At 38.8% G+C, this 137,526-nt stretch overlaps 1 protein-coding gene across 2 annotated transcripts; it reads right to left on the bottom strand.

Annotated features, from left to right (window-relative positions):
* Nucleotides 1-16,389: 16,389 nt before the first annotated feature.
* Nucleotides 16,390-122,467, bottom strand: HIBADH (3-hydroxyisobutyrate dehydrogenase). Of its 2 annotated transcripts, none has more exons than XM_032401886.1 (8): nt 122,164-122,467; nt 109,943-110,103; nt 101,301-101,410; nt 98,715-98,836; nt 31,721-31,854; nt 29,588-29,664; nt 21,911-22,067; nt 16,390-17,333 (listed from the first exon to the last, which is right to left on the bottom strand). In XM_032401886.1, exons 1-8 carry the CDS (start codon nt 122,252-122,254, stop codon nt 17,175-17,177), a joined length of 1,011 nt encoding a protein of 336 aa, XP_032257777.1. In that variant the 5' UTR covers nt 122,255-122,467; the 3' UTR covers nt 16,390-17,174. The 2 variants fall into 2 exon arrangements, with proteins under 2 accessions (XP_032257777.1, XP_032257778.1); XM_032401887.1 differs by lacking the exon at nt 122,164-122,467 and adding an exon at nt 121,310-121,844.
* Between the last annotated feature and the right edge of the window lie 15,059 nt (nt 122,468-137,526).

The following is a 137,526-nucleotide window of genomic DNA, read 5'->3' as shown; positions in this document are numbered from 1 at the left end:
GAGCACCTGCCGTAACCACCGGAACAGCACTGGGCCTCGGCATTTACCGAGCACCTGCCTTAACCACCAGAGCTGCAGCTGAAGGCTCAAGAGGCGCTCGGGAGTTGGCGAAGCACGGCAGAAGACGTAAGCCAGGACGTCAAGCCTGTCTTGCCATTTGTGTTCTTTTACAAACGTAGAAGTGCATCGGGGACAGACGAGTGACTCATTCAATACCACACAGACCACAGCCAGTAAGTCCACCAGGTATGCGAATTCTGACAGAAGTCAGAGTGTGAAGTCTACGTGCCCTCTGATTTTCTGTGCTGCCAGTCTCAGAGGGAGGTTTACAAGTCCCTATCGTCAAGGGACTTCGGACCCAGTGTGAAAGGAATGGCATCTTTGGCTTAAAAAGAAAAGAAAACCACAGAAACAACAGGGGGAGTGGCATGTGAGCAGCACAGTTGCTCAGAGGAGGATGAACCCCCACCGTGCAGAAGAGTGAGGAGGGGTCCCGCAGGCGCAGACCAGGGGCGCACTTGGACAGGGGCAGGTGACCATCAGAGGAGATGGGAAGCAGAGGCGGGAAAGGTGGGGCCTGGGGCACGAGGCCCTTGGGATGTTCGGGGGTTTGGTCAGGTTGGGGCGGTGGGACCTGGCGCCCTCGCAGCTTGAGCAGGTCGGGGGGGGGGGCCCCCTGTGTGGAGCTGTGCTCCAGGAAAGCCAAAGTAGCAGCCTGTGGGGGGTAGGCCGCAGGGCAGAGCGCGGAGGAGGCCGGGATCAGTCCCCCTGCCGCCATAACCCAGGCTGAGCCAGGAGGGAGAAGGCAGGGAAAGAGGGGCCTGACCAGCAGAGAGAAGTCCGGCAAACCAGATCATCCCCATTTCCGCGCTATAACAGACTCTGGGCCATGCTGTAAACGAGGCCATGCGGCTTCCATCATGTCAGGTTCCCTTGTTGCAGCATCAAAGGGTTAGTTTTTGGTCCCCTGATGGCTGAGATATCTGCTCTGGGATTTATAGTTTTTCTAGAAATACTCAAATTCTTAGAATTCTTAAAGATTTAAAATCCTTCCATAATAATTTTTAAACACTAAGCTTTTCTCTAACAATTTCTCCCAGGCTTCATAAACTCAGCTACGCTATTAGTCTCTTTGAAGAGAAGTAAGGGGCTGCCCTGTCTTCTGAATGGTCACCCAGCAAATGTCAGCCAGTGGGACTGTCTCTCCCCAGGCTCCCGTGTACATAGTTCTGTATCTTGACATGGTAAGTCTCTAAAGTAACTGGCCCACAGAACGTCTTAAAATGAATGTTCAATTCTCCACATTCATCTTTCCCTTTCCTACCCTGGAATAGGTCTGGTAATAAATGGATTTAGAAACATTTTCTATTTCCTTGCCTCAAACTGATACTGGCTTTGGGAAGTGCCTTTCCCCAAGTGCATTCAGAATTTCATGCTGGGGTTCTTATAAACTGTGATGAGATTTATAGGTGGCCAGCAGCCCGTCTCAGGGCTCGCTCCCTGACTGTCCATTGAGGGGCAGCCTTAATGCAGACCACTTCCCTGTCCCTGCCCCCAGCTGATCCAAGAGTCCACTCCAGTGATTTATGGGTGCCTGGAAGAAAAACACCATACTGGGCCAGATTCTAGCTCTTAGATATGATGGTGGAGGAAAGGACTGGGGGAGCCATGGTGGGCCAAGTAGAAGTCAAGGTGAGGAGACAGCAGAAGCAGGGGGTAGCTTGCCCCTAGTGCTGCCTCGGATCTTCCTTTTGGATTCCAGCTCAGGTCCATGTATGTCCCTTCAGTAAACCCTCTGCTCCTGGAAGTGCTCTGAGTCTCTCTTTTTTGCTCCCAAGGAACACCCCTTCAAACTAAAAACCTGCCAAGGAGACCGAAACACAGCATGAGCCATTGTCAGATCCGAGTGTGAAAAGGAATCCTCTGGGGAATCTGTAATACAGCGGATTCTGATTCAGCAGGTCTGCGCTGGGGCTGAAATTCTGTGTTTCTATCCTGCTCCCAGGTGATACCAATCCTGTGTGTCCCCAGCCCATGAGGGCAAGAGGATAGGTGACTGCTGTTACTTACGTGGAAAGAAAGAAAACCCTACACCAAAAAAGCCAAAAAAAACTAGGTTTCCAACCTGTCCAAAAGATAGACAGTAAAGAGGCAAAATTGGTGATACTTTCTAGCTCTTTTCCTTTCTATGGCATTTAGAGAGTAGATGTAGGTGGTCAGAATGGAAAAACTATAAATAAATAAACAAACTATAAGGCAAAAAAAACCAAAAGCCCACAAAAAACCCTGACATGACCAAGGGCCTCGGAAGTTTTAGAATACCATAATGTCTTGAGGCAATCTTCCTTTAATTTTTTTTTTAGAGCAGAACTCTTGAGTTTTTAAATAAATCTGTTCTCTGGCATGGATAAATCCACTCATTTTGCTAAGAGGATTGATTTTTGAGTAATTTCTATGACTCTAACACAAAACTTAGATTTCACTAGAAGGCAGTATGCTGGAATTTGGTAATCATTCTAAACTCAGCGGGTATGTCTTCCCCTGCACTATTTCCAACAAGGCTGCTTTCTGTGGCTGCTGACCTGTGTCGAAAGTAGAAGCCTAACTCTTGATCAAATGCAAATGCTAACATCATTTTCCTTTCTGTTCCAACTGCAAGATCAGTCAAACCGCACACCCTGAGCCCCTCTGGGGTAGAGGCGGGAGTGAGATGGGAAGGAAAGGGAAGGCAAGGGGCACCTTTCTGTAAATAGGAAAGCCAACCTTGGATCTGGTTGAATCAAATTCAAAAGCATAAAGTAAAAAGATGAGCTCTAGAAATATCCAGTAGGCTACACATTCACTCATCTTTAAAAAAAAAAAAAAAAAAAGGCTTTGCCTCAGTGGTGTTATCATCTGGGTTAAAATCTTGGGCAATGGCTCGTTTAGTCCATTACAACTTGTGAGCATTTATGGCCTGTGATAAACTGGAAGCATGACCATGAGGTTTTAGTGCTTCAGGTAGGGTGATCACAGCTCTCCAAACTGTAAATTACTTTAGCAGCTCCTCTGAGCAGAAGGAAGTGAATGAAAGAAAAGATCCAAGGCTTGGAGGACCATCCTTTACTAGTTCTGTACCCTGGTGCTTATCTACATGGGACACTTGGGTAAAAGCAGGCTTTCTACCACCACCTCCCCCATCCCTTCCCTGACCAGCCTTTTTAGTTGTATTCTGAGCAAACTTTAAAGGCCTTTGTCAGTCACGCAACAGATGTGAACACAGCTCAGCGTGATGATAAACGCAAGTGCTATCAGAGGACTAGCCACCTCATTTCATGTAATCACATTTTTAAAATGTTTCTCATGGCCTTACTGATCTACTTCTTCACTATTCAACCAACTTGCTGGATCAGTCAACGAGAGCGTCTTTAATCAAAAAGGTATACAAGGGTAAATGCTTTAAAACCCCACTAAGGTCATGAAAATTATGCCAACTATACACATCAGACCATTCATATCTGGGACATAAAATAATTTTAAAGATGTCACATTGATCGTTTCCTCTGAATCCAAAATCAACACACGTTGTAGAGCACACGGATTTCTTAAACAACAGGACAAAACACTTGAAAGCGGAATTCACTATTTTTAAAAAAAATATATTTTATTTTTAAGTAATCTCTACACCCAACGTGGAGCTTGAACTTAGAACCCCGAGATCAGGAGTCACATGCTCCACTAACTGAGCCAGCCAGGCGCCCCGGAACCCACTTTTATTATCTGCCATGGGTTCGATGCTTCACGTACACTCTCTCATCTCATTTAATTCTTGCAATAGCTCTCTGGAATGCTTTTCCATTTTAAAGGTAAGAAAACGAAACTTCATGAAATAGTTTGCTACCCCTTGGCAAGGCTGGTATGCAAACACAGGTCTATTGTATTCCAAAGCCCTCCGGCTTCCCCTGTCTCCGCAGAGGCTAGCCAGGCAATGGTAGTCCTCCATCACCTCTCCTCCCACACTCCCGACCCCAGTCTTCTCCTGGGGCGCACGGCTGCTCTCTCTACCTCCTAGGGCTCTATCATGCTAGCATCAGGTTTGGCTGCCTGTAAACAACCATTTGTATTCCCTTCCTAACAACTAGGAGGGCTACTGGTGGCTAGAAGCAAGGATGGATAGATCATTTTCACTGGCCCTGCGGTGCCTCCATTGACAACTTAAGAGACATAGGGGACATTCTGGGGCTCCGAGAGTTTGCGTAGCTCTTCCTACCTTTCTTCCATCTCCAAAGCCAAACCCTCTTACCAGCTGACTCTGGGCCTGGCCAAGACCTGGAAAGAGCCTGATAAGGAGACCAAGGCACCGAAAAGGAACCGAACCACTTTTTACTACTCTAAAGCAAAGACGAATGAGTACACTTGTAAATATATCTCTCTGTGTTTAGTTATAAATAGATGCTTTATTATTTTTCTACGATACCTTCCCAGGAGTGAAATGCTGGGTCAAGGAGTTTACTCTGTGGCCAACAATGCACCATGCACTGCACACAGACTGTCCTTTCGAAGCCTCTCCACTCCGCGGTGAGGTACGTACTGTTATCATCCCCGTCCTGAGGTGAGAAGGCAGGCAGAGAGGGGCTGGCGGTTGCCCAAGGCCACACACCAGGAAATGGCAAATCCGGGATTCCCACTCAGGTCTGACCCCTTCACAGCCCAACACTACCGCCTCGGTGCTGCCGTGTTAAAAGATGCAGCAGGTGAGTGGGGGGAAGAAGGGTGGCTTTCATCATTATTTTCAAAGGTTTGATTGCGAGTCTGTAAAATAAAGGAGGGTTTATTTTTTTTTAAGATTTTATTTATTTATTTGTCGGAGAGAGAGAGCACAAGCAGGGGGAAGGGGCAGAGGCAGAGGGAGAGGGAGAAGCGGGCTCCCTGCTCTGGGATCCCTCCTGGGGATGGGGGACTCGATCCCAGGACCCTGGGATCGTGGCCTGAGGCGAAGGCAGACGCTTAACGACTGAGCCACCCAGGTGCCCCTAAAGGAGGGTTTTAAAACCTATCTCACTCATATATAAAAACTCAGGAAACCAAGAGCAAGCAAAGCTTTGGGCTTCCTATTACGAGGGGTTCCTGGGTTCTCTAAGCTTGGTTGGTAGAAGCGGCATTTCAGGGCGACACGTCATGACTCTGGGCGCGGATCTTCCCGGCCAGTATTGGGCCACAGCCACCCTGAGAGGAGGGCGTTCACCGAGTATCTGCTACAGGTCAGAGCTCTGCTAGTAGCTTCACAGGTGAGACTGGCCGTCTAGAGGGACTTTTCCTGATGCCCTGGAATTGGCCTTGGGGCCCATAACAACAGGGGTTAAGTGTTCTTTGCTCCTAACTCAAGAAAACTTCCAAATCCTGGGGCTGGACACCATGCCTACAGCCCCGCCCCAGGTGCCTCAGAACGGGCAAGCCTGCCTCACCACAACCAGACCCACTCCCTCCAACCCCTCCTGCCCTGGAGCCCCGGGAAGCAGAGCCCCTGGGCACTTTGGCTTTGGCTCTGTTCCCGGTGAGCCACAGCAGCGGGAGTGTCAAGCATTACTAGTAAAAATCAGGGATGCGTCTAAGAGAAAACTGGTATCTCATTCATTCATTCATTCATTCATTTTCCCAACAAACGCAGTGTTTAGTGAGTCCGTACGATGTGCCAGGCACGTACTAGGTTTGGACGGTATCAGTGGTAAAACAATGGTCTGGCCTGCACGGAGCTCGCATCTGGGCGTCTGCTCAGGCAGTGGTCCTGCTGATCGGCCTCATGCCAACCTGAGCTGGCCGGAGTGAACTGGAGAGAGATGTCTGCAGACAGAGGAGGAAGCAGAACAGCCCGGATTCCCACTGTTGTGCATCAAAGACGCAGGTGCCGCCGCGTGTCAAGAGGACCCCTGAAAGGCAGACTGGGGCCTTCTTGTCAGTGCCCACCTAGACGGCTTCTCCAGGCGAGCGCACCTGCCTGGAAGAGGTCATCAGGTATATTCCCATATGGAAGCTACGAGACATGTAGAAAATGACAAGCCAGAGGGAGAGCTCCCCATTAGGAAACAGTGGAATGGGCGTGCTAGGAAGGGGACCAGCAAGGCCCTCCAAGCCTTCACCCGCGTTCCCTTGAGAGATACAGGATTCACGTGACTCAGCTTTCCTAAGGAGCGTGCTGATTGGATCTCGCTTCTAGGAAGCAGTGCAGGGCTGAGGGCCTTGGCCTTGAGGAGGCAAGACACAAAGGCTGAAGGTTGTTATTTAAACCCAAGCTCCCAACTGAGCAACTTAGTGTCACCGATGTTTATAATGCTTAAAAACATCTCTTACAAGCAGAACAATGCAGCTGCAAGCCAGACAAAGAAACAGGCCATCGTCCACCATCAAATCACTGCACTTCTGAGAGATCCGAGTTGAAAACTTCCTGTATCAGCTCATTTTATTTCAAAAGTCCTTCTTTTCAAAGCTACCCTTCATCTCTACTGAGCTGCTCCTCTTGTTACCTATCAAGTTAGCAGAGTAAGCAAAGGTTTTGATATTTTCTTCACTCCAAAATTTAAAAAGAGGAGATATTCCTGATCACTGACATCAAAGCGATGACTGACTCTTCTGAAAATCAAAAATAAAACTGGAATTCTATTGATCAGAGGGGATTTTTTTCTCTCTGGGGATACTGATCTTGCCACCTCTCAAGCAAATGGCTGCTAATTAGTAAAAATTTCAGAACATGGGCTTATACTGGCCCATTTCCTTTCCTCTACTGCTCCCATTTCTCCACAACGGCTCTGGAAGGTAGGCTCTGTGAGGGCAGGGCCTTCCTCTGCCTTGAGCACCTAGGGAGGCCCAGCCCAGAGAACACAGCCTGGCTCTTAAGGAGGTCCTCCATAAACATCTGTAGATAGATAAATATTTGTGGTCCCAGCCTGCAGCTGCATGTTACCTCTTCTATTATAATTTGGATTAATCCTCCTTTATCTCTCAAATAATAGAGAAAGGGAAGAAAACCTTTCTGTAACCTAATTTTAAACTCATAACCTATTTCCTTCATTATATCCTTCACCATTTAGAGCAAGCAAAACAAGTCTCAGGTCATCATTTTCCCATTAGCTGAGGACAGCAAGGATTCACTTTGTGTGAATATTCTTTCCCTTTCCCACAAAGTAATTACCTAAGATTTCTAGCTAGGAAAAAAAAAAAAAAATGGTGTCATTTCCAACCTGGAAATGGCATTGCTCATTAAGGTTGAAAAAGTGACTGGGGCTTGCTGAATCCTATGCAAATCAGTCCTGATGAGCCCTTAACTAATCTGTTTACAAACCAGACCTGCTAGACAGGCCTCAGTGATTTTCTATCAAAGCGAAGCACTGCTCTTTATGGGCATCTGGCTGTCCCTGAATGGGTAGTTTAAACATAGACTCTTTCCTTCAAAGTAAGATCAAAGGCTTTATTACTCCTAAATGAGTGCATTATTTCCACTTACTACCTTCTTGTTTGCAATTTGTGTTTATTAACAGCACTGTCTCAGGTTTACTTTGTGAATTACTAGTTTCTGAAAACAGTATGGCAGTTTTATGGAGCACAGTATCCATTCATGGAGATTATGTAGCATATAATACATAGAATGGCCCATCAGATAGGACATCAGGCAAAGAAAATTCTCTACAAAGATGACAATACCTGACCAAGCAGAATTCATTTAGGATTTTTTATGTTTTTTAGAAGAGGAAACCATCTGGCATAACAGGCTAACATAAGAAAAGATTCCCCAGCTCTAAAGAGCTGGAGATTAGATCACTCTTTGACTGCTAGGAGAATTTTCTTTGAAGTTTTGTTTCTTCTGAAGAGAGCAAGTATGCAAAGCTGGACCGCGGACAAGGGATGCCATCGGTACCATTCCGGGAGAAGCACAGCGAGGTATTTTCAGAAAAGAATAAGCAGATTGTTTCAAAAAACTGATGTTGCAGCATGTGCTAGACCCTCGTCTTGGAGCCCTCAGCCAGCGGCCTCCCGGGGGCCTGGGTGAGGGAGGACAGAGGCGCCAGCCCTTCCTGGTCCTAACATGGAGAGGAGAGCCCCGGCCTTCACTCCTGCCCTCCTATTCATCTGAGGAGGAAGGAGCTGCCCAGAAAATTGCATCTTTTAAGATTTGTGGTGACACAGGTATATAAACTTGAGGGTGTTGCTGGCCTGCGGAAGGAGCCAGGCTGAACTGCTTGGAGTACAGTGCAATGCGGTGAACACCCAACCTCGGAAGGGGCAGCTTTTAATGTTGGACCAGCCAGAAATTAAATGGGATGGCCAGGAAGGGCCATCATCAGGGATCGAGCCACCGCTCAAAGTCATACCACGTTTTAATAGTTTTTTTTTTTCTTTTTGACATTGAAGCAAGCATAAATTCACAATGATAAAAACACATTTATCAGCACCCCATGGTCAGATACCTACCGATCCAAAATGAATTGGGCTGAAAGTGGTAAGCTCGACAACAGGGAAACTAAACCCATCGTAAATCTCTTTTAAAAAGTCTCCTCCTGCTTGTCACCTTGTACGTGTCCTTGATGGCCCAGTTCTGCCACTGCCACATTGGGGAAGAAAGAAATCAGAGAACATGTATGAAACACTAAGTGAAAAACCCATTCCTGCACACACAAACAGTATCAGAAATTGAAGAAATAGGACATTCAGACTGCAAAGACACCAGCAGAGAAATGTGTGACTGGCAGACGCTAGGAGGCCTCGAGCTCCAAAGGGGAGTTCTGAGCAGGAGGGCGTGAGGCAGTAACTGCATAATAAAATACTGTTCTCAGTGAACATGTATACTGGATCTGTAACGTGGCAGCTGAGGCACAGAATCTGATATTCTGTCTCTCTCTCATTCTCCAACAGTTTGCTTTATCTTTCTTTCCAGTGCAGTGTCTGTCTCCTGACTCGCGTGTTAACGTTCACTGTTCGAATCTCCTTTGTCTAAAACATGGACCTTGCATCTCTGAGACAAAGGGTCAATTCTAGGCAAAAGGAAAAGCCAAATAAATGAGTTAGGAGTTAACTAGTAGAGCATACTTACATTAGCACAAATAAGCTATCAGGTCTCCCTGGTCATCTTGGCTCATTAAAGGGACAAAACTAAATCAAGCAAGGAGAATGAATCATGTTTGGCACTTACAGAGAGCAGACCTGGGGTCAGGGTTAAGGTCATTAAGAGGAGGAGAGAGAGACAGGGATTAAAGCGACGTTTGCTCTTCAAGTCTCTGAGACTGGAGGTCTAAGGTGACATTTCTGGGAAAGGCCTCCAATCGTCTAAAATTATCATAAGATGTTTCAAATTCTACCCATAAATGGAATGAAAATTAAGTTCAACAGGCCCAAAACAAATGTAAAAGAATAGTGAACTTGATATCATCTGACCGCTCTGCTCAGAGGGGCTGAAAAGCTCCATCTGGAGGTGGATTAACTCTTTCAGGGGCACAAGGCTATCTCTTAATGGTGTCGGGAGGAGTAATTCACTTCCAAAAGTAAGTCACTTCCAGACCATTCATTTTTATAAGGAGTACTGGCAACAATTATGCCCAATTTCATATGATTTAAAGGGACAATAATGAAGGGTTTTTTTTACTTTCTGGTTTGACAACATCAGTGAGAAGTTTTCAACTCTAAGATACTGTTGGGTACTGAAGCAATATTTGTTCTAACCTACAATAATCCCAACTCTAAAGCATTTTAGGCATTTATCATTTTTAATGACTACAGCAAATGCCAAATTTTGTCCTTTTGAAGATAAAATGCTGCACTCAAAAAGTCATGGGATTTGCATATACAGCCAGGGCTGGGAAGCACACCCCAAACCCGCCCTTTGATTTTATGAGTCTGGCTGTGAGGAAGGTTTCCATCGTCTTTCCCTCTGCCAATGTCATTATTTTACAGAGAGGCCTGCCAAAATGCAGCTCGTAGCTAAGCTTGTGTGTCAGGTTTATTCAAGTGGCTCATTCTAGATGAGCTCTCTTGCCATCTCTTTACCAGGCATGACGGACCATCATTAATAAAAATGTATTGATCTCTGAATCTATTCCTGGCTATAAAAAAACCCTAATAAATGAGATGGCTATATAAGCAATAAATAATACCTGACCAGAGAGAGTCCAAAAACTGTCAGAAGCACATGCCTCACGTTTTCTCAAGCCCTTAACTAAAAGGAAGCAGAATTTTAGAGCTAAAACAAACTTTGGAGATCAGTGCACTGCTCTCGTTTTCAAAAGAAGGAAAACTATCCGTACGATATTGCACAGGTTAGTGTTGACCTGGGGCATGGGTCTCCTGTCTCCTCACTGGGGACAGTTCTGGTAACCAAGACACTCGAAAGCACTCCTGCAGTGTGCTTCTGGTTCACTGTAATTTCCTATTCACGTTCTCAAAGAGGCGAATTCTAGTTTGAATGAAGAAGTCTTCATCCCTTTTAGGTATTCTTGAATTATGAAATGATGAATACAATAAATAGTAAAAGGTCATCTTCAATCTCTCTGCCACCAACGAGAGGCGATTCCACGTGCACACTGGTGCGATGGACATGCTAGTTTATGGGTCTGACACCTTGCACGGAACATTACAAATCCCTCTGATGTTCTAAAGCTTCCTCTTCAATTGAACTGAAAGATGGCTAACCAACACCCCCCCAAACCCTCCCCCCGGGCAGGTGCCTCCCCACTGGCTGGCCATTTGAGAATGCTCGAGGGTGCAGTTAATGCAGCTGAGGCCAGCAGTAACTTGTGCTGTTTTCCCCGAACAGCAGGCTCCTCACAGTAGCCTGAGTGGAATTCATGCACGTGGATAACGCTGTCCCATTCTCCGCTCAGATCTGCGGTTCTCCCCCTCGCTTCCCACTCCCCACAAGAAGTGGACAGATCACACGCATTTCTGATTGCCTGGAAGATAAGTCAAGATCAAAATTCATGCCCTGAGAAAAATGACCAAGGAGTAGGCCCAGTCCCTTTGGAGTTCACTTAGCGCTGGACTTAGCTGGGGCTGAGCATATGCTTCCTTATCCTGATGTCAGATCGACAGGAGAGCAAAAGATTCTCCCAAACAGCTAACTAGTCACAGAATCCCTTGAATAAGTCAAACCTGTGTTCTTATGAAATTCACCTTATGCCTCAAGGTCTGTGTAGCATGTTACAGAGATTACGTTTGGAACCACCGTGCTTCAAAAAGGGGAATGTGGGCATGCAAGTTGAAGTTTAAAGTACATAAACAGGGGTGCCTGGGTGGCTCAGTTGGTTGGGCATCTGGGTGGCTCAGTCAGTTGGGCACCTGGCTCTTGATTTCAGCTCAGGTCATGATCTCAGGGTTGTGGGATCAGCCCCACATTGGGCTCTGTGCTCAGTGGGGAGTCTGCTTGGGATTCTCTCTCTCCCCCTCCTTCTGCCCTGCCCCCCACCCACACTCACTTGCTCTATCAAATAAATAAATCTTTTTTTAAAAAACATAAAGTACATAAACAAAGAGACAAAATCTTGCTACCAAAAATGCGTATTTTTCCCCAGAAGTTTCTTTCAACTAAGAAAAATTTATCAAAGTTTCACATTCTGCAAGACTTCTTGGGCAACCGTGTGTAACAAACTGCATCATTGATAACAGAGTAAAATAAACCTGATCTGCTAAGGAAGACTCTTTAAGAAAGAAGTTTGTGCGGTCCGTTCACCGGACACAAATGCAATGTCACAGCTTCCACTGACTCGGTCATTCACACGTTCACACATTCACTGAGCTCTTACTCAGATGCAAGGTGCTGAACTCGACGCAGGACTCAGAGCTGAACATGACACTTTCTGTGCCGTCAAAGAGCTCAGCGACTGGTGTGGAAGACAGCCGGGCAAGCCAGCACATGTGATGTAATAGGATAAGACCTCTGATACAAGAGGTATCATCAAAGAGCTGTCTATGGAAACAGAGGGGAAGCGACGTGGCCTGCCGTGGCTGAGGAAGGCCTTTTAGGAGCTATGGCGCCTGAGCTGGCCGACTAGGAGTGGAGAAGGGCATTTCAGGTGCAAAGGGACTGAGGTGTGACAAATGTGGCATCCTTGAAAAATGGCAAGTGCCGTGGTTCACGACCTTTGGCACCCAGGGTTATACCACAGACAAAGCGGAGGGCAGTAATGCTGGTGAAGTACAACAGGAGCCGGGACATGAAGGGCCATGAACACCATGCTGCAGAGCTCAGACCGCAGCCCAGCCTAAAGGATTTCATGCAGGGGAATGACGGGCCTGGATGTCAGTCTTAGAAAGATTATCTCTTGCAGGGGTATGAAGGACGAACTGAAGAACCAAAGTGGTGGCCAAGAAGCAGCTGTGAATCTACTGAGACAGAAAGATTAGTGGGTGCCTCTGGAGAGAGGGTGGGGGGTGAGCACAGTCAATGAAAGTGAACGGGCACAAGGGATTTGGGGGGGGCGCGGTGATGGAAATGTTCTAAAATTGGATTGTGGTAATGACTGTACAACTCTGAAAACTTACTAAAAGTCATTGAATTTTACATTTAAAATGAGCAAGTTTTATTGTATACGTATTATACCTCAGGAAAGCTGTTAGGAAAAAAGAAGAGCAATTCCAAAGACGCTGAAGCACCCCAGGCCAGGAGCGATGAGGCCCTGAAGCAGGCTCTAGGGCTTTCGACCTCACAATGCAGAGTGCGTAGAGCGGGGGGGGGAGTCACGGATTGCTCCTGGGAACCTGGAGGGGACCGGGACCAGTCAGAGAAGCAGGTCTGCTGGGTGGGACGATGGGGTATATCAGGTTTTGATATACCAAGTTTGAGGTACCTGTGGAACCCACACCTGATCAGGGTTTCTCAAAACTCTGCATTATGGACATTTGGGGCAGGAAAATTCTTGTTGTGGGGCCTGTCCAGTGCACTGTAGGATGTTTAGCAGCATCCCTGACATATACCCACTGAATGCCAGGAGCACTCCCATCCCCCCTGTATGACAGCCACAAATATGCCCAGACGTTGCCATATGTCCCCTCAGGGCAAAACTGCCCCAGCTGAGAACCACTTATGAAGAGAGAAAGATTGTAACTCATGATATTTTTCCTTAGTTTTTCTTTTTCATAGGGATATAATTCACACATCATAAAGTTCACCATTTAAAAGTATACGATTCAGTGGTTTTTAATACATTCACAAAGTCATGCAACCATCACTATCTAATTCCAGAACATTTTCATCACCCTAAAAAGTAACTCCATACCGAAGAGCAGTCACTCCCTATTTCCCCCTCCCCATTAGTCCCTGGAAACTACTCATCTACTTTGTGTCTGTGGATTTGCTGATTTCCGACATTCCATACAGAATCATGTAACATGTGGCCTTTTGTGTCTGGCTTCTTCCACATGGCATCATGTTTTCAAGGCTCACCCATGTTGTATCACGTGGTAGTACTTCATTCCTCTTTATGGCCATTCCTCCATTGCATGGATTTGCCAGTTTGTTTATGCAGTTATCAGTGGGGGACATTTGGATTGCCTCCACTTTTTGGCTCTTATGACTAATGCTGTTATGAACATTTCGTGTACAAGTTTCCATGCAGACATATATTTTCATTTTTCTTGAGTATATATCTAGGAGTGGCATTGCTGGGTCCTGTGGTAACTCTGTGTTTAATTTTTCAAGGAACTGCCAAACTATTTTCCAAAGTGGCTGCACCGCTTTATATTCCTGGCAGGAACGTATGAGGGTTTTGCTTCTCTCCACATGCTTGCCAACACTTGGGATTGTCCTTCGCTCATATTTTTTTGTTTCAAGTTTCCAAGCAAGCACTGAATATTCAGCTCCATTGTTTATGACAACTTTACAGATGAGAAAAGTAACGGTCAGAGGAGGGCTGAGAGGCTGGTAAAGTCCTTTCTAGCTCTAATACCCTTCACGTAAGATGCTTACAGGTCCGACACATGATCTGTTTGTGCTGGTTTTTTGTTTTCAGAGATCCGGGCCTGCCTGTCCCCTTCCCTCTCCACTGCAAGATATTGCTTGGCAGGTGTCCTCTCTTTCACACACTACTTCTTTCCCTTTACTGGATCATCCCACTTCCATCAGCATAACCCCATAGTATCTCCAATCTTAAAAATATCAATAAAATTTCCCTTGACCCCATATCCCTGCCAGTATCTACCCCATTTGTCTGTTTCCTCTAACAGTAAAACTTCTTGAGTGTTGTCCCTACTCTTTGCTTCCAATTTCTCTTCCCTTTCCGTCATGCTCAATGTCATTTCCAACACACCCCAGCACACCTGTCAGAGCCACCAATGACTATGCCAAATCTAAATCATTAATTCTCAGCTCTTAACATTCATTACTCGTCAGTAGCTTTTGACACAAATAACCATTCCTCCTTAAGACACTGTCCTCATTTGGCTGCCAGGTCATGACTCCTGTTGTTTTCCCACCCACTGTCACTCCTCCTTAGTCTCACTTGCTGGCTCAACCACTGAAAGTGAGAGTAGCACAGGGCATGGTCTTGGACCTTTGCTTTTCCCCACTTATGTGGCTCCTAGGCACCTTGAACACAGTTTTTTTTCTCCTAAAACCCCCACATCTTCCCCACAGTAAATGGTAACTCTTTTCCTTCACTTTGCCCACGAACCTTGGATTCTTCCTTGGACTTCTCCCCTTTTCTCTCATCCTATCCATCAGTTCGTGCATCTATCTTTTATATTCAAATCTGACCATTTCTTGCCTCTTCCATCATTAACATTGTGGCCCCAGCCCCTACTGCTTCTCATCCGGATTATTACAATTCCCTCCTACCCGGTCTCCTTGCTTCCACCCTTGGCCTCCACCCCCCCCCCCCACACACACACAGCACCCAGAGCAATCCTTTAAAGAGTAGGTCAGACCACATCAATCCTCCAAATGAAATGCTCAGTGGGTTGGCGTGAAAGGATCTTTGCAAACTGGCCACCCTAATGCCTTTCTTTGTGTCCATACTCTTATGTCGTCCACTCCTATGTGGACTCTGGGCTTGGCTATGTGACTTGCCTCGGCCAATGGGACAGTCTAGCCATGAAACAAGCAGAACCCTGCAAAATGTCTGTTCACTGGGGCTTGTCCTATGTTGCTGTTGACAGCCTTTCAGCCACCATGTGAAGAAATTCAGATTAACCTCCTGGACCATGTGGAGAGAAGCCCCAACCATTCTAGCTGTCCCAGCTGAGTGAGGCCAAACTAGACCCTCCAGCTCCAGAGGAGTTGGCCCATTGTAGAATATAGCCAACCTACAGAATCTTGAAAAATAATAGACATTTGTTATTTGAAGCCACTAAGTTTTGGGGTGGCAATGTAGCAGTTAGGTTTTGCTTTGGCTAACTGATACAATGTAATTTTGCTCAGAATAAAAGCCAAGGGGCGCCTGGGTGGCTTGGTTGGTTGAGTGTCCGACTCTTGGTTTCGGCTCAGGTCGCGATCTCAGGGTCTTGAGATAGAGCCCTGCATCGGGCTCTGTGCTGAGTGCGAAGTCTGCTAAAATTTCTCCCTCTCCCTCTGCCCCTCCCCATATCACTCTCTGTGTGTCTCTCTCTCTCAAAAAAATAAAAATAAAAATAAAAAAGAATAAAAGCCAATATCCTAACATAGCCTACAAGGCCCTACAAGTTCTGGCTCTCATCTTGTGACTTCACTTAGAGCCTCCTTGTTATTCCTCATATCTAACATCATCCTACCTCTGTGCCTTTGTACTTTCTGTTCCCTGTTCCTAGAATATTCTTTCCTCAGATACCTGCATGGCTTGTTCCCTCACTTCCATGTTATCTCTGTTCAAATGCCATCTTACCACCCTAACAAAACACACTGGGCACTTCCCATCCGTCCCCCTTATCCTGCCTTCTTTCCTTATTATTACCTGACATATTCATTAAACATTTATTTCTTGTCTGTCACATCCCCTCACACACACACGAGACACCAGGACTTAGGGTCTACAAGGCAAGATTTCGTTCTGTTCATCAACATAGCCCCAGCACTTATAATAGTGCCTGGAATTTTTTATGACCATGAAAATCGTAGTACTTCTGCCAAATTTGGTATCTAGGTCTATCAACAAGAATATTCCTAGGGGCTGTGGTAGGGAAAGAGGCAACTGCACTCAACACTGGGGGACATTCCATTTAATGCAGGCTGAATTCTCATGCACCCACAATCTAGAAAACATTCAAATGAATGCCCATTAAGGATTCAAACAGACCCCAGCAGGATGCTGGCTTGCCACTGCCCAGTTGAGGCTCTGTTCCTTTTGACCTCCCCTCCCTTCCTTTTCTTCCTACCCTTTCCCCATCAGTCTGTAACACTAGTTTGTCAGATCATTTAGTTGTTCACCAAATGGCTGGGAAGACACAAAAACTCCAAGAAAGTATTATCAGCATAGAAATTTATTTGAATTCAAAATAATACAGTTATATTTAGAATAATGTAATAATTATCTAAAGCAAATATCATCATTGGCTCTGAAACAGTTCTAAAGATGTCATTCTTTTGAAGTCAAAAAATATGTAGTAAGAATGTACAAGGAAGCAAAAATATAAAAAACAAGTTTGCTGAGTATTGGGAATTGTAACAAGGACACACTAAGGTAATGTAACAGAGTCCAAATTATAAAACATGCAGCAAGGAGTTCTCTAGCTTTATCAACTCCCTGGAAAATCAGTGACCTCAATACTGCAAGAATACCACGACTTGGTTAACAGGACAAACTTCCCGAGGGACACAGGTAGTCATTCACTATACTTCCCCCTTTTCTACCTCCTTTCCCCACATCAATTTCTTTTCTTTTCTTTCAGCTTGGTTCCATCCTGTTTAAAAAATATTTGGTTTTATCTGTGAAGTGGAGTAAATAATATCCTGATTGAAGTATGCAATGATGTAGTTGAAGATGCTCAGGGATCAAACTTTTGAAAAAGGTTAATCAGCTAGTTATCAGTGGCTTTCAGGAAAATAAATTCAGATAACACATATTTGCTAAATAGATAAAAAGAATAAGCAGTTAAAAATGGGTGAAAAATCCTAGGGTTCACTGGGACCTAGATAATCAAAAGCAGACAGGTGACCTTTGATTAAACCCATTTACTTGTGGAGTGAGCTATAAGGAGGCTCCAAGATAGAGTTTGGTGTCCAGCAGCGTCCATGGCCAAGGGCAAACTCAGAAGCTCTCCTCCTCTCGTAGAAACTGGAAGACGGATGAGAAGTCTTTCTTTGAGTAACCCTTTGCACACATCATCCTGTAGATTTGATGGGCTTGACTGCCCAGAAGGATTGGGCTCTTTGTGCTGGTGGCAGAGTCTTGTGCTAACCCCAGATCCTAAATCAAACAAGGGCAGAAGGAAACACATTGAGACTGGTAGTTAAGGCTCTTTGGAACTGTGGCTCCTAAAGCTTTGGTTTCAAAGAAGGAGAGACGAGGTCTGAAAAAATAAGATACTTACGAATACTGTGGTAAGTTATATATATTTTTATAAGTACTTTCATATGGCCGCAAAACTGCTCCAGACAGAAACCTTAATTTCTGAGTATCCTCTCCACTTCTCCACCAGACCCGTTTGTTTTGTTTTGACTTTGGACAGGGGTTACTACACAGATGAGATCATATAGGGAAATGCTTTTTCAAATCTGCAGAAGACTGTAAGCCTAAGACAAACCCCATTATGACTGAATATCCATTCAATATCTTATTCAACAAATATTTAGCAACTGCTGTGTGCTGGGCACTGTTCCAAGGGCTGGCGACACAGGCATGATAAGACCCAGTCACTGTTCTCATCAAGCTTGGGGAAGATGGACAACAGAACAAATACTAAAACTTCAGACAAAGACAAGCACTATGAAGAAAAATAAAGCAGGGCAAGGGATTGGGAAGTGGCGGAACAGCAAGGGTCGGGTGGAAGGAAGGGAGTCCTGGTAGATGAAATGTTTAGGGAAGACCTCTCTGAGGTGGAGACACCTGATCTACAAACTGAGTGTTAGGGAGTAGTGAGTTCTTTGGAGAGTAGGGGGAAGAGAGTTTCAGGTAGATGGAACAGCAAGGTAAAGTCCGTGTGGGGGGACATGGCTTGGGTATTCAAGAAATAGCAAGCAGGGCAATGAGGCTGAATGTGAGCCAGGGGGCTGGAGAGGGAAATGAGTCCAGGATGGACACAGGTAAAACACGGCAGCTTTAATGCGTTTGGTAAGGAGTTTGGATTTTAAGTGCAATGGGACATCTGCCTTCGTGACAGTTAACATCTCAGCAAGCTAATGCTTCATTCTGAGGGTTTCAGAAAACTTATGGCTGTTTAAAAGTAAACAAAGGGGGGCGCCTGGGTGGCTCAGTCAGTTGAGCGGCTGCCTTCGGCTCAGGTCATGATCTCAGGGTCCTGGGATCGAGCCCCGCATCGGGCTCCCTGCTCAGCGGGAAGCCTGCTTCTCCCTCTGCCTGCCACTTCCCCTGCTTGTGCTCTCTCTCTCTCTCTCTCTGTCAAATAAATGAATAAAATATTAAAAAAAAAAATAGACAAAAGTTAACATTATAAATCTTTTATAGTTAATCGGTAGCTAATGAATATCCACTACCATAAAAATGGAATCTTGTCCAAACCTGAACTATCTGAGGTTGATGGAAGACAATGAAGGCTTGGATAATTGGAATAATATTTCATTTTATTTGTGATTTTATAAGAGCTGCAAACTAGTGGCAAAACCAACTAGATCTTCTTACCATTACCATCCTCACTTCTCCCACCAATGGAAAAGTCAGCAAACAATGAAAGGGGAAAAGAAGAAGCAAGATGAGAAATATTTTTACTCTCTGAGGAAATCTTTGATAATGGAGCAGTTATTGATACACTCCACTCAAAGGAAAAAATTATTCAAAGAAAAAATAATAAGTCTCTTGAATATGTATGATGGTAGAGGTGCAAACAGGATTTTGTGCTTATTTGTAAAATTTTCACAGGTGGACAATAGATTTGAAAAAACTGCTTAATCTTAAAGTCTTCTATAGCTTCCTAAAACTAAAAAGGGAGTTTAATTGTTACCCACACAGTTAACAAACGTACAGCTGCACTACCGCTTATCCCCAACAAACCTCTCTTGTGGACATCGTTTTGCAGCATATCTGTAAGATGAGTTAATTTTCAAAAGACGTAGAGAAAATCTACATAGACTGCATTCCACTTCTAACCTAGTTAACTGGAACAGAAGAACTCGGAGTTAAACGTAACACACCGAAGAGAACACAATACTATCGAGAAGAAAAGTCTAGAGTTTTTCAACGGGCAAGTACATACCCCAGATAAAACCTAACAAAACCAAAAACATGGACAGTAAAATAGCTCTGGCGCCTGTTACCTTAAAAGGATGCACATTCTAAAAAGAGAAAAGTGATTAGTCTCTCAAAGTCTGCGAGGCTTGTCTATCTTGAAATGTTAGAAAAAGAAGGCATCCTTTGAAGCTTATGATATGTAATTTAAAATAAACAGATTTTCCACTTCACTAGTCAAATAAAATATTTATGAATTCATGAGCTAAGCAGGTAGTTCAGGAAAAAATATAAAACAATAATAAAGTTTCAACAAGTTAATGGAGGACCAAGTTGTTATGTTTTACAGGGAAATGGGTACACCGGGGGAGGACCAACAGTCGTGATTTTCCGTATGTTGTTCTCTAGTGGCCATCACAGACCGACATCTAGGTTGGAGAGTGCAAAAGAATGATCTAGTTTTCATATTGACTATGTTCTGATTATATACACATAACATGATAGAATTTTATGATGCTGAGACCTAGAAATAAATGTACAAGCCTCTACTTCAACGACACACTAACATATCCCCTCCCACAATACATTTAATGGCAGTTGAGCAAAACATCTCTTAGGAAGTAAAGCCTTGATCTGCCCAAGCAGGTCTGACTGCTTTAATCAATGCAGCATTGATAGGGATTTCTTTAACCTCCATCAATTTCTCTATATGAATCTAATTAGCTATGGTGTGTTTTTATTAACAGCAATCCGAAATGATGAAAGATTTTTTTTTTTAAGTTCCTTTCTAAGTACTCTCATTCCAAGCAAAATTAATAAATCTTCCTCTTTATAAGGGAAATCACAACTGCATTTCATAGAGGAAATGAGATTAAAGGAGACCAGTAATTTCCATTGTAACTCCCGCACTGTCTCATGCTGTTAGTTGAAAATGCTATCGTTTATTATCAAGAAAATCGTTTCAAAGGGAAGACCTTAACCGTGGCAGATTCTTCCTGGGCAGAGCGACTGCAGCAGACGGCGAAAGCCAGGTGTACCACACCGGGGAGGACAGCGAGGGCGGAGTCCCCAGACAAAGCCAGCACGGCAGAGGACCAGGAGGCCAGACAAATTCATCTGACCCCTTTGACGAGAAGCCTCCTACCTCTTACTACACTCTACTTGTTAGCTGCTTCCTCTGCTCCGACCATCAGCGGTATTACAGGAACCGAATAAGCTAGCGGCTCACAACTCACTTCATATGGAGACAGAATGGAAACTGAGCATAAATGTGATTCTTCCATCCTTCCATGTGCTCTAATAAATCACCCGCAGCTTCAATGAAAACAATACACTTAAGGAGCTACTTCCTGTTTCTAACAACAGCCACACAGCACAATTACAAAAGCCTGTGTGGAGGACATGCAAATCTAAATACAGGATACAGACTGGCATAAAAATAAGTATTTTCTTAAATGAAACATGAGAAGAAATCAAATTGCAAAATAAGAAACAGGTTCAAACACTGCTTTATCCAATAAATATTTAAAGCGCGCTGACGATACGCCAGGAAGTGTGCCAGAAGCTGGGATGGAGGGGGCAAGGACAAATGGGGTGCAGGCAAGGGAACAGCCAGCCTGGAGGTTTGCAAGTGAGAGACAACGAGGGGCAGAGTTCAGTATGACTGAAGCAAAGAGAGGGCAGAAATGAGCTGGTGGGACAAGCAAAGGCTATATCATCGAGGGCTTCATAAGACAACTTGTAGAGACAGACTTTCATCTACAAATGATTGGAAACCATGAGAGAGACTTAGTAGGAGAAAAGGCACACTCGGGTTTTTACATCTCAGGGAGCCCGCTCTTTCCCATGATGTAGAAAATGAACCGAAGAGGACTATGAAAAGCAAGGAGACCAGTAAAGGGCTGACGTGGTATAATCTAAAGGAGGCTCAGCCAACGTACTGGTTGTGGCAGAGGAGGGGACTGCATGAATTCAAGGCATATTAAGAAACAGAATGGGCAGAATGCCATGGAGAATAAAGGAAAGTAAGCTGAATACGGTGTCCGGGTATAGGCTTTATTACTTTTGTAATGGGGCGGGGGGGAGTCAATTATGGGGGCAGGGTGGGGTGGGAAATAGCTCTGCACAGAAATCTGGAAGTCTATCCCCCTAAAAAGTATTTTCTAAAGTTGAGATCACAAATAGAAGGAGGTCAACAATTTGCTTTTCAAATGACTTTACACATAAATACACACATGTTCTTAAAGCAGGAAGATGTATTTAGAAATCTAGTATCATGAGAAAGATCCTCTCTTCTTTTGTGATGGGTGTATCCAATGTCAACGTATTAGAAAATTCTTACTGCTTCCATTCTAAGGACTTGGTAAATTAACGAAAATTTCTGATGAACAAAATCTTGCCATCTCATATAACAAACAAACCCAAAAACCCACAAAATAAAACTCCCAGCCTATTCTTCTCTTCTGAAATGAACAAGATAAGGGTTTTTATCGAAGCTAAGTTTTAACTCATTTCTAGAGAGTGAGTGAATTTTAGTAATCCTGCCTTCTAGGATAGGCATACGCTTTGTTAAAAGGGGGTGAGGGATTAGACCATTAAGCACTTTTTCCCTCTCTCTTGGGTCGTCTCTGCATTTACCATACCTTAGCCATGAGTGTTGCTCCGAATCCACCCTGATAGTTATTAGCTGACGGAACGCCATCCATCACCCCAGGTACGGGATTGTAACTGTCACTTGACCAACACCGTCCTGAGCTCATATTTAGGATTTTAGCCAATAGTTTGGGGTCAAGCCCTAACCTGTCAAAGGTCAAAGAAAAGAAGTGTTAAATGTCAAAATGTACAAGTCATGCGTGACTTACTTACGTATGAGGATGCTCCATCTTCTTTCTCCATTTATTATATGTCTTCAAAAATCAAAGCAGATTGATGAAAGCAAAGAACCCAATCTTAGATTATAGGGTATTAAAAGCTAGTGATTAAACATTTCAGATCCAGAAAGTTCTGCACTGAGAGAAAACCTTCTGCACTATCCTATTTCTCACAAACACCACACAATTGCCGAAGTTTTGTGGGTTTATCACACACATGGGTTTTCTAGTCTTTTGGATATTATTGCATTTATGTGTCACATAAGAACCTAAACCAATATGATAATCTAAATTCTACCTTCTTCACTCACAAAATATATTTCAGAAAGAAATACTGACAGATAAACTATGCATCATGGGAGACCGTGTGGATGCATTTATATGTATGTTTACTCTTTTAGCTTTCATGAGAATGAATGCAAGAGATGAGCCATGAGCAGTAAAACAAGCTTAAGAGAAGTTATCATTATAAAAGAAGACATTTCTTGCTGCAAACTTTTCCTTATTTATTAAATCTTCATTAGACGATCTTGCTTATGAAGCAAGTCTGCACAGAGCTGTGACATATGCTATCTATTCAGAGACATGCATTATAGTTCTGGGTCAACTGCTGATAAGGTTACTGATCCTGATAAAACAAAGCTTGCCCAAGCGGAAACATCATTTGTTCTATCACTAACTGATGGCATCAACGGCTGTTCAATGTGGACCCAGAAAAAAAAGAAAATCAAAATGCTGTAATACTTTGATTCTGAGTATCTTAATGCAGTTTGAGAAGCAGAGTTTTGCTAAGTATCACTGAATCAAGTTTCAAATAAAACTTTCTACCCAGCAATTTATTGGTTTCTTTCATACAAAGAGCCATTATAAAACAACTGTCATAAAAGCTTTCTGCTTTTTCTTAGAACCAATCTCTTCCAGAATTAAAAGAAAAAAAAGAGACTGAAAAGAGACACATGAAAATGTGAAACAGATTGTGCATTTTGGCATGCCTAAGTTGTTTACTTCCTGCATTTGAAACCTATGTCTGTTTATTTCCCAATGTGAGTATCACGAGCAGTACAACATTCTTTCAATGCTAGAGCAGGGGGCTGGGCCTAACAGCCAGGATATGTATGGATTTACCACATAATATAACTGTTATATAATCAGGCTTTCAAGAAGTAGCCGTGGTTCAAGGAATATATATGGCATGCCACATATGTGAATTCATATGGTGGGCCATGTTATTACAGGGGTTTTCTTAAGGATTATAACAGAGAAGATTCACTCTAAATCGGCTGCCATACATTCCGTTCAATGGTAGATTGCCAGAAAGAAAGTCAACAGTTCATTCATTCCTTTATAAAAATCCAAGTTTGTTATTGGTGTAGTTTGCTATTGCTGCTTTCTTTCCCCTTTTAAATAAAGTGAGGGTATCAGTATGCTGTTATAGCAGATGACTTGGGAAAAGATAAAGCCAATGTGCTTAGGGAATAATCTGAAAAGTAAAACCCCAAAGATATTAACAATCAATTAATCTGCTATAACTGTAATACATTCTCTAAGCACAACTGTTCAAGAATATCTATGTCTAATGTGTTCCATGAGTAGGGAACATTTTTAAGACCCCAAAACATGGTTCTTCCCTTCCACTTGAAATATAATTTAGGCGCTTCCGAATTTAGGTTTTCTTTTAAAATGGCTCATCACATTTTAAGCAGCAGAGATGCTCCTCTCTTCATAATCTACCTGGTTATACTCAACAGAACCTCACAACAGTCTTTACTGCTAAAGCAATTCATGCTCTGTCTCTAGGACTCACCAAAATGGTGAACAAAGCTTATTATCCTTTGTAAAACCCTACATTTCATTTTTCTTGAGTGTTCAAGGAAAAATACTGGCACTGATTTATGGAACCCTGTTTGGTGAACATATTACTATTTAGAAGCATCCCGAGGGGCACGCAAAAAAGCCAGGTGGCAGTTGCTACGTGCTCACTTGCAAATCTGATGCTTCCCCACTGTGCTGATTCCCCTTTAGGAGATGGCTACTCCCTCTCCGCTTTTCCTCCCCCGACTCCCCACCCTACAGCAAAGTGTATCATTAAAAAGAGCAAGTTAGAAGTGTTTTGCATTTCATCTTTCTGAGGATTCTTTCACTGGCACATATATAACTGACAGTTAAAATTAGACATAATATTAAAATCAGTTACTGAAGTCCTCTGTCTTCCACTGTGCCTAAGGCTTGTAATGGTCTGAAACCAGCTAGAATACACAGTAATTGTCATTCAGAGAGTCTATCCTAGAACGTCATGCTTCACTGGAGAAGACTGAGTTTCCATTTGAAATCAACAAATTAATCCAAGACAGGTATCTGAAAGGGCAAGTTTAATAGGAAGCAGCTACTGGGCTCTCAACCATGATAAAATGTTATTGCTGTTTCCCTGTAAATTGGCTGGGAACATATGATACTTTCTGCATAAGAGCCCCATTGCTGTTCAGGAGATATACAGCTCAAGCCATCAAAAGGATGACAGTCTGTCAGTCCCCATAATAACTTGCCACTGGATGTGGTTTGAGAGTGTGCGCGTGCATGCATGTGGCTTTACAATTGCTGGAATGTTCTCTGATATAAACAGAGAATGAATTCATTGCTCTGACCGCATATATAATGCAACTCAAATAAACGTCACTGTGTCAAATCTACTCACCTTTAAATCATAAGAATTCTAAATGAACTTTTGAGAGAAGTAAAAATGATGCATACACTGTAAAAAAAAAAAAATTAAAGCGAATCCAGATGTTTGCCTTCACTGTAACCAAGGCTTTTAAAAGGACCAAAAAAGTTTGTTCACTTTATATTCTCTAGAAGTATCTATACTGTCTGGTTTTATGTAAGAACAAAGCAAATTATATCACTAAACTGATATGTTTGTATCACAGAAACAGATCTGGAAATGAAACACTTAAGACTATGTCAGTTTTAATCAATCATTCACTTACTCATCATTGTTTACACAGATCTGCCATGTGCAGGCGCTGTGCTTGGAGCCAAGGAGACACAGTAAAGAAGCCAAGAAGAGGTTGTGCCCACCTTCTAGGAATGGGCCAGTTAAGACACATACACACAGGTAACTTTTACCTGAGGCAGGAGAAGTGCCTCCCTTCCCTCTCTCTCCCCCTTTTATCCATGTGACAAATCTTCCTTGAGTACCTACTATGTGCTAGGTATGTTCTTAAGATACAGCAATGAGCAGATAAAGCCAACCCCTTCCATGGAGCATGCCTTCTAGTTGGGGAGACAGGCAATAAACAAGCACATGAATAGACATGCCAAATGGTGGGAAATGCTATGAAGAAACTGCTTTAAAGGTACAACTCAATTCAAATACTAACCACCACCACCATCAATCACATAGATAACTACCATGTTGAGCACTTACAATGTGCCAGGAACTGTTTTAAAAGATTTACATGGATTAATTCATTTAATCTTAGCAACAATCCTGTAGATAGATGCTATTATTCCTGTCATTTTATAGATGAGAAGAGCTTAAGTCTGTGGCAGAGCTGGGATGCAGGCATTGACAGACACCCAAAATCCCACCATCCTGAGTCTCACTGGGTCATGTGGGTAGTGAACTTAACAGTCAATAAGCCAATACTATGGTGTTTTATCAGTTTATTAAGAAATTTGTTCGGGGCGCCTGGGTGGCTCAGTCTTTAAGCGTCTGCCTTCGGCTCAGGTCATGATCCCAGGGTCCTGGGATCGAGTCCCACATCGGGCTCCCTGCTCCATGGGAAGCCTGCTTCTCCCTCTCCCACTCCCCCTGCTTGTGTTCCTGCTCTTGCTATCTTTCTCTGTCAAATAAATAAATAAAATCTTAAAAAAAAAAAAAATTGGTCAAACTTTTATTATAAACCTTTTGCCACTTGTTATCTATTGTATAGGTATTAGGGTATACAACTAAGAGGCTTCATCACCTAAATGAAAACGCAACACCGTCCTAAGGGCAGTAGCCAAGAAACTAAAATTATGCTTGTGGAAAAGTTCTCATCTTGAACAGCCTTCCAGAAGTTCAACTGTTTTAAGTTTCTTTTAAGGTGGAAGACAATATGGTTGCTGCTAGAGGGGCCTGTGCCCTGGTTGGTAATGCGAATGACCTGTTATGCCACCAATATTGAAAAAAAGAAAAACAAAAAAGTCAATTCCCAGGGGGGCAAAAATAAAAACATAATAGCAAAACTTCTATTGTCAACATTGTTCCTTTGTGATGCACAGGAACAAAACTTCTCTAATGCAAGCAGGGTACCTTCAGTGCCATAAAACTATGCTCTAAGTCCCAACTAGAACCCAACTGGAAGGTAGAAAGGTCCTGGGTGATAGACACTGGGGAGGGTATGTGCTATGGTGAGCGCTGTGAATTGTCTAAGACTGATGAATCACAGACCTGTACCTCTGAAACAAATAATACATTATATGTTAAAAAAAAAAGAAGATAGCAGGAGGGGAAGAATAAAGGGGGGGAATCAGAGGGGGAGATGAACCATGAGAGACTATGGACTCTGAGAAACAAACTGAGGGTTTTAGAGGGGAGCGATGTGGGGGGATGGGTTAGCCCGGGGATAGGTATTAAAGAGGGCACGTTCTGTATGGAGCACTGGGTGTTATACACAAACAATGAATCATGGAACACTACATCAAAAACTAATGATGTAATGTATGGTGATTAACATAACATAATAAAAAAAAAAAGATTCTCAAAATATGTTGTATACACATATTTTTTATGCTTTACTTTTTTTTATAGCATTTTAAAATTTCACTAACATCCATAAAGAGTCACTGTAAAAGATCATAGGGTCAATAAGAGTTTTAAACTATAAGATTTTATTCTTCTATTTTTTAAAAAAATGGGAAAGTGTTCTAGAAAAAATACCGACTTATGAGGATGAAATTAATCAGAAATGATCACTTCATAGGAATAGGTGACTCAATTTGTAAATGTTGACATTAATGCTCTAAAAAAATTTTGCTTCAGAGTGAACAGAATATAAATGTGGCTGAGCCACTTTGATGCTGTACTACTTTGTGGGAATTTACTACTTGGGAATTTATGCTTGCTGATGCCAATTTTCTCTTTCACCTTGCAAAGCTCAATAAATCGTGGCCACTCTCTATACTCTATTAGAGAACAATCCTGTCATTTTAAACCATGTCTGTAAACCATGGAGAAAAGACAATACCAGAAGCAATCATTTTTAGGACTTTTAAACCACTGAGAATCTTTATAAGATAAACTGATAAAATCCTAATGTTATGAAAATAAGCAATTCATTCGTATAATCTGAAGCACCAGGAACTTACAAATTATTATAACAGTTAAGTAAAACTAGGGAGTTCCTAATTTGTATCCATTCTTTATAAGTGATATATGTAAATATATACTGATATAAGTATATATAAAATATATATTATATATAGAGAGAGGTAACTAATGTATGTACAGTTTCGGAAAAATTAAACATTTAAAGGTTCATCTCTCTAAACACTGTTTTTATCATAATTTAGAATTAAGGCCAATAATAAAGGAAAATCTATTTGTTGCTTTTGCTCTTAACATTTCTATTTGGAATTTTATCACTTTTCCTCTTCTCTTTGATAACAAACTCACTCTAGTAGCCAATGTATATATTTCATTGTATACATTTTATTCAATTCATTTGATTCAAGTGACTTTCATACTATTCTTTATTAGCTGGTGTTTGGAGTTAGACTTCTATAAGCACTAACCATACAAAAATTTCATTTTAGAATAGCAAGTGATCATCTAATAAGAGTTTTACTAGGAAAATTATCTGAGGAAGACCACAGGATACATCACTATGCCTAAGGAATACCCTGATCCAGTAATGCTCAGAGTATGAAGCAGGATATAAAATAAACTGGCAAAGATAAAGAGGGAAATTCTAGTAGAGTATAGCCTAGGTTATCTACGCTTTTGCTTTTTTATTAGATATTCATTTATACCCAGAAGAATGAAGATAAAATTCTAAAGACGCATATGCATACTAATGCTCTAATCCTATTGTCAACACCAATTAATTTTGTATGCAATTTTGGTTCCAGAAATTTACATCTTTCTCTTCCATGAAATTAGTCTAGAGGATGGACATGAAAACAAGTTACTGGTAACAAGTTTTTCATTTATGAGTAAGTGACCCGTAGCCTAAAACTGGCTATCATACAGACATACCACTCTGATCAGCTTTCTGCATACTACCAGTTTTATTAAGGCTTTGTACAGATACGCCTTACCATCTTACAGACATTCAATTTTAAAATGTAAATGGTACAGGATATTGATAAACCAATTAGCACTGATGCAAAGCAAATTCCTCTTTTATCTCAATTACAACATGACAACTTAATAGGTCAAGATAGTTTAACATCTGAGACAAGGGCAATTCAATAAACAACGGCATCTTGATATGGTAATTAAGAGGAAATGTGAATCCATTACTGTGTTTTAAAAAATACCTCAAGCACTTTGGCTCTTTTTATTTCTTTTATCAAAAGCTGTGATATGAAACACTACTCTGATTTGTGATATATCTGGTAAGCAGCTTGGGGAAGTGTGAAGAAAACACCTGAATAAAGCACCTTGCTAATTAAGCATTTTCTAAAGTACGAAACGTATATTTATTATCATGAAATACAAAACATTCAAAAAAATTAATTAGGTGATTAATCATATGTAGCATTCCTAACCCAAAAGATTAAAGGCTAAAATTAAGACATTAACCTTAAGCATTCTAAAAGATGATCATCATCATAGGAGAAACAAAATTCCTGAATCACTTTAAGCAAAGTATGAATGCCATTTTATTTTAATGGAAAGATATATCCTTAATTTAAAGTAACAAAACCACAAACAAGTTAAAATGAAAGAATTATGCACATGAGTTGCAGCTTTATGAATGCCATCCAGTTTATCCCAAGACTAAACAACCAAGAGCCTTTTTAGTGTAGATTTTGGAGGCTATATTTAAAGTAGATACATAAAACCAGTCATGTGGTAGGATAACACTTGAATTCACTATACATTAAAACGCTGTTTTATACAAATTTGTCCTACATTGCCAAAGTACGTTTAAATTTTATAGTAAAAGTGTTTCTTGCATTTCAGTACAATAGAAGAGATGGAGCTCCCATATAAAAAGGATAATGTAACTTTGAACATACAGCACAATACATTTTATGGCTATGGTAAAGAGTATTCATGCTCTCCAGGGTCCAATTGGTCGTCAAATAAGCAAAGTCTATTAAAGTTCAATAATGAAGTACTTTCAAAATGTTCCTGGATCAACTCATTTATCTCTCATGAACATTTTTTTTCAACATCAGAAAATCAAATAGGGAAGCTCATAAAAACTGTTAGTACATGAAAACATATATTCAACAAACCTGATTCCAAGATTCATAGCTTCAGCAGTTCCAATCATACTAATAGCTAACAGCATGTTGTTGCAGATCTTTGCAGCCTGAAAATAAATGGAGTACATATTAAATATTGTAATTTTCAAGTTGTACTTCACAGGAAGTTGTTCTTTACCCAACTCCACAGGTTTCTTTCTAAAAGTCAGAGCATTTAACTGTTGATTCTCTCAAATGGGCAAAGGAACGTGGTGCCACATGCCTCCTTCTGAGCCTACCAGGCTATCTGGTAGCAGACCCTTCCACTGGGTAAGAACCCCACAGTGGTGACCAAGCTCCTCCTGTGAGCTCAGTCTATAAGGAATCTATGTGGCATGACAGCTCTTTTTTTCCCAGTTTCATTGAGATCGAGTTGACAGAGAGCACTGTATAACTTCAGGTTGTAGAGCATAAAAATGATTTGACTTACACATATCATGCAATGGTTACTGTAAGTTTAGTTAACATCCATCATCTCATACAAATACAAAAAAATACATGTACATATATATTTTTCTCCTTATGGTGAGAACTCTTAGGATTTTCTCTCTTAACAATTTCCACATATATATCATATGGCAGTGTTAGCTCTAGTCATCACGTTGTACACAAAATCCCTAGCACAACTGCTCTTTATGGAATGGGGCTTACATTCTAGTTGGGGCAATGGAGTAACACGGTGAAGATAAAGACAACAAACACACAAACAAAAACAACTGAGTGGAAAATTGTATGGCTATAAGACAGAGACAGTAGGAATTCCAAGATTGCTGAAGGCAGGAGCAGAGAGGAAATGGAACCTGAAACCCATCTTTTAGAAGGCCAGGCAGGAATTTAAAATAGGCAAGAGACAGAAAGGAGGAGAGCAGAGAAAAATGTAAATATATAAGAGGGATTAAATATATCAGATCATGGGATGTTCCTGAGAACAGTAAGAAAACGGACTCATGTACGTATGTTTTAAGGAATAGTGAGAAATTTGATAGGCAACAGCTGTGAAAGCTAGGGTGGAGAGTTAAAATTTGACCTGACAGGAAACAGGCATCCATTCAAAGTTTCAGAATGGGGATGTCTATGATGATACAAACATCTTAATGGAGTTGGTTTTGGTTTCAGTGTTGGGCAGAGTGGTAAACCTGGCATCCAGGGTTTCCGAGCGGTACACAAGGTATGAGAGACTAGACCAGGTAATATGAGGAATGGAGAAGACCGTCAACAATGAGAGACACTGAAGCAAAAATCAACAGAACTTGGAGACTGGACAAGAGAATGGAGACAATAGGTATATCTGAGATAATACCAAAGTCTTCAATAAGATAAAGAGGGTGCCAGCGACCAGGACCAAGGATTAAGAAGAGAGGAGACTAGTGACAGCGAGCATGTTGATGGGTGGGGGACAACTACTTTGATTTCAGAGTTCAGTGTTGTTATTCACCTCTATCTGATTAGAGAATTGATACATTTCTAAATGAAAATTATTTGCTTTTCAAGAAAAAGATTAAAGTGTGTAGGTTACTTCTTCCTGACTATATTACAAACAGAACTATAGCAAGTAATTAGATGGAGGATAACAGCAACTCAGACACCATGAGCACTTCATATGGAAGCAGTTTTGAGAATGATTTCAGTGGCCACTAGGATGAGGTATTAGAATCTGAATGATGGAACTTTCAATATCTTTTTTAATAAGTTAATCAGCTGATGTCCACTTAATTCCAACAGGAATGATGGAAAACTAATTTATTCCAAATTAATTTAAGGAAACCTGAGCAAACAAAGGGGCACCTGGGTGGCTCAGTCGGTTAAGTATCCGACTCTTGATTTTGGCTCAGGCCACCTTCTCAGGGTTGTGGGATCAGGCCTCAAGTTGGTCTCCACACTGGGCATGGAGCCTGCTTGGGATTCTCTCTCCTTCTCCCTCTGCCACTACCCTCCCCCGCCTCGCCCCCCCATGCTCTCTCTCTCTCAAAAAAACAAAACAAAACAAAAATTCTGAGCAAACAAAAAATCCATAGATTGAACACAGTAGGGAGGAATAAGAAAGAAGAATGTGGTCAGGAAAGAGAAATGAACATTAGCCAATTTTATATCATCAAGTCAGTGTCATTAATGTGAAAATGTTACCTGCCCGGTCCCAATAGCTCCACAATACACCACATTGGAGCCCATGCACCCCAGCAACTCCTGGGCAGCAGCAAATTCATCTTCGACTCCTCCCACCATAAATGTGAGGTTCCCAGACCGAGCAGCTCCCACACCTGAATGGTTTGGGGGTAAAGGGATAGAACAAAAGGATACATTTCTTCAAGTGTTTAAGTAGATAGTAAAATTAGAGAAAACCCCAAAACAAATAAAAATATCTTGCCTCCAAACTGTATATACGTCAGGCACATATAAGATACTCTAAATCTCTCCTGGAATGTGTGTGTGTGTGTGTGTGTGTGTGTGTGTATTTTTAAGTAAGCTCTACACCCAACATGGTGCTTGAATTCATGACCCCAAGATCAAGAGTCACATGCTTACAGACTGAGCCAGCTAGGTGCCCCTCTCCTAGAATATTTTAAAAATTAAGTATTGTGGAGTTTAATCATAAGCCAAAAGGGACATACGGATTCAAACTTTTATTCTCAATTCATCTCAAATATCTCGCACAATCATGGCATGAGAGATATGGGAATCTGAAATGTGCACTTTATTCACGTGCACCTATTATTCTAAGAAATCTATTCAGTAATAGAAAGTATATGAAAAAGGTAACTTGTGCCCTGACCAGTACGAGAACAGCCAGAGGGGTCTGCTGCCTGAGTATGGATTTGGGGGTCTCTGGCCCATTAGCTTACTCTCCGCATACTATCTGCAGATGAGATCTACAAAGAGGGACCTGGCTCTTTCTCCCTAGACAAGCAGGCATTTCAGATGGCCAGAGTCCGTTTTAAGGTAAAGAAAACAGTTGCTTATTTAGACTGATTATTCTGATGTGCACTTTCCAATATTATTTGATTTTTCTTTTCCCTCCTGCTATATACTTTTTGGGCAATTCATTCCTAGTGATATGAGCAGGAGGAAGAAATAAGCTTTGGTTTGGCTACTCCTTCATTGCTCTAAACAAAGGTCTGATGCATATTCATTGATTGAAATGATTGGTTAGCACACAAAACATGCCTTAGACTTGTCTTAAAAAAGGAGAAGCTTCATTCATCTAAATTTTTATTAACTATAAATAAAACCAAGAGTATTATTATTGTTTTTAATATTAGAGAAATTTTAATTCATAATTTTCAAGTTAGGTTTTGTTGATCAAAACCAGGGAAGTATGTGGAAGAACTATATTAGTACAATTTTTGCCTTTACACTTTATTTTATAGTACAGCTAGGAATAAAGAAATCGTAATTGTCTGTGCTATGTATCAAATCCGGCCATTAGAACAGACAACTGCAAGTAATGGCCTACTTTTTAATTTAATTTATTCAATGAAATACATAGTTTATATATATAAAAAGCCCAAGTGAAGAGATCCCTATTTCACTGAAATTGTGAGTATTTTGCTATTGCCAAGTCAAGTAGCCTTTTCCATTTTACAGTTCACGCTATTTTAACTAATTATTAAAAGCAAAAGAGGTCAGCATTATGTTAGCCAAATAATTGTGGAAGAGGGAGTGCCCATGTGTTATGAAAGCCTGAGATGCTCACACATACGGTTAAATTACATTATTTCACAATATTTTCAGACACACTTTGGAAATGATTATGTACAAAAACCCAATTATAACAAATACTTTTAATTAGCCAATCTGTGTCCTTTGAACATTCTGATAATGTTGAAGTTTAAGTGACTGTCACTTTGTTAGTTTCTAATTTACTTCACTAAGATGGTAGATTATCATTACTGTTTTACAATTATTTTGCTCAATTTCTATAGCCATTTTTATTCAAACCACATAACCATCCTTACTCCTAATCCTGTTGATCTGACCTAGGAAAATTAAGTAGACGATTTAAGTCAAAGCTTACAAACAAATCCAGCACTATCCATCATAGGTCAATAGCTTTGTATCTAGATTACAGATTGCTAAATAGCTTCACAGAGTCATTTATTAAAGGAAAATTAATGCTGACAATGGTTCTCAGCTGGTTAATCTTTTGACAGGTGTACTTTCTCACTTGTTCAAACACATATTTCAAAAAGAAGAAATAAGTTACTTAAGCAAGAAAGACCACAAAAGAAAGAATAACTCATCTTTTAATTCAGAAGTCTGTGGTATTTCCACTCTCTTTCTCTCAATGTGGTGGCATCATTATTAGGACTTTTTCATAACCCACACTCCAATGTCAGGGTCTGACTAAAATGGGTAATTCTAAAGGTTTGGCATTCCTTGGGACCAAATCCTGTCTTTCCATACATACTCCTCTAAATGTGTGACACTATGAAGCCTGGTCCCATTGCAAAGGCAAAATTAAGACCTAAGTAATCCTACAATAAATGTAACCATTTTGAGCTTAGGAAATGCTATCTAGGAAGGTGGAACTCTAAAGTTATGTAAGACATCCTATGGATTTCAGAAGACACTGTACAGATTTTGCTGTCTATCAATCATAAACAATACATTTATTATATTGCCATGCCACTTTAATTCAAGTCTACTTCCCAAAACAGGAAAACAGACTACATACTTGTGCAGTTGCTAGAATATTGGGACAAGTAGTTTAACCTTACATTTTAGTAACTGTATATACAAAATCAAAATATATCCTGTACTTAACTGTATTACAGCATTTACAACTCTAGTGCTTCTCTCCCATGACCGCAGAATCAGAAAAACTGAACTCATTTGTACAAATGAAAAGGCAAATGCCCAGTCCATTCAAAACAGGTGGCTAGACTACACTGTTTTTAAGGGGATATCCACCTAACACTTCTGGAGTCTGCTTCAATTTCAATCAACCTTAGAGGGGAGAAACACTTTAAATCTAATCCAAGTCTCAAAGTCAGCCTCTCTCTATTTTTCTCTCTCTCAAAGGTATCACAGGAAGCCTCCATTACCTAAACTGTCTTCCTTCTTTCTTTCCTTCCACTCCTATTTATGGTGGACATAAAAAATCTGACCACTGGAGAGCCATCTGTCAGTGGTTCTTAACCCTGGGAAGGAAGAAGAAATAGTCCTTGTTCTCAAGGAGTTTGAAACCTAGTGTTTGTGGTGGTGGAGGTGAGTGTGTACATGTACATGGAGAAGAGAGAAGGTAAACAATTATAAATAGTAAAAGACAGATGCATACTACAGGAGAGGTCTGCAGATAGTCATCTGGAGGTTCAAAGAAGAAAAATATCATCAGCAATTATCTGTTCAGTGCCTTTAACAATTTGCTCCATCCTTGTGCTTGGGAGAATATCTGAAATACAACTATTCCAGAAAGTCCAAAATGTAAGGTCACGGTAGGTATAAAACACAGTCTTTGCCCTCAAAAGCTATAAAATACAGTTAGGGAAAAGAGAGATATACTCAGAAGTAAATGCCAAAAGCCAGCATCATGTACCAAGTGTCATGGATGAGGACAATTGCCACCAAATCCTGATTCCCTCTTTCTTTCCATTTTTTTGACCTCCGTCATTGAAAGACTAATGAGTTCTCAGAAAGAGAAAGGGTGAAAAAGGAAACAAATTGTTCTCAAAGAGTAATGGTCTTGCCATCAACTGTGGGTAGGCTTTGAAAACTTTGATAAGAATATAGGTATTCTGGGGGCGCCTGGGTGGCTCAGTCGGTTGAGCGTCTGCCTTCAGCTCAAGTCGTGATCTCACGGTCCTGGGATTGAGCACTGTCTCAGGCTCCCTGCTCAGTGGACAGCCCGCTTCTCCCTCTCCCTCTCCCTCTGCTCCTCCTCCCCACTTGTGCTCTCTGTCTCGAATAAATAAATAAAATCTAAAAGAAAAGAAAAAGTTTACCTCCCCTTTCTTAAAAAAAATAAATAAAATGTAAAAAAAAGAGTATAGGTATTCTGAATCTATTTGTAGATCGTGTTCAGAGCAGTTTAAAACAACATGAGCTGAGCAAATAATTTTCTATGTTTTATATATGGACACTGAGTTCTGCCTGTTATCTAAATATACATAAAACCCTATCCCTCTTCACAACAGACTTAAGTTTGCTTTTTAGACGAAAACAATTAGAAAACTGAGAATCAGAATTAAGAACAAATACAAAAATGAAACCAAAAGATTTCACAATGAATTTCAAATATGGGTCTGAGTATCGTAGAAGTCCTGGCAAACACTATTTGGGAGAGGAATAAAGCAGCCTCAAGGAAAATGGAGTTCTTCCTTGAGTTACATGGTTTAAAAAATTCTCATTTGGAACTCTATGCAGGAGATAGTAAATGAAATAAGACAATGTTCATCATATTTTTATATCAAAAGCAGTAGTAATTTTTTCAAGGTAATTCAATTCTTGTTTTATAACTTTTTCTAATTCAGCCCACCTGCAATAGAGGTCAATATTAACAGTAATCATCTCAGTCTAATATTTTATGTTTATCTGTGTCCCAATCTTTGGCAGTTTTATTTGTTATAAGAACCAAAACAGACTTAAGTTTCAAGTTATGTGTCGACATGAACATAACCAGCAGCTGAAGCATTCATTATTCACTATTACTCAGCATTTCTATACAGCGTCTCACTATTGTTTTCTTTTTCTTTCTTTTTTTTTAGAGAGAGAGAACACGCATGCTCAAGCAGGGGGTAGGGGTAGAGGGAGAGAGAGAATCCCAAGCAGGCTCCATGTCCAGTGGGGAGCCTGATGCAGGGCTCAATCTCACAACCCTGAGATCATGACCTGAGCCAAGATCAAGAGTCGGACGCTTAACCCAACTGAGCCACCCAGGCGCCCCACACTATTGTTTTCTATTAAGTAAAAGTTATTCTTTCTTAAGTACTTGTATGTTTATGTTCACCAAAAATGAGAACTACATAACTCACTGTATCTTCCCTTTGGTCTTGAGTCGTAGGAAACAATGAACTTTCTTTATTTTCTCCTAAAATGGTTTCTGACTTTTTAAGTTTTACTTTTCTTGTCAATGGGCTCTAACCACTTCTCTGGTTTTCTCATCTACTCCCTGCAACAAAAACCATGTATCCATGCCTTTCTTGGGCAATTCCCTTGTATGAAATTCCCTTGCTTTCCTTTGCCTGGCTAACTCCTGATTATCTTCCAACACTCGACTCATGTCAACTCTAAGAAGCAATTCATGACCATAATCCCCTTTCTCTATTTTTATAACATTTCTAGTGGTATCTGTAATAATGCACTTACACTACTCTAATCAATGATTTTTCTGGTGTGTCTCGTAAGGATCCTTATGGGCAAGAGCTGTTTGAATCTCAGCACCCAGCATATAACATGTGTGTGATAAATGTTCATTGTCTTTTTAGGAGGTGAGCAAAGAAGAAATCAACGGTTACTAAAATAACCAAGAATACTAATTAAGACTAAGTAAGACAATGTTTTCTAGCTTATCAAAAAAGCTCAACTTTGGAGTAGGATGATTCTCCATATGCGGTAATGGCATGTTCACTTACTGCTGCATAAACATGCATAAGTATAAGTGCACATGTATGGAGACATTACTATGAAGACACAAAAAATGAAGAATATGTAATCTGAGTTAAGAGACTTGGAGTGAGGTCACAATTCAAGGTCACCCCACTTGGACAAGTTATTATAACACCTTTCAATCTTGGTTCCTCCCTCTGAAGATAGTGATAAAATCACTTGCCATACATACTCTGAAGCTCAAATGAAAGAATACCTTGGAAAGGTATTTTACACGGTTATCACATAAATGTTATAAAAATTTTTTTTAATATTAAAATAAAATTAAATATAACAAGTTATACTCGGCCTGAATATGTCAAGGTCTATGGCCTAAGAGCAGCAAAGAACTGAAATTTGGAACTTAGTCCTACTGAGAAGCTGAACCAAGGGTTATGACAGAAAATCCATTATGCAAGTGCCAATAATTTAGAATAACCATTTACAAGTCACAAATAAGGAGATCATTTTCAATTCTAGGACTATCAGAAAGGGGCCTTCAAATCCAGAGAGGAAAGATTGAAATCTAAGAAGTACAAATTATGTTTGTTTTTGATACTGTAAAAAATCTTGCCACCAAAGCACTCTCATTGATATATAGCAAAACGTAGTAAATCACTTAATTTACTCCAAAGAACTTAAATGTTTTAACCAGTCTGCCATCAAAAGAGATCAAGAAGAGGACCAATGGGACTCGGGCTGCAATGTGAGCCGTCTTTAAAATGCGATTGTTCTAATCATTCTCTACAGATGCAGCCGCACAAGGGGCTGCTGTCACAGGGACCATTTACGACTCGTTATGGTGTCTCTATTGTTTACCGGCGACATTCGCTGAAAAAGGCGACAGCTGGGATAGAAAGCTGCTACTCATCGAACAATATAATCCTGTGAAAGTAATCAACAAATTTAAGGGTGTTAATTAACTTTACACTTTATCATGTTCAATTAGTTGTCCTTTCTAGAAAAGATTGCCATGCACAATCAGTTTAGAGCGTGCCATGTTTGATTTGTAAGTGATCACTGTTTCTGTTTCAGAGTCCATGTCAGATGTTCTCTTGGGTTTTGGTGACACAGATGAATGGCTCTGCACATGTTAGGGGGTGATCTGGTTTAACATAAGCCAGCATAACATAACCCCTTGTTAACACTATTTCTGGCATGATCCGTGCTAGAAACAGAAAAGCAAAAACACTCTCAACACTATTCTAGAGTCAGATAAACAAAATTTACTTAGTTTTTCCTGAAATAAACACAGACACAAATACATGGGAGAAATAAGCAATTTTTCATCATTATTTTTCAAAGTAAGACTTGTCTTTCAGGGGCATGTTTGGGATCATTTCCTCCCAGCAAGATCTCGAAGCTCTGCTGCATTATGCACAAAGCACCACTGTACCCTCGTGCTTTACATAATGCAGATAGCCTTTTCCATGGCAGGTGAACAAATGCTAGGGATGTGTTGTTAAGTACTCGCTGGTGTTAAATTCTAGAATGTGACTTTTAAATCCAGAAGCTATATTTTGTAAGTGTGGGAAATCTGCAGGAAAAGTATATTAATCTAGGAATGCAATTTGCCTTTTCTCTTACCTTTAATGCACCTGTCCCTACTTGCTAATAGGACAAGGAAAAGCTCATGATGGAGTGACAATATATTCAATATTGCATTTTAATGAAAGTCACTGAAGTTCCTCTGCACTGATAGAGCTTTTGCATCAAAATATTTCAGAAGTCACTGATGAGGTGAATAAAACCGGAAACTGAGGTTTGGCAGCAGGTGTCTTATCTTCAAGAAAACAAAAGCAAGGGACAGGCATCTATCTCTTAAAAACAAAAACCGAAAACAGAACATCCACACAGGATTCTGAAACATCTTCATAAAGCTATACCTTGTTCTTCTGCGACTAGCTGTTTCCTGCCTAATATAAATGAAACACATATAAACATACTACAGCTGGTTAGCTGGTTACAGCATGCATAAGGACAAAGCTGAACTTCTTCAAAATAGAAAAGTTGTTAACTCTGAAAGCTAATAATGTCCTAAGTTAAATATTAAAGAAGGAAATTATAGGCTATATCTGAAACAGCTGAAACCACAATACACAGCAGCAGAAAACATTAGTTTTCTGCAGAAGATCTGCAGGGAGAAGGGAAGCGGTCGATAGATCCTTAAATTGGAAGCAATAGCCGTTCTTCTATCCCAAGTTGGCAGCTGCTACATTTGCAGACCTGGTTCATTATTTACCCATAATGACCATCAAGCTGCAGTCAAAGTCAGATCACAACAACTGTCAGCAGCTCTTTTAATTAGCCTTGTTTGAATTCAGATAAATATCACAATAGACCTGCTTATGCTGAAAGAGCAACAGAACGTTCCACATGGAGCTGGGCAGGCTTGAGAAGGACCAGTGAGTGCAGTATGGAAGCCATCAGACAGAAACAGAGTGGGGTTTTTAAAGGGTACAGTAAATCAGAAAACAAAATGGTTTGCTTTCATTTTGAAAATCACTTTAAAAACCAATTCCCTGACATTCACCCCAGATGAAGATGGTGCACAGTGTTGGATTGCAATGAAAGTCTCGGCTTCTGATAGCTTAATGTCTGGAGTCCAAGGAGAAAGTTAATTTAATGCCTTTGGAGACTGTGATTTTAAAAACTCCACCTTGTAGACAATGTATCTTTCAGCTTTAAAATTAATTTCTAAAAGCCAAGTTAAAAAAATCTTTCATTAAATATCTTGCAACTTTATTAGACTTTTCTAATTTCTATTTTACTTTCTTTAGGAGCTGCATAATTTGCAACATTTTTCTGTGATAGGAATCTGATATCTTCTATACATTCCTTGCATTCAGCATTAACAATCACAAAGTAAAACAAGGCCAACAACCAGATTTTGAGTAATCCAATTCCTGCCATATTCCACACCACTCTAGGGCTTCCCCCCTCCAGTCTGCTTGAGAAGAAAAACAAGTGCGATGATCACCTGCCTTCTATTTTACAGAGAATTGATTGTTCACATACATTCTTTACAACTTTGGGGGTAGGTAAAAAGAAGTGACGGCTGACAGAGAAGGGAGGGTAGAGAGTAAGAAGGAGTAAGAAAAGGCAAGATGATAACCTCACAGCAAACCAAAGTAAACTGAGGACAGCAAGAAACTAAAGAGAAGGCTGTGCTAAAAAGCTACACTCAGCTAACGAGGAATTATCATCTCTGGAAACCACTCAGGAATCCCTTTGAGAATCTAGACTCTTGAATTTTGGAGTGGGCATAGTTGAAGAAGTGGTGCTTCTAAATGGAAGCTGGACTCAGTCCACTCTCATTCTTTCTAGGCCCTCAGCTATTACATATTGTTCTGCAACCATTTCTGATGCTGCACAACATAACATTAAGGAAGAGTAACCAGATTTGCATGAGGATCCAGGACATGCTGTTTACACAGGGTTTGGATCACACTATTTCCTTATTGAGTAGAAAAACACTCCTACAGGAAGTAATAAAAAATCATTATATTTGTGGTCAACTTCAAGTACTAAAACCTGTGTAATAAAACTTTTACAAAGTGTTGTGAGACCAAATATGTGATAAAGGCAACTACTGAATGTTGACAATGTAAGTGGGGAGAACTCTTCATCTGGCTTCATGAAAATGAATCATACCAAAAAGGAATATTTCTTGCCCCTTTTATTGAAAATAAAGAATAAGCCACATACATCACCATCTCATAGATAGCCTTCCCTCCTTACCCTTTAATACACCCTACCTCCTGACTACGTGCATAGCCAATAGTTGTAACTTGGTCAGTATGTCAAATACAAAGACAACAATTAACTTGTCGTTCCAAGTCTAGACTCTGGCTCAATATATATGAATCAGAATTTATTCTGTAAGAATACCAAACAAAGCCTCATACCCATTAGGATGGCTACTGTAAAGCAAAACAGATACAACAAGTAGTGGCAAGAATGTGAGATATTAGAATGCTCATGCACTATATTAGTGGGAATATAAAATGATACAGCCACTATGGAAAACAGTATGGTAGTTCCTCAAAAAAATAAAAATAGAATCACCATATGATCCAGCAATTCCATTTCTGGATATATACCCTAGAGAACTGAAAGCAGGGTCTTGAGGAGATATTTGTACACCAATTTTCATAGTGGCATTATTCACAATAGCCAAGAGGTGGAAACAACCCAAATGTCCATCAATGTATGAATGGATAAACAAAATGTGATACATACACACAATGGAATATTATTCAGCCTTAAAAAGGAAAGAAATTCTAACATAGGCTAAACATGAATGAACCTTGAGGACATCATGCTAAGTCACATAAGCCAGTCACAAAATGACAAATACATTGTCAAGATTACACTTATATGAGGTACCCAGATAGTCAAATTCACATAAAGACAGAAAGTAAAATGGTGACTCCCCCCAGGGGTTGCTGTTTAATGAGCATATAATTTCAGTTTTGCAAGATAAAAAGAGTTCTGGAGATAGATGGTGGTGATGGTTGCACAAAAATGTGAATGTAGTAAATTCTACTGAACTGAACTGTATACTCAGAAATGGTTAAGATGATAACTTTTATGTTATGTGTATTTTACCACAATTAAAAATAAAATAAATTTAAAAAGAAAACCAAAAAAATTTTCTTTTTATTGGCGGTATTCTGATTCTCACACACTAAAACCCCAGAGTATTTCAGTGAGATGCTATTAACTTTTAACATGCTGATAACGTTTAATATAATGATTTTTATGAGCCCCAAATGTAGTTATCTAGAGAAAACTGAGGAAAGCCATACTAGTCTTATAATCTCCATTTAAAAAATAACAATTAATAGAAAATAAGCAAATGTACACAGTTGAGGCAAATGGGTCAAACCAAGATCCTCTGATTCCCAGTAGTATTCTAACTTCACTAGGCCAAGTGGCTTCCCCAAAGACAATATGCACAAGTTCTGCGGAGAGGTCATCTAGGAGTTAAGTTGAAAATAGCAAGAGACTGACCAAAGCACAAGACCTACAATCAAGAATTGGTTAAACCAAAAGCTTGGGCTAAAGAAAGAAGCAAACGATTATAAATCCATAGGAACTGGTATTTGAACTTAAGCCACAAACATGGTAGTAGGGAGAAAAAAAATCCCACGTTATATGTGCCACAGATATATACCTGCCAACATTCATAAAAATGAGATGCCACCTAGAGTCTTAGCATGGTGGGGCTGACGGGTGGGGATATAAAATATGAGAGGATGTAAAGTGAAGTGAAATGGCTCCAAGATTTAAGAGAAGGCAATAATCAATCCCAAGATAATAACTGGGAGCAAAGTGAGGGCTGCTGCTTTGCCTAATTGTGAAGCCAGATTTAGGCCAAGAGGCTATGGTTATTTAATTTCCTTTTTCCCTATAGGCATGAGAAATGGTGGTGCCTTTGCATGAACTGTAGATTCATACCATTCAAGGCAGACCAACTACAAAAAGGCAGCCCCTGTGCAGAAGCAAATCAGAAAAAGGATTTACCCGAAGCAGGTAATTAGAAGAAGGTAAGAAGACCTAGTCTGGCATGTGGCGAATAGGCAGCAGTGGGGAAGGTAACAGCAGACCTCAGCTCAAGCTCCAGGTCTGACACTAACAGTATTATTTTGTGCAAATCAACCGCTTGGCACCTCAGCGCCCTCACCTATAAAATAAGCCTCATCTCCAATTCTACTAATTTGTGAAATTGATCAATTTATCGCAGCTAATTCATATATCCATTCAACTTTACCGAACTCCTACTATAGTACACAGCACTGTGCCAGGCAACTTCAAGGCAGGATGGTATTTTAATAGCCTCTAGGCTCAAAAATCTTCCAACCTAAAACAAAACAAAATATTTCCAATCTAATGAGCTCCACATGTTCAAACAACTTTTGTCTTCCCATTCTCTCCTCACGCAGAACCCAAACTGGTTCTTCCTCTCACGTGTCCTCTCTCAGTTAAGACAACTACTATGATTCGCAAGCACTAGAAATCCCACGGCAGCATTTCTCAAGGTCAGTTCCCCAGAATATGACTGCCACAAGATATTAATGGATATTTACAGTGATGTGGTGGCCATGTTTTGTTTCCAGCCAATAAGCTTTCCCATCCTCCTTCTCTTAACAAATCCTGCTCCTCTGGCCAAAGGGCTGTACTCATGGACAATAAGGGCATCCCATCCTTAGGGCAACAGTAACTAGTCCATGGGGCCAAGCAAATCCAACAAAACCGAGAGTTCTGCCCTGGGTTGCCAAGCTATGGCTGCTGAGGGCTCACACGAAGAGTGTGTGCAGTAAGATAATGAGGTTGACATGCAAAGCATAGCAGAAACAAGCAAATAATAAAGACAGAAAAAAGGAGAGTGTTTTTAGCCGCACCAAGTGCTCAGTTCTTGGTTCCTGAAGCTCTTCTTTCCATTTGAGAGCTTTCCTAGTCATTTCCAAATCCCCATCCAAAAGTCCCTCAACTTGATTAAAGATTTTGTGGTAAAATACATATACCTGGCTAAACAAAGTTAAATGTCTAAGAATTTAAGGACTTACTTAAATATGCAATATGCACCTTGAATATTTCCAAGAGAGGGATAGGAAAATGCACCATTTCTCAAATTTATTTCATCACGAAATTCCTTTTTGTAAGGAACATCCTCAGAATTAGTTTTCTCTGGGGCTATGCTCCAGGAAATGCTACCTTAGAGTCATTTGACTTCTTCCTACCTTTCTATATCCAGCTACTAATTTCTGTTGATTCTGGTCTGAAATTTCTCTTTCGGTTAATACTTTCTCAGTGGGTTGTCGTCTTTCCGTTTTGACATAGCTTTTCCTTTTTAAAGATGCTTGGGCATATCTCATAAAGAGTAGGTAGCTGGATTTTTAAATTATAATTTCATGAAAAGTGAATTTAATTTGCTTACATTTATTGTGATTAGACATATTTCTAGCACTTTTTTGTATTTACTTTCATTTTTCCTTGAAAAATTTTTTCCCTCCTCTCTTGCCTTTTGTTGTATTGATAAAAGTCTTCTAAGTTCCTTTTTATTTTCCTGTGGGCTTTGCAAGCTACCAATCACTTTTCTATTCTTCTAAATGATAATCCTTTAAAACTTTAAACATATATAACTAACTATAAATTTTTCTAATAACATCAGAAGTTTTTCAGGATTTCTATTTTCTCTTAAACATGATGTGAACCTTAGTATGCATTAAGCCAGGGGACATCACTCTACTCCCCCAAACACAGTAAATCTTACTGTCCAGTGTTTTAGTTTTACTTTTTTTTAAAACACACACAAAAACAGGTTTTTAAAATAGTCAATAAAGTTAATAATTTGACTTCAAAAAATCTTTTTGTGCTCATGATTGTTCCTTATATTCTCTTTCTCCTTAGATTGATTTTTTCTTCTTACTAAAGTACATCATTTAATAATTCCTTAGGTACAGTTATTTTGTTGACTATCTTCTTTTTTATGTATGTAGAATTTTAGTTTGCAGGCTCATTGTGAATGGAAAACTTTTTGTTTACTCCCCACCCCTTGCCCTGGCCATCTGTGCTGACTTCTCCCTGTCTACGATTTTACAGTTTTTTCTTTTGGCTTCCTGGACCAGTTCTCACACTGGCTGGGGGTTGGGGTGCCTGCTCTTTAGGGATATTAGGGAAATCACAGATCCTGTCATGGAGCCAGCAGATGGTTTGGTTCAGTGCCTGGTCTTACTGTTGTAATGTCTTTCCATGTCCTAGGTTCAAAGCTTGCTAAAAACTCTAACCCTAGGCAATGGTCAGTGGGGGATTTGAGCTTCATGGTCTGCCAGCTGTGTGCCTGGGACCAGTCCCCATTACTCACAGGGAGTACTCTTTGCCCAGGAACAGAACTCCCAGCCACTACTGCCCAGTTCTGGACCCAGAGCTTAGCTAGCTGATGGCTTTTGTGTCACTCAATACACTATATTTCCACTCTGTTTTTGGTCCATGGAGACATGTATCTTATCTTGGAGCACAACTGTGTCCTACTTATTTTCTTGTATATTCTATTACTATTTTCTATGATTTTCATATACTTTGAACAGAACAGGTACATCGAAACATGAATTTACTCTATCATCTTAACAAAACATATTTTTCTCCCATTTTTCTTTTCTTTCCATTCCCAGCTACTGGCTCTAGTTGTGGCTCTGTTCATCTTTCACCTAAAATATTCCAACACCTTAGTTGGTCTTCCCCTGCCTGTACAGTCTCCCCTGAACCCAACTGTCACCAATGCCATGAGAACCATTCATCTTATCTGTCTAGTTGAAATCTTTCAACATCTCTAACTTACCTCAAGATTACAAGTTTTTCAGCACAGCATGCAAGGTTCTTCCAAGCTTGATCTCAGCTCACCTTTCCAGATTAATTTCTCAGCCCCTGACCCCACCACCTGGCATTCTAGCCAAATAAGATGATTCCTTCTTTTCCCCCATGTACAAAAGATGAACTTCCTCTTTCTTGCCTTCCTACACTCATGCTGTCTCTTCCTGGTATGCTATACCCACACTCACTCCCAACTCCAGCACCCATCTCAGGCTCTGCTTAGCTAGCAAAAATCCACTTACTCTTCAAAAGTTCAGCTCAAGTGTCATTTCCAACCCCCACCCATAAGTACTCAGTAAGCCTGTCTGTGCATCCTCCACACATATTTTATTTGATCGCATCACTCTCTATTTGCTTCCCCTAGACCCTGAGCTCTTTGCATAATAACCATCTAATAAATTGATAGTAAATTTCCAGCAACAAGAGAAGTAGAGGAGGTCTTATAATGTAGAAAATAATGAATAGCATGTTATTAAAAAATTTAAAGTTTTTAAAAATTTTATTAAAAATTTTTCCATGATTTGTTAATGAAAACAGAAGGTAAGGAAAATCAGAGAAACCTGTACAATGATTTAGAAAATACTATATCCAGAATACATAAAGAACTTACACAACTCAACACACACACACAAAAAAATACTCCAATTTAAAAACAGGCAGAGGACCTGAATAGACATTTTCCCAAAGACGACATACAGATGGCCAACTGACACATAAAAAGATGCTCAACGTCACTAATCACCAGGGAAAAGCAAATCAGAACCACAATGAGATATCACCTTACACTTGTCAGAATGGCTATAATAAAAAAGATAAGAAATAAGTGTTGGTGAGGATGTGGAGAAAAAGGAACCCTCATGCACTGTTGGTGGGAATATAAATTGGTGCAGCCCCTGTGGAAAACGTATGGAGGTTCCTCAAAAAATTTAAGAAAGAAATACCATATGACCCAATAATTCCACTACTGGGTATTTACCCGAAGAAAACATAAACACACCCCTATGTTTATTACAGCATTATTTACAATAGCCAAGACAGAGAAGCAACCTAAGTATCCACTGATAGATAAAATGGATAAGGAAGATGTGGTATGTGTATATATATATATAAATGGAATATTATGACACCATAAAAAGGTTCAGATCTTGCCATCTGCGACAACATGGATTGACCTAAAGAGTATTATGCTAGGGGTGCCTGGGTGGCTCAGTCCATTAAGCAACTGCCTTCGGCTCAGGTCCTCATCCCAAGGTCCTGTTCATCCAGAAGCCTGCTTCTTCCTCTCCCTCTGCCCCTCCCTCCCCCCACTGGTTCTCTCTCCCTCTCTCTCTCTCTCTCTCTGATGCACACTCTCAAATAAATGGATACAATCTTTTAAGAAAAAAAGAGTATTATGCTAAGTGAAATATGTCAGACAGAGAAAGACAAATACCATATGATTTCACTCATACGCGGAAACTAAAAAACAAAAATGAATAAACAAAAAGCAGAATGAGACCTATAAATACAGAGAACAGACTGATGATTGACAGAGGGAAGGGGGTAGGGGAAAGAAATCATACAATATTTGTCCTTTTATGTCTAACTTATTTCACTTAGCATAACATCTTCAAGGTTCATCCATGTTAGAGCATGTATCAGAATTCCATTCCATTTTGAGGCTGAATAACATTTTATTGTATGTACCTACCACATTTTGTTTATTCATTCATCCATCAATGGACACTTGAGTTGTCTCTACTTTCTGACCACTGTGAAAACTGCTATCAACACTGGTGTACAAATAACTTTTCAAGTTCCTGTTTTCAATTCTTTTGGGTATATACCCAGAAGTAAAATTGCTAGATCATATGGTAATACTTTAATTTTTTGATTAACTACCATACCATTTTCCACAGAGGGTGTACCATTTTACTTCCCATGAGCAATGCACAAGGGTTCCAATTACATCCTCACCAATACTTGTTGTTGTTGTTGTTTTTCCATAATAACCTAGAGTCTAATGAGTGTGAAGTGGTATCTCATTGTGGTTTTGATTTGCACCTCCGTAATGATTAGTGATATTGAGCATCTTTTCTTTTTTTTTTTTTAAGATTTTATTTGAGAGAGAAAGAGAGAGAGCATGCGTGCACCAGCAGGGGTGGGGCAGAAGGAGAGGGAAAAACGGACTCCCCGCTGAGCATGGAGGCCAACATGGGGCTTGATCCCATGACGCTGAGATTATGACCTGAGCCAAAGTCAGATGCTTAACCAACTAAGCCACCCAGGTACCCCATTTTTTGTTTTATTGGCTATTTGTACACCTTCCTTGGAGAAGTGTCTACTCAAGTCCTTTACCCATTTTTTAATTGGATTATTTGGTTTTTGTTGCTGTTGAGTTCATTTTATCCTTCAATATATATTTCATTTTTATTTAGGAAATTTTAATTTTTAGAAGTTTTTCTTTTTTTTTTTTTTAAAGATTTTATTTATTTATTTGACAGAGAGAGCACAAGCAGGGGGAGCAGCTAAGGGAGAGGGAGAAGCAGGGTCCCCGCTGAGCAGGGAGCCCAATGCGGGGCTAGATCCCAGGACTCTGGGATCCTGACCTGAGCTGAAGGCAGATGCTTAACCGACTAAGCCACCCAGGCACCCCTAGAAGCTTTTTCTTATACTCAGCTTGCTTCCTTATAATATACTTTCAAATTCCATCCAAAATTTGCATTTACTTTTTCCTAAAAAGCTGCATCCCCACTTAACATATATATGTTTTGAGTTCTAAATATTTTTTCTTATATGACTTCTTTGACTAAAGAATATGAATTCTTTAGAAATGTGATTTTAAATTTCAAATGTATAGAAGGTTTTTTATTTTTTTGCTATTGATATCTAATTAAATTGCATTGTGGTTAGAGAATGCAATCTATAAGATATAGATGCTTCGGTGTTGAAGACTTGCTTTGTGGTCTATTGTGTGGTTAACTTTTAATAATTTTTCAAGTCTTTTTTTTTGTTGTTGTTATCTCTATACCCAATGTGGGGCTCAAACTCACAACCCCAAGATCAAAAGTCACATGTTCTTCCAACTGAGCCAGCCAGGTGCCCCTAATTTTTCCAAGTCTTGAGAAATACATTTCTTCTTCAATTTCTGGGTAAGAGGTTCTATATATGTTCTTCTGATCAACTTCATTGTGTGTGCTTCTCAAATCCATCTCCTTATCAATTTTTTATTGTTGTCTGATCATCAATTGCTTAAGAGAGATATACTGAACTGTCCCACTATGACAGTGTCCCCTATTTGTCAATTTCTCCTTGTGGTTCTACACTTTTTTGCATCTTCCATTTTAAGGTTATTCTATTAGGTACAGTACCTAATGTTTTTAGAGCAGGACTTCAGGAGATAAATTCTCTTAGTTTTCCGTTAGCTGAGAATATCCCTATTTCACCTTCATTCTTGAAGGATATTTTGCCATATTTGGAATTCTGATTTCAGCTCTGTAAAGTGTCGTTCCACTGCCTTCTGGGATTCATGGTTTCTCTGAAGTCATTCCAATCATTGTTGCCCTGCAATGCATTTTTCTCTGACTGCTTTCAAGATTTTTTTTTTCCTTTTTCTCTGGTTTTCAGCAGTTTGATTACACTATATCTGGGCATGGGTTTCTTTGAGTTTATCCTTTTTCAGGCTCACTGAGTTTGTTGGATTTATGTTTGCCTTTTGTCAAATTTGGTGAGCTTTCATTTTTTTCTTCAAGTATTTTTTTCTGTACCACACACCCTCATCTCTTTTTAGAACTCCAATGTCACAAATGTTAGGCCTTTTGATATTATCTCATAGGATCCTGAGACTTTATTTTTTTAAGTCTTTTTTCTCTCTGTTGTTCAGAATGAATAAATTCTATTCAAGTCATTTCTGTCTTCAAATTCACTGACTCTTTCCTTTGTCATATCCACTCTGCTTTTAAACACACCCAGTGTTTTTGTTTTTGTTTTCAAATTTTTAGTTACTGTATTTTTCAGTTATAAAATTTCAAGGTTGGCATCTTGTCTTTTCACTCGAGGATTTATCAGACTTTCCTGGTTCTTCCTATGTCAAGTAATTTTTCATCATATCACAGATATCTGGAATATTATATGAGACTCTGGGTCTTGTTCAAATTCTCTGAAGAATATTGTGTTTGGGGTTTTTGTCTGGTTGTTTTACCAGGCAACCAACCAGGTTAGGGTCAAACCAAATTGCAACATGCCTTTTGTGGGCTGAAGTCCAAATGTCAGTTGAGTTTTCAAAGTCTTTGCAGTACTATTTGAATCTGTTCTACACATGCATCAGCCAGGGGCCAGTCTGACACTTGGAAGGCTGTCTAACCCATAAAATTCTTACATCCTTTGGTATGCTGTTTAGGATGAGATCCATGCTGTATGACTCTGGAGGATCCCAACAATTTATACAACATATGGGACCCCTTTCTTGAGTTTCCTATGAACTGCTCCCCCACTGACACTCAAGTACTCCCACTTCCAATTCTCCCTTTGTGGTCCTCCGCCTATAATGTCCTATGATTCTTGAAAAAAGGTATATATCTGGGGCCAAGGAAAAGAGGAATTAAAGAAAGTAAAAAGCAACAGGGATTCCTCCCACTCTTTTGACCATAGTTCCTCTGGTCAAAGAGAAGGATTCCCTTGCTCAGATTTTTAAGAGTCTGCACGGCTGCCACTGCTACCACAAAATTGCAGTTTCAGGAATAAGGTTTGTCAGTGTGGCAGTGCTAGGAGTAAAAAAAAGTGAATTTCCCCCCCTCTCTCTGTCTCATAGGGCCCCTGTTCCTGCTTCTTAGACCAGAAAGTTCCTTTCTCTTGCAACTTTTTTGTTTATACTCATGCACAGTTCCAGAATTCACACTGCCTTTGAATCCAGGCTGGGAGACACAAAGGGTAGGGGAAGGGTTTCAGGGAGTTTGTTGGCAGAGCTTTTGTACTTCAGGTTCTGTTTTCCTTCTCCAATCTACCTGCTACCATTTACTTCTCGGAGTTCTCAAATAGCTGCTCCGTGTGTTCTGTCCAAGGTTTTCAGTTACATTCAGTAGAAGAAAAAGGGCAGTGTTTTTTTCACCCCATCTTAACCAGAACTGGAATCTCCCAATCATTCTCGAAGAATAGTTTTGTTGGATGCAAATTGTAAGTTGACAAATTATCCGTCAGTACTTTGACAAGATTGTTTCACTGTCTTCTGGCTTCCATTGTTGCTCTTAAGAAGTCTGCTATTCACACAAAAGACTACATATTGGGGCGCCTGGGTGGCTTAGTCGTTAAGCGTCTGCCTTCAGCTCAGGTCATGATCCCGGGGTCCTGGGATCGAGCCCCACATCGGGCTCCCTGCTCCGCGGAAGCCTGCTTCTCCCTCTCCCACTCCCCCTGCTTGTGTTCCCTCTCTCGCTGTGTCTCTCTCTCTCTGTCAAATAAATAAAACCTTTAAAAAAAGGGGCGCCTGGGTGGCTCAGTTGATTAAGCGACTGCCTTCAGCTCAGGTCATGATCCTGGAGTCCCAGGATTGAGTCCCGCATCAGGCTCCCTGCTCAGCAGGGAGTCTGCTTCTCCCTCTGATCCTCCTCCCTCTCATGCTCTCTATATTTCATTCTTTCTATCTCAAATAAATAAATAAAATCTTTAAAAAAAAAAAAACCTTTAAAAAAAAAAAGACTACATATTGTATGAATCCCAGAGGCATATTTACATGATGTTGTTACCTATTCTAAAATAGACAAAACTACAGTAATAGAAGCCATCAGTGATTACCTAGAGCTAGCGGGGAGGGAGTGACTACAAAGTGGCATGAGGGAGGGATACCTGGCTGGCTCAGTCGGTAGAGCATATGACTCTTGATCTTGGGGTTGTAAGTTCGAGTCCCACGTTAGATGTAGAGATTACTTAAAAAAAATCTTTCAAAAGGGAGGGGCATGAGGGAACTTTCTGGGTGACAGAAATATTCTATATTTAATTGCAATGATGATTACATGACTATATCTAATTGTCTAAACTCATCAATCTTTAAAAATTTAAAATGGGAGAATTTTATTGTACCAAATTATACCTCAATAATGCTGGGAGAAAGTCTAGTATCAAACTCTTGTTCTTTTGTAGGTGATTTGTCTTTTCTTTCTAGCTATTTTAAACCTTTTTTGTCTTTTATTGTTGGTATTTTACAGTTTTACAACCATGTACTTAGTAAGATTTCTTTTTTTTTTTTTAAACTCCTATTTGGTATATCTTGTGCCTCCTGTTTCTGTGGATTTATGTCAATTCTGGAACATTCTCAGACATAATCATGTTGACCATTTCCCCATTTCCCTCTATTCCATCTGGAACTCCACTCAGATGCATGTTTGACTTTTTCTTCCTAGCTATATACTCGTGTTTCTTAACCTTTCTTTCATATTTTCCATCTCCAAGTTTTTCAGTATTACATTTGGGTTATTTCTTTAGATCTCTCTTCCTATTCACTAATATTTTCTTCAGCTCCCATGTGTCATTTAACTTATCTATTGATTTATAAATTTCAATGATTTTTTTTCCAAATTTGATTACTCTTTTCTGATATTCTCTTCTTCCTCGTCCATCTATTTTTAATTCCATCTTTTATTTCTTTAAATGTCCTATATATAGTTATTTTGTATTGTATTCAGTATCCGTAGTTATTAGATATTAAATTGTTTGTTCCTGTTCACTCTTGCTCTGGTGACTTAACTTCAGTATCCATAGTTATTAGATATTAAATTGTTTGTTCCTGTTCACTCTTGCTCTGGTGACTTATCTGGGTCTGGGTTTTTTTTTCTTTTTCTTTTTTTGGTTAGCTCCTATTTACTGTGCTTAATATTTGTGAATTCTGAGAGTCCTGGATTAAGGATGATTTTCTCAAGAAAGGATTTTTATTCTTTTTATAGGTGACAGGCCCTACCAGCCTTGTCATCTCAAAACCCCTTAAATTTGGGGCACCAGGGTGGCTCAGTAGGTTGAGTATCTGACTCTTGATCTCAGCTCAGGTCTTGATCTCAGGGTTGTAGGTTCAAGCCCTGCAGTGGGCTCCATGCTGGGCATGGAGACTACTTTAAAAAAATAATAATAAAGCCCTTAAATGTATTCGTTGAGTGTTCTCCCAATTGGGTGCACTGTTTCAATCTGAATTCTACATCCATGAGAACCAAAATTATAAAATTACAAAAATTCAGGGGAGACTGATATATTTTATTTCCTATAACCAGAATCAGCATAGACAGACAGATGTACTAGTCAGTCCCCTTTACCAGCAGGGAGTCTATCTGCAGACCACCCTTTTACCTGAGGAAATGGACTCTGGGTATTTTGGCTTTGTGGAGGGGGAGAATGGAATGGAGGGATCAGCCTTCTCACTTTGCATGAGCACAAGGCCTAGTTTTCCATTAAACACATGATCCTTCGCCCATGAGTATTAATACTCCAAACCCCTGGTACCTGGAATCAACATTGCTCCCAGAGCAGACAGAGCTTCTGGGTTCCTCACTCTGATTTCAGGTTACTATTCAATTATTTAGTCATTGAGGATTTCCCTTATATTTTGAGGAATCTGAAATGCATTTAAAAGTATCCTTGTTGTAATTTATCCAGCACCTGGGTGTTTTATGACAGGAGGGTATTTTAACATACCTAATCCACTATACTGCCAGAAGCAGTAGATGGCTATGTAAAGAAACAAAATGGGTCCTTAAATGTCAAAGGAAAGATTGATTTCCATCTTATTTTTATGCCATGATATCTTTAACTCTTTTCTGATAATAAAACAGTTTTCATCTTTACCATTAGTACCTGTATTACACTAAAAATTTACAACAGAATGTTGCTTTTATGGCATCTACTTTTACAAGTGAAATCAAGAAATTTCATCCAACTAGATACAGCAGTCAATCAAGTTTATGAATACTTTCCGTGAAAGTAATCTAAAGGAAACATTAAGTACTGGGAATCTCTAGATCACTTTAATTTTGTGCTTTACTTATTTAGGTTTGTTTGAAACATCTCATAAAAAATATTTACTATACACAAATCAAGTATTTACACAAGGTACCCATTCTTGGCTCTTTGGGGTATACAAAAATAATTAAGACAGGATTCCTGTTCAAATCAAGTTTTGTGATCCAAACAAGAGTTATTGCATTATAAAATTAACTTTAATATTAAGAAAATTAATTGCCATAAAAAATGTTCAAAATTCAAAGGAGGAAAACATTATAGCCATTTGTGGACTGAAACTAGGAAAAATGAGTAGGCAAAACTTTACTAAAAAGATCCCATCAATATGGGCCATGAAAGATGATTAAGATCCTGATATGCTGGCAGGGAATGACTTGGGGTACAAAGGGAAATTCCAGATGAAGTGAACTGTGAAAGCAAATACATAAAAGCATAAAAGTATGGGATCTATTTAGAAAATAGTAAGCAGGGGCACCTAGGTGGCTCAGTCAGTTAAGTGTCCAACTCTTGATTTCGGCTCAGGTCATGATCTCAGGGTCATGGGATCGAGCCCCGCGTCAGGCTCTGTGCTGGGGGTGGAGCCTGCTTAAAATTGTCTCTCTCCATCTATACCTCCTCCCATTCTTTCTCTCTTGGAAGGAGGGAAAGAAGGAAGGGAGGGAGGGAGGAAGGAAAGGAGGGAGGGAATAGTTAAGTAGCTGAATTTGGAACAATTAAAACTCCCAGATATACTGACTCTAACTTAATCTTCTTCAAATATGCCACGCCCTTTTCCAATTCCAAACCTCAAAAATTATCTCTTTTTCTTGGAACCTCCTCACCCAACTCCACAATGCATGATAAACACCTATCAGTTCTTTAGGAAAGCAACTGGCCTACAAATCAGATCCAATAAATACAAATAACCCAAACTACAGCATCAATTTATCATGGAACTCATTTATACCTCTTATGGCAATTATCAATCTGCACGTAATGCAGTATCTTCTTCCATGTCCACCTCACTTACTAGAGTGTGAGCTCCTGAAAACAAGGACTATGACTTACTCCAACCCAGTAATTTATATTATGTATTTGTATATATGTGTGTGTGTGTGTATAATCCTCACAACAGGAATGGAAAAAGGATAGAAGGAAGAAAGGAGGACAAACCTGTAAATTTCCATGCAAGCACTGAAAGAACTTAGGCAGACAATGAAGAACCACAACATGCCACTGGCTGATGAGAAATAGATGTTAACAACAGACTCTAAGGCTGTGCAGTATCCAGGACAGTAGCTATTAGCCACATGTGACTGTTGAGAACTTGAAATATAGTTAGTTCAAAATGAGATGTCTTTAGGTTTAAAAATATACACCAGATTTTGTGCAGCCATTCTGGAAAACAGTATGGAGGTTCCTCAAAAAGTTGAAAATAGAGCTACCATATGACCCAGCAATTGCACTACTGGGTATTTACCCCAAAGATACAAATGTAGGGATCCGAAGGGGTACATGCACCCTGATGTTTATAACAGCAATGTCCACAATAGCCAAACTATGGAAAGAGCCAAGATGTCCAACGACAGATGAATGGATAAAGAAGATGTGGTGTGTGTGTGGTCACACACACACACACACACACACACACACACACACACACAGGAATATTATGCAGCCATCAAAAGGAATGAAATCTTGCCATTTGCAACGACATGGATGGAACTGGAGGGTGTTATGCTGAGCAAAATAAGTCAATCAGAGAAAGACATGTATCACTGATATGAGGAATTCTTAATCTCAGAAAACAAACTGAGGGTTCCTGGAGTGGTTGGGGAGTGGGAGGGATGGGGTGGCTAGGTGATAGACATTGGGGAGGGTATGTGCTATGGTGAGCGCTGTGAGTTGTGTAAGACTGTTGAATCACAGACCTGTACGTCTGAAACAAATAATACATTATATGTTAAAAAAAAGAAGAAGATAGTAGGAAGGATAAAATGAAGGGGGGGAAATCGGAGCGGGAGACGAACCATGAGAGACTATGGACTCTAAGAAACAAACTGAGGGTTCTAGAGGGGAGGGGGGTGGGGGGTGGGGGGGATGGGTGAGCCTGGTGATTGGTATTAAAGAGGGTACGTGTTGAATGGAGCACTGGGTGTTATACGCAAACAATGAATCATGGAACACTACATCAAAAACTAATGATGTAATGTATGGTGATTAACATAATAAAATTAAAAAAAAATATATATATATATACACCAGATTTCAAAGACTTATTATGGGAAAAAAAGGGAATATTTTTTATAATGATTACATGAGGAAATTATAATATTTTAGGTATCTTGGGTTAAATGAAATATGTTATTAAAATGATGTTAGGGCACCTGGCTGGCATAGTTGGTGGAGTATATGACTCTTGATCTTGTAGTTGTGAGTTTGGGGCCCCACACTGGGTGTAGAGAATACTTAAAAATAAAATCTTTAGTTACATAATTACAGAAATAAATAATAAAATGATGTCCAACTGTGTTTCTTTTTACATTTTAATGCTGCTACTAGAAAACTTAAAATTACCCATGTGGCTCACATTGTATTTCTCTTGAACAGTGCTGTTCTCAGAATTTGAACCTAAAAGATCAAAAAATTTGAAACTGTGGTACACTATAATAAGGGAATCAAGAGGAAGAACTGGTTTTATAGGAAAGATGAGCCTGACTTAGAATATGAGTTTGACTTAAGGGATCCAAGAGATCAAAATGCAGGTCTAGAAAGTAGAAAAGTCTATGATGGGAATACAGAATTAGGAAAATTCTACAGGGATGAGACAGTTAAAATTCTGGAAGAATAGGTGAGTCCCCACAGGAAATTTTAGATCCCTCAGCTTAGAAGGAAGAAGAAGAGGACGTAGGTAGGTTTTCTCAAAGGGTAGGAAGAGCTAGCAACCTAGCTGGCATCCCAAGTTGGATCTCTGAAATCATTACCTGCAACGTGATATTAATAGCATCATAATTTCAAGGGGGTGCCTGGGTGGCTCAGTTGGTTAAGCGACTGCCTTCAGCTCAGGTCATGATCCCGGAGTCCTGGGATCGAGTCCCGCATCGGGCTCCCTGCTCGGCAGGGAGTCTGCTTCTCCCTCTGACCCTCTCATGCTCTCTCTGTCTCATTCTCTCTCTCAAATAAATAAATAAAATCTTTAAAAAAATAAAAATAAAAAAAAAAATAGCATCATAATTTCAGAGTACTCTGGGTTGAATATATTTGAGGTCGAAAATAGGGACCTAAATATATTAGATGTTGTTGCCAAGGAAAAGTACATTCTGAATTCGAACAGGTAACTCTCCACATGTTTGATTATAAACAAACAAAACCCCTGCAAATTAGTTTCTATTATAATAAAGTGCATACATAGGTTTAGCCATGTGAACCTTTTTACTTATTACTCCTCTAGGTCAGATACTTCTCTGTCTAATAATATGGAATTTATATACTACATTCTGCCACTGGAAGTAATAATTGAAAAAGAGCTGAAAAAAAATAGTTCAAGTTCAAAATCCACATATCCTCCACATTTTTATAGAAACACAAGAAATTTGCAGCATTTATAAGCAAAATTTTTAACTAAACTCTCAATTTCTTCAAGATAGAACTATGCAAATGTAAGGAGCATCATTTCAAAGTATAAAATACATTTTTCTCCCATGAGGTTTAATAAAGAACTCCTGTAGTCCCAGTGATATTACAAAGTGCGTAATCAAGAAAAGCAAGTTGACTCTTAGTTTATATGTGTTCAGACAGAACTCATTTTAATGGACAAAGGTCTATGTTTTGTGAAAAAAATTTCCAGCAAAGGATATCCCACAACTCACAAACCTTAACATTATAAAATTATTTTAATTTTCCATGCACCCTGCCAAATGGGTTTTTTGGTTGGGAATTTTAGTATTTTTAATTTATTTGCCAAGAATCCCTGGAGTTAATGGATACACAATGTAGATAAGGAGAGAACACATGTACACATGTCATTACAATGCAAGGCAGGATGGTAAGCGGCTTACATATAAATAGTGGTTCACAAAAAGGATCACCCCTGCCCAAAGAGGAAATCAATGGAGGTGTCATTTATTTGGGCCAAGTTTGACAGATAAGTGAAATTAAAATCCTAGTGGAGGGGTACCTGGGTGGCTCAGTCAGTTAAGCATCCGACTCTTGATTTCGGCTCAGGTCACGATCTCAGGGTTGTGGGATCCAGCCCTGTGTTGGGCTTTGTCTCTCTCTCTGGTTCTCTCTCCCTCTCCCCCTGTGCCTTCCCCCTTCCCCTACTCTCGCTCATGCTCTCTCTCAAATACATAAATAAAATCTTTAAAAAATGAAATTAAATAAACAAATAAAATCCTAGTAGAAGAAAAGCATAAACAAGAACCAGAGACTTGAGTAAATGAGGTACATATTTGAGAAACAGTGAATGGTCTAGTTTGGCTAGAAGTTATGGCATGTGGAGAAAAGCAGTAAAAAATAAGAATAGAAAATTAAGTTGGATCCAGGTTGTGGAGGGCGTTGAAGGGCAAGCTGAGAAGACTAGGCCGACTTGGGGGAACAATGTATCAGCTACGTGCCTGATGCAGAGAGAAGCAAATCTCAGAACAGTGCATGTAAGCACACAGCCCGGGCCACGGGGGTAGTGAAGGCAACAAGAAGCCGAGGGAGCCTGAGCAGCAACTGCTGATGTACCTGCTCTCTGAGCACAACGTGGTATTGCCTGCAAGGAGAGGAAACACGTGTGCACGTGCTCAATTTTTCCCTATGTTTCAGAGGCCTCCTCCTCCGGGGCAACCAGCCTAGCCTTTAAGAAAGAAAACAGGGCGCCTGGGTGGCTCAGTTGGTTAAGCGACTGCCTTCGGCTCAGGTCATAGTCCCGGAATCCTGGGATCGAGTCCCACATCGGGCTCCCGGCTCAGTGGGGAGCCTGCTTCTCCCTCTGACCCTCTCCCCTCTCATGCTGTTTCTCTCTCTCTCTCTCTCAAATAAATAAATAAAATCTTAAAAAAAAAAAAAAAAGAAAGGAAACAAACTTTTATCACATGCGTAGGGAAATCTGCCTTTTCCCGAATGGATTCCAGGCTGGACAGGCTGAGGACAGCCATCTGCCCATAGCAGTGGTGGCCATGGCAGGAGCCAGGGCACACGTGCTCGCATGCATCCCATCTTCCCTTTGCTGGTTGGCTCGGCCCAAGCTGCCTGCCCTGGGATTCCTTTAAGATACGCAGTTAAGAGTCACATTCTACTGCTCACTGAATCAAGGCTGGGAAGCTTGAGAGGAAACATTCAGTCACTGAGAAAACAAAGCAGCTGATTCACACTGAAGTGGAAAAGGAACCCAAAGGAGGGAGTTAAAACACCAGGTGAAACACAGCAAAGAGCAGGGATGGGAGCAAGAGAAACCAAGAATGGACAGGAAAACTTCAGACAAGGGAGAGAGGGAGGAATGGATCAGAACCATTACACCTACGATCATGTAAATGTAACTTTCCTTTACAGTGAAACTTTATTTTTAAAAGAACTTTTGGCCCATGAAAGAGGTGGAGGTGGTAACAAAGTTAATTACATCTCATAATTAGTCATTAGGACTAGATAACAAAGCCTTCAGCAGTATACTACTCTAATGATGGAGGACCAGCATCTGAGAATAGTATATTAGCATAACCACATATGCAAAATACATAGAACCACTGCCACAGTTAACTTGTCATTGAATGATTAAATATGAATTCATAATTAGAAAAATCCACACTGTAATTTATTGGCTTTCCTGACTGTTCTGGTTCATTAAAAGTTGATTACTAAACAGTGACCTCTAGTGGCCCACAATTTTCTAATGCTATATTGTTTCTTTTAAAGAGTCAGCCAGCATACATTCCAAAAACCTATTTACTTAAATAAGGCTGTTACTTTGAAGATGTTAATATTCCTTTTCCCTATAAAGGGAAATATTGCTTTTACTCATTCTCTCTTTAAAATACATTCTGTGTGACAAATACAAAGTGGTTTAAAAAAAAAAGCTCTCTTGCTTCTACACATTCATTAACAAATCGTGACTGAACCCCTATGTAGGTGTTGGGGCTATTTTATTAATACTTGGAAACTGCACCCGGGACTTTTAACTTTTAGATTGTACAGCTGAGGCAGAAAGTTGTTTGTTGTGTACTCTGTTTGGTAGAAGTTTGTCTTACTGTTTCTCTACTAAGAACTCTTTTTAAATGTGTTTTGTTATCGTAGCACTTTTTACAAGGAAACTCTACTTGACCGGTTCCAAACTGTACAACCTATATGAAGCTCCTCCTCTCAGTGGGTTTCTTATTTCTATGTGGAATCTCCTCTCTTGCAGTGTCCTGTAAATAAAGATTAAATTCCAAAAAAAAAAAAAAAAAAATACTTGGAAACTGCATTAGATAATAACAGAATGAACTTCATTCATTCTATATTATCTAATTAGAACCTATGTCAAAATTAACGACAGTCATGCTACTATCTAATTACTGCCTATACACACATGGGACATGCTGAAGACACGTTTCATTTTAAAATTCTAAGGTACCAGTAATTTCAGATCACTGCATACCATACTATTGAGGTTTATTTTAAAAGGCAACTGATTAGTAACTGTAAAAAAAAAAAATCTAGCTCATTTCTAAAATTTTTCTTAAAGTTTTTTTTTTTAAATAATGACACTTCTCAAGAAATCTATCTTTTTAAAGTATTCAAATGTCTATAGTAGTAATTCTGTAAACATATCTGATTTTATTACTTGCTACCCAGGTATACTCATTATTAAAACAAGGTCTCAGAAAGGCTCACAATATGAAAAGACGACTTTGGGTATATTATTAAAAGAATATGTATATATCTTCATCCCCCCAAATCAGTCATGGTATTGATCCTGGTTCTCTAAAGTAGTGGCAATGCTGTAGCTTCTGTAGATAATGTGACTAAGCCTCCAATAAATTTAAGATGCAAACAAAAGAAAGATATATACTGCCTCATGTACTATTTCTACAGAACATGTGGGTGTGGGGTGCCAGTCGTTTCCTGTGATGATTTAAGAGAGTAGTTGGATAATGAGTTATACCTTCTGTAAGAACCGAATCACCATTTAATGCTATTATCAACAGTTCATGACCCACCAGCAAGAAATGTCAACCTGATTAATATAAACACTGCTGACCTCAAAAAAAAAAAAAAAAAAGAAAGAAAACTTACTCCTCACTGTTATTAACATCTACTGTTCTTTAGTATGAAAATATAAAAGCCAAATCTTTAAGTAAAAATATTTTTAGAGAATTTGCTATGCAAATTTTGCTAAGTGAGGGTTGGTAAGGTGCTGAAGACAGCACTTAAATATACACATTGGTTACAACTAAGGGAAACATCTTTTTGGAGATACATGATTTTATAAGTTCATTGTGTCATTTAAAATATTTATTTTATCTTTTTAAACAGCATAAACTAGGGTTAGAGTAAGATATCATTTTGGTTACAAAGCTCACTGTTAAACTTACTTCTGATACACAAGTTTCAAAAACAACCAGAGATAAGATCAGAAAGATCTAGAAATACAGAATTTGGAATGTCATATTTCCTTCCATGAGCACTGGTATAAGAATGTTGGTATGAAAGATTCCTTTTTCTCGGTGTAATTATAGTACATTCACTTGCAATTCAGCCTGTTTCTGCTTTACACAATGAGCCATTTTTGGCTGCAGGTAAACCTGAAAACCTGGAATTTCAGAAGAGATTATTTAATGCTATCATTTTCAGATTCCAAAAGGTAAGAGAAAAGAACACATCCTATGGGAAAACTCATTAGTTCACCCAATGGACAGCTGGGGAACCAAATTTTCCTCATTACAATAAGCTAGGTTTTTAGAATCTACAAAAAGTAAACCAACTCCTGCTCCTTTGTACCTGGTTGAAAGGCTGGGCCTCTAGGAAAAGCATCTGACAACAGGCAGAACAAGTCAAGATTCTCTACAAATGAATGCCAAGCCTGTAAAAATTTTATTTAAATCAGGCTCCCTGTGGTAACCAAGAGTTTAACCTGAGACCAATATTAAGGAAACAATCCAACAAATCCAGAATGAGGAAAATTCCATTAGATAATTGATCTGGACTCTAAAACTGTCAACATCATGGAAGACTTTTTTTTTTTTAAATGGAGAGTATGGGAATTGCTCTAGATTAAAGAAGGCTGAAGACAAATGACAACGAAATGTAACGCATGAATCTTTATTAGACATTGGATCAAAGAAAAAAAGCCCAGTTATCTGGAGGATAATTGAGAAAATATGAATATGGGCTCTTTAGTAGATGACATTAAAAATCAATGTCAAATTTCTTGGATGTGATAGTTTTGGAGTTACAAAGGAAGATGTCCTTCTCAGGAGATTTATTAAAAATATTTGGGTGTGGGTGAATGGTTCAGCCAAAAGAACAAGTGTGGAGGCTGGGGGGAGAGCCTATACATTGAAATTAGAAACAGAACAATTGATTAGATAGCAGAGCACTGATCCACATATAATGGAATCTCTATATACTGATTATTTAGAAATGTTTCAAGAATTCTATTTTTACCGTCTTTTAAAAAGGCAGGAGGTGAAGGAGGAAAAATTCTGACCCAAAGACCAATTTAGATAAATACTTGCACCTTGATTAATAAAAGATACTTTCTTAAAACATGAGTTAAATTCCTATAAACTGAATAATTCTTCATTAATTTACATTATTATATTGCCGAGTTACTCTGTATCTCCATTTTAACAATCAGGTTTATATATATGCTTTCTCTCTCCAGTACCTTTGAGTTTTCCCTGGCAATAATTTCCCAAGTAAATGAGTAACCACACTAATGGTATTTGTTCTAGGGTATCTACCAGGGCATTATGTATGGAAATTACCTAGCTGAGTTCCATCTGAGGGTTGTTTTACAAATAAAAACTCAACTACCAAAAAAAGAAGCTAGGAATTTTTATCCTACTACTATCTGACTCACATTAGTAAAGAAACCTGGAAGTAAGGCTCACAGGCTGTTTCTTGCTTTCGTTTTTTTTTTCCCTAAGATTTTATTTACTTATTTGAGATAGGAAGAGTGAGAGACAGCATGAGCTGGAGGGGGTGGGGGGGGCGGTGGCAGGGAGGGGCGGAGGGAGAAGCAGGCTCCCCACTGAGCAGGGAGCCCAACAAGGGCTCAATCCCAGGATCCTGGGATCATGACCTGAGCCGAAGGCAGATACTTAACCCACTGAGCCACCCAGGAGCCCCTCACAGACTGTTTCTATAACACACTGCAAGCTACTAAGTTACAGCTTACGTAATTCCGGAACACTTACTTCCATACTGAAACTACACTGCATGTATATTGCACATGTGCACTTTCAAAATAAACAGAAGTCTATTTGAATAACCACATTTCTATAAATTAGGGTTTAGTGAAAAGTGATATAAAACCAAATTAGAATATATGTGTGGTTGTTTTTCCTGTGAGTTTTCATGAAACAGAGGTGTCAAGAAAATAAATTCTTCCCATGATTTTAATGAACGAAATGCAATCAATTATAGTAAGACCACAACAGATATAACTCAATATAAAAATCATCATCCCTTGCCTCCTTAACAGATGAGAAAAAGTGACAGAGCAGGCATTTGCACCCAGGTCTTCTGAGCAGCAGTGCTGGGTAAAAAGAACCTTGGGATTTGTACAGATCCACTCATTTATGAAACTGCCACCAATGAAATCCATCCAAAAAGAAAAGCTTGAGCACTCAGAAATCAGAAAAAAATCTCAGCTCCCAGAAACCAAAAACTATCTAGGTAACTAGAACTATCTGCCTAAAAGTTGTAGGAAAAATTTTCAGATAAGCGTATTTGTAGGAATTCAGTAAAAAACTCTTAAAACCAAATTTCTGGTAAGATTTTTTAGCTTCCAATTTGGTAAAATGTATTTACTAAAATACTTGGTAAAAATGATTTATTAGGTATATTTTGTGCTCTTCAGAGTTTATACTGTAATTTATATCTTTTCTTTTTAGAAACATTCATACATCCACTCACTCATCTATTCATTCAACCCAAGTTTGGGTGCCTACTATCTGTTAGGTTCTGATCTAGGCACTGAGAATACAGCAGTGAACAAAACAGAACAAATCTCTACTCTTGTGGAGCTTATATTCTAGTAGAGTGGTTATCAACTCGAACTGTATATGTAAGCTAGTAGACGTGGTTGTAGGATCATGTGGAAGTTCTTTCGTAACTGTCATTTTCTTTGAAAATAAGGAAGATCATCAGCTGACACTGGGGAAGGTTACTAGAGGGTGGAAGAGAGAAGAGAAGGTATGAAATATTGTTTAGGTAATGGAAAGAGTGAATGAACTGTCAAGCAGTCTTAAGGGTCCACTTGAGATCAGTGATCATTCATTTACAAGTAAAACCAGGCCAACGTGGTCATCCATTTACTCCACCATGTTCAGCTACTCAAGGGCAGGTATAGGGCAAATGAATAGCTGGATTTGCTCAGGGATGGGGTCTAATTCAATAGGGGGAAAGAGGTACAAGAGAGCTGTTTATCCTATACCACGGAACATAAACTGGATAGGAAAGGAAGTGGAGACATGAGGAAGACAGGAATGAAGAAGAGGCTATCATTCTGCTTCAGTTCTAGCTCCTCCAGGCGCTGCCGTCAACTATGTTGCTCATCCTTTTAACACCTAAAATTCCCTTCTTTTAAAATACTCAATGCTAGGCACTGGGTGGCTCAGTCGGTTAAGCGACTGCCTTCGGCTCAGGTCATGATCCCGGAGTCCCGGGATCAAGTCCCACATCGGGATCCCTGCTCAGCAGGGAGTCTGCTTCTCCCTCTGACTCTACCCTCCTTGTGCTCTCTCTCTCAAATAAATAAAATCTTAAAAAAAAAAAAAATACTCAATTCTTTTTCTTTTACAAAAGGTAGCTTGATTACTTTTGTTCAGGAATGACCAAACACAGCCTATAATCATAGTTTCTTTTATATTTCAGGACAATTTAGCATTTGCAGGTCTTTCAGCATTTAAAGACCAAGACACTGAATATCATTTTTCCACTTTCATCAAAAAGAAAGGAGATTCTATTATAAGTAGAAATCTGGAGAGACAGACCAATTCAAACAGATTTGGCCTTTTATGGTTTCTTTGATAAAGGCAGATCCTCTATGCTATGATTTAGGATTTAGAGTCTCTTTTGAACAGAACTATCACTTGACTATCTCTTCCTCAGTTGGTAGGTAACCCATGCTTCTTTATTCTCCTTGAAACATCACTGTATGCTTTAGGAGTCCACAATCCCTTTCTTACAATTGTTATATAAAAACCTCTAAAAGCAAAAGATCTTTTCTTCACTCATTTTACAGCAAAACCTCACCTGAACTGAGGTTAGGTTATTTACAGTCTCCATTTATTCTGCTTAGTTTGAATATTCAATTACTTCACTGCAGAAATAATTAATGTGTCTGATTACAGAAGGCTGCCCCGGACCCTACTAGGGATGTTATATAATATATGGTAAATATAAGGTTACTATCTTTCTAAAAGTCAAAAACAAAACTCACATGGTTCCAAGAGTTTCAAGTAAGGGATTACGGACCTACAGTGATTTTTTTTTTTTCCTTTTCGTATTTTAGGAACAGGAACCCAAACTTCTGACTTGGTCATATAGTTAATAATAGTTCACTTCCACTTACTGAATGATTATAATGTTTTATATATGTTATTTTAATTTAACTGAACACTGAGGAATGAGTCCTTAAATCTGATCTTAGAATTTATGAACTTTAATCAAATCTTTTCCCTACCTCAGAATCCATGCAGCTGGTCTGCCACGGTGAGGAGCTGAGCTAGCCATCCCTTGTGCTCATCTGGTGGTTTTCATTTCTCTTTAATCAGAAGTAGCATATTAGATGGGTGAAACACACAAACCTTAGAGTCAGCCAGGCTTGGGTTTGAATTTGTCCCACCTCCACAAATGGCTAGGACAAGTTCCTTAACCTCTTTGTTCAATCTTTCCTACATCAGCAAAATGGGGAGTGGGGAGCAGTACTTACCTCACAGGATTATAAACAAGAATTAAATGAGATAATGTCTGTAAAGCATTCAGCTACTTCACAACAGTACCTGGCTGGGGACTTATTATGTAATTGCAGCTCATGAAATAATACTCTCCCTTACCTAGCTCTACCAAAGGCAGGATATGATGCTATTTACTTTCTGAATTATAAATTTTATTCATAAAACTTTTTTTCACCGAAATAAACTGATATTTACATGATATATGCTCTTCTTGTTTTCAAAGGACCCTTATTTTGATTTCAAGAGGAACTTTACTGGCCATTGAATGTCACAGATACACTGCTAGCATACAGAATTTTAGTGCTAAGACAGATGTTAGAATGAAGTATATATACTGATCAACTATTATATCCCAGGCATATGACACCTCAATTCTTTCAACAAGCCTAACAGGTAGTTATCGTTGTCCCAATTTTTAAAATAAGGGGAAAAAAATTTCAGTTTAAGTAACTTAGATAAGGTCACAAGAACAAGATGTCTTCGGGCTGCCTGGCTGGCTCAGTCGGTAGAGCATGTGACTCTTGATCTCAGGGTTGTAAGTTCAAACCCCACGATGGGTGTAGAGATTACTTAAAAATAAAATCTTAAAAAAGAAAGATGTCTTCATCAAAAGCCAGGAGGAAACAGTATATTGTGATACAGCCCTAACACTCTTACAACGTTCTTAAAACTTTTTCACCTTCTAGGGGCACCTGGGTGGGTCAGTCAGTTAAGTGTCTGCCTTCGCCTCAGGTCATGATCCCAGAGTCCTGGGATGGAGCCCCATGTCAGGCTCCCTGCTCAGCGGGGAGTCTGCTTCTCCTTCTGCTCCTGCCCCCACTTGTGCTCGTGCTCTCTCTCCCTCTCTCTCTATCACTTTCTCTCTCAAATAAATAAAATCAAAAAAAAAAAAACTTTCTCTACCTTATTCCCCAAACTGCTTAATACCTTAGCATCAGAGAATACATTTGTAATAGACACAGTATAATTTTTTATAAAAATTGAGTCATATTGTGTTTTACAATCTCCTTTTCCTAACAAAACACTGTAAAGTTTTTTCGTGTCAAATATTTATCATTTTGATTCATATTATGTCATTTAATCCCTAATTATTAATTCCCTCCTCCTGGCCATCAGGTTTTTCCAAGTCATCCTTATTTTATTTATTTTTTAAAGATTTATTTATTTATTTGACAGAGAGAGCCAGAGGGCACAAGCAGGGAGGCGGGAGCGGGAATCGCAGAGGGGAAGGAGAAGCAGGCTCCCCCTGAGCAGGGAGCCCGATGCAGGGCTCCATCCCAGGACCCTGAGATCATGACCTGAGCTGAAGGCAGACACTTAACCGGCTGAGCCACCCAGGTGCCCCAAATTATTTTAAATCAGTGGTTCTTAAATTGAAGACTCCAAAGCTTTTGCTTATGTGGATTATATCTGTATTTACCATATTAGAAATTAAAACTAAGAAAATTTTAAAATATTTCTTAATTCACTTAAAAATAATAAACCCACTACATGTTAACATGCTTTCATGAAAAATAACATGCTTTTCCAAAGCAAAAGAGTATTTACTGAGAAGAGTATCCCTGTCTTAAATTTTGCAAATCTCTTTAATTCTGACTTAATAGAAAACAGCTGGATTTTCATACCAGCTTGAATGCAGCAGCAGATATATGTTGTTTTGGTTGAAATATATAAAGGAAAAGCTGATTTCATATGGATATGTGGTAGGCAAATGGAGGATTATTTTAATAATGTTTTCAGATAATTGTGGATATCTTTGATATTACACCAAAAATTGACACATGGTAGTTTTTTAAAGACTAACTGCACGTGTATAATCTAAAATTGTTATCAACAAAGTTTTTTTCAGTCTGCTACATTAAGATCTGTCTATTTTGCACTTTGAATGCATCTTTTACTCAGGCATAATTCTATAACATCATACAGTGGTTCAGTGAGTTATGTAGATCTTCCAAATTCCTAATATCTGATATTAGGAATTCACATTCTTTAATAGTACAACAAATCTCATCATAAGTCTTTACCATTAGGAAGCTGTCAGGTTCATAGCATCAGACACAAGTTCTCAAAAATTCTAATTTTTGCTTAAAAGATTCAATTTTATCATTGGCAACAAATACTATATGAGTTGCTTTCCTTGAAGTAAGAGACTTACTTTGTTCTTTTTCTGTAAAATGTCTTGTCAGTTATTCTTTTAAATAAAAACAGTGTTCCACAAAAAAGTAGATACTTCAGCTGGGAAGTCAATCACAAAAGTACTTTAACCACAATACCTACTGCAGCACAGTGTTTTGTGCATACTTTCCATTTCATCACACAAGATATAAAAAAACCACATGTATGCAAAAGTCAAGATTTAATATTAATACATTTTGTTGCTTCATCAAGGGCATTCTTTTTTTTTTTTTTCTTTTTTTTACAGAGAGAATGAGAGAGAGAGAGCACATGAGAGGGGGGAGGGTCAGAGGGAGAAGCAGACTCCCTGTCGAGCAGGGAGCCCGATGCGGGACTCGATCCAGGGACTCCAGGATCATGACCTGAGCCGAAGGCAGTCGCCTAACCAACTGAGCCACCCAGGCGCCCCATCAAGGGCATTCTTAAGCGAAACTACATGTGTCACAGTGAAGAACACATGGACACTGTCTTGATTCATGCTAAGGGTTTGTAGCTTTACCCACCATTCCATTTGCCCTGTAATATTAGTATTATTATGAAAATAATGTTGACCTCATGGCCCCCCTGGAGGTCCATGAGAACACATGAGAACCAGTATTCTTAACAATGCTGCAAGTACATTCATATAGCTAAATCTTTACATACATTCTTAATTTGGGGGATAAAGTCTTAGTAGAATTACTAGAGGAGTTATTTATTTATATACATGTTTTAAAGCCTTTGATGCATACAGCCAAACTGTTCTCTGAATTGGCTGAAATAATTTACATCCCCAAATTTGTACCTTCGCCAGTTTGAAGGTGAAAAATGGTTAAGTCTTCTGGACTGTTCTTACTGCCATAAAATCCAAGTTGCTCCAGTATGGACTGCTTTGTTTCACTAGAATTTGGTTGTACGAAAAGTGAGCTTGGAGCTTATAACAGCAAGTTTCTCACCTTACTGGAAAATGCTTCTAAGTAGAGTTTTCCTGCCCTTAAAAAAAACTTGTATTGTCTAGTTACATGATTTTTTAGAGTAGGAATGTTATAAGATGGCAAAATTCTCAGTTTAAGAACACGGATGCAAACTTTTTAATAGCAAGCACTAAACTGGCCTTCTTCCACGTTTATTCTAATCTGAGAAGATGGGTTATATAATTCCTCCATGTAAATGCAGTCCACCTGGACACAGGAGGGAGGGTAACCTGAACACACGGACTTCATACCAGTTCACTTACTTTCTTTGTAGTTTATTCTTTAAACAAGTCATTTTTTCCTATGAGCAATAAATCCGAGATAAATTATTATCACCGATTTCCCAGAAGGAAACGTGTCCTTGTTACAAATATGCAAAGACAGAGGGAAAACATGAAAAGCAATATTCTTTTCCACCTCAACTGATGGTCAACACGGGCTCTCAGGAAGGTGGCCAACCTGGTTTCAAGGTTTTAAGAATACAAAGTGATCCAGAATGACCACAGTCTAGAGCAAATGTGTAAAATCAGGCCTACTGTCTTTGAAAAGGAGGGGGATCACTCTCGGATGTGTTAGCTTTGTGGATGTTAACAGTGACCACCTCTACTTCCCTGGGACAGATTTCTTTAGCTTAACAACCTTCGCTGGTGACTTGTGACATTCTCCTGCCGGTCCCTGCAGGTCCAGTACCCTGACAGGCCATTATGAAAAGGCTCTCTAACAGGGCCACTGGCTGTCAGAAGCCACCAGCTGGCCTGCCACAGCCCTGCAGTCGCCAGGGTCCAGCTGCCAGTCTGGGCGGTGCTGTCCATGCTGAGCAACGTGCCACCCAGCTGCTGCGTGGTCACGTCCATCTGGAGCTCTCCAGCTAGACAAATCTCTATGCCTGTCAGATCTCTTCAGCAAGCCTTGTTATGCAAATTCAATTACTCAAGTGTGCCCTATTACTGCTGGCTAACTGCTCCTAGAACCAATCTCACACTGACAGTCAGTTCACATTTTTTGCTCACCAAAAAGTACCTCATTTATTCTTGCTTTGCTATTCCCTTGTATCATTAAGCTGAACAGCCAAAGTCCACGGTATTCTAACCTCTCTGCAGTGGGCTACTGTTCTCCACAAAGAGCGCAGAGGAAAATTAATTACAAAAGAAAACCTTCTAATCAGACATGAAGTGGTGTTAAAGCTGCAGCCTCCCTACACTTGACAAGAGATGATTTTACTACCAGAAATAGGAAATTTAAATCTTAATGACTGAAAGGAAAATCTGGTATAACAAGTTAAACTGGACCAGAAAAAAACTGAATTAGTAGGAGAAAAATGCTGTAGTAGTACTTTTACTAATACCCACTTTTAAATAAAAAGGGAAGAAGTGACAAGAAATTTCAGGTGAAGTTCATGCTGATGGCTCCCAGCCTTGTCTACATCCCCCACTCCTGGTGCCCCCCCCAGCCACACACCCCCCTACCAACATGCACTCCCTCCCTACCTTTTCCTCCCTCCTCTCCTTCTACCCTCCCGGCCTCCCCCTTCAATTAGGTTTCTTTCTCTTTTAATAACTCATTTTAACAACAAATAATTTGGAGATTATATAGGATATGAGGACTCAATGGCAATTAACCATTTCTAAATGCAGCTTAGGAGGAAAAGACTCAAAGTAAATGTTTGCTTATGAATCATGCAATGATACAAATACCAACACAAATTTAGTGAAAACAGGTATTACAGAGTAAAGAATGATATTTGGACCCCATTCCCTAAGGAATGTTTTTAGCACAGGAATGTTTAGAATCTTTACTCTTAAAATAACAATTCACTGTTGACTGCAAAAATGAAAGAATGAAGACAGCTGGCCAAGCAAAAGCCAAATGTGAAACATATTTCAGGTTTAAAGCCTATAATACAAGGGAGGGAGGGTTACTGGTTTTCCTGGTTTGCTAAATTTTCTAAATAAACCTGGAAATAAATAAGGAAAGGAGGTCCAAGGTAAATACAAGGCGGGAAATTGTGTTAAATATATATACATATATAACTGTATAATATATACAGTATTTTTGTATCAGCATGCAAAGTATTTTTTTAAGATTTATTTATTTTTAGAGAGAGAGAGCACAAATGGGAGATGGGACAGAGGGAGAAGGAGAGAGAGAGAAAATCCTTAGGCAGACTCTTTGCTGAGGGCTGGATCCTGACACGGGGCTGGATCCCAGGACCCCTAGATCACGACCTGAGCTGAAATCAAGAGCCAGCCACTTAACCGACTGGGCCACCCAGGCACCCCCATAGTATTTTAAATACATATAACAAAATATATAGTACATTCAAATATATCACAAAATTATCTTGTTATCTGATAATTTACTAATTTATATTTCCTTAATTTTGCTTCTAGAAATCACTAACAGTTCTTCAATTATATCTAAGGAATCAACACTCTAAAAGCATTATTTGTTATATTCTCTACTTATTTTTACTTTTTTTACCCTGATCTTGATCAAACAGGAAAAGTGTAGTATCTATGTGCTTGCCCTTAAACCCCTAAAATCATTGTTTTTAAAAACTGCTTCTCAGGGCGCCTGGGTGGTGCAGTCGGTTACGTGTCTGTCTTCGACTCAAGTTATGATCTCAGGGTCCTGGGATCAGCCCGCATCAGGCTCCCTGCTCAGGGGGGGAGTCTGCTTCTCCCTATCCCTCTCCCCCTGTTCATGCTCTCGCTCTCTCACTTGCACGCTCATTCTCGCTCTCTCTCAAATAAATAAAATCTTTAAAAAAACCCTGCTTCTCAAATGCTTCATTTTTAATGATTTTTAAAACCAAGTACCTTTTAACTTTTGAGAGACAAAGGTTTAAAAAAAATTTACACAAGTTAAAATTAAAAGAGAAAACAAATTATTTCACTCAAATATGTAAAAGTATAAATATACTATGTATACAAATTAGGAACCATTCATATTTTTAAGAAAAAATAGCTATCTCACAGTAAGACTTTTTTTTAAATGTGGGAATGGTGCTATTAGGAAATACGGTAATACTGAAAATGTGTGTTTTATTTAATGAAATGTTTTTATCAGCATGTTATATTTCTACTTATAAATTCAAATTAGCAAAAAAGGGTAAGTAAAGTATACTTCTATTACATTTAGAAATCACTAAAATGCTTATACTTTAATTAGAAGAAACCAAAGATTTATTTTAATTGTTTACTCTTTATGGCGGTGACAGGGTTCAGAACACACTCTCCCAAAATACGGCGCCTTGTATATGACAGAATTTGAGAAACTACAGATGCAGGAAGGACCCCCCCCCGACCTTCCCTGTCCCCTGAAGTAGGTCACAAGACCCTGAAGTGAGGGGTACCCTCCCTATACCTAAAGGAAAGAAACATCCTTATCTCCAAAGGCAGAGAGAGGAACTCTATGAGAGGAATCCCAATGAACAGGCCTTGTAAAGCTTCCCCCAGTTGACTACCCTCACCTGATACCCTTTGTCCTATCATATTTTTCCACTTTCTACTCTTCGTCAAACTTGGTCCAAAAACAGCTTTAACCATTGAGGGAGGTGGGTGTTTTCCTCCTTATGAAGACTGCCGATTATGTAAAACTCATATTAAATAAACTTGTCTGCTTTTCTCTTGTTAATCTGTCCTTTGTCAGTCTCATTTACTGACAAAAGAATCAGGAGAGTAGAAGGGAAAAAAATATTTTTTTCCTCCCCTTCAGTGAATAAAACCTTTCTCCCAAATCTTTACAAAGTAGAAAATCAGTAACTAGGACTCATCCTTAAACTACTCTGCTAGATTCTCAAATTCTTATCAACTGAGAACTTCATTTTTTTCACCTTAATAATTCCAACAGTGATCTTAGTAACAGGAGTAATAAACACTATTAAGCACATACTATGGATCAGATACTTTTCTCTAAAGACAATCCTATGAAGTAAGTATTGTTTGTAATGTCCATTTTACAGAGGAAGAAACTGAGGAACAGAGGTGTTAAATACCTTGCTCAAGGTCATATGGCCAGTTTGCAGCAGGGAAACTAACTCTGAACTCCACTGTCTCCACTTTATCATAGAAACTTAGAGAAAACTGGAAATCAACCACGTGGTGTAAGATAATCACACCAGATTGTAAATGTAGTCTTGGGAAATATAGTTCTGACTATAAATTAAACTGAAGACAGTTATGACAGCAGTCTTCTCTATGGCAGGGATTCTTTGGTTTATTTCTGGAAATGAACGAACTTGCCCAAGTCTATACAACTAGAAAGCGACTTAAACTGGAGTCCCTGAATCCAAAAATCCCATGATCCTTGCATCACACCACTGAGTCTCTTCTCAAAGCTCTAAAAGTCCTGTTTTGCAAATCAGAGTTCTGATCTGGGAGTTCTGATCTGGGTTTCAACATTCCCAAGTAAATAGTAATGTATATTTTTCCACTCTGATTATGTTAGAACATTCTGGTAATGTCAACCCTGAAGTTGGGGTTTTGGTGAAGGGGGGAAAAAAAAGGAAAGATAGAAATTCCATTATTTGCTTTTCACAAAAAGCAAAGGCCTTAAAAATGGCATTACAGTAAGGACTGTGTTCACAGGGGAGACTCAATGGTCATCTTTTTACAGATAAGTGAGTTTTCATCTTCCATATTATTTCATTTAAGCCTCAAAATAATCAACACAGATAGACTCAGTACTAATATTCTAACCACTTTTAGTTACACCTAGAAAAGTCAAGGCTTGGAGAAATCAAATAATTTACCCAAAGATACAACAGGTTGTGGGAACAATGGAACTCTAATCTGTCTTCAGATTCCTAGTATAAGTGCTCTTTTTACTATAACCAACTTGCTTTCATACTGTAATTAAATACTTTGCTGCCCCGTTTATCAGAATTTCCTTCCTATGCAAATCTGTCTACTTTTCAAAGCAAAAAAATACTGGTCTCCAAATTTCTAAATCATCTGAACTGTTTCTTCTTGATTTTTTCAAAAGCATAAAGCACAAATATAAAGGTTTCCCACAGAATGAAGTCAGCCAAAAACAAGCACAGTACTTCACAGACCGTCTGGCTGGCAGATTTTAAAGGAACGCCCGCTATTACTTAGCCCCCGCCATCTGATCCCTCTAGAGCCCTGCCTCTCCTACACCTCAGCTGTATAGAGTTCTGAAGGTATCTGCTAATTCCTTCGGAGTCCTCAATAAGGATCTCACTGAATTCTGTCAGCTAGAACTATCACTTTCTTCAAAGTATGGTCATAATATTAGCACCTGGAATTAGAAAAGCACTTTCTTATGACTTTGAAAACATACTACCAGGAATGGCTAAGTAAAATTGTATTTCCAGCCTTTCAGTGAGGCAGCCTGGTGGTTTCAATCCTTGAATATCTCCCTCAAGGAACAGAGAAATGGGTAACAGGAGGCGAAAACATCTCAGGAAAGATGCTAATGCTGCAAGAGAACCACATTAGTTTTTCTTTTTAAGGGACTTCAGTGATAACACCATCATATTTTTGGTATCAGATGATCTCATCTAAGACTTCAATTTTTTATTTTAAGCTTAGCTTTTAGCTTTTCTAAACAGAGACACAATATAAATTCTATTAATTGAGTACAAATCACAATTATCATTTACACACTTCTCCACAAATCTCAAGGCTCTCCCTGGAAGGAAATTTTAAGTTTGGTGAGGTCGTGGGCCCTCAAAGCTCACTTGCGTATCACTGAGCCCACCGCAAGTTCTGAATGCCTCCAGTAAACAACACAGGTGCTTTCATCATTTAGTTTTATTATCTACAAGTGTTTGCACAGGACACAATGTAAGACATTTACAAAGCTAGTATTTTTCTAAAAAGTACAACTAAATCTGACTTCTTGAAACTTAGTCTAACAACTTGCTAGTTAGCCTAGAAAAAGGGACATTTTTTAAATGGAGTTATGGGCTTCCAAAAACTAAATATATTGCTACCTTAATTTCTCATGCTATCCTTTTCTACCCGCCCCCCCTCCCCACCAATCTACATAAACACTTTTTCTAAATACAGTGATTCTGGAAGAAACTTCCTATGTCTTGCCAATCTGGCTCATCTCATTTCTTGCTACTTCTCCGTCCCCTCACAACCAGAAACATCAAAATCCAGAAATATCCAACTGCCACACTTCAGCAAAAACATTGTGCTACTTCATGTTTGTGTCCTTGCACGTGCTATATTTCTATGGCCTGAAAATAGGCCTCCTCTTCTCCCCTTGGCAAATTTATATTTATGATTTGTTTTTTGTTTGTGTAAAGATTGTATTTATTTATTTGGGAGAGGGAGGGAGTGCAAGAGAGAGCACAAGGGTGGGGAAGGGCAGAGGAAGAGGGAGAAACAGGCTCCCTGCTGAGCAGGGAGCCATGGTGCTCCATCCATGGGCGATCTGATCCCAGGATCTGGGAGCCACCCAGGCACCCCACTATTTATCTTTTAAAATGTAATTTAGACCTCACCTATTCCAAAAGGTCAATCATGAGATGGCCCTAAATGGATAACTTCATTTTGAACTGTGTGTACATTACATTTAGTATCATGTATTGCTTTATGAATATGCATCTGCCTCATCTAATACATGATGATGACCTCGAGAGCCCATTCATCTCTTTCCCAGCACCCAGCAGAATACAGGAAACACAGGAGCTGCTCAATGAATGTTTGCTGGATGAATGGATGTTGAAGAATAAAGAATAGAAATATGATGAAAAGGGACTGGATTTTTAGTCAGGAAATAAAAAAAGAAAAGAGAATAAATGGAGGACAAGGATAAAAACAATAAAGCAAACTACTAGGACCAATTTGGATATTTCTTTCTTTTTTTTTTTTTTTTATTTATTTGACAGAGAGACACAGCGAGAGAGGGAACACAAGCAGGGGGAGTGGGAGAGGGAGAAGCAGGCTCCCCGCAGAGCAGGGAGCCCGATGTGGGACTCGATCCCAGGACCCTGGGATCATGACCTGAGCCGAAGGCAGTCGCTTAACCGACTGAGCCACCCAGGCGCCCCAATTTGGATATTTCTTATCCAAAAACTGTACCTCTACCTGGTTCCATCCAAGCTAGGAGTCTCTGTGAATTTCACAGACCCTGTAACGCCTAAATCTAAAGTACTTTAAAGAAAACAACTGAACACACAATCGTGTTACCACTTTTCCTGAAACCACGACTCTAGCTCAAGCTACCATCCTCATGTGCCTGGCCTATTGCAACAGACTCCCAGTTAGTCTCCCAGCTTTTACCCTTTTTTAGAAAGTCCAGATGTGATTATGCTGCCTCCCTGCTTAAAAATTTTGTTCAAGACTTCCCACTGTTCTTAGTACAAAGAACAAAATGAGCAGCATGACTAAAAGGAGCTTGAGAGGCCAGCCCAACTGTTCAGCCTCATACAACACCACACTTCCCTTCAAATGCCCTCTATTTGGAACATTCTTCTCCAGTGCCTACTTAATTCATTCCCTCTTGGATGGTCACAAATCAATGGTTATTCTGTCCAATAAGACCTCCCGACTTCCAAGAAAATCTCCCTATCTATACACTCTCTTAGCCCAACGTATCCCCACTGCATCACAGCAACAAAAATACTGTACAGCTTTTCATGATAAGATTAGTATCTATCTCCCCTCAACTAGATTATAAATTCTATTAGGGCTAGGACTATGCCTATTCTGACTGCTCACTTTCTAGTGCCAATGGAAACACACATTAAAGAATCATGGGATACTTCCTTAACATAATTTTCTTAAAAAATCTCCCTCCAGCCAAAAGCCACCATTGTGTTTATGATCAAATCCATAAAAGCATTCTCATGAATATCAGGAAAATGACAAGTTCATCTATTATCACTACTATTATTCAAAACTGTTCTAGAAGTATCGACCAAGGTAATTAGTTAAGGGAGAAATAAGACATCTAAAAAATTTAGAAAACCTGAGGAAAAATTATTATTTTTAGAACTGGAAAACCCAAGATGGCCAAACGAAAAACTACTAGAAACATAAGAGAATTCAAATGGAAGTTGAGTTCAAGGGTGCCTGGGGTGGCTCAGTTAGTTCAGCATCTGACTTCGGCTCAGGTCATGATCTCAGGGTCAGGCTCCCTGCTCAGTGGGGAGTCTGCTTCTGCCCCTCCCCCTACTTGTGCTCACTTCTTTCCCCCCTCTCTCTCAAAAAATTAAATAAAATCTAAAAAAAAAAAAGGAAGTTGAGTTCAAATTAACATACAGAAATTGAAGCTTCTCATATTTATGAACAAGAATAAGTGGAAATGTTAAAAAAAAGAAAAAGAAAGGGCTCCATGTATACCAACAACAATAATAAAGATAAAAAGACTTTCGAATAAACTGTACAAGAAATGTTTAGGATATACAAGAAGAAAACTTGAAAATCCTAGTAAGAGACATAAAAGATCAATGAGTAAATCTTAAACTTGGTTTTGTAAATATATCAGTTTTCCATAAATTAATATATAAACAGTGCAATCCCAATCAAGATATTAATAGAATGTTTTGGGAGGAACATGATAAAATGACTTTCATGTCTATTTAGGACAATAAACAAGCAAAAGTAGTCTGGAGAGTTCTGAAAGGGAAAAAAGACCCATGAAAGACTATCCTCCCAGGTAGGGTAGACAGGAAAATAAAGCAACTGAAAGTAAAAATGTCCTACTTATGGAAAAATCAACAAGGAAATATCAATAGAAGAGTATAAAGAGCTCAGAATAGACCCAAATACGTATGGGGATTGAATATATGAAATTAATGGAGTTTATAAAATTAATGGTGAAAGATAGATTTTTCACTAAATTGATTTAAAGAAAAAAAGGTAATCTAGATCTTTACCCTCATTGCCTCCACAATAAATCCCAAATGAATGAAAAACTTAAATTTTTAAAAATGAAATCACAAAGCAAAATAAAAATGTGTAAATCTTTTTTTAAATTTTACAATCTTGGAGAGATAAACAGGACATAAGAATCAGAAGCCATAAAAAGTAAGACTGACAAGTTCAATGACATAAAAATTCAAAATTTCTTATATTTCAAAAAAATAAATAAACAAAATGAATAAAAAAGAAAGGACAAACTGGCCGAAAATATTTGCAACATATATATCTCCCCACATGTATTCACATTCATTAAAATATAAACTCCCTAAGAGCAGGAATGTGTATGTGGGTGTTATGTGTGTGGAGGGAGGTTCTCTCTGATGTATTCCCAGGCTAGATTAGTACTTAGTACATGGTAGATCATCAATAAATATTTGTTGAATAAATGAATGAGCATTTGACACCCATACATATCAATTAGAAAAGATCAATGCCTAGCACAGGGCCCAGCACACCCTAAGTATTCAACAAATACCTGCTGAATGAATGAATCCAATAAAAACATGTCCAAAGAATAGGAAGAAACAATCACTGGAAAGAAAAAACAAAAACAAAAAAATGGCCAGGAAACATTATTAAAATGGTCAAACTCATAATGTGGAATTAAAAAAAATCAAAGACGGGCGCCTGGGTGGCTCAGTCGTTGGGCGTCTGCCTTCGGCTCAGGTCATGATCCCAGGGTCCTGGGATCGAGCCCCGCGTCGGGCTCCCTGCTTGGCGGGGGGGCCTGCTTCTCCCTCTCCCACTCTCCCTGCTTGTAGTCCCTCTCTCGCTGTGTCTCTCTCTGTCAAATAAATAAAATCTTAAAAAAAATAAATAAATAAAATAAAATAAAAATAAAAAAAAAAATGAAAGAAAGAAAATCAAAACCACATTATACCATTTTTTAACTATCAGACTAGAAAAGAAATGTAAAGATAGTATTGGCAAGACCATTAATAAATAGCTTCCTACACTGTTAATGGAAGATTTAACTTTGGTGAAAAAACTGGCAACACTGACCAAAATTTAAAATACATAAACTCTTTGACCCAGTAATTCCATTTCTTAGAATTTCTCTTACTGATAAATACACATATACATGAAAAGATCTATGTCCCAGAATATTTAGAGTAGCCTTTCTATAACAGAAGTCTGTCCACTTAATAGAATGCTTTATAATAATTAAAAAGTATAAATCTTATATATATTAAGACACATTAAATTACATTAAATGAAAAAAATAAGTTGCAAAAAAGAATCCCATTTTTGTTTTTTGTGTGCATATGCATATACACATAATAAAATCTTTTTAAAATATTGAGACACTGTATTCAACTAGAATATACAAAAGTTTTAAGAAGAAAAGGGAGATAAGTGTATTCATTTCATTAAAAATATTTTGAAGGGAAAAATAAGCAAAGAAAATGAAAACAAAGGGAGGAGGAATAAAAGTACACAGAGGAAAATTTTCTAAATAGAGAAGGGGTAAGAAAACCTGGTGGCCCTAGAAATCCATAGTTATGATTCATATCCTTATTTCCAAAAAGGATTCTGAGCTAGTTTATGACACAAACACATGGACCATAAGCACTAAGAGGAAGGAAAGCGGGTCTTTCATGCTCACCATGTATTCCCAGTGCCTACTAGGCAGTAAGGACTAAGTAAATATGCGATAAGGTAAAGTTACAAGTGAGAATGGAAACCATATAGAAAAAGGGAAGGCTGGGAAAAGGATGATGATTATTACTGGGTGCCAAAACCTAGCTCTGATTTCCCAGCAGTCACAGTAGAAAGAAAAACTTGGATGCTGCAAGCCAATAATCTTCCAGCAGGTACATAGGTTACTCCCCCCTGTGGGATGTGGTGCCAGAATTCCCCCAAACCAGATTCATTTGCATACTCTACCTCAGGTGCTGTAACCACAGTCAAAGACCTGGGAGCACTTCAGACACCGCTGAAACCACTGAGTACTCTGATGATGGTTCACCCCCTTTTCCCTAACACTAGTAAAAAGAAGGGACTCGAGACTGCAGACATTCCTATCCTTCCCTATGTTGCTTCTAACTATTAAAGCTAGGAATACATAAAAGCTAGAACATAAAAGATAAAGGAGCTGGAAAAGGGAGTTTCAGATACAAAAACTAGTCAACTTTTAATTCCCTATATTAAGGAAGTAATTAATGCAAATAAATAAAATTGAGGGTAATAATTATTTGCAAATCACTCCACAGATTCAGTTCAGGATACATCTTTATTCCCAGATTGTATCCAGTTGATCTAGAATGGGAATCCCTCAAGAAAGAAAAAAACCAATGTCTTCAAATTAGGTAGTTAGGTTAGAATCTCCTACCTGTTTGTCAAGGGATTTGATCAAACTTTTGCTTCAATACAATATCTAAGGGCTGGCTAACACCTTTCAACTCCAGTGTAGATAAACCACAGATTTGCATAAAAGCTACTGGAAGTACATGATTATCTAAAAGTTATACTAGTTAATCAGAACTAAAAAAAAAAAAAAAAGGCATGGCCAAAGAGGGACATGCCTCTTAGAATATCAGAAATATGCACAAAGAAGTCTTTTTAGCAATAAAACTAGGGATAGCTACGCTGTGTAAGACTTCAACACTGCGTGAACACAAGAGAACTGCATAACTTCGTTGCTTCCATTCTTATTTTGCAAAAGAGGAACAATTCTTCATTATGTAGACATCTTTCCCTGTATGCTCTGAGGGAAAAGGTTTGATTATTTCTACCATTTATATTATTTCAGACAAAACTGATCATTTCTGGGTTTTGTTCCTAAACCTTTGTAAAAGAAGAGGAAAAAATCACAAGCATCAGTGAAAAGTACACATTATTATTGCTGATCTGCTGATGGGCTTGTTTCCCCAAGAGTTTGAATAGTATGATTCCATTTTCTTCAGGAAACCGAAAAAAATAGTAATCTTTCCAGATCAAACTTCCACCAAGCAGTTTTAGTACTACATTTATCATACCTAGCAAAACCACCAGAGGACAACTCCATCTGCTACAACAAAACAGAGAAAGATAAAGGTCTCCAAACACTTAATAGCACTTTCCCAAAAAAGGGCCATAAACCTAACACCACTGAAAGAGAAATGCAATCTGCACTTTGCAGACCGAGACAGGAATTGCTTCAATACTATCTTTTTCCCTCTTCCTCACCATAAAAACTACCCACCCCTAGTTGTGATGTACAGATCTACATCCCAAGACTCTTAGGAGATTAGGAACCCACAAGTGCCAACAAAGACAGGAAACAAGGACTTCTTTCCCACACAAGCTTTATCGCCATTTCATTTCAATAATTACATATTGAGTGAACACTGAAAAGAAAAGCAAAAAGTATGCCCACTCAGAAGCACAAGCAAGACAAGTAAGTACAACTCAAACTAGACATACAATAACACAATCACCCCTGCCAAACCAAGGTTAGATGCAGAACACCTTAAGAGAATAGGAGAATGATCCCATCCATTTGCCTTAAATCATTCCTGGGAAAGAATAATTAAAGGGCCCATTATAAAGCAAACACCATATCAAAGATATGGGTTCACATATGAGTAGATACCCTTAAGAATCCATCAAAGCTGTGGTTTAGGGTCCGGAGGAAAAATGTTTACTAAATGCCTTCCTTGGGTCCAATTTAAAGAAAGGTAGAAAGGAAGGAACTTACTTTAAGGAATTTCACTGGGAAATACAAGGAAAAAACAAACAAACAGAAGCAATTAGATAAATTTTTCAGCCTAAACTTTATTCTGAATCCTTTACATTTACTTTTTAGCTTTTAAAATTATGATTAAAATTTAGCAGGAAAAAGTAAAATAATGCAAATAAAATTAAATATCAATGACTCAAAAGATGGAGGGTTAGGAAGGTTTTTTTCTCTCTTCAAAAAAAGTTTGTGTGAAAAATTGTAAGTAGATGTTTGTTGGTCCTCTCTTTGTAATTGTGTACATTGTGGTATCATATAAAAAATTCAAGAACATTTAAAATTCAGACATAAGTAAATGGAGGGTCTATCAACCTTCATTTTTGTTGCCAATGGGAAAAAAAATCAGTTTAAGTTACTGTGGGATGTGGAGGAAAGAACAAAGAAAATAATCTCTTATTTTTTAGATGCTAAAATTTTGTCTTTGCAGGGTAGGGAGAAGTGCCAGGTGAAGATTCACATCCGCACAGATGCACATCTATGATTCTCAATGGAAAATAAGTGGGAAATAGTAAATGGTTAGAGTGTGAAACCACAAACAGCTTATTGCCATAGTACCTTTTCCCAAAACTCATGCCCCAGTTGTGACCCTCATATCCACACGACACATTCTACAAATTAAAATAAAAATCAGCAACTCCTTATCTTGGAATTTATTTCGAGTTTATTTTGGTGTTTAACTATATTGCAAATATACTTAATAAGGGGTGTTTGGTGTGGACATCAAAATTATTATTCTGAAGTGCTATTTTCCCCTATTATTTTTAACTCTATACCCACATACAATTGATAATACTTATAAATTCCCCAGTTCTCTCCCTTAAACAACAAAACCAAAATGGGTATTTTTCTTCTGGAGTCCTTATTTTTCTTTACCCTCATTACTACAGTTTTCCCATATCACCTTCCCTTCATAAAAACACTGTTGTATGTGCACATACTTTCTAAAATATCCTAAAATATCACAGCTCACCCTTTTAAAATCACAACCTCAATCTTCAAAAAACACATCAGCATTTAAATCTGATATACAGATAAAGATCAAGAATTGCTCTTTTTTTTTTTCTGATGAACAATCTCATTATCATAGGCCGCTGTGGTTAGAAAGATAACACCACTGAAGTCAAGCAAAACTAAACTTGACCTTCATCCTGTCATAATCAGATGACCCACCAAAGGTCCCTTCCAATAACAACCAAAAACAGGAAAAGAGCAAAAACACACAAAAATAAATTTGGCTGAACTCCAGTTTTCATCACCATCCAGTTGGATGGTTTTCTGACCAGCAATAATCTTTATTCCCTTGGAACTTTACCCTAGTAAGGGCCAGGGTCAGAATATCTTTTTTTTTTCTTTTGCCAGAAATTTCTTGCCAATATTCTCTGCTCTACCCTTTCCTTTCACAGCAATCCATCCAGTAAGCATTTCTAGAAACAATGTGCATAAAGGCCGGGAATATTAAGAATAAAGACAACAAACTGAAATGAAAGAAGCTTCATATATGACTACCAAAAAAACCTGGGAACTGGTACGAGGCTCTTCGTTAGTGCTCTAAGCTACAGTAACAAGAATGTTGGTTTGTTTTTCCCTGCTGAACACACCAACATAAGGGAAAGAACTTCCTCTTCATTCTTCTTTCCAAACTACTGCCAATCACATTTGGAGCTAGAAATCTATAAGGATGAAACCAGACATATCTATCAGATTATTTAAACACCTGAAATTCTCAGGGTTGTTTGTTTTCCAAATATTCATTAGCATATCAAACTTCAGCATACTTGAGTTTTATAAAAATCAGAGAAAAATTGGCAAAGCAAAATGTCATAAACATCAGATTTTCTTACAGACTTCAATGAAACCTATGTTTTATAGTTAGACTATAATGAGTATGAGTTTGTTCACTTGGTTTGTTTTAAACATAATCTGAATTAGGTATAGAAAGCATCTTTCAGAGAGTTATCTTTAGGATAAAACTATTAAAACACACACACAAACCCCCCCATACACATACACACACACCCCCCACACTACTCTTAAAGGCCTTTAGTTAAAAGCTGTTGAGACAGATTTTTTTTAGTAACATGACTGAAGAATTGTATATATTCAGAGGGGTTAAAAATATTGACAAAATAAAAATCATCAATTCCTAACACATTATAATTCTGTAAAATACCCAATGATAGTTGCAACATCAAATAAGACTAAAGAGTACACTTTATTATTATTATTATTATTATTATTAAGCAATAAGCTGCATACACTGTTAGTCTTAGGTCTTAATGTTGAAAACTATAAACTATCAAAAACTATACGTGCATACAAACTCTCACTAATCTTTTGTAAAGGCCATTTTTTGGTATTTAAAAAGTTGTGACTAATTTATTTTGGAAAATAAAAAATTTAAAACACAAGGTAAAAGAGAAAACATACTCTAAATAAGACACACTTCGGCTCTTTTTTAATATCCAACTTCTAAAAGACCTTCCAAGGAAGTTATTTTAGGTTTAAAACTTATGGTTTTCACTTCCGGTTCCAGATTTTGTCTCTTTTATTCCTATAGTTGACTAGATTCAAGCATATAAAACCAAAAACAAAACTGCTTTAAATTACGTATGTGAGGGCGCCTGGGTGGCTCAGTCGTTAAGCGTCTGCCTTCAGCTCAGGTGATGATCCCAGGGTTCTGGGATCGAGCCCCGCATCGGGCTCCCTGCTCCGCGGGAAGCCTGCTTCTCTCTCTCCTACTACCCCTGCTTGTGTTCCCTCGCTCGCTGTCTCTCTCTCTGTCAAATAAATAAATAAATTCTTAAAAAAAAAAAAATTACGTATGTGGACTTTTTTGGTCGACTAATTATTCTTTCTATATTTTGATTTGGGGTGGAGTATGTCATTAAATGGTGATATCAACGGAGCATGAAAAAAGTATTTCTACTGAGTTTGTTTTTAAATAAACAAATGAAAGCTTTTTCATTATCCTAACAACCTACACAAATGCCAGACTTGAAGGTATTAGTCCTATACAATATTTTAAAATCTTCTACCTAAAATGCCTTCTTTTTTGCTACATCAGGCTAATTCTTATAATAATTACATGTTGTCATGTGGTCCCTTCCTAAATAAGCCTCAACTTCCTCACTAAAAATTGAGGATAATATGCATTTCATGAGGTTGCTGTAAGGATTAAATGATGTAAAATACATAAACTACCCAGCATGATAGCCTGACACACCAAAGGTACTTAATAATAAATATTAGTTGCCTTCTTCTAGAAAATTCTATATTATGAAACTTTTTAAAGGTGATTAAAGCAAAGCTATTTCGAATCCATTTATTGATAAGGCCATGTGCAATTTTATGCTTTCCACTCTATTAAGATTGTCAGATTTTTTTCCCAAGGAAGCATGGGGGTGGGGGTGGGGCGGAGCACAGCAGACAAAAACTGAAAGAGAAAAACAACACAGATGTTGCTGCCCTTACTTTCATTCTCTTAAAGTATTTTTTGATAAGCTTGACTTTTTATCGCTCTTACTATTTTTCCAAGAAATACATTTTTCTTAGTTTTTTTTTTTGTTGTTTTAAGAAGTCAAATCTAAAACTAAACAGATATCCTATGCCAAAGTACACCTCAAAGCGGGTATCTTGGTTGCTGAACATTTTACAGTATAAGGCCTCAGTCTCTTTACAAAAAAAAAAAACCCTCTAAAGATTATTGACAACTAAGCGTTCTCACAGTTATGAATTATTTCACACCTCTTGAAGGTTTAACTTGGTTAATTTTAATATGCAAACATACTTTCTCATTCTTTACTCTCAATCCTACTGTTTTCTATGCCGCAAAATCCCCTGATGGCTAAAGTCACTGCAACCCAGCTCACTTCTCAACACCCCCTTTTCCACGCAAACATCCACCCCTCAAGAAGAGATGCCCCGCATTGTTTGTGCTGAGTTGGAAACAATACACTTCCACTGCGGTTAATTTACATCAGATGTTGCCTGGCCTGAGGAGCGGAGTGCTGTCTTTTTTACCCTCTTTCTTCTCCCGCTCCCGCCTCCCATTTTTAATTTAAATTACTCTTTTTATTTTAAAAACTTCCGGATGTTTTATTACCTTGGCAGCTTTACTTTTTCTCTGGACTGACTAAAAAAGGTAAGTTTAAACAGTTTTTGCCAGGTTAATGTCTTTTCCTTTTTTACATGTGTATCTGACAACCAGAATCCATAGTGTTAAAAGTGCAATATGATGTTGCTTTTCTACCACGCTAACTCATGTTGGACACAATTTCACTGTGTTTTGTAATCTAAATTACAAAAAAACAAAAATGTTATTTTATATGCAGTTAAATTGGCTATTCTCTAATCATCTTTATTAATAGCAACACATGTGCTCCTAAAGGATACAAAAGGATTTGATGCTTGCTTTTGCTGTTTTTATTTTTATTTTTTAGAAAACCCTACAATATTACACATGCAAATACAGTAAGTCATTGTTTCCTTGAGTAATATTTATAAAGTATTAAAATTTTTTAACTTTTGAAATCTAATATTAACAATACTTTATAGTATTTAAGTATACTTTATAGCCAGTTTTGCTTTGAAAGCCAAATGTCTCCAAAAAAATATAATTTTTAAAAATTTTCCAGATATCTGAAAAAGTATAACTATTTTTAATAAAATTTATAATTAAAGCCATCTCCGAGACCAATATCCTACCTTCCAATCAAATTTCACTGAACTATTTTAACTAAAATCAAGTAAGTTAAACATGTTCCATCAACACAGTTTAAAAATAAGGTATGCAAAGATTCCCAGCATATGCATATGACACAAATAATTAAGAATCACATTTCAAACTTAAAACACTTCCACCTATGAGGTTCCAAAAGTATGAGTACATGGTTTTAACTTTTAACTTTTACTCTCTGTACTACTTTCTCTCCCCTTCTCAAACCAGCTCCCCCTGTACCCCCAACACACATATAATAGATCATTTAGGCCAGTGGTATTTTAGTACATCACCCCTCCTCCACTTAGACAGTCTTGCCTTTTATATCTCTGTGGAGGTTCCCATGGCAACACTCACTTACACCAATACTATTTCCAACTGAAATGAAAGAAGCCAAAATCTAAATGCTCCATTACTAAATCACCCACACCCTGAAACGAGTAAGGATTTTTTTCTATTATTTTTTAATGAAAAAGTAAGCTTCTGGAATTTCTACAAAAAATAGTTAATTAATATTACAGAAATAACTAGGAAAACAGAGTCATTGTAGGTAATTTTATATATGCATATTATTACATGAGATTTGCATGGGCTTTTATTACATAAAACTGATATGCTGAGCCAAGAGGTTTACTCATTTATCATCATGAACAGTAAGTATAATTTTTACTAGTCCAGTCTACTGTATCAAATTCTTTTTTTTTTTTTTTTTAATGTTGGCTACATAGCTCACAAAAACCCTGGTGAGAAATTCTAACAAAACAAGCCAAGAAGCAATTCATGGACAGCAGGAGGCAATTCCAGAACACAGGCACAATCTATAAAGAGAAACCACTACAGCTTTTTGATGTTAAATAAGTAGAAATATCGGTATACCACAAAGCTAAGAAACAGCCTGTTGTATCAGGTTTAAAAGTAAAATATTCAGGGTCAAATGTCTTGAGTACCTTTGTCTAGACTATTTTCAAAAGTACTACTTTCAAATTTTTATAATTTTTAAAACAAAATTCTCTCTTTGTAATACTGAAGTCTGCATATATTTAGTTTTAGTACAACACACATTCCAAACAAGTTATTCAAAATATAGAGACGTGGGGGCTTATGGGTGCTGTGTGTGTGTGTGTGTGTGAGAGAGAGAGAGAGAGAGAGAGAGAGAATGTGTGTGTGTGCGCGCGCGCGCATGTGTGTTTAAAAGCAAAACATCAAGGTGGGAGGTCAAACATTTACTTTGAAAACATATACATTTCTTAAACAGGTTGTACACACTTCTAAGAAGCCTCACAGAAGAGACAAGAATATAAAATGAGAAAAATTTCATAAAGCTTTTTGATAAATGATCAAAGCTAAGCATTAAACATCTCTGCATGGTGAATACATTTTTTAAAAGGATAAAAATCAATAGAGTGTACACTGAACCTTATTTATTCTGACAACATATCATAGCACCTGGATAGGCTGTATTAAATAATTTGTTTCTGTACAGTTTATTAATATATGTGGGTTCATAAAATAGAACAATATGTATTTTAATTTAAAAATCATACTTTTATAAACTTTGTAATGAGGGGTTTTTTTCTTGCTTTTACATTATCACTTTCTTAAAATGAGCTGATTCAAAAGACTATAAAGACTCCCTCAAAACCAGTACAGGAAACTGCAAGAATTTACTTTGCCAAAAGCAGCTTTTAAGACATGAGCATGAACTGCCTAATGAATCTCATAGTTAGACTTGTGAAAAGGACTGACTTGCACCTTTCTGAGGTCTTTCTGTCTTTTTAAAAATTCCCATACAGTGGGACTGACACTTTTTTTTTTATAAGGGCTGGGGCAGGTGTGAGTGTGTTGGGGGAAGGGGTGATCTGAAATATTGGGGAGTTTGTGCAACATTTGTGAGGGTTTTTATAGGCAGGATCCTCTCTCGAGTATTTAGAAAAGCAAAACAAAAATAACTATTAAATGTTCATTTTACAAAAAAAAAAAAATAGCAATCCTTTGCAAATGTTTCAACATTTTACTTTCATTTCAATATTAACCACCTAAAAGCAAACATTTGCAGAGTTCAGAAATCCTTCCAGGTCTTTGGAGACATTTAACCAACGTTGATATTAGGTATATTTTTAAGCCAACTTCAAAAGCAAAATCCAGAAAAAAGTATTATAACCTCTCGAACAAAAAAGAATTTAATTTAAAAACCTTCCTTTATCACAAGCAGGTTTGGATGCAATGCCACCTGGTGGCACAAAAAAACTCTTAAGTAGGCTTCGATTTTTAGAAACTGAGCTGTTGAAGCTCCAAACATCCCTTTGACTACTCTACTCTCTCCCAAACAAGATATTCATCCCAGAGTTTAACAATAAATGATCATTTTTATTTAAGAACTTTAAAATTTTTAAGCAATTAACTTCATGTGACAATTTCTTCAATGTTTAAATATCATAAAAGCAGCATTTTTTCAAAAACCTAAATTATACCACAGCTTTAATTTTTAAAAGATGAAATGTTTAAGAATGGAGGGAGGGGGCAGGGATGGAGTAACCGAGCTGCTTTGTAAAATTACACTGTATAATTAATTCCATGGTAAGAATGTTTTTATGGTGTGTTTTGGTGACCTTTTATTACCATCAAGTTCACAATGCTGGTGGGCTGCCTTTTAATCCCTCCGCAGACAAAGGCCCTAAATAAACACAGATCCCTTCCTGGGAAAAAGTCCACTCTGGTTAAATGGTAAGGAAATGAGTAAATCATTAGTAATCTTTAAAGCCAAAGCTATAAACTCAAGTTACCTTAAGTTTAAATGAAAGTGTCCTGCAAGAGTTTCAAAGTTCTGTCACAGATAGAAATCTCCAGCTCTTGACTCCAGACTAGGCGCCAGCTGATAAACAAACAATTTAAGTCAAGAGCTGGAGAATTCCCAGCTTTTTCATTTAATGGCTTTGGCCAAGAGTATTTATTGCCTCCAGTTTTATTCTCACTTAGCTCTAAGAGGAAATTTAAACTCATCATTATCTTAAAGCCCCATATGGGTAGCAGTCAGCTCACCTGATAGAGCTCCTCTTACTCTGTACCAGTTTGAGTCTCTAACTAGAAGTGATGTAATAATGTAAACTAATTAACTACAGTTTTAGGTTGACTTTTTAACAGGCTAAATAAATTTTGTTCAATATAGTTTATATTCCCACTCGGGGTAGTAACAATTCCAAAAAGTTTAACTTTACAGTTTTACTCCAAACTACCAGCTAAAATGGAAAAGGACAGTGTAATCTCTCTCTCATTCCCCCACATGCTCCTGCCCTGCTTCTCCCTCTCGCCCTTGTCCACTAGCCCTTGAGTACTATATAAACTTTTCTGAATCAAATATAGACTATTCCTATTAATTTTTAAATATCCAGTGTTGTTCCATCTATTTCCTAAGAGAGCAGTGTGCAAGATTTAAGATGTAAATGTCTTATCATGAAAAGCTGTTGATTTTATACAAGTACTAATAAGAATATAAAAATACATCCTGATTAAAGATCATTAGAAACCATCAAATATTTCTTAATGCTATGTTTTAAAATTTGCTATTAAAGATTACAGATCTCAAAGTCACCATGCTGTTGCTTTTCTTCCTTTCTCAAAATTATCATTTACTTTTAGAAAAAAAATCTCACCTCTACTTAGGATTTTATGTCGAAATAATTCTTTTAACTATTGGAATGTTTGCAGATATTTGACAGTTACAATAAATCAACTATTCTTCCTCTAGCTGCCTGTCTAATGAAAAAAATTTGCTGCAAGAAAATGTTTATAGCTTTATAGGTAAAAGGGTTAATAAAATATGGCATTTATGCAAAGAAAAGTTCTCTCCCTCCCACTTCTTAATTTTCAGAAAGTTTTATAAACCTATTTGGCTGGAAAAGCCAATTAACCATTTCAGTGTCTGCCAAGACTATTTTTCTACTCTTTTAATATATGTGCATAGTACGTCAAAAATGTTGGCCACTTGAGGACAAGTATTACCCTAACACGTAAGAATTAGGGGAAATACAATGTAATTAATGATAAAACTATTTGTAGGCCCAGCTTCATATTCTGTTTAATTTTTTAAAAACCTCCCTAACAACAATGCTGTCTCAGAGACCACAATGGATGAACGTTTAGATGACCATAACTAACAGTCAATAACTCAATAAAAAAGATGTCATGGACAAATCTTAAAATTCTTAATACCCTTCTAAAAAAGTCCACATTCTCTCATATTGATAGAGGTAATGTGAGCTAAGTACGAAACACCACCAACAAAACCCCTCTACCTTTAGGTCAAGTTAAAATCACTTCAAGGAAGAGAGAAGGTAAGTGTGCTGCCATACCTCCACTGGCCCTGAGGGAAGGGTCCTTACTATGAAATGTGCCTTTGGATTTAAAAATTTTCACAACTAAAACACCCAAAGCAATGCAAAACAAAAGAGAATCATACAGCAAATATAGAGAGAGGATTTAAACTCTACTTAATCTACTTTTCATCTGCTAACATTACCAAACTTGAAGAAAATCAGACACCTAGAAAACCACAAGTAAGTCTGATAATGGTTTGATGGCAATGACAAGGCCCTTGTGAAATTCTTAATCCCATTTCCTCCTCCCACTTTACCCCCAGCGCTAGCCAGGGATCACAAGTGAAACAAATAAAGACATAATACGCAGGTATAGTGGAACTAATTTCACACTGCTTAGGAATCAACAGATGTTAATAAAAAAATAAATTATATATAAGTAATAGCTTCATGGGATTTATTTGCTAAATATACTTGACCTTTATATAAACACCACTAGGCAGTTCTGAACTGTGACCAGACCCAATTGTGTCTGGTCTGACTTACATCCTGAATGGCAATTAAAGGACATTAAAAATACCCTAGGATTACTTCAGACAGGACCCCTGCCTTATCCATGCACTTTCCAACATAACCAGGTGAAGAAAACACAGTATCCCTCCACCACAGGACAGAGCCTGGCAAGAGCAACCCTGGTAATGGTTGCTTGACTGGAAACTGCAATGCAATTAAAACCTGGCCTCCAGATTGGGAGATGGGGGAACCGCAACTGCAAGAAAGTGAATTCTTAGAAATGAACTAGGTTGTCATTAGCAATGATAATTATTACTAACAATAAATGATAACAATAACAAGACTGAATGAAGTTATCACCGTGCCTTCTCTAACCCATTCTTCTATTTTCTTAGGAGACAAATTATTAAAGCTGCCTCAACTATGTTACTTTGGGCAGTGAGTCAGCAGTCTTCTCTAAACGTGTGAAGAACTCGTTAACACCTTATATAGGGACTCCTGTCCATGACAACTGTGGTAGGGGAGACTTAGGCATCCCAAAGAATGTAAAAAGAGGTTTTTGGGGGGCACCTCTTCTTAGGGACTAATTTCAAAGAAATCTCTGGTATTTACCAAACATTTCTGAACTAGTGCAAACTGGAGAAAATCCTACGCAAAAAGGATACTCACTGGATACAAGGTGATAAGTAAAATTATGGGTAAATGTAAATGGCTAACATAATTAACCCATTTTTGGTGTGTTGGTATTGATGAATCTTATGTCATTTTTAAGGAAATGGATTTGTCCATCAAACAAAATTAAAATTTTAATTATTTGAATTACTAAAGCTTTAAATACCACCAGAACAGACCAAGGAAAGGCTTACTTTACCTAATATTTTTCAAGACTGACTAATTCAAGTCTCTCCTACAAAAGTGAGTGCCACAAAATGTCCTTTTCTCTTAACTTTTTTTTTTTTTAAGTAATCTGTACGCCCACCATGGGGTTTGAACTCGCTACCCCAGGATCAAAAGTCCCATGCTCTATGTACTGAGCCAGCCAGGCACCCCTGCCACAAAGTGCTTTTAAATTTTATAATAAGTTAATAATGTGAAAAGAACTAAAAATCATCACAGTAGTACAATTCTTTAAAGGGAAGAACCCATGAAAATGAATTATCTTAACCCTGTTAAACCAACTTATTTCAAAACATTAAAAAAAATAAAATCTTACCGACGTAAGACTAAAATGTAAGACTAAACACCACACCCAATACTACTGTGTAATCAAACAGCCTGTGAGAACATGAAAAAAGACCTATCGTGTGTGATAGCCCTTCCCTCTCCACACATTATCAAATAAGGCAAATTCAGTTATATGAAATTTGGTAACATAATTTACTTTTGGACAGAAATAGCAATGTTTCAGCCCAAAGCCAAGTAAAATTGCCAAGTTATAAACTTCTCTAAGAAAACGTTTTAGTAGAAATGCCAACAGACCCTTAACTATAATGGTGTTACGTGCCGAAATAGAAGTAATTTTTGTTTTTGTGGTCCCTTTACCATAAATTAGATACAGATCTAGTGGAAAAACAGGGAAAAACAGCAGATACCAGTTCAGTGAGCAGTTAAGGCCAAGACTACACACTGGATTTTAAAAACAATAATGGAGTCTATGTGAGACTTTCATTGAGGAATTTAGCAAGCAAGTCTAACGCTCTAACAGAAACGCCTTAATAGATTTTGTGCTTACTGTTACTCCCTATTCTAAGAATACCTCGAACAAATTACTAAAACTTAACCCAGCCAAGCAGAGTATAAAATTTGGTTTCCTGGTAGGGAACTGTTACACAAACACATACACATCAGTTCAATTATTTAATTTTGACATTAATCCCTAACTGGAGCAATAGAGTTTAGCAAATCAATGAGGCTTGCCATCGCGGACAGCCTTGGGCTAACTACAAGTGCCACTTTAGAGTCACTTCAACTCAAGGTCTCTGTGTAACTCTACAGACATAGGAGGCAAGCAGTGAATTTATTCTTCAATTATCCAAGCACAGTTAAGTGCTATAATTACGCCCTTGGAGCAGACTGAACAGTATTTGGTCATTAGTCACAAACGATAGTTTTTAATTTGCTTTATGTCCAGCATTCATTATACAAGAGAACTGATCGCATTGGAACTAATCCTGTAGTAGCAGACCCTCTCTCTACACTAAAAAAAAAAAAAAAAAGACGCACATATCCAGAACAAGGTGACTAAACGACAGACATGTGACATTAAAGAAGGATTACAACTTTCATAAAGATGTGATTTACACAAGACAGGTAAACAGATTAGGGCATCATATTTGAGGCCAGGGTCATGGGCTAATTTATATAAAGCCCAGTTAGCTTTCCTTTGATAACCACAAACTGATAAACAAAGGCACGGTGTCAGACATATGGGGAGTCAATGTAAAGGTGAGTCAATTTAATAAACACTGAGCGCAATTACCCGCTAAGTCCTGGTGATACAAAGATAAATGTTTCACAAACATACCAAGCTTCTTCATACCTCAGAGCCCATACAGAGCAGTCTGCTCCACTGAAATACTCTTCCCCTGAAGTTGTGCACTCAGATCTCTGCTTAATGATCACTTCCTCAGAGAAGACATCCTGTCCATTCTATGTAAAAGGACCTTCCCCTGAAGTCTTTGTTTCATTAACTGTTTACTCTGCCTTTTTTTTCTTCATAGCACTTCTAATTGAAATTATTTTTGTTTGTTTATTCTCTCTATTCCTACTAAATCACAATTCATGAGGCAAAAGACTTTGAATATCTTCAAAGCACTACCTCTAGTGCCTAGACCATACCCACCACATTAAAGTACTCAATAAATGTTAGTTGCATGAAATGAAGAATGAAGCGTGTCCCTTGCAATCAAGACATAATAGTAAAATTAGATAAGAGTATATAATCAGAAAACAGTATATAATCTTGTAAGAATTATATAAATAGAATAATATTAAGTACATTTCAGTGAAGAAAAAATGAAGACCTTCATTTTTAGAGTTACCTTCTTTCCCTAAAAGTTCTAGGCTCTTCCTAATATGAAGTGAATGTCTTTGAGTTTATTAACAGAAGTATAACAAAACTGAAACTAAAGGTGATAAGAGAATTATATAAGCTAACCAATTTCCTTTCTTCCTTGCTTAAAGAATATTTACTGAAGAACTGTCAAATCTAATTCCAAATTCCACTGGTTCCCCTTGGATGTAACTGGGAATCATTTATGAGGTTTCTAGGTAATCTTTAATATAAATTTTCCATTTCCAGAATTAAAAATTCTTCTGTTGCCCCAAATTCAACTGTGTAAGTCAAATCAGGTGTTACCCTCTCTCTAAATATCCATACAGATGAATATAAGGTAAAAGTCAAAGTAAGTTTTAGTAGCTACCCCAGAAAGGACAAAGACAGTATTTCTTTACAATGCCCAGCATGTTGCTATGGTCAAACTGTTTTTTTAAATTTCAATTAATTAACATATAATGTATTATTAGTTTCAGAGGTAGAGGTCAGTGAGTCTTATATAAAACCCAGTGCTCATTACATCACATACCCTCCCCAATGCCCATCACCCACTTACCCATCCCTCCACCCTCACCCCTCCAGTAACCCTCAGTTTGTTTCCTATGATTAAGAGTCTCTTATGGTTTGTCTCCCTCTCTGATTTCGTCTTATTTTTTTTCTCTCTTCCCCTATGATCCTCTGTTTTGCTTCTTAAATTCCATATATGAGGAGTATCATATGGTAACTGTCTTTCTCTGATTGACTTACTTCGCTTAGCATAATACCCTCTAGTTCCACCCATTATGATTAAACTGTTAAGAGTTCCCTTTCTGGTTGCTAAGTACCGGGAAGACTGCTGTGCTACATTATTTTGCACTTTGTAACAATTTACAAATCATTTTATTAGTATGTTTTACTAAATTCTAAACTTCTAATGTAAGAACTTTTACTTTAAGTTGTTCTGAATATATTCTACTTCTTTTATCCTACCCCCACCCTTGTGATCATAATCACACTTCCCAATGGCATCTAATATTACAATATAACATTCTGAACACAGTAACTACTTATCTTACTGATGTTAGAATATAGAGGCAGTTACTTGAACTTCAGAGAGAGGTCAATAATCAGGAGATAAATAAACTGGAGAACAGCTTGGGAGTGAGAAATAACTGCAGGACGGCTCAAAATATTTAACACTAACCCTGAATTTAAAAAATAGAAGATTCTTGATTCAATCAACCATACTTTATTACATGCTCACCAGGAGATATACACTGGAGATAGAAAGTTGAGAAAGACATGGTATCTGCCTTCTTCGGAGGCTAGTAGTAGAACAAACAGGCACAAACATAAGCATAACACGGTGGTCCTTGCAGTGGCATAGATACTATACTATGGGGACATAGATGAGGGCCATGGAAAACAGCTTCACTGCTTTCAGTTATAATCCTGTTCAACTCCAAGTCCTTATACCTCAGAACAGATCCTATCCTAGTCAAATTCAAACATATTAGAAATATGTCAAAATATTACTTTACTTTCTCTTTTCCTGGACATTTATTTGATTAAACAGCACCAGCCAGTGGATCCAAAACAGGAAAGACCCAAAAACCCCTGGTTCTATCCCAAGCCATCCGCAGAACAACAGACTCCTGATGGCCAGTTAATAAACATTCTAGGATGGGGTCAACACAATAAGACTGATCTGATCTCTCCAGAAGTCTCCTGATTTGAGAATAATGTCCTCTCAACCATTTCTTCTCAAATGACTCTGGAACAGAAATGTTAGGCCTCTCCCAGGTCAGAAGCTAACCTCTGAGAGTTAGAGAAGAAGGCAATTCTCCCCTCACCTCCCCGCCAAAAGTTTCACTACATGGCAGTGCCAGGTAGCTAGCAAGACAGAAGACAGAGGACCAGCCACTAGATAAAACTGTTAGAAATGGGTTAATAGTAGGCCATTGCTTTCAAAAACAGAAAGGCTACCATACCACAGGGTGGGACTAAAGGGAAGAAGGTCTGGTGGGAAGATCCTTAGACTGAGTTGGGAGAGTAAGATTCTAATTCTAGATTGGCTATCAAACTGGAGAACCCTAGGCAAGTCACTTAATTAACATCTTTGGATCTCAACTTCCCATCTGTAAAATAACAAAGTCAAATTAAATTACTGCTAAAGTCTCTCCCAATAATAAAACTCAATTCTAAAAGCAGAAAAGACACTTAAAAGCTAGACATACTATTTAACCCCCAGCAGTCCATGAGAACACCATAATGAGACTTACTGAATTTTTACCAACTTACTTTTCCGGATCTTACTAAATATGGGTATCTCATACCAGCTCACCAGGGCAGCTACTTAGGTAACATTTAGGCAAACATTCTCCTTTGTAATCAGGAATAGAGAGATATAAGTCTGGGACCTGTTTACAGCAAACAAAACTCTTTTCTGGACTGGCTTAATATTAATAAACTCCATTTTGGCAACTCAGCTTTGGCATTAAAGTTGGCCTTTTATGCTAACTACAGGACTATCATTCTCCTTCGGAAAGGGTTTATAACACTTAGACTAAATAAGCACAGGTAGCACACTAATCGATACATTAAGTAACAAACACTTGTACGAAACTATGGCAATATCAACTATATTGGCTCTATCAGTTATCTACTGCTACACTACACCCCCAAACTTAGTGGGTTTATTTGCTCACAATCCTATGGGTAAGTAATTTAGACTATCTTAGCGGGGCAGTTCATTTGCTCATCAGGCCTGAGGTCACTAATACAGCTGCAGTCATCTGGGAACTTGACTCTAGCTGGATGGTCAAGATGGCCTCATTCCCATGCTTGGTGGTTAGCGCACGTCCCAGGTGGCTAATCCAGGCTTCTCTATGCAACAGCAGAAGAGTCCCCGTGAGCAAGACAGGACAAGACTCAATGTACAAAGTGCTTTTCAAGTCTATCCTTGTGTAACATTTGCTAACATACCACTGGCCAAAGCAAGTCAGATGGCTCAACTTAGAGTCAATGCAGCACATGGTCACACAGAGTGGATTCAGAGATGTGAGTCATTAAAGGTCATTACTATAACAATGTACCATACTAGCTGTTGGCTATTTTTAGCACTGTACTGAGATGGATGATTTTATAATTTAAAGGACAACCTTCCATTTAGCAATCTTTATTTTCCTCTTAGAATAAATTAGAACTTTATAGAAAATAGTATTTCCTAATGCAGTGGAATGTGAGACAAATCCAGTCTTGGTCTTGAGCAAATGATTGGTTTCTTTAGTCCAGCCTTTCTAGAAAGTCTCCAACTAGAAACTAGTCTTCAACTACAAATTACATATGTACGTGTATATGTTTGTGTGTGTGCAGGTGTGTGTACCATTACTGATTACACAATAATTTTGGAACTTGCAAAATTATGGAAAATCATAATACCCATAATACTACCATTCCAAAATACCCAGATACCTACTATTAAGATTTGATATAATAATATGCTTTTAAAATTTTATTAGTGAGAATCCTTGTCCTCTGATTGAGATGATCATATGATTTTTAAGTATGTTAATGTGGCGAAGTAGATTTATAGATTTTCTAATATTAAGCCATTTGAGTACATATGAGATAAACCTGATTGTAGTGTTTGATCTCTTTTATACACGGCTGGATTTAGTTTGCTAATGAACTTTTTAAAACTTTTTACTTCTGGGGCGCCTGGGTGGCTCAGTTGGTTAAGCAACTGCCTTCGGCTCAGGTCATGATCCTGGAGTTCCGGGATCGAGTCCCGCATCGGGCTCCCTGCTCGGCAGGGAGTCTGCTTCTCCCTCTGACCATCCTCCCTCTCATGCTCTCTGTCTCTCATTCTCTCTCTCTCAAATAAATAAATAAAATCTTTAAAAAAAAAAAAACAAAACTTTTTACTTCTGTATTCATGACTGATATAGACCTAAAATTTTCTCTCTCATTTCTCTCTCTCTTTGATTGAAGTATCAGAGTTACAGGTCTGGTAGAATGAGCTGGGAAATGTCTCCTTTTTTTCTATTGTCTGGAAAAGTTTATATAAAATTGAAATGATCTGCTACCTGAAACTCTGGTAACACTTCACTTGTAAAAAATCATCTGGGCCTAAAGTTCCCTTGTGAAATGACTTTTTCTTTTTAACCACTTCCTCAGCTACTTTAAAGTTAAAAGATGATTCAAGGAGGGGCGCCTGGGTGCCTCAGTCAGTTGAGCATCTGTCTTCGGCTTGGGTCATGATCCCAGGGTCCTGGGATGGAGCCCCACATCGGGCTCCCTGCTAAGCGGGGAGGCTGCTTCTCCCTCCCCCTCTGTTGCTCCCCCTGCTTGTGCGCTCTCTCTCTCAAATAAATAAATAAGTAAATCTTAAAAAAAAAAAGATGATTCAAGCTAATTAATTACTTCTTGAATCTGTTCTGAAAAGTTAAATTTTCTACGAATAGCTCTAGCCCTACCCACAGCAATTTGGACCAAAAATTCACAATTCTTCAAAGTTGTGACATCCTTTCACCTGAACTTAGAACAAGCAACATATTTTGAGAATACTAAATAACAAAAGTGAGTTTTGTTCTTTGTTTTCAATGAGGAAATTGAGACTCCTTGTAACAGGTCTAAAAATAACTAGATATATCTTGGGTACCACAAAACTGTAATTGCTATTTCTGACAAATAGAAATAGGTGTGCATAGATTTTAGCTGCCACTTACCACCAGAAACAGGGGCATCCATGAAAACTGCTCCCATTTTCTCAACTTCTTTGGCCAATTCTTTTGAAACTGCAGGATCAATAGTACTGGAGTCTATCAGTAGTGAGCCTTTCTTCACTTTTCTAAGTAAATAAATAAAAATAATAGTTTTTTAAAACTATAAACCTATAGTTTACAATTCTGAATAAACATTTCATGCAACTACCTATAGAATTAGAATCTGCTAAAAGCTGCCACATATCAAGGAGGTCTTTGCTTTAGTATTAAAAGCACTATTAGAACTGCTTCAAAATCTCAAATCCATTTTCAGATCAATTAAAGTTCAAAGTAAACCCAAACTCTTTCAAACAAACCTAAATAATCTAATAAACTACATGGTATAAACTCTGGTTTCAGGTGAAATACACAATACCATAATAATATAGGTAGGCAATTTAAAACACCTATTAACTTTAAAATGCAAGCTTTAAAGAACTTCTTATAATTTGGTAGGATTTAAATTTTTGTTTGTAAAGTAGCTGGGGCTCTTTAAAAAGTATTTTATTTATCTTTAACAAGCCATATTGCAAATTTCACATATCCATGTCATTTCCACTAAGTAGAAGAAACATAAACCACTGAACTTTAGCCATCTGCTTCAGGGTGGCATACTCTTCAATAACTACCGCTTTTTAAAGATAAAATAAAACATCAAAGAAGCAGAAAGGAAAATAAAGGAATGGACCTGGAAGTCTCACAGATAAAGTTTTTTTGTTCTTTATGGTAAATGTATATACATACATTGGCAAAGCAGGGAAACAGTCTTTTCTTCTATCATATTTTACATCAGTAGTAAATGGCATTCTTATAATAAGATATTTTTGTTTGTACTATAAGTGCAGATTATATCTATCTACACGGTTCCTTTATAATCTATGCCTATCTACAATGGCTAGGAAACTGACCTAAGTTATCATTTATTTAAAGGGCTATGGCTTACCTTTAATTCAAACTTCCCAAAGTCCTTACTACAGATTAACTAACGCAGATAACACTTCATCATAATTATGACTGGAAAATTAGAAATGAATAAATATAAATATTGAAGGAGGAAATAGAAAATCATTGCTAAAAAACTATTAAAGAAAAATCCTTTATAGAAAAAATAGCATCCAAAATGCTTTAAACAACAATTTTAATAAACATATGAATTGATCTGGTCCAAATGCAATGATTGGGTATATTCCACAGAAAAGAAATAGCACGCTCTACTACAGATAACCTCAGTATGTGGAAGTTTCACTTTATGTGAAAAATAAGAATTACATTTACCAGTGTTGTATGATACTAATATTCTTAAGCTCTTAAATCTCTAAGCAAATGGGAAACTGTCTCAAAAATTACATATGCACTAGGTATGGGGAAAGGATTCCAACCCAGAAGAAAATAAAGAACCACCCATGAAAAGCAAATTATAGTTCAACGTAAAGCCGCATTCTCTGAAAGCACTCCTAGACAAAATTGCTTGCTAGATGACCACCATATTCCTTAGTAAAGAATATTAATAAACACAGGATTTTGTCTCCAAATTTTTAGTAACTTTTCCTAGACAGGCAACACAGGGCCATAATTGGGACAGACTAGATAATGAGACAGCTAGGTTACCTCAGGACCACACACACCATGGGCCTGAAGGCTCCATCCAAAATGAGCGCCTTTCAACCTTCCCTGAAATCTAAACATTTATCTTATCAGTTTTCTGCCTAATATCCAAGTGTCTTTTGCTTCCAAGTTTGTTAGTTTTCTAAAGCAATTCAATTCCCAAAAACCTCATATTTCATGTATTATAGCTTTGTGAAATTAAACCCTTTCTTTTAGTCCTACATATATCTACAGGACCTACCAGTTTTTTCTAGCTCTTTGCTGAAATTCAACAAAACAAGTTAGAAACAGGAACCAGTAAGACCAGAAAATTAAATCAGAAATTCAACCACTGTCATTCTAACACAACCACAAGGATTTGGCAATAGGCAGAATTAAACCAAAGGTTCTCAAAGCCAGGGAAGCTAAGCACTGGCTAGAAAACTCTGACCTAAATTACATTTTATTTAAAGAGCTACTGCTAACCTTTAATTCCAACTTCTCGAAGTTCTTACTACAGATGTACTAACCCAGAGGACATACAATAACTTTTTATAATATAATAAAATGTTAAATAATGGTGTTCTTTCCAATGTTTGGTTTTATTTTTCACAGAAACCTTTTCCTGAATTTCTATAAACCATAAGAAAATTATGCTTGTAACATCTGTACAGTTTAAAATGCAAGCTTTAAAAGTCTCTTAAACATGTTAGCGATGAAAGCATAAGGTTAATGCAAGAGTTAAGGAAAGAAACAGAAACAAAAAAAATTATTCCCAAAAGTCACATACTTGCTTTCAGTGAAAAAATAAACCCTTTACAATGAGAGAGAAACCACATCATTCACTTTTAAGAAAACAGTATAGAAAGGTTTAACAAACATAATTGTAATTTCCTAAAGTGTTAACAAATGTGAAATTCGTGGACTATCATAACAAGAAAATTTCCATGGTTGAGAAATACATACTTTAGAATTCCATTTGCTCCAGAATAAGCTTCTATTGCATTGATACTGGTGGGCAACATTGTAATAATTCTGTCAGCTTTTTCAGCTACATCTGCTGGGGAAGACACTACCTTTAAAAAAAATTACAAAGGCACATTATTTAAATTAAAATGGAAGCAGTTTCTAGAGCACAAGTAGGATCCACTTTTTATGCATGCTGACAACAGAGACAGTGAATAAAACTAATTCTTGTTTCCAAATGACAAAAAAAAAAAAAAGGTTAATGCCTAAAATAGAGTCCATTCCTTATACACATATAGATGCAGTTTCTATGGAATTGAATCTACTGTTTATTTTAAAAAGCGTGAAGTGAGTTGAAGGGGAAAGGGCAAAACCCAACAGTCCTGGGAACGGACGTACTTCTCATGGATTCCTCCAACTTGGATTCTGAAACAGCATACTTTTTGGTAGATGCTTTGACTAAGAAAAACATTCAAGTGCAACAGGGATGGTAGCTGAACTCAGGATTCACCAGTGATTCCACAGGCAGCAAAATCCCCTAGCAAATTCTCAAGCCCCGATTACCAGCATCCTCCAGTCTCCATTTTCAACGGGAAAAAAAGCAAAAAATTAAGCCTGTATGGAAATGAAAAGGTCAGGACAAGGATATGAGCACTTTCTGCATTAGCTGTAAGTACTACCATAAAGGCTGAGCATGTGAGCTACCAGGACTCATGTGGAAACTGTAGATACAAGAAAGACATACAAATAGGCATCAAGGTACACTCTCATTTCCACCCTCATTTCTGCCTTATGATGACCACAAACATACTGTCAAGGAAAGTTACTGTTCATCCTCTGTTTGTGTGCATGCATGCAGAGATGTACACGCCCTCACCGGCGTTCCCCAAACCCCTGCTCTCTCTCACACATGCCCTTGATACACCTGGCCAGGGAGTTGGCAACCAAAGAAGTCAGAAGAGACTGGAGCTCACTTCTTGATTCAAACTCTCCTTTAACAAAAATAATCCATCATCCCACCTGTCATGAAAGCTTCATCTCTCCTAAAAAAAGACAAAGGGGGGCACCTGGGTGGCTTAGTCAGTTAAGCATCTGCCTTCGGCTCAGGTCAGATCCCAGGGTGCTAGAATCGAGTTCCACATTGGGCTCCTTGCTCAGAGGGGAGCCTGCTTCTCCCTCTGCCTGCCACTCCCCCTGCTTGTGCTCTCTCTCTCTGACAAATAAATAAATAAAATCTTAAAAAAAAAAAAAAGACAAAGGACTGTCAGGAGGATAACTGAAGACTTCTTTCTCTGTAGAATGATGTACACATGTATGAGAAATGGACATATTTTCTGCTAGGAAATGTGAACTGCCACGTAAGCAACCTAGAAATGGGAATGCCTCTGATTTTTGTGTGGCGGAATGATACCTAACATTTTTTTTGTCTTTGATATGCAGTTGATGAAAGTGGAATGGAAAGGCAAACAGTGTGTAATCTAAGTATTATGAGCTAGAGGTAATCACAATTCAATTTTCCTAGAAGACTATTAGCTTCGAAATCAAATTTGAGACAAACACAGTTTTAACATAAAGTAATTTAGTAAGTCATACTTTAAAATTTCAGGCAGGGGCACCTGGGTGGCTCAGTCGTTAAGCGTCTGCCTTCGGCTCAGGTCATGATCCTGGGGTCCTGGGATCGAGCCCCACATCGGGCTCCCTGCTCTGTGGGAAGCCTGCTTCTCCCTCTCCCACTCCCCCTGCTTGTGTTCCCTCTCTCGCTGTGTCTCTCTCTGTCAAATAAATAAATAAAATCTTAAAATAAATAAATAAAAATAAAAATAAAAAAATAAAATAAAATTTCAGGCAATCAAGTATCCTAATACTCTGTGTATTAATATTAAATGCTAACATAAAATATCTCCGACCCTAAAACAAAAAAAGAGATACTCCTTCTTTCAATGTTTCATTCTAAAGGCAATATGGCATTTTAGAGTCTACAATGTACACTCAACAGTACATTTTGATACATCATCAGGATTTGCCCTAAAAATTCTGGGGGAAAAAATTTTTTTTCTGTGAAATTACAAAGAAATACTTCAGTCAAGTAAAAACCTTTCCTACGCCCAAATAAATGCTGAGATTCAAAAAGAGGCAACTATTTGCTGGCAAATAGTTCACATTTACTCAAGAAAAACAGAGCTGAGTAAGATGAGTATAAGAAAAGGAAAAGTTACAGTAGTATTTCTCTACTCCTGGACTGCATTAAAAATATGGGTTACACAGAAAGCCTCATCTTTTCATCTCTACTTCAGTGAAGTAATACATACAATGCAAAACGATGGCATACCTTTCAGTGGTCTTTCCTTCCATCTCAGCTCCATGTCTCTTGATCTTTCAGAGACCACGTGGTAAGCCCTGAGGTCTAAGAGTCAATTTCAGACTTTCTCTTAGGAATTCAGTGAGTCTCTTCCATTGAAGGAAATTCAATTCTACCCAGATAACTCCTTGAGAGGTGCCCTCAGGGGCACCAACAATTAGTTCACAGATCTAAGTATACTTCACACCTCCAAGCTTCTCATACCCATGAACTGGCAGTGCTAATTCATGCAACTGCCAAGTGCATGGGGTGACCAATCAGCCCCCTGCATCCCTAGCATCTGCTTCTTGGGATGCCTGGGTTGCCAGAGTCCTGCTAACCCCTCAATTATATATTATATAGTGTCAAAGCTCACAGGTCCGGAAAAAACACACAATGATAGTGATAGCTGGAATGTCACCACCGTATTGGCCACAACTGCTCTGTATCTAATGACTATATACATTTGGTACATTATAATAACAGTCTCTAATTTGCACTACAGAAGGCATGTTTATTAGACAGATACATAGACATGTGTGTCCAGCTATTCAAATCATCTTGACTTCCATGTGATGACTTCAAGACTGAAATAACTGACTGACAAAATTTGGCCACGACTCAAAAGCTGGGGGGAAAAAAAAATAAACCTTGTTGCCAGCCTGACACTAACCACAAAAGCCTTTAGGAGCCAAACTAATTAGAGTCCCTACAATTACATTTACTAATTGAATGGATAAGCAAAGACAGTATGGATCAGTGAAAGGAACACTAATTTGGGAAGCCAGAGACCTAGGTTTAGTTGCAGCTCAGCCACTAAGCCCATGTGTGGTTTTGTGAAAATCACTTAACCCCTCTGCCTTCAGTTTCTAAATCTACAAAATAAGAATAGTGATTTGGGTTATCTTTAGGGGGTTCTATCTCCAAAGTAGAAAGGAAACTTAGGTAAAGAAATATTTCACTTAAGGTCTAGAAAGGTAGAGCCTCTGTGAAAAAGGGCTCATGGGATATGATCAGTACAAAGGTACAGCATTAACAAGACTCTTCTGCACCTCCCTGTCTGTGGATAGTCACTGACCTGGCTGACTCTGGGCCACTGCTCTGCTCTGTCATGATCATCCAGAAAGATCTCTTGCTAATTCCACCTGCTTCATTCTTAAATTATTATGAATTAAGATGACTCTACTTTTCCATTATCTCAATTTTAAGTACAGGAGATTGGTTCCTTTGTGTATCACGATATCCCCAGTCTTTGAGAATTTTTGCAGCCAATTTCTCTGGATTTAGATTCATCTGTATGCTAGTACCCATCAATGGCAGGTATGCAATACAAGGAGTAGAAGACTGGATGAATTAAAGACAAAATCTGCTTTGCTGAGTGGGAGGAAGGAGGGAGGATGGGAGCATGGAGGCCCAGAGTAATCTGAGGGAACTGCACCTCCTTTTTACATTATCCACTGGAAGGAGACAACTGTTAACTAGTTGCTTTCCACAAAGGAAAATCTCATTGTCTCTTCCAAATAAAACAGTCACAAAAATTAAGTTCAGCATGGCTTCCAAGTAAGCCAAATGGGTAAGAGAAACTTGCTAAGAAACAAGATGATCATGACCTTGGTTAAACCTGCCACTCTGTGTTTTTTTAATCTTTCCAAGTAGAAAAGCACACTGTTACTGCAAAATTACACTACACTTGAAAAACTGACAAAAACAGCTTGTACCTACATCTTGAAACATTTGGTCAACAATGACAGAGCCCACTCTGTCATTAAATGAGGCTTTTAAAGTCCTCATTTAATAAGATCTGAGTGGATGCCAGCTTAGATCCCAAGAGAATTACTTAACCAAACATGCTCAGCCTTACAACCCTGGAATAACAAGATAGCTTCCAAGTTTTCAAAGAGAAAACAAAAGAAAAGACAATCTAATTATCCTAGTTCAACCAGAAAACTCACACAGGAATGGTGTAAAAGTCCCAAGACTTTTGGCACAGATCAGCAACATCTCCAAGGAAATTCCTAGACAATGAAAATGAAGCACAAGTCATATGCCCTTGACGCTAATGCTTAAAAAGAGAAGTTGCTATCTTCTGCAAAATGAAAGTGGGATGGAAGGGACAGTGCAGAATGTATTCTTAAACAGGGATGCTATCAAATCACTTTATCTAGTTTGGTTTTAATTTTTACCATCATTCTTTCATTTAAAAATATGTCTATAGGGTGCTGCCTTGGCTCAGGTCATGATCCCAGGGTCATAGGATCCATTCCCACATTGGGCTCCATCCTCAGGGGGGAACCTACTTCTCCCTCTCCTCCCAGCTTGTGCTCTATCTCACTATCTCTGCTCTCTCTCTCTCAAATAAATAAATATTTAAAATATACATATATATATCTATAGTTCTCTTCCAAAGCACTCTGGACTCAGTGACTTGGCCAAGACAGTGGTATGTTTCTATGGGTGGTGTTGGGGAATGAAGATTTGGGAGACAGATGGTAGAGATACAACAACCACCGTAACAACAGTAGTAAGAATAGTAACATCAGCAATAGCACGCTGTAGATGCCAGGTTCTCCAGGACTGAAAAGGTACTATTAAAATCCCCATTTTATAAAATGAGGAAATTTAAGTAGAGAGAGGTTAAATAATCTGTCCAAAGTTACACAGCCAGCAAATGGTAGAGCTGAGATTTAAGCCCAGGCAGTCTGGTTCCAGGGTTTATGTTTTTATACCACTGCATTAACAATTTATCGATTCATGATTTCTAATAAACAAAGGCTTCATAATTACATTTGTAACATAGGTTACCTTCTTAGAAAAGATTCTAAAAGTTGAAATGATGCATCGTGGTAGCTTAAACCTGAGTTTCCAACAGAAATAAGGATATAATAAAGGGATACTGAAAGAGGAATGCCCACATTTTTTTGTGGAAATAACCAAAATTAACATATTTAACCAAGTATAAATACCGTTAGAATAACTTTTTTTTTTTTTTTAAGTAGACTCCATGCCCTCCATAGAGCCCAACATGGGGCTTGAACTCACAACCCTGAGATCAAGACCTGGGCCAAGATCAAGAGTCAGATGCTCAACTGACTGAGGCATCCAGTTGCCCCAAATTAACGCTTTTTTTAAAGTAAACTCTATGCCCAGTATGGGGCTTGAACTTACAACCCCAAGATCAAGAGTCACATGCTCTACCTACTGAGCCAGCCAGACGCCCCTAGAATAGGTTAAAATTTAAAGGCATAAATAAATTGATTAAATACTATCAAGCATGTCAAACATTTTTAACATGTCAAAGTTTTTATTTCCTTCATAATCCATGTACTATGTTCTACTACTAGATTAGGCTTAAAGAAGACCTCCAGGGGTGGAACTTTCTAAAGCATTTCTTCACCTGGAACTGCAGGTGGCTATCATGTACCTTGAAGGGAATGAGGAGCCTCGGAGCAAAGCAGAGACAACAGGCAGACAGAAAAGAATCTGATTACATCTGTGCCCAAAATTCACCTGTGCCTTGGGTCAGACCACTCCCCAACTCTTCAGTTACAAGAAACAATAAGTCCCCACTTTTTGCTTTAAAAAAAAAAAAAAAAAAAAAGCACTTCTTCAAGGAAATGTCCAAAGATCTTTAGAACCAGGTATCTCTATTTTGGTACTTTCTCTCCCTGCAAATTTCTCACTGAAAGCACAGTTAACATTAGAAATCAACTAGCCAGTCTATGCAATCGTTGGGGGGGAAAAAAACTCGTTTTCTTTGGCAGCTATTTTATCAGCTTCACCTGACATAGTAATGTTGGGAGAAGGGGGGACACCTGTCCTTAAAATGAAAGTGTCAACACAAAAAGACTAAATTGTTGAACCCTTAAACGCTTCATTGCACTACTGTGCACAATGGCAAGAAGTTTCAAGGTTTTATACACCTACATTTTTCCATCCCATTCTAAGTCTGGTCTTTGCTGTTAGTAGATTGAAACTCATTTTTTTCTTTTACCCAACATTTTTTAAAATTAAATATAGCTATGAAATAATAATGCTGACATTTTAATATATCAGAACTTATTCATCCAAATTGTTACTTTTTTTTTTTTTTTTTTTGAGAGAGAGAGACACAGCGAGAGAGGGAACACAGGCAGGGGGAGTGGGAGAGGGAGAAGCGGGCCTCCTGCTGAGCATGGAGCCCGATGCGGGGCTCGATCCCAGGACCTGGAATCATGACCTGAGCCGAAGGCAGACGCTTAACGACTGAGCCACCCAGGCGCCCCCCAAATTGTTACTTTTTAAAATAGCCCTCTTAGGAAATCACACTTGTTCAAATGACAATGCCACCATTCAAAACGTTTTTTAGGCTGCCAGCATAAAGTATTTAACAAATGTTTTCATTTTATTATGGCATGATACTTCCCCTCAGGCCCAAAGCTTTCTTATCCTTTAGCCTTCTCCTTTCATTCATCTAAGTTTCACATTCTCCTACCCTGTACTGCTGTTATAATCAATACTCAGAGGACCTCACAGAGTCAAGGTCACAGGGGAACCAGAGATGTGGGGAAGAGAAGATGTGGGAAAAGAGGATTCTCTGTTCCAGGCTCTTGCCTCAGTGTGAACCATCCACAGAACTTTTCCCACCATGTGCTGGGGGCAGGGATGGGAACTGCAGACGAGAAGCTAAGACAAGTCTTTACTCTTCACTAATCTGGGAGGAGCAGCTACCCAGAATCCATCTTTTTTCCTTCCTCATACCCACTTATATATCTCAAGGAAAAGGAAAATCCAGTAACGGAATCTGTGTCCTAGAATCTTCTCATTTCTATTTAGGAATCTGAGAGATCCTGTCTCTATAACATTCATTTCAGACTACACCATTTCTGTTTGGAGGGGAGCAAAGATTATACACAATATTTTTATAGTTCCTCTGAGAAATGAAATGACTCTTAACAGTTATAGTTCCCTATCAGAAACTAAGTGACTCTTAACACTTAATAATTATTTCCCCCCCAAAAACACCGCTTCAGTACTTTATTATAGTCAAAATGCAATTTTAATAGAAACTTCCTTGTACTATTATTTAGTCTTGCCACCTGAGACACACCTAACACCCTGCCACATCCAACTCAACCTGTTCTATTCTCCATAGCACTAGGTGGACTGCTAGACATACAGGAGGTATTCAGAAATTCTACCCTAAAGTAGAATTCTACCCTCAAGTAGAAATCTCTAGAAACTTAAACCTGCTCTTTACACAGGCATTACGTTTCTTAGTATTTACTTCAAGTCTATCATCCAGAAGTGGGCTGTTTAATTTTATTTTTTCTCTCACTTTTTTCTACATTTCTTAGGAAATATTTAGTACTCTCCCAATTCTGGGCTTACATTCAGCCCTTACTTTCCACTCTACAACTTGCACAGAATTTCCTTCACATCTCAAAAAAACAAAACTCTAAATTCAGTTACTAATACATGATCTCCTGTCATGTGAGTTATTGATAAAGTTTAACAAATCCAAACAGGAACTGACCAGTAGATGTTATCATCTAACAGGATATACTCTAGCCCCAAAATTCTTGAAACAACAATGATAGCCTAAGAACAAAACACTAGAGATATGTCATAACTCAGCTCTGTACTTCATTATGGCATATAGTGTTGCTAGGTTGTCTCCTGCTTTATGGCCAATAACATATTTATTCACAAAGTACTGCCATACGATATTTGTGAAGTACATTCACATATATTCTCATTGAAGCCTCATAATCTAATGACACAGGTTGTCATCATGCCCATTTTACAGATGAGGAAAACAGCTGAGGTGAAATAACGTGACCCCAGTAAGAAAGCAGGTGAGTATCTAAGTTGGGATTCAAACTAAGTTTCCTATCCCTAAGCCTATTCTTGTCCTAAGACAAATTGTGCCTCTCAATAAGATGAGAAGCTATTTCCACCAAACTACCTGCTTTCACAGCATAATCAGTAAAGTTACTGTCTTAGAAAACTGATACATAGCCAAAGCAAGCACAATGACCCAACCTGGGAAATGTTCCCAGTCACCTGCCAAAGAATAGATTGCCTCAATCTTTGTTGCACAGATAGATATTGGATGAAAGTTAACAATAACAATAATATATATATATATATACACATATATACACACTTGTAATGTGTATATATATATATATATAAAACAACAAATATATAACATGTATAAAATTAACAGTGAAATAGGTTTATAATTCCATTGGGTATACTCCTCAGTTGTCATATTTATTTTTAAACATCAAAATCTAGAACTAATCTAAAGAAAAGGACTTACCTGTTCACCTGCATCTTGAAACTCTTTGCATGCATCGGGGAACACATCATAAATAATGAGTGGATAGCCATGTTTCATGAGGTTTTTTGCCATTGGATTCCCCATGTTGCCCAGTCCAATGAATCCAACTGGAGTCTTAGAAGCCATTGACCTAGAACACACTGATTTCAATAAATTACTTTCAGTAGGGGCAGTGACATTTCTTATTGTAAACATTCATTCAATATTAGTAAGTCAATTGCTACTGAGATGTTTTCTATTTTTAAAAAAACCTTTAAAATGCTAGTTTTAAATTAATGATCTAATCACATTTAAAGACATCAACCATGTATAGACAAACATCTAATTATTTAGTTCTGCAGGAAACAACTATACAATTTCAAGCAATCTCTCCTGTTTTCTACCTCTATTAATATCCCTTTACCATTTTTAACAATAAATTTAAAAATGTTATCATTTCTAAAATATGTACTTTACCTATTATGTGAAGTACTCTAGATTCTTCATATCTATATTATCTCCTTTAATAATGTATATGACAAACTGAAAATATTCCATAAAACATGTATCTTGGACAAGGTCCAAGAATGGAAAAGTTTTTTACCTTCTCACCCCCACATTTATAGAAATCAGCCCCTCCAATGGTATAAAAAACATCTTAGTAAAATGTTAAACCAACTAAGTCACCATTTTATAAATTGGGTTGTAGGGGAGAAGACGGGGATGCTTCCATAGGCTTTAAATGGCAAGGGTAATAGTTTCAGTGCCTTGGGCTAATAACTCCATGCACTTTCAGAGAAGAGGCATTTCCATTTACAGAAAAGGAATTGTTTTTAAAAAGCTGTAAGCAGGTTTTGTTTGATCTTCTTCTTTTTCACAGAAGGCCTTTTGAAATCATACTGGGGCACACAATGCAAAGTAATGCTTTTTGCAAGAGAGAGCAAAGGGACTTTGCACTGCCATGAAAATAACCTTAAACATCATTTCTTCATTTCTAGATTTAGAACTCCACTCAACAAGTATTTACTGCATGAAGTACTATGACAGAGCCAGAGATAGACATAAGCAAGATACATACAGTCGTTGCCCTCGAGAAGCTCCCAGTCTACTGAGAGAATAATTCCACTTGCCCTTTCCCCTGCCATTGAAAGCTTTATTTTTCCTTTGTCTTTCAAGGACTCCAGTTACAAAACTGTGTAGTGCACCAACTAATCACAGTCACCCTTTTAAGTTTCAGATGCTCTCAACTGATGGATCCCTGCTCTTCCTTGAATTTAATCGAAATGCAATGAGATTTCCTAAAAGCAAATTATTTGAAGCCCTAAAGCTTAAGAAATAGAGGTCTTGAGAGAGACAAACCATAAGAGACTCTTAATCATAGGAAACAAACTGAGGGTTGCTGGAGGGAGGTGATGGAGGGGGATGGGGTAAGTGGGTGATGGACACTGGGGATGGTATGTGTTGTAATAAGCACTGGATGTTATATAAGGCTAATGAATCACTCCTGAAACAAATAATACATTATATGTTAATTAATTGAATTTAAATTTAAAAAGAAAAGAAATAGAGGTCTTCTGGGGTGCCTGGCTGGCTCAGTCGGTGAAGCATGCAACTCTTGATCTCAGGGTTGTGAGTGTGAGCCCCATGTTGGGTGTAGAGATTACTTAAAATAAAATCTTAAAAAAAAGAAACAGAGGTCTTCTTGGGTTAGAAGCATATTTAATTCCTTTTAACTTGATGATTGACTCTAACATTGCCATTAAATATGGGTGTCATTCTTGTGCAACATCACCTTACCAGTGCTAAGTTTAACACCGTGGGTATAATAGGATTCCTGTGTCTGACTTTCTGGCCCACAAGGGGTTCAATGACAGAGAAATGACACCTAACTGAAATGTTATGATATTAAACAGAACGAGAAGCATACTTTGTAAGAGAACTCTAGCATTAATAACTAATGATGATGCTAATAACTATTGTACCTGAGTATGGTATTAAGCTTGGAACGGTATCATTTAACTAAAATCATTAGAAATTAGGACGATGGTGATTTAAAAACAGTTAATTTAACAGGCAACTCTAGGTCAAACAGTAAGTATGGCAAGGTAGAACCACAATTCATTCACACACTCAACAAATATGAAGCAACTATTATGTACTGTGCCAGATGCCAAAGAAGACACAATGACATACAGTCCTTGCTGTCAACAAGCTTAAAATCCAAAAGGAAATAAACTATGTACACAAATATTAATACAATAAAGTTGAAGATAAGTATAAAAAACAATGCTGACGTAAAGGAGAATTCATCTGGTTTAAGCACTTAAAGAAGGTAGCACGTGACCTAAGTATTCTAGGATTTCAAATGGGAAGGAGAGTAGGAAGGAAGGGAACTCCATATAAAAAAGAACATGAGCATATGCAAGGAAATAGGAAAGCCAAGAAAAAATAAATAACAGTAAAAATTATTCTTGGCAATTTTACTACATGCCAGATACTTACTAAACACTTTATAAATAGCACTGTCATCATATTCTATCATTAAGCCTCCTTGCAGCTGACAGCCCGGACACTTAGTGAATTTAAATAAAATGCCCAAGACTATAGTAAACTGCAATGCCAAGATTCAAATCCAGCCAATCTCACTCTAGGTTCTTCACTTTTAACCACTATTTGACACTGCCCTTCATTCTTCCTAGAGGATCCACAAAGAAACAAAACACTGAAAGAAACAATGTGGGGTGCCTGGGTGACTTAGTCGGTTAAGCATCCAACTCTTGATTTCAGCTCAGGTCATGATCTCAGGGTCGTAGGATGAAGCCCGCGACAGGCTCCACACTCAGCAGGGAATCTGCTTGAGATTCTCTCTCTCCATCTCTCTCTGCCCCTCCCCACTGTGTGCTCTCTCTCTCTAACATGGATGGACAGATCTAAAGAAGAAAAGAAAAGAGAAAAGAAAAGAAAAAAAAAAGAAAAGAAAGGAGAAGAGAAACAATGCACCCATAACGTGGAAGACTGGGAAGCATGCTAAACAATTTGGCTCTACTTTGTAAGGAAGAGGTAGTGCCACAGGCAGCAGTCTCTTTGACATCATCAGCCTTAGCAACATTTTTCTAGATGTCTCCTCTGGCAAGACTAACAATAAAAATAAACCACTGAGACTAATATAAAGACTAATATAAAAGTAACAGTAATACTACCAGAGGTCTCTCTTTGTCCATTTGAGCTGCTATAACAAATATACCATAGTCTGAGTGGCTTAAACAACAAACATTTATATCTCCCACCTCTGGAAGCTGGGAAATCCAAGATCAAGGTGGCAACAGATCCAGTGTCTGGTGAGAACCCACTTCCTGGCTTATATATGGTCGTCTTCTTATATCCTCACATGGCGGAGAGCAGAAAACAAGAGGACAAGTTCTCCTCTCTTTTTGTAAGGATACTAATCCCATTTGTGAGCGTTCCCCCCTCATAACCTAATTACTTCCCAAAGGCCTCATCTCCTAATACCATCACAGTGGGGGTTAGGATTTCAACATCTAAAAGAGGGGGGCAAACATTCAGTTCACAATTAAGGTCATAGTATAATAAAAGGTGGTGGCCTTAGAAAAGACAGATACGAAAAATATTTCAAAGGCAGAAGTAAAAGGACATAGCAATAAACTGGATTATGGGCTAAAATAAGGGAAAGATCAAAGATGACAGCAAGAAAATAGTGCTATCAATAACCTAAGTGGAGAAATCGAGAAAGAGAGCTATCTCCATTTTAAATAAAGTAACTATGAACTGTCAATGAGCTGAAAGATGTCCCACAGACTTAGAAATATTATAACCAATTATGATCATCTCAAAGATAGGATGAGAAAAAAAGACACATATTTGGTAACAATCTGCTTTAAGGTGAGAACTGAAATTGTGGCAGTTGATAAAATTGCCAAATGAGAGTAAAAGAAACCGAAGAACAAAGCCCAAGGGAACATCAGCATTTAGAGGTCAAAAAGAAGAGACCAACTCTGAACCGACAAAGATGTTAAAATTAGGGGACAAGGATATTAAAAGTTATAATAACTGTAGTCTGTATATTCCAAAAGTAGAGATATGAAAGACACAAAAAAGACCCAAAACTGAATTTCATAAGATGAAAACGAACATATGTAATATGAAAATCACACTGGATTAAAAGCAGAATAGATACTGCAGAAGAAAGGATTAGTGCTCTTAAAGACATAGCAGTAGAAACTATCCAAAACAACATGCAGAGAGAGAACCTAAAGAATAAAAAGAACATTAGTGAGCTGTGAGACAGCTTCAACTAGCCAAATACACATGTCACTGGAGTCATCAAATGAGAGGAGAGAGAAGTAGAGACAAAAAAAAAATACATGAAGAAATAACACCCAAAAATGTCCAAATTTGATGAAAACTATAAACCGCCCCACCATACCACATCCAAGAAGCTCAATGAACCCCAACACAGGAAACATAAACACAACTATACCAAGACACATCATAATCAAAATGCTCAAAAGCAGCCAGAGAAAAAGACATTATATGCAGACAAGCAAAGATAAGGCAGATTTCCTGTCAGAAACAAAGCTACTGAGAACACAGTAGAGCATCATCTTTAAAGTACTGAAACAACAACTGTCAAGGTAGGAATCTATATCCAGTGTAAAATACATAATCACAAATATTTGTGTATATGAAGGGGCAGGAAGAAATTTGGAGGCATGTTGGATATATTCACAATCCTGATTGTGGTGATGGTTTCACAGGTATATACGTATGTCAAAACTCATCAAATTGTATGCTTTATTTTTTTCTTAAAAAAAGATTTATTTATTTGAGAGACAGAGAGTGCAGGAGTGGAGGGGAGGGGCACAAGGAGAGGAAGACGCAGACTCCCCACTGACCAGGGAGCCCCACATGGGGCTTGATCCCAGGACCCTGGGATCATGACCTGAGCCGAAGGCAGACGTTTAACTGAATGAGCCACCCAGGCACCCCAAATTGTATGCTTTAAATATGTACAGTTTATTATAAGTCAACTATATTGCAATAAAGCTGTTTTTAAAAAGTCAACATGTTAGGGCGCCTGGGTGGCTCAGCTGGTTAAGTATCTTCCTTCAACTCGGGTCGTGGTCCCGGGGTCCTGGAATCAAGTCCCGCATGGGGCTCCCTGCTCTCCTCCTTGGGCTCCCTGTTTGGTAGGGAGCCTGCTTCTCCCTCAGCCCCTCCACCCCACCTCCCACTTGTGCTCTCCTTCTCAAATGAATAAATAAAAATCTTTAAAAAAAAAAAAAAGTCAACATGTTTCTGGAACAGACATGAAGGGCACCTGGGTGGCTCAGTCAGTTAAGCCTCTGCCTTTGGCTCAGGTCATGATCCCAGAGTCCTGGGATCAAGCCCCAAAACAGGCTCCCTGCTCAGCAGGGAGTCTGCTTCTCCCTCTGCCTCTCCCCCTGGCTTGTGCGCTCTCTCTCTCTCTCTCACTCACTCTCTCTCAAATAAATAAAATCTTTAAGAAAAAAAAAGAACAAGAGAAGACAGTTCTCAAATAAAAGATACTAAAGTGGTATATCAATCAAATGCAATGCATGGAGTTTGAATGGATCCTGATTTGGAAAAAAGAAAGAAAAAAATTATAAAAGATATTCTTAAGAAAATTGTGGAACTTTAAGTATGAACTGGGTATTAATTGATGTTATGGAATTGCTAACTGTCTTAGGTAATGATAGTTTGGGTATTTAGGAGACAGTCCTTATTCTTGGGAGATTCACTCTGCATTATTTAGGGTTGAAGCGTCATGATGTCTGCATTTTACTTTTCAAATGATACAGGTGGGATATGAATATATTTGGGAAAAAATTAAGCAAATATGTCAAAATGTTAACAATTCTTGACTCTAAGCAAAGAGTACACAAATATTCATTGTATTATTCTTTCAACACTTTTGCTTAAAAATTTTCATAATAAAATAAAGGGGAAAAAACTTAGCATTATCTATATGGAAAAAATATCACAAACATGACAAAATACAAATAGCCAGGAAAGGGCGCCTGGGTGGCTCAGTTGGTTAAGCGACTGCCTTCGGCTCAGGTCATGATCCTGGAGTCCCTGGATCGAGTCCCGCATCGGGCTCCCTGCTCGGCAGGGAGTCTGCTTCTCCCTCTGACCCTCCCCCCTCTCATGTGCTTGCTCTCTCTCATTCTGTCTCTCTCAAATAAATAAATAAATAATCTTAAAAAGAAAAAAAAAAACAAATAGCCAGGAAAAACACTTGCAGCACACAAGAGAAACAGCACTTCTTTAGTTTATATGCAAATGATTCTTTAAAATCTAGAAGAAAAATATGAATAACTCATATTTAAGTAGGCAAAAATTGCAAAATAGTATACAGAAAATATGTAAATGACAAAAACTTTAAAAATATATTCAATTCTGTCATAATTGGAGTAATATAAAACAAAGCAATGTAATACCATTTTTCATTTATCAGATGAACAAATTTGTTTCTCTGATAAAACTATTGGCAAGGAAGGACTGATGAAAACATGTACTCTCCCACACTGCAGAATTACGTATTAGCCTTTTGGATGGCAACTTGAAAAACATTATCTACATATTGAATTTTATTATGAAATTTAAAATTAAAGTGTACATACTCTTTGACCCAGTAATTCCATGTCTAGGAATGTATGCTATACTGGGGGGTCAGCACACTTTTTTTTAAAGGGTCAGATAGAAAACATTTTCAGCTTTCCGGGCCATGAGGCCCCTGTCACAGCTATTCAACTCATCCATTCTAGTTTTAAAGCAGCCATAGACAATCTATAACCAAAGACCATGCTTGTGTTCCAATACAATTTTATTCACAAAAACAGGGGACCAGCTATAGGCCATAGTTTGCTGATTCCTACTACACATAAACTCTGAACAACACAAAAATATATTTTATTACAGTACTGTTTGTAACAGCAAAAAATTGTAAACTAAATACACATTAACAGGGCACTTGATAATCCACAGAAAATCAATACAATGAAATATTATGCAGATGTTCAAAAGAATGTGTGATCTAGAAGTATAACGAAAAAAATCTCCAGGATAGGTTATTAAGTGAAAAAAAGCAAGATGAAGAGCATTATATATAATAACATATAGTATATAAGGAGAAAAGAATATATATGCATTAACTTTTACTGATTTCTGTAAGAATACATAAGAAACAGTAGTTACATCTAGAGAGTTGGACTGATGGGTCAGAGTTAGAGAAAAGACTTTTTTATAACCTTTTGAGCTTTTACCATGTGCATATAACTTTTGTAACTACTTTTATAATAAGATAAAATACATGAATTGGCACACAGTGAGTGTTTACTAATGTTACATGAGTGAATGACTAGAGAGAGCTTTCATCAAGTGGACATATGGGGATAAAGTCAGTTCTGAAGCAATCACAGAGTAAAGACGGTGATAAAGTGGATCCAGCAAAGTGGATCCACAACCATTAAACATTGCAGGTTGACTCGCCAATAGCCTTCCTCCCAGACCCAGAGGCAAGTTCCAAATAACCTAAACCAATCATGGTCATGCTGTCTTCTCTACAGCTGACAGGTTCCACAGACTGGCAGCCCTAAGTAAAAGATGTGGAAATGCTGTGGGCAATCTGAATATGTAATAAGGAATGAACTAAAGATTAATAAAAGGATTGTTATCTAATCAGCAAATTTCCTTGACTATCGGTAGTAACATTACTTAAGTGGCAGCCAGGAGGAACATAGACCACAGACAACAGAAGCTACCCAGAATAAGAGCAGGAAGTGGAGGAACGCTATCAAAGGCATCACTAAAATTCCTGATTATAAATAAATCTGAAGTCTGAGCTGGATACAGATAAACCTAGAGAGGAACTTAATGAAATGAGAAAGCAGAAAAGTATGTCTATGTATTTGCCGTGGCGGGGGGAGGGGGGGGAATAGGGGGTCAAAGGACCAAGTGTAATGATGATGATATACAGCACATCGGTTAACAAAACAGGGGCAGGGGGTGCTGTAATATTAACCAGAAGGCTAGGGGTGCCTGGGTGGCTCAGTCGGTTAAGCAGCTGCCTTGGGCTCAAGTCGTGATCCTGGGGTCCTGGGATCAAGCCCCACGTCCGGCTTCCTGCTCAGCAGAGAGCCTGCTTCTCCCTCTCCCTCTGCCTGCCACTCTGCCTACTTGTGCTCTCTATCTATCTGCCAAATAAATAAATAAAATCTTTAAAAAAAAAACAAAAAACCAGAAGACTAGTTCAGCTTTTGAAATATTGGCAGTATAGCAATTCCTAGCAATGAGATCTTGGAAGAGCTGAAGCAGAGTGCTGATGCCAGTTGTTAAAGTTGAGGCCCAGGTTTGGATGGGCCAATATGAAAATCAATGAAGATAAAGTCTTTTAATGATGGGCTCAGTTTGGGCTCAGCTGTTCATTTCATTTTTGCTTGTGGCAAAGATAGAGAAAGGGTAGTATAATTAGATGATTTAATGTCAAAAGAGAAGAGAGTTTTTACTGATGGTGATAATATTTAAGAACTTCTCTGAAAGATGGCCATATACAAGACCTAGGTTCCTATCCAGGCAAGGTCACTTCTTAGATGTATGCCCCTGAACTAACAAGTTACTTAACTTCCCTAGACATTAAGTTTTATCAACAAGAGTCACTACTTCAGGTTACTTAAAGATACTTAAGGACTCCCTGAGATAATACACGTAAAGTGCCGAGCAGTGCCTGGCACATGATAGGTCATTAAGTATTTACTACTTTTACTATCAGTAGTCAAGAAGCAGTACGGGGGTACAAGTCCTATGCAAAATGCCCATTTTGTCTAGAAGGTAAGAAGAGCCAGAGTGTTAGAAAAAGGGATACAGCGTATTTTAAAGGATGCTCTCTATCTGAAGAAATAGAGCTCTTTTTAAGGTGAAGCATCAGGAGTGCTTGGACAATATAGAATATGCTCCCAAAGAGGCAGAAATTCAAATAAGTATAATAGAATTATTACACTAAAAGCTTTCAAACTTAATACATTTTCCTTTAAGTAAGGCACACAATTAATGTGCAGAAATAGAATCAGATGATAGCTAAAATCAAGCTGGCAGGAAATCAGTCAACACAAGACAAAGGTGACACTGGTTGGTAAAGAAACTAGCTAGAAAATTTGGCAAAATTAATTTCTAAATCTATAGATGTAAGTTTATAGGTTATGTCCTTTTTCCCCAATGAGACAGGGGCAAAGTTATCCATATCTTGGTAACATGTAGCGTTACCAAAAACCAGGCTACTCTAAATATCAAAATGCAAAAATTGTAGAAAATTGGAAAATATGTCCCCATAAGGGAAAAAGTTAATCTCACTACCCAAAAATAATCACTATTAGCATTTTGCATAGCCCTGCCAGTCTTTTAAGTACATTTTCTCATTATATTGAGATTATACTGTATACACAAATTTTATCCTATTTTATTACATAATATTATGTCATCTGTATTCTATTTGCTTTAATATTAAGAGTTACCAAACTAAGGGTAACTTGAGTCAAGTTATTTCAGAAATAAATATTCTCCTTATGTAATCTCACAAGTCTAAGGTCAACTTTTGGTCCGAGGACCATATGCAGCTTTTCAGAGCTTCATGTGCAACCCTACAGGCTAATGTTAAGGAAAAAAATTGCCATGTATTTTATTTATTTTTCTTTCTTTTTTTTATGTATTTTATTTATACTATGCATTGCTTTGAAAGTAGGTTTCATATACACAAAAAGGGCCATAAAAAATGTTATTCCCATTTCTGTACATGATTCTGGTTAATTTTCCCATCCCACCTTTGGTCAGGTGGTCATTTTAACATGATGTGATACAAATTATTTTTCCATGTACATATTGATGAGTCACAATGAATACAAAGGGCCTATAATTGTAGATTTTTTCTTGTCAGTTTAAAGAAGTCTAAACTGAGGGGCGCCTGGGTGGCTCAGTCGTTAAGCGTCTGCCTTCGGCTCAGGCCTGATCCCAGGGTCCTGGGATCGAGCCCCGCATCGGGCTCCCCGCTCAGCGGGAAGCCTGCTTCTCCCTCTCCCACTCCCCCTGCTTGTGTTCCCTCTCTCGCTGTGTCTCTCTCTTCAAATAAATAAATAAAATTAAAAAAAAAAAAAAAAAAAAAGTCTAAACTGAATCTAATTACCTTTTAAGATAAAATACAAAACTTTTTATAAATGGTGATGAAATAGTAATATATGTGTAGGTTAATAGTTCTTATATTTTTCCTTTTTGATGCTTTTAATATTTTAAAATTAAGGTATGCTACTAACCAGCAACCCTTAGGTTTCCCTCTCTCTCGCTCTTTTTTTTGGTAAATAAATTGTATGGATCTTTATAATAGTATCATCCATATGATATAAACAACCTAAACATACGATGGAGACAAATATCCCACAGAATTCAGAAAACTAAATAATGTTACTATTTGAACATGGTTCTTTCAGTCCCTAGACTCTAGATTTGCATGTAATTTTTTTTTATTTTTTAAGACTCCAATGCCAAAAAAAGTTAATGCAAAAGTAAATTTAGTAAACTAAAATTCACAGAAACATCTAAACAATTCCACCAAGTAAAAACAATTGTTAAAGTGTTTTAAGCAATCATCACAAAATGAAATATTTAAAATTTATCATAAATCTATATCCACACATCTTTGGGTCAAAGAACCCAAAGAACAAGATTATATGCCAAAGTAGTCTAACCAGCACTCTGAGGTAGGCTCATCCCATACAGAGGCAACTATGATAGTCTTAGGCCTCAGGCCCTTCCAGCATGAATTGAAAGAACTTTCATAACTCTAATGGGTACATCCAAGGTTCATGAAAATATCATTAGAACACCTTGTTAAACCACTAAATAGCACATAGGTCTTCCCTGGCTGATCAACACTGAAACAATAGCACATTCATGTGAAAACTGGTTTAGCAGATTCTGTGAGTTTGTATCTTGTTACTGTGATTGTGTAGCAGACATCTGTTCTCTTGCATCACATGGAGCCTAAGCCAGTAGAGGAAATTCACTCTTCTGCTTAGGTATTACTGAGTGGGGAAGAAGGGAAGCTATTAAGCACGAAATTCCCAGCCTGGTATTTTTTTTTTACGTGATCAGAAAAATATTAATACCAAGGCTTTTTAAAAAATCCTCAGTATGAAACTGCTCAATAGTGCATTGTTACAACTCTCAAACTTTTACAAAAAGACAATGGCAATGTCCCCATAAATCAACCAATTTTTCAATTAAAGAGGAATGCTGGTGTAGTAGAAATTGCAGGAATGAGGAAGAATCAAGAACTACCTTCTAGATCCTGATGGGATACCCTGATTCATTCATCCAAGGGGCCTCAGGTTCTTCAATGGAAAAATGACAAAACATTAGATCTCTGTGGATCTAAAAACTGCCTCTTCCTAAGTCGATGGCTGGCTTCCATAACTTATAACGGTATGCGGGGAGGAACAGGATAGGTTCAGGCCACAATTTTGAGGACGCTGAAAGTGCCTTGGTTAACAATCTGACAGAAGTGCCATCTTCAGGTAGCACAGTTACAAAGAAAGAGGGGGCGGAGGAGGCAAGTCTTGCTGGTCAAGGGTGATTTAAAACTTTGCTGGAATGACTTGTCCAATAGTTTGTACAGACGACCACTTGTGTAAGACCATCCTACGCGATTAAGGTGGTTAAACAAAAATCAAGCCCCACAGCCCGATGGCACGCCCACCAGGGTGCATCCCTGGGGGCGCTGAAAGGTCAGCCAGCGCTGTAAGCCTAGGAGTCGCAGGGATAGGTGCCCGGTCGCCCCTGGAGTTGGGCCCTCCAATTGTCCTTGGAGCCCTAACTCCAAAGAAGCACGCCCCGGAGCCAAATATTCCTCCCTTACCCCAAGCTCTTCCCACCCCGTCCTAAGTCCCGAAAAAGACGCTGAAAGCCATTCACCTGGATCCCGAACGGGGTTAAAGGGGGCGGGGGTGGGGGGGAAGCACCAGGTGTGCGAGCGGGAGCCGCAGAAGAGGCCAGGCCTTGTAACCAGCCAAAATTGGGGGTTTTAAGCCCCGACCCAACCGCAGCGCCTCCCGTGAAAACACGTCTTCGGCCGTCAGGGCGCGAGAAGCGGGTAGCCGGAGGAGGGACGGGGGGAGAAGGCGCGAGGTCCTTACCCGCTGCAAGGCCGGCCGCTGCCGGGTGCTGCCGGCGGCTCCAATACCGGAGGCCGGAGGCGGCTCCACGGAGCCGTAAGGAGGCTGCCATGCTGCCCCCGCCCCGCCTCCCCGCGGTAACCTCCGCGGCTCCCCGCTCACCCACTGCGAGCGTGCGCCGCGGAGCAGGCAGGATCCACCGTGGCGTGGGGCCGCGCGCGCACGCGCTCTGCAGCTCGGAGCGGGCACCCACCGACGACAGGAGGAGCGCGACGCGGAGAGGCGCGGCCCGGCCAGACAGAGGTCGTAGGTCCCCTGACGGATAGGGGACCAAACCAATCAAGATTCTCAGGTCCCCTCACCTCGCTAACCACCAATAGGAAGACTTTTCGAGCCCCACCCACATGAAGCACCCTGGCCCCACCCCCAAGCTCCTCCCCCGGCTACGGACTGCAGGCGGGAGTCTAGTTGTTTATCAAAACGCCGCGGGTGTGCGGGAGGCGGTGGCTGCCAATCATTACCGACACCAACGAGCGCCTGACCCTCCAGAACCGCCCCCTTGGAGGGTGTAACTGCATGTGCTGCCTCCATGCAGACAGGAACAAAACTTTGATTCGCAGCAGCTGCTGTGATTTTTATGCAAAAGCAGAAATTCCTGGTCTAAGTATAGGGACCCATAGGGACTTCAATAATACGTGGATCTCCTAATGTTAGTATTTGTATTTTTAGCGTCTGTTCATTGAAAAACAACAAAAATCTACCATAAATGTAATAACTTTGAAATTCATTTCATTTTATTTAACACAACAGTTTGTCCATAAATTTGAAAAACAGTAGGAAAGCAAGTCGGTAACATTGTTCTCTTTGATGGGTAGAATTACGAGGAACTCTATTCCAGTATATATTTCTCTGTTTGAAAATTCTGCATTTTGTAAGCAAAAACTAAGGATAAATGAAAATCCAAAAAAAAATAGTCTATATGTATGTGTGTCAGAGAGAGAAAGAGAGATTTATTCATTCTTCTGTCTGTGCTTAGTGTACATATTTGAATCTCTGAACCCTTTGGCAATAATTGCAAGGCTTTCCATCTCCACTGACCCCATCAAAGGGTTGTGAGCCCTGCCCACTCCAAAGCAAGACTTGGCAACCTTTGCAGAAAGGTAGTACAGGAGGAAAAACAGTGAGGAATGTCTAGGGCAATAGAAATCCCAAGGTGTCCACCGCCCCCCAAATTTATTCAACTTATTCACTTGCCTAGATTGTGCTCACCCAACCTTTTAATCAGAGTTGCAAAATCAACAGATTTGACTTTGACCTTATTTTTTACTTTTGCCCAGTCACTCATGGAGTTGGAAGTGCCAAAAGGAAAGGAATTGGATAATTTCCAAGCAGGCTCTTTCATGTTTCTGGGTAGACCAGCAATGTTTCCAGGAACTAGTACAGAGTTGAAGGTTCACATTTGTAACTGGTACAAAAACAACTCCCTTCTTTGGCTCTCTGTCCACTCCAGCCCTCTATTCTACACCAACCAAAAAGAAGGAAGGAAGGAAGGAAGAAAGGAAGGAAGGAAGGAAGGAAGGAAGGGAGGGAGGGAGGGAGGGAGGAAGGAAGGAGGGAAAGGGAAAGGGAAAGGGAAAAATTATTTCAGCATTGGGACAGTCTCCTATATTTGGGTTCCCATCCAAATCTATTTAATTGGTTTCTGGAGAATGTCTCACCTGATCTTCTCTCCCCAGTTTATTTGGGTTTTAGCTGGAATAGACCTCCTGCAACCAATAAATGTAGCCCTACGGATTTCTATAATTAACTGCTGAAATGTGCTCTGCCTTTCAACTATGTCAACCTACATAGCAGAGCTATTTACAACACAGGACAACATATCAATTGATCTCCCAGCTCCTAAATTTTATATCCGTCCTCTTGAGATTTTATATCCAATCAGATTATTTTTGTCATTTTTATTGTGAGCTACTGTTTTTTGTTTCTCTAGGTTGTTTATAGAGATCTTTTCTTGAAAATGAGTATTTCTTTACAAAAGGTTGCTTCCTATGTGCAGTGTTTTCCTAGGACTGGAAGGGGAAAGGGGTTCAGAAAGAAGAGCAGGTAGAAATAAAGCTGGGCATGAGATCTTTTTAATTTGTGCTTTTTTTTTAAACTAATGTGATGGCTTTGAAAGAGGAATGAGGGCATTGAAAATTTGATTCTTTTGCTCACCCAGGACCACGGGATAAGTCACAATTTCTCCATATCCCTACATCATGTAGTTTACTATCTCCTCCCAGAAGCCCTTTACTGATTTATATATTAAGGCTCTGAGATTTTTATAGAAGTTTATAATAAGCATTATAATTTTTTAAGTAATTACAGTTTGAAGGTGCTTGTAGATATTATCGTGTTTGCAAAGGCTGTCACTGCCCATGGCTGAGTTTATTTGATTGCCTTCCTGATATCTTTGAAGGGCATTGAAGCTTTTCTCTAGATCTCTGCCATGTAGTTTTGTTTGAAATCGTGTTTCAACACATTACAGCCTCTTTGCTTCTGCTTCTGGGTAGATTGAATAAATATATTTTTCTCTATCTCTCCCAATAAGTACAACTAAAAACTTTGGACATTATATATAAAACAAATTTAAGAAACCCTAAAAGTGGAGAAAAAACAGCATACGAGCTAGGGACCTCAGGACCCAGAGACAGAAGTAAGTACTTGGGTTTTTGTTTAGCCTTAAGCTCCCCTACTGGGTACTAGAGAAGCCAACAGCTAGAAACCTAAAAATGCCAAGAGGCGGGGCACCTGGGTGGCTTAGTCAGTGGGCATCTGCCTTTGGCTCGGGTCATGATCCCAGGATACTGGGATCGAGCCTCGCATTGGGCTCCCTGCTCGGTGGGGAGTCTGCTTCTTCCTCTCCCTCGGTTGCACCCCCTGCTTGTGCTCTCTCCCTCTCTCTCTCTCTCTCTCTGTCAAATGGATAGATAAAATATTTTTTTTAAAAAATGCCAAGACATTTTTTTGTGGGGATACAGAACTGCCCCAATAAAAGGCTACTCTCTTTTGCCAAAGGATGAGAAAGGGGCAGCCTACCAAAACATCACTTTTACAAAATAACTACTCTGCTATAGACGAACACCACACAATAAAAACCTATTGCCCCCACCCATGCCTGGAAAGGCCAAGCAAGGAGCCTAGACTTGCACACTCTATAGGCTATAATGAAACACCCCAGCATCCTAACGCCCCAATCCCCCTATACCTCAATCCCGCTGGTGTGATGTCAGAGAAAGCCAAGTAGAGGGCCAAGACTTATATCCCACTGCTGAGTTCTAACAAGTACTCCTCTACACATATGCCCCATCTCTCTCCTCACAGTGCCATTGGAGACTATGTGGGGAGCCTGGACTTCCACCCCTACTTGACAGTAATGAGACACCCCTCCTCCTCCCTGCTGAGAGAGTCAGAGGAGGGGCCTACTGGAGAGTAAGGACTTTCCTCACTGTCTGGTGTAAGGAGGCCAAACATCCCCACTATGGTGCCAGTGAAGGCCACGTGGGGGGCAGTAATGAGGCTCTCCCACCCCTTTCAGCTAGGGAAGTATCAGTAGAAGCCTAGTGGGGAGTTGAACGGCTACCCAAGCTCCTCAGTAATGAGGAGCCACACCCCCACACCATCAATGTCAACATGGGCAGAATGAGGAACCTTAACTTCTACATTTATGTCCCATTAACATAGACAATGCCCCCTCCATTCCTTTTCCAGGGCACTGTCAGAAAAAGCCAGCTAAAATAGGTGGTTTAAATAAGATCCAGAGTAGAATAATACCCAAACATCCATGTTTCAACTGAAAGTTGTTCATCGTACCAAGAACCAGGAATATCTTAAACTGAATGGGAAAAAAAAAAAAAAGATGTCAATATCCCATATATCAACTATAATAAAAATAATAGAGATTTTTGGCTTTGTTTGTTTTTGTTTAAAGAGATAATTACCAGAGGCCCATGACATAATTTCGGTAGCCTTCAATCACTCTGATATTTCCTGGTCAGATTATTTCTACATTTGGCCAAATTCATCTGTAAAGAGTATAAAGCAGTGGCTTGCAATCCCAAATGCATGTTAAACTGTTTTCAAAATACCAAACCTCAGTCCTCATCCACAAATAGCTTCTGGAGTAAGTCATAGAGCATTTGAATTTGTTTTTAATTTCTTCAAATGATTCTGCCACACAGTGAATATTGAGAGCCATAGCCATGGGAGGTAAAACTAGGCATAAAAGATGCTCAGGAACTAATCATGCTGGCAGTGACAGCGGGCATAGAGAAAAAGAGACAGGCATGAAAGATATCTGGGAGGCAAAACTGATAATACCAGTTACTTCTGAAGTTGAAGGAGACTTGAAAGAGAAGTCATCTGGGTAGAGCCCTAGGTTTTTGGCTTAGGTGACTGAATGGTTGAAAGTGCCATTTCCCAATATGGGGAACTGGATTATGTTGAGTTTGAAGTGGATGTGTCCAGGAGCAGTTGGCCAGATGGAGAATCCAAGTTAGAGATACATATTTGGAAGTCATGGGCTAAGAGATGGTAAAGTAAGTCATGGGTATAGATAGGATCATTATGGACATTTTAAAGGAACACGGTTGGGGTGCCTGGCTGGCTCAGTCAGTACAGCATGCAATTCTTGATCTTGGGGTCATGAGTTCAAGCCCCATGTTGGGGGCAGAGTTTACTTAAGAAAAAAAATTTTTTAATTTAAAAAAAGTTAAAAATAAAGGAACATGGGTGATGATGAAACTCCAGAGAACACCCTAAGAAGTGGGTGGAAGAATTAGAGTTTATGAAGACTGAGAGGGAGGGTCCAGAGGAGGAAAGAAATAAGGAGCAATATCAAAGAAGTCAAAGCAAGAGAAAAGTTCAAGGAGGGAATATTTCACAGTGCCAGTTATTATCATGTAAGTGATAAGTGCAAAAAGGTAAGTCTTTATAGGCTCTTGCAACTAAGAGTTAGTGTTGGCTTTAGTTAGGGAGAGCAGATGTAGTGAAACGGTGGGACCAGATCACGTGGGGTCAGATCACGGTAGATCGAGGAGAGAATGACCAATGGCAAAATGGAGAAATTCAGACGGTGAATACTGTCTGCTTTTTCAAGAAACTTGTCCTATGAAGTGAAAGAGAATTTAGAGGGAAGTAAATGCCAAGGGAGGCCTTTGTTTACTTGTTTTCGTTTTAAAGAGGAAAGACACTTGAGTATGTTCAAATCCTAAGGGGAAACAGTAAAAAGATTTAATTGAAGAAGGGGGTGCTGATAGGTGATAGTTTGGGGGTTATTACTGAACAATCCCTGGGATTCTTCCTCCTTAATTAAAAAAAAAAAATGGGGTGCCTGGGTCTCAGTTGGTTAAGTGACTGCCTTCGGCTCAGGTCATGATCCCCGAGTCCTGGGATCGAGTCCCACGTCAGGCTCCCTGCTCAGCAGGGAGTCTGCTTCTCCCTCTGACCCTACCCCCTCTTGGGCTCTCTCTCTCACTCTCTCTCTCAAATAAATAAATAAAATCTTTAAATAAATAAATAAATAAATAATAAAAATGCTTCCCCATTTAGTTTCTACGTAAGACCTATAGTCAGAAGGAAGGCATGTAGAGAGCCTCAGTTAATAAAGCTATGGATTTTCTTTCCAGCAACAACACAAACTTAGAACAATCCTACAAACACATAGTGAGGTATAATAATTTTTAAAAATACAGATCAGGGCACCTGGGTGGCTCAGTCAGTTAAGCATCTGACTCTTGATTTCGGCTCAGGTCATGATCTCAGGGTTGTGAGACGGAGCCCCACATCTGGTTCTGTGCTCAGCACAGAGTCTGCTTGAGGTCCTCTCCCTCTGCCCCTCTCCCTGCTCGTGTGCTCTCTCTCTCTCTTTCTCTCTCAAATAAATAAATGAAATAAATCTAAAAAAATACAGATCAAGTCAGGAACATGCATACATTAAAGGTGACTACTTGGCAGCAAGAGTTTTAGAGAAAGAAAAGTTGCTGCCCCTTCTTCTCTTGTTATTGAGTCAGGCTCCGTCCATATATGGGTATACAGTACACTTACAATTCTAATCCAAACTAGTTGCCGATTCTTGTTAGCTTACAGCTCCCGTTTTCTGTTACCAGACGATAAGAAAATGACCAGTGGGTTGAGCTGAAGCCCCAGCCTAATCAATGACTTTCTACACTAAGTACTCATCCCTTAGGGAAATGAATCTTGAAATACAATAACAAATAGAATGAAATGTTGTTTATTCATACTCTGTATAAATTCTGGTCAAGCATATATTGAGAATACATTTATCCATTGCTCCAATTTTTTTTGAGAAGTACTTAAAAAAACCATACTCTGATCCACAGTTGTAACCCTCGAAATCTATCAGAAAGAAATAATCATAGAGGGGTATGTTCATAGAAGTGCTATTTATAAATGGGGGAGGGAAAAATAAAAACATACAAAAAGGAAGGACTAGACTAAACATATTCTGTTAGATATATACTGTAGAACACTGTAGAACACTGTCCCCCGATATCTGTTCTTCCCTTCTTCCAGGATAATAGAATTTCTAGCTGGAGACATGGCTAGTAGCATCAAAACTAAATTTCCCAGCTTCTGTTGCAGCTAGGTGTGGCAATATAATGAAGTTCTGGAGGCACTTGGTATATAAAATTGTCCCTTCTTCCTTCATCCTATTGATTGGAATGTAGACGTGACAGTTGGCATGCTATCTTAGACCATGAGCACAAGGGCTGTCCCTGAGGAGTGACAGAGCAGAGATAAAAGTAGTGCCCAAGTACACCTTAGTACAGCCGTCACAATAGCCTTGGTTGTTCACCGCCAGACTTATATGGGAGAGAGAATTTAACTTTGGTCTTGTTTAACTCCCTGTTATCTTGCAGTTTGGGTCACTCACAGACAAACTTAATTCTAATTTATATATACATGGACATTTATGAAAACATTTAAAATATTGTTTCCAAAGAAGTTTTAGTAGTATAGGAAAATTCCCATAATATAATGTTAAGTGAAAAGAATCAAGATACAGGGGCACCAGGGTGGCTCAGTCGTTAAGTGTCTGCTTTCGGCTCAGGTCATGATCCCTGCATCGGGCTCCCTGCTCCGTGGGAAGCCTCCTTCTCCCTCTCCCACTCCCCCTGCTTGTGTTCCCTCTCTCGCTGCCTCTCTCTCTGTGTCATATAAATAAATAAAATTTTTTAAAAAATCAAGATACAAAACTGTTCTTGCAACATTTTGCAATTTGTATTGTATTAAGTGTATACATATATGCATAGGAAAACAAAAAGTAGAATTAAAGATGTTTTTTCTTATCTCTGCTTTTCTTCACCTTTCCTACCTCACCATCCACAAAAATCAATTCCAGATGAACAAAAGACTTATGTATAGAAGACAAGATTTTAAAGCTATTAGAAGAAAATTGGAAGAGTATCTTTGGAATAAGGAAGAATTTTTTTAACAAGTCACAAACAATAAAGAAAGGTATTAATACATTCAACAGTATTATAATTAAGAACATCTGTTCATCAAACTATAACAAATAGAAAGTGAAAAAATAAGCCACTGGGAAAAGATGTTTGCAACACACCAAACCATCAAAGGATCAGTATCCACTATATATATATATTTATTTTTATTTTTAAGTAATCTCCACACCCAATGTGGAGCTCAAACTCACTAACCTGAAATCAAGAGTCACACACTACACCAGCTGAGCCAAGCCAGGCGCCCCACCACAATATATTTTTTAAATCCTACAAATCAACATGAAACATATAAACAGCCAGCAGAATAAAAAAGTAAAAGATAATAATCATGAGATGCATATTAAAATCATGATGAAGAGATGGAGGAACAGGAGCTTTCTTACATAGCTAGAAGGAGTGTAAATTAGGTCAACAACACTGGGAAATTCCTTAGCAATACTCGGTAAAGTTGCACAAACTCAGTAACTCCACTCTTAAATATTCAGCTCTGTGAAAGGCATCTATATGTTCATCAGGAGCCCTGTGCAGGAAAGATCATAATACTATTGTCCCAGTGGCAAAAAACTGAAAACAATGCAAATATCCAACAGAACAAGGAAATACGTTGTGGTGTATGCATAAAATGGAATGTCATTTTAGCAGTGAGAATGAACGCAGTATCACTGCTCTCATTAACATGCATGACCCTCAAAAACAATGTTGAGTGAGTCACAAAAGAAAAAATACTTTTATAGAGTGCTCAAAACAGGCAGAACAAAGTATTTCTTTGTATGAATACATACACATGTAGTAAAATGATGTTAAAGGAAGAGAATGATTAACACCAATTACAATACAGAGGTTACCTCTGATTGGGAGGAAGAGGAGGTAGGGTTATTGGGGAGAGACACACAGGAATCTGCAAAGCTATTAGCAAAATTCTGTTTTTTAAGCTTCGTGATAGATCCAGGTGATCACTTTATTCTTCTTTAAATAATAATGTTTTTACTAACCGTGTACATACCGTACACTCTTGTAAGTATGTGATTTAAAAGAGTTTTTTTTTTTTTTAAGATTGTATTTATTTATTTGACAGAGAGAGAGAGCGAGAGAGGGAACACAAGCAGGGAGAGTGTGAGAGGGAGAAGCAAGCTTCCTGCTGAGCGGAGAGCTCGATGCAAGCTCGATCCCAGGACTCTGGGATCGTGACCTGAGCCGAAGGCAGACGCTTAACGGCTGAGCCACCCAGGCGCCCCTAAAAGAGTTTTTTAAAAGGAACAACTTGGAGCTAATTTTTTTAAAACTAAGCACACACCCGTAGTGTGCCTAAGAATGTAAATTTGTGAAAGTTAGGACACACTTCATGGGGATCATTTAGAGGTTCAGGCAATACTCAGGAAGTGATGGAAAGAACCTGGGTCTCTAGTGGAACCTGGGCCTCTGCTAATATGGATCAGGATAACAAGGTCAGCCCTGAATCTTTTACCTAGACTATTTAAGTGCCTGTATCTTGGGATATTTTTTGCAGCAGCAGCAGCAGCAACAGGTTGTCCCTTGACTAATAAACCATTGTCCTTCTTTATGTGTTCCTTGTGAACATCAGCAGAGTAGATAAGACATGACTCTTGACAACGGTACGGTGCTTATATGGTATCGTCTGGGAAAAGATCAGCTGCTTCCATACCTTAGAAATTTCGTTTTCTCCCTTCTTAGGACTTTCAGGCCCTGATACACTGGGACAAATTGGCTAAAAACTACAAGAGACCAAAGTTGACACCAGAATGCAAATTGATTAATTTACTAGGAGAATTAAAACAGCAACACCCTTGCATGCATAGTTAGCGTATTCCATCCCCTATAATAAAGCTACATGGAAAGCTAATTCATCAGAAGCTGTTTCAGTGACTTGCCAGAAAATTTTAAAGTTCATGTGGTAAAGTCATTCTCTCCCTGTAGGGAGACCTGCTTGGAACTTAGAAGGTTGCTTCAGGATCTTAAAATCAAAGAAAGGGAAACAGATGAGTTATATGTATAGTGATTATCCTTTTACTTTTGTAACCATAGTGACAGGATCAAAATCAAAAGCTAAAATCTCCTATCTTTATCTTCACATCTGAAATGGTATCGCAGCAGAGAGCAAAAATAGATCAAAGGCAGAAGGTACGGCTTCCTTTTCCTGACCCCAACCCCAACCCTAACCCTTCCTTTTCCCTGAACAACAGACATTACCAATGTTTGCCTCTGGGACTCTTCTTTTTTTTATCTCAAGGCCTAGTCCGAAAGAGGTTGCTTGTCTTTAATAAGATTTTCACCTGTTTTGGGGAAAAAAGAAAAAAATATCTCCCTAGATAGTAGACTTTCTGGGAACGACTCCCTTTGTTCTGAGAATATGCTATTTATTATTTTTTTGGTGGCAAAACATCTTTTCTCTTATGACATAATGGTGGTCGTAGTTGATGGATCTTTCTCGTGTCAGTCTTTGGTAAATTGAAAAGTTGGCAGCACTTTATCAGGTTCTCCAGTTTTTTTTAAGGAGGCGTAAAACCTAAAGGCCTACTGTTTTATCCTCCTGCAGATGAACAAACACCTTTTTGATTGACACATTTTTAAGATATGATAATAACTTCAGACTGGTTACACTGAAGTTTTCTGAGCCTTCAAGCTATCCTTTGGGTGATCCATTTTTGTTCATTTTATAACTAAACTCTTAGATGTTTTATTTTATGTCCTTTACAAGTTATCAGGACATAACATGATAGCCCTGAAGTATTTAGAACATCCCATGAATTCACTTTCTAAGAGCACAGTAATCATGTCTTATAACAGTAACAATAACATCTACAATTTCTTGAGCATGTGCCACATGCCAGGCACTGTAAGTTCTTTACCTGGATTAATTCAGGCAGTCCTTTCAACAACCCTAGGAAGTAATGGTAAATATTATTTGCATTTTAAGATGAGATGATCAGAGCATAAAGAGGCTATTAATTTGTCTAAGATCACATAGCTAATAACTGGACCTGGAACTCAAAACCAGGCAATCTGACTCCAAAGCCCATGCTCATTTTGTGTCTCAAAAAAATCAGGTTGTCTTCTCATTGCCAAATTAAACCCCGCTTTTCCATGAGACAGAAATCTGAAGAGGCCTCGTAGGGCTTTGTGTAGTGTATTTTTGAATACTTGGTACTTAAAAAATACTCAGTGCTAAATCTAATCTATCCTATCCATAGAAATACACAAACAACTTGCATTTTCTAGGGTAGAAAAATGAAAATCCTTCTCAATAACTCCCTCCATCCTTTTTTACTCTTCTCTTTGTGAACATTTTGCTCCTAAAATAATTCATGACTATGGCTTTATCAAGAATGGCATTTCTTTTTTTTTTTTTAAGATTTTATTTATTTTTCGACAGAAAGAGAGACAGCAAGAGAGGGAACACAAGCAGGGGGAGTGGGAGAAGCAGGCTTCCCACCAAGCAGGGAGCCCGACGTGGGACTAGATCCCAGGACACTGGGATCATGACCTGAGCTGAAGGCAGATGCTTAACGACTGAGCCACCCAGGCGCCCCAAGAATGGCATTTCTTAAGAAGTTTTCCCTTGTACTAACACTCATTTTCTTTTTATTTTTTGAACAAACTTTCAGGTTTTAACCTACCCTGTCAGTGTGACTGAGATAAGACCTTGTCTCTCTATTCCCTTTTCTGGGGACATGGCCTTGAATTCTGTTTAAAGAGGGTCCTGCTCCATCTTTCCCCATACTGAATCTTCCAAACCTTCCTTGGCCTTCCCCACACTGACCTCTCATGAATGTACTCTATGTAACCTTTCCTAACAGGTGTCTTTTGAGAAGTCCACACCATCGGCCAATTTTCCACTTACGGTTAGTCTCAGCTTTCATGCTTTGGGTCTCCCAACCACATTCTATAATGTCAGGTCTAGTCAGGGTTTCCAACTCCTAACTCTTCAGAAAGAAAATCAAACCAAAAATCATTCACATTCTAGTCTTCCTTTAATGGGTTCTGTATATTACCTAATGTGTCAAGGGTTCCCAAGACCACCCCCAGGTTTAGGGCTTCACTAGAAGGACTCAGGACTCAGCATATAATCATACTCTTGGCTATTATTCGATACAGCAAAAACGATACAAAGCAAAAGCAGCCAAGGTAAAAGGTACATGGGGCAAAATCCACAGAAAACCATTGTGTAAGCTTCAAAGAATCCTCTCTCAATGGAGTCACATGGGACACACTTAATTCCCTGGCAATGAGTTCTGATATGTAAAATGTCGTCTGCCAGAGAAGCTCATAGAGACTCAGTGCCCAAAGTTTTTTTACTTTTATTTTTTTTTAAAGCTTGCTACTCTTGTTTTTCTTTTTGAAGACTTTATTTATTTATTTGTCAGAGAGAGAGAGAGAGAGAGCACAAGCAGGGGGAGCGGCAGGCAGAGGAAGAAGCAGACTCCCCGCTGAGCAAGGAGCCCAATGTGGGACTCCATCCCAGCACCCTGGGATCATGACCTGAGCTGAAGGCAGCTGCTTAACTGACTGAGCCACCCAGACGTCCCCAAATTGTTTTTGTTTTTGCTTTTAATATTTTATTTATTTGAGAGAGAGAGAATACGCATGAGGCGAGGGGTGCAGAGGGAGAGGGAGAAGCAGACTCCCTGCTGAGCAGGGAGCCCAAGATGATGTGGGGCTTTGATCTCAGGACCTGAGCTGAAGGCAGATGCTTAACAAACTGAGCCACCCAGGCACGCCTCAGTACCCAAAGTTTTTATTGGGGGCTGGTCACACAGGCACCCTCTGCCTAGCACAAAATTCCAGACTCCAGAAGGAAAGCAGGTGTTTGGTATTAATTGCATCATTGGTACAAAGCAGTTTAAGTACAGTGAGCCATTCTTATTAGGGTGGTGGGAACCCTTCCCAAATCCAAGTTCCCAGACACTAGCCAAGGGCTAACCTTGTAAGGAGACCTTTCAAAGGATAGCATTTGGTTTGCCAAGGTAACTCTTTTTTTTTTTTTTTTTTTTGAATACTTGAGGAAGTACAAGTAAAGGAGATCTCGTAGAATAGGTCTAAGGCAAAGTCCTTGAGGGAGAGCCAAGAGTCTGAATCTGGAGCTCCCGGACATATTGTCAAGCCCAAAGTGAATGAGAATGAAAACCCAAATGGGAAAGCAAAGCAGGAATCTGACTGAATTAAAGCCCACTGAGGGTTTGGATCAGAGGTGATTGATCCCAAATGCTGCTGAGTGCCTTGGGTACCGCACCTGGTGCGCAGCTGAATCAACTGCTTAAAACGAAAGAGTCAAGCCTGGCAAATGCTCTCCAGATTATCCCTACAACATGGCAAGGACACATCAAGGAAGAAAGCCTGAGACTGCGGATTGAGGTGAGTTTTGGTGGTGAAAGCCAGCGCCGTGCCAGGCTTCTGGGCCTCGCCTTTTCCACTGTCCCAACCTCTTTGGTACCCGCCAGAGTCTAATGTCTCTATGGTGTCTGACACATATCTGAGCAACCTTTCAGAGGGTCAGAGGCTGACTTCTGTGGACAGTATTCCCACAACATATAGCCAACTGTTCCTACAACTGTCCATGCTTGGCAGCGCTCTGGAGAAACTCTGACAGTAGTGTGATCTGGGAGAAAGGAAGTCCTCCCGAGCAACTCTAGCCAGTTGTATGTCCCAGGAGACAAAGCTTGGATCCAGGCCTTTCTGCTGTGCCAGGATGCAAACTGAGAAGGCCACTGGGACCCTTTCAAGAGAACTAATTTGACTCATTAGGGGATCTAATAGTCCCATATGCAACATAACTTGTTTCATTAGTCAGACAAATAAAGGATACTCTTGGCCAAAAGATAAGTCAGTGATTCTCAAGGAGCTCTTACGCCTTTTCCTGTCCCCTAAGCCTGCTAGGGGGTAGTGTCATACAATTTAATCATAAACCACCTTTTTTTTCCCTCTGGGCCTATTTCAGGCATGATGGGGCTACTGATAAAGATAATTTATGTGTCATCTGTTCCTGCTCACACTTTGCACTGAACACTCAACCATGCACCTGAAAGATGCACCTGCAACCACATACCTGCAAAATGTGGTGGAATAGTACAAACCATCAAATGGTTTCCTTTCCTACAGAGCCATTACAGGGCCCCATACTTGTAAGCCCATATTTGTAAGGCATTTTAAATCCAGGTCCAAGTCTGTTTCCCCTCACCCCTAAACTCATGGCCAAGAATCTATGAACCAAGTGCTAGAATATTTCAGTTTCAGGCCATCCTCTTAATGGGGCAGTTCCCCTTAGTAGAGCAAACTTCACACTATGGAATTTTTCTCTGAATCCATTCAGCCAGCACTTAAAATATCCATAACAATTATGGGTTTCACTCCAAGTAATTCTCCATTATTCACTTCAGTCACCATTCTAGCAAACTACCTAGAAGAATTCCATGGAGCCCAGAAGAAAACGTCAGGCTTTTTGGGATCTAAATGATTAGAATCTGAAGTCTGAAATATAGTCAAACAATAGTTGTCTTGGGATGCCTGGGTGGCTCAGTCGTTAAGCATCTGCCTTCGGCTCAGGTCATGATCCCGGGGTCCTGGGATCGAGCCCCACATCGGGCTCCCTGTTCAGCAGGGAGATTCAGACCGTTCCCCCTGTTTGTGCTCTGTCTCTGTCAAATAAACAAATAAAATCTTTAAAAAAAAAGCAATAATTGTCTTGTACGTGACACACATGAAACTTTCAGCTTTATTTGCGTTATACAGGCCTTCAGGAATATCATCTCTTGCTGGGCATACTATAAAAAACAGATAAGCCAAAAGTTTTAGAATTGCTGTTCTTTCCCTTGAGAGTACCAATATTTACTCTAAATTGGCCTAGATTTAGAACAGACAGAATGTCCATAGTAATTTTAATTTGATCCTGTTAATTAGCAAGGAAATATTCTGTTGCTTGTTTGTCAGGCTTTTTGTGGGCTTCTTTCTATAATTTTTACATTGTTTCTTTGTAGCAAATCACTAGTGAGAGAAAGTTAAACCTAATGAATTAATTCCACTTTGGAGTTTGTAAATTGTACATTAACCACAATGACGTTTATTCTACAGTCTCTCCAAGCCTGATACTCTTGAGAGATATAGTACTATTCCCCCAGTGGTTATATCCTAAGTTATAGGATGATCTAACAAATGACCAATTCTGTATCAAATGAGAGGGCTTCCTGTAAGTCATATCTCTTCAAAAGACATATCATGATCATTATTGTCAGGCTTTATTCTGTTTGTTGCTGCAGAAGAGAAATTAATTGGTTTTCTTTGACAATAATTTGATGTAAACTGGGATGGTTTTGTTCAGGCAACAGTGAAAAGACTTTCATGACAGCATTGAGGAAGATTAGGGTGGGAATAATGGTTATTGTTGATTGATACCCATATCCATCTCCACTTCCTGGCTATATCTTAATTGAGGTAACCAGTATGACTCTTCATGTGTGTGCCGGGGGAAACTGTCACACCCAGTTCCAGAGCAAGGCTATTTTGAACAAAGGGTAATGCCATCACCCTCACTAGGGTGACTGGTGCTGGAACCCAGACCTAAGCTGATCTGCAGGTGGCAATTCCTCTGGTCCCAGGGACTGGTTCAGGAGCAACACATAAACCAGTCTGGGCCAATAAGAAATGAGAAGAAACATGCAAAATCTTCTGAGAAAGAGTTGTCCTAGTTCATACAAGAGAATCACAGAAAGAAATTCTCTTTCTCTGGACAACAGGGAGCACAGACGTGAAGGCAGCATGAAAGAAGCCAGTAGGAGGATGAATCCCACCAACACAGGAATAACAGTCCTGGCAGGCTGGACTAGGCTGATCCGGAAACCAACCTTGCTCT

Source organism: Phoca vitulina, unplaced genomic scaffold (assembly GCF_004348235.1).
Source record: "Phoca vitulina isolate PV1807 unplaced genomic scaffold, GSC_HSeal_1.0 scaffold4, whole genome shotgun sequence".
In the NCBI taxonomy this organism is placed as follows: domain Eukaryota; kingdom Metazoa; phylum Chordata; class Mammalia; order Carnivora; family Phocidae; genus Phoca; species Phoca vitulina.
Note: the sequence above shows the minus strand (reverse complement) of the source record. Positions and strands in the feature narration are given on the sequence as shown.

Excerpts from the sequence above, each read along its gene's own strand:
- HIBADH (XM_032401886.1), bottom strand. The coding sequence starts at position 122,254 with ATGGCAGCCTCCTTACGGCTCCGTGGAGCCGCCTCCGGCCTCCGGTAT. Across the intron at positions 98,837-101,300 it reads GGAGCAAATGGAATTCTAAA|AAAAGTGAAGAAAGGCTCAC; the intron begins GTATGTATTTCT and ends TTATTTACTTAG. Across the intron at positions 17,334-21,910 it reads GAGCAACACTCATGGCTAAG|GATCTGGGGTTAGCACAAGA; the intron begins GTATGGTAAATG and ends TGTTTGATTTAG.